The sequence below is a fragment of the Pelophylax lessonae genome, assembly GCF_965119305.1.
Source record: "Pelophylax lessonae genome assembly, chromosome: 8".
Taxonomy (NCBI): Eukaryota; Metazoa; Chordata; class Amphibia; order Anura; family Ranidae; genus Pelophylax; species Pelophylax lessonae.
The window spans coordinates 209798987-209943165 of record NC_138775.1 but is presented as its reverse complement, the minus strand read 5'-3'; the positions used below and the strand labels follow the sequence as shown (position 1 = coordinate 209943165).

The 144179-nt window shown below is 42.8% G+C and overlaps 1 protein-coding gene across 1 annotated transcript; it reads right to left on the bottom strand.

The window, feature by feature from the left end:
• Positions 1-55662: 55662 nt before the first annotated feature.
• On the bottom strand, positions 55663-134395 carry VAMP4 (vesicle associated membrane protein 4). The gene is made up of 7 exons (XM_082266580.1): positions 134256-134395; positions 108587-108633; positions 98659-98709; positions 68834-68934; positions 64184-64263; positions 62909-62960; positions 55663-56230 (listed from the first exon to the last, which is right to left on the bottom strand). Exons 1-7 carry the CDS (start codon positions 134319-134321, stop codon positions 56202-56204), a joined length of 426 nt encoding a protein of 141 aa, XP_082122706.1. The 5' UTR covers positions 134322-134395; the 3' UTR covers positions 55663-56201.
• Between the last annotated feature and the right edge of the window lie 9784 nt (positions 134396-144179).

Sequence of the window (144179 nt, the reverse complement as noted above, 5' to 3'; positions counted from 1 at the left end):
CCAGCTACAGATTTATTTCCCTTCCAGCTAAATTGTCTGCTAAAACAGGAGACAACCATTCATTTATTGGCATTTAAAAAGGAAAGTTATATAAGATTAGATAATGGAGGTAATTAGACAAGGGTCTCAAATTATGTTAGGTACCGTACGTTAATGTATATATAAGTGTATGCCCAAATTCCTTTTCTAGTGGTTTCCTCGCAACCAAGCACACAGTTTCAGTCACTCTTCAGGTTCATTAACCAGTCCAGGGGTATGCTTTTCATGATGCTTTAATGAGAACTTGGATAGGTAATGGGTAATGGCAGGGCCGATCCTGGGGTCACAGGCGCCTGGGTGCAAAAATATTTTTGGCGCCCCCCACGTGGGCGTGGTCATCTCCCGACCCCACCTGCCACTTTCAACAACCATATACATGAACAAAACGTGGTCATTGTGTGCATGTGACAACAATATCACACATCCTCCATAATGTGGCTTTTATGGGAGGCTTTCAAGAAAAAATCTGTTCCTCCAGAAAGGCCACATGCATTTACTGAGATCTACCAAAACACACCTTGAAGATTCTAAAGCCACATGGAAAAAGGTGTTATAGTCAGATGAGACTAAAATGTAATTATTTCGCCTCATTACCAAACAATATGTCTGCCAGAAATCCAATACAGCTAACCATCCAAATAACAATATTCCTATAGTAAACCATGGAGGTGAAAATAGCCTGTTATGAAGGTGGTAATATCCTGCAGCACAGATTGGAGCACTTGTCGGGGTAGAAGGAAAAATAGATGAGGCGAAATACTGTCAAATTCTTGAGGAAAATATACTGCCCTCTGCCAGAAAATTGTCAATGGGTAGAAAGTTTACCTTCCAACATGGCAATGAGCCACAGCACACAGCAAAATTGACCACACAGTGGTTGAAGGAGAAAAAAGTGAATGTCCTTGGGCGGCCTAGTCAGAGCCCCGACTTAAACCCCATTGAAAATCTGTGTAATGACTTAAAGACTGCAGTCCACAAATAGTCAGCATTAAATTCAACTGAACTTGAGCAGTTCTTGCAGTGAAATAACATCCTTACAGAATGTCTTCAACTTACAAGTCCACCCCAATGCACTGTTTAAATGGGCATCTACAGGTGATTCTCATGAAATTAGAATATCATTAAAAAGGTAATTTCAGTAACTCAATTCAAAATGTGAAACTCATATTTTATATTGTCACATTACACACAAAATGATATATCTCAAGCATTTCTTTCGTTACATTTTGATAATTATAGCTTATAGCTAGAGAAACCCCCAAATTCAGTATCTCAGAAAATTAGATTACATAAAGCCAATAAAAAAAAAATAATTTTAATACAGAAATGTTGTCTTAGTGAAAAGTCTGTCCATGTACAGTATAGTATGCACTCAATACATGGTTGGGGCTACTTTTGTATGAATTACTGCATCAATTCGGCGTGGCATGGAGGGGATCAGCCTGTGGCACTGCTGAGGTGTTATGGAAGCCCAGGTTGCTTTGATAGCGGCCTTCAGCTTGTCTGCATTGTTGGGTCTGGTGTCTCTGATCTTCCTCTTGAAAATACCCCCCAGGTTCTCTATGGGGTTTAGGTCAGGCGAGTTTGCTGACCAATCAAGCACAGTGGTCCAGTACCATGATCATGTGACCAGGTATTGGTAGATTTGGCAATGTGGGCAGCTGCCAAGTCCTGCGGGAAAATGAAATCAGTATTTCCATAAAGCTGGTCAGCAGAGGGAAGCATGAAGTGCTCTAGAATTTCCTGGTAGAGGGCTGAGCTGACTTTGGACTTGATATAACACAGAGGACCAACACCAGCAGATGACACGGCTCCCCTAAATCCTCACAGACTGTGGAAAATGTTGCATTTCATTTGGAAATCAAGGTCCCAGCATCTAGGGGAAGAGTGGAGAGGCACAGAATCAAAATTACATGAGGTCCAGTGAAGTTTCCACATTCTGTGATTATTGGGGAGCCATGTCATCTGCTGGTGTTGACCCACTGTGTTTTAGGAAGTCCAAAGTCAGTGCAGCTCTCTACTAGGAAATTCTAGAGCACTTCATGCTTCCCTCTGCGGACCAGATTTATGAAGATGCTGATTTATTTTTCCAGCAGGAATTGGCACCGCCCACACTGCCAAAACTACCAATACCTGGTTTAATGATCATGGGATCACTGTGCTTGATTGGCCAGCAAACTCGCCTGACCTAAACCCCATAGAGAATCTGTGGGGTATTGTCAAGAAAGAGAGAGAGAGAAAAAGAGAGAGAGAAAAAGAGAGAGAGAAAGGAGAGAAAGAGAGAGAGAGAGAAAGAAAAACAGAAAGAGAAAGATGAAATGTAACTGTAACCGGGAGAGATTTCTATTTACTAAAAAGGCAGGCACCCTTTTACCAGTACCACATAAAAAATAAAAAAAATGTATGTATGCCTAGCTACCTATGACCAAATACATATGGCTACCTTAGACTCACCTAGAAGCACACAATAATCTGTGCAGCTGTACAGCTGTGCAGCTGTGCAGCTGTGGCAGGCAGGCAGGCAGGGCACTGTGTTGTCGCTGAGGGCGACTGAGCTTGAACTGGAGGCCGAGGTGCCACTTTCTCCCTTCAGGAGAAACTGATGCGATTTTTAGATAATGCGCTATAAATGAAAAAACAGCGTCAATTTTGAAAAAAAAAAAAAAAAAGTAGTATTTCTTACTTTATGCTGTATAATATTACCAAGAGCGCTACACAGATAAACTAAAAGTAGGGGGCCAGACTGGCCCCCCTACTTTTAGTTAATCTGTGTATCGCTCTTGGTGTAATATTATATAGCAGAAAGTGAGATACAGTACTACTTTTTTTTTTTTTCAAAATTGACGCTGTTTTTTCATTTATAGCGCATTATCTAAAAATCGCATCAGTTTCTCCTGAAGGGAGAAAGTGGCACCTCGGCCTCCAGTTCAAGCTCAGTCGCCCTCAGCGACAACACAGTGCCCTGCCTGCCTGCCTGCCACAGCTGCACAGCACATTGTGTGCTTCTAGCTGAGTCTAAGGTAGCCATATGTATTTGGTCATATCATAGGTAGCTAGGCATACATACATTTATTTTTATTTTTTAATGTGGAGAGTGATCAATGTGCAATCTTCAATGCAGAGTGATCAATGTGCCCCCTTCAATGCAGAGTGACCAGCGTGCCCCCTTCAATGCAGAGTGACCAGCGTGCCCCCTTTAATGCAGAGTGACCAACGTGCCCTCATCAATGCAGAGTGACCAGCGTACCCCATTCAATGCAGAGTGATCAGTGCACTTACCTGATTTGCAGCGGCGGCTTCTCCTCGGTCCCCCGCTACTTCTCGAGTCCTCCCGCCTCCTGCTCCTCCTTGGCCAATGGCATGGGTTTGCCTTTCGGCCAATCAGGAAACAGGTCTCGGACCCGATTGGCCAGGAGGAGGATCTGTGTGACAATGGCGAATATTCACACAATTGTCACACAAATAGGTGGGCTAGGCCGCAGTGCTCTCCGCCCCGGGCCCACCCTTTTCGAAAGCCTATTAGAGCCTCTGGCTCTAATCAGGTGCTTAAAAAAAAAAAACCCCATTGAACCCCATGCGTCCGGCGCCCCGCATGTAGATTAGGGGGCCGGACGCATGGATAGGGGGCGGCACCCCTGCACCCCCAACACACCAGCCGCCACTGGCTGCTACTCTCCTATAATGTGCTAAGCCTGTGTGCAGCTGGGTGGCAGGCAGGGGCCAGGCACTGTGGTGGCAGGCAGGCAGGCGCTGTGGTGGCAGGCGGGCAGGCGCTGTGGTGGCAGGGGGGCAGGCCCTGTGGTGGCAGACGGGCAGGCTCTGTGGTGGCAGGCAGGCAGGCGCTGTGGTGGCAGGTGGGCAGGCGCTGTGGTGGCAGGTGGGCAGGCCCTGTGGTGGCAGGCAGGAGGGCCCTGTGGTGGCAGGTGGGCAGGCGCTGTGGTGGCAGGCACTGTGGTGGCAGGTGGGCAGGCGCTGTGGTGGCAGGTGGGCAGGTGCTGTGGTGGCAGGCGGGCAGGTGCTGTGGTGGCAGGCAGGCAGGCGCTGTGGTGGCAGACAGGCAGGCTCTGTGGTGGCAGGCAGGCAGGCGCTGTGGTGGCAGGTGGGCAGGCGCTGTGGTGGCAGACGGGAGGGCCCTGTGGTGGCAGGTGGGCAGGCGCTGTGGTGGCAGGCGGGCAGGCGCTGTGGTGGCAGGTGGGCAGGCGCTGTGGTGGCAGGCGGGCAGGCGCTGTGGTGGCAGGTGGGCAGGCTCTGTGGTGGCAGGCGGGCAGGCGCTGTGGTGGCAGGCGGGCAGGCGCTGTGGTGGCAGGCGGGCAGGCGCTGTGGTGGCAGGGGGGCTGGCCCTGTGGTGGCAGACGGGCAGGCTCTGTGGTGGCAGGCAGGCAGGCGCTGTGGTGGCAGGTGGGCAGGCGCTGTGGTGGCAGGCGGGAGGGCCCTGTGGTGGTAGGTGGGCAGGCGCTGTGGTGGCAGGCAGGCGCTGTGGTGGCAGGTGGGCAGGCGCTGTGGTGGCAGGCGGGAGGGCCCTGTGGTGGTAGGTGGGCAGGCGCTGTGGTGGTAGGTGGGCAGGCGCTGTGGTGGCAGGCGGGCAGGCGCTGTGGTGGCAGGTGGGCAGGCAGGCAGGCGCTGTGGTGGCAGGCGGGCAGGCGCTGTGGTGGCAGTGGTGGCAGGCGGGCAGGCGCTGTGGTGGCAGGCGGGCAGGCTCTGTGGTGGCAGGTGGGCAGGCTCTGTGGTGGCAGTGGTGGCAGGCTCTGTGGTGGCAGGCGGGCAGGCTCTGTGGTGGCAGGTGGGCAGGCTCTGTGGTGGCAGTGGTGGCAGGCTCTGTGGTGGCAGGCGGGCAGGCGCTGTGGTGGCTGGGCGGGCACCGGGCAGGCACTGTGGCGGGCAGAGGGCACTGTGGGGTCTGTCAAGTGTCGCTGAGGCCAGGCTGAGTGAGCTTCAATAAAATAGTTGTCAATCATGTCTTACTGACCAGTGAGCTTCAATAAAATAGTTGTCAATCATGTCTTACTGACTTACTCTTGAGGCCGAGAACTAGCACCAGTCAGCAGACGCCAGTTTTTTCAGGGGCAGGGCAGGCACTTCTTTGTTCCTCTTCAGCCAGGGCACTAAGTTCTTCTTTGTTCTTCTTTCTTCCTCTTCGGGCACTGGGCAGGGCAGGCTCTAACGCACAGCGCGCCGCTGGAGGGGGTGGGGGTGGAGCACCAGGCCAGCCCCACTGTTTACTCACGGCGGTGGACGTGGAGGATAGGTTCCTCCTCCGCTGTGAATGCTGGGGCGGCGGGGCGGCCCCAGGCATATGACGTCACTGGTTGCTAGACGCTAAGCGGTTTTAGCAACCAGTGATACAATACAGCAGGAGGAGGAAGAATTGAAAGCAGAGGCTGCGCCGCTGCCGGGCTGGTCAGTAAGCGCTGTGTTGGGATTGGGAACTTCAGGATTTGCTAGTAGTCGTCTGGCTGGCTCTGCAGTATCCGGAGACAGTGGAGTGGAGACTGGAGAGTCGCTGGCAGCTTCGGCCCGGTGAGGCGCCCCCCCCTTTTTAACATTTTGAAGCGCCTGGGTGCAGGGCACCCCCCGCACCCACCCAGGACCGGCCCTGGGTAATGCTGGGATACTCCAGTAACTTTTAGTAACGATCTGGGGACACTGAACTTTCTCTTGAGAAAAACTGTGAGTCAAGTCCTTGCACTGAGCTTTTAAGTAGCCCTTGTGCAGATTTATCTGCCTCTCTGGACAGTCTGAGTTTTTCACTAAAGCCTCATGTACACTGCTGCTGATCAACTTACGTTTAGGAGCAATTTAGCATTTTTCTCCTCTATGTCATCCTATCTGTCCATGTACATTGAAACGTTTATAGTCATTTAGAGGCAGTTGAGTTTAGTGTCATTGTTTTGAAAGCAAAAAAATGCGTTTTGACAAAAGTTTATTGGCATTTGAAATGCCAAATGCTTGTAACAGCGTGCAAACACATCTAAATTCGGTAACTCACATTTATAAGCTTTTTGTTTATAGGTGTTTTCAGTGGGGATACATTTCTGACCATTTTACAATGTAAAAACTCTTCTGAACGCAAACGCTGCTAAACACGCATAAACGCGGGATGTAAACGCAGCACATTGGATGTTTTTTAACTACCGGTTACTAGCTGTCAAGTTCCAGCATTCAGGAGAGGTTTTCAAATGTCCCGTGTACATGAAGCCTAAGAATTAAATAGACTGAACTCTTCAAGAGACAATGTCCCCTTTTAAACATGCTGACTCTAGCACAAGAGGGATGACAACGGCGCACACTCTCTAGGATCTCTCTCACTTGTTTGTACTCACAAATGTCCTTAGCAAAATTAGTTACCTCCTTTCATTCTCCTCTAGGCACTTTCACCCCGTGGTGCCAGACAAGATCCTCAGACGACAGTCCCTCAGTCAGCTTTTGGCAATTTTCAGCAGCAGGCCTCCAGGTAACTCAATTGAGGTCTCAACAAACACCCAGCAAACAACACATGATAGAGTGGCTTAGGGGACTCCCCCCCCCCCCCAGGCTGTGATCTCCTCCTCAAGGAAAAAGACTAGGCTGCTCCCAATCTCAGAATATTTATACAGACTCCCAGTCACCATCTGGGCGCCTCTCCCAGGGATTGGCCAGGATGTATGAATGTTCCGCTGCTGGTTAGACTCTCCCTGAACACTAACCTTCTAACCTTCAAAGCATTTCTGGACCAACTGGGGGAAGCAGCCAATCCCACTGAACAGACCAAAACAATCAAGCACAGTCACACTGGTTACAGTGAGCCAAAACAAAATTTGCCTAACAACAAAATGCAGCTTCACTGTATACAGTAAGCCAGAACTAAATTTACCTCAAGGTCGGTTTGATGCTGTCTGTTCCAGGTTGCTGGAGACGTCATATACGGGTGAGATGGAACGCACGCCGATTCTCTGGAGAGAACAACGGGTGGCTTTTTACATACAGAGGCTGATTGAGCTGGTGTCGGTCTGGGAGCTGTCAAATGTAAATGCAATAGACTGAAAATGTTAAGAGTTAGCTTTTATAAAACATACTGCACGATCATTCTTTCATTGTCTTTTTGGGTATCTCTCAATACATATTGAATGTGAGAGACCACATATTGGATGAGAGAGAGGAGACCATACTAGATGGAGCATTCACCTCATTGTTCCTGCTGGCTCAAATAATAAGGCTGTCTTGGTCTTTATGACCACCACGCGTGGTGGAGTACTGTTTGCTGGGCTCCTCATGATAACATATAAAGCATGGTGGATGAAACTTATTTATTGAGCAACACAATTATTGCACAGAAGAACTTTTGCGTTTTGGTTTTTTTACTTTTTATTTTTATTTCTTTTTTGTTTTCATAGTTTAAAATGATCACTTTTCTAAAATATATATATGGACACAGTGATATAATCATTTTGGGCTAACTTACTCTTTGGTGTTTGACTATATACTGTATGTCACTTTGTTGTGGAGAATATTTTTTTATAAATTGATTATTCACTTTAAATCACTTAGTGTAACATTACATGCATGACATTTTTTGTTTTGCACAAGTATTAGAAGAAACAAAGGAGTTTTTTTAATATTTTTTTTTGGCAGAAATAGGAATAGCGCCTTACTTTATTCATTTATTCACATGGCTGCCATCTAATCCACCAAGGCCTTAAGGTTGGCACCATTTATATCTGCTTATAATATATACTTTACTCTCTCCAGTAAATCTTAAACTAATATTTTCAGCCTATCCTAACTGAATCCCTATCGCTACCCAAATACACAAGTATTTACATTCAAAAGTCAAAGGTTAGTACTTCAGCCAAAGTATCCCAGTCTTCACCTAAAGAGAAACACGGGTAGTACATACATCCTACCAGAACAATATATACATCCCACAAGTAGTACAGTTGTTGAATAACTATCTTTATGAGGACAACTCTCAAGAAAATCACAAAAGCTAATATCCTACTGTCCTAGATACTACATCCTATGATATAGACTAGTGTAAATATGTACAGTTTACCTTAAGCCTATAAGACTATATCCTATTCTTAGCTATACCCATACCATATAGTGGCCTAGAGGTACTGCAAAACCCCTAATGGGCATAAATATCACTCTAAATAAACACCATATATACACAATGAGGCTGAATCTTGCCACAAAGAGTCTTCCAGAGGCCCCAGAAAACAAAGCAGAAACAGATGTCTTATTTAATCTAACCTATCTAGATATCTACATAGGTACATGACCTGCTATGAAATAAAACTCCCTAGCCAGGGAAAATTAACAACAACAAATTAGTAACAGTGGAAGGGTCCTTTGGGTTTATGGACTTTGCTAGCCAAAGTCCATAAAACCCAAAGTAGATATTGCGTTCAGCTCAGCTAACACTTGCAGTGACACCACCTCTGTAGCATCAGTAGCACCAACTCTTTTCTTCAGAATGTAGAGCAGTAGTTGAAACTTGGCAAGGGATCCTTCTCTTGCTGAGTAAAATGTAAATTCTTGCAGAGAAACTCCTTCAATGCCAGAAAGGCAATAGCTCAAGTAGTTGAATAACATAATACTTCTCCTAGGGAAAATAGCAAGAGTTGCCCCTATGCTAAGTGACAGTTGAGCTCCTGCATGTAATACCTTGAGAACAAAAGAACTTCACAGGGGTTTCTTCCCTTCTTCTTGTGGAAAACCATTGCCTGACAGCTCAGTAATGACTCCCCCAAACTTACTTCAGCTTGACACTTCCAGACATGTGCCAAAGTACCCTTTCCCTTAGTTGCAAGGATTTGAGGTAAATGATTTAAAACAGCGTGGTGGCCCACTATTTTGGGAAATGTTAAGTTTAAATCTCAGCACTTAAGAGAACTTGAAGAAAGTCCTTAGTAAAGAATTTTACAGAGGGCTCCTTTCTCTGTACATCTATAGAAGGTTGGGGAGCTGCTGCCCCTTTTGCCACAACAGCAACTCACATGAAAGTTGGTGGCCATAGTTTAGCTTTCTGAAATACAAGGTCCACCATAAGGCAGAACAAACAGAGGTAGCTTCAGATAAAGCTGATGTCAGCTCAACTGTAGAATTCCAGATTTGGGATCTGCAACATGCTTCCATCTGGACCCCAGACATAAACAGACCACACTTGATCCTCCTTTCCCTGCTCTCCTAAAGACCATGCGATCAATCATGGTTAATGAAGCTGTAACATAAATGTAAGAGTAGGGTAACTTTGCCTTAGCGAGATATGAAGTGATCTGTAGAAATAGCATAATTGTGGATGTAGTGTCATTTTGAGTTATTAAAAATACAGTATTTAGTATCAGTCATAAACACATGTCCTGTTATTAGCATCTGAAAGGGACAGGACCATTCTCTAGGATAGAGTTGACACCTACATGCCAATAAAGTCTCCCATGCAAGTGAACAAAAGTTGTCACCTTCCTGGAGCTTCAAAGAAAACTGCTAGTCATCTTGGCTACAAGGATTCGCAGGGGAGCAGTGAGAGGCTCCAACAGTCTGCAAGCTTTGAGCTGTATCATCAGATCAAAGGAATGTATTTCATCTCTCATAATAGGTAAAATATTAGTGGCAGAGAGATGAAAATAATTCCTTCTTATGGTTCACGTGTTGGGCTACAAGTACATGTAAATCTGTGTCTGTAGTGGGTGTAGAATCCTAGAGAATTGCACAAAACTGTTATATGGTGCCCGATTGTGGCAGGCAAGCAGTGCTTGGTACTGTCACAATCAGACCAATGCGCTTGTGTCAGAATTCCTATCCCGGTCAGCGGTCAGCGCCGTTCTGGGCCAATTCAACTCTGGTCAGTTCAGAACACAAAACATCCTGTGGGCTGAGATGTGGACACCCCCTGGGGTTGATTGGCCAAAGGCTAAAGTCCAGCCCACATCCATATTCCAAAAAATTGGGGAACCTGAGGTATAGACAGCGTTCTTCCATGAAGCCAGTTCTAAACTGGGGAGTGCCCACGCGGTTTCCGGTATGCTTCTACCAAGGGATAAGCTTCAGTAAAGTTTTTATTTTATTAGCAAATTGCCAATTGTGTGCCTTTTTATCTTTTTTTGTATTTTTTGTAACTGCTTTTGCTTTGTATATATTTTTTATGCACTGCCCACTTTCGGGATATTAAATTATAAAATTAATAAGTGACTTCTGTATAAGTGACTTCTGTGTACTAAGCGAGGACTCATATCTCTGAAGAGATTGTTGCATTTTATTGCCTAATTGCTTGGTCTACGCTACATGCCAATCTGTATGCAATTGCACTGTGTGTTAGCAGATTGCATGCAGATTGTAAACCAGACGGAGATCTGCGTGTGCGTGGTGTCCCAGCAGACCAGTCTGCGGACAAACTGTTGGGTGGTGGCAGGCTATCGTTTGTGGTGTGTGGGTGTGGGGACAGTGGGAAGAGTGATTAACACAGGGGTTCTAGCTTGTAGGATAGCTGGAGGAATCCTAGTAGTGTGTGATAATTGCTAGACTGCTCCCTAACCCTTACAGTGCACCAGATTGTACGTAAGATTTGTATCTGCCTGTGTGTGGTCAGCCAGCTGGATTGGAGTGGAGTCTCCCTCTAGTGGTGACCAAAGGCAGTGCGGGCTGTGAAAGTGTCACAGCCAGTCTTATTACTCAGTAGGAATTTCCCTTATTCCCTTATACTCCCCAGTCACGAAACCACGTCTCGGTTAGCTAGTCGCCATGGGCGTGGTCAATCGTGACAGAATCGTCTTTCACTCCACTCGTTTTAAGACTCTAGAACCAGAAAGAGGTATAATGAGGGCTGTGGCACAGTTTAGGCACATGTAGGAAATCCCAGATATATTCATCACAGCATTGCTTTCTTAGTGCCTCCACCTCTTCCATCAAGTGATGCGGCACATAGGGGTAATCATATCTATACTAAATAACTACTTTCTTCTGTAGCATTCCCTGAAGTTGTAAAAGCCCAGGCAAGTCCTATGGGTTACCCCTACCTGGTGGGACACAAGAATCTGTCCTCTTTCTGACAAGCTCTTTGGAAGCGAAGCTCTGTGCAATGACATGTGCCTTAAAATCCTCAGCAATAAAGCTCAACATAGCACTTTTGAACTTGTGTCTCCCCATATAAGTGTGAGTCTCTACTGATTCTGCAACAAGTTAAGTGGCTGAAAGCCTGAATCAGTCCCCCTGCCCCCCCCCCCCCCCCCATTGGCTCACCTGCTGAAACAGTTGCTCCCAGCTCCTTCCGTGTGGGGGGCGACAGGACCAACTCAGGTGATAAACCTTTCCAAGGCATCCCTTGGATGAACTTCAGCCATTGGCTCTGTTTTGGTATCAGAAGTAGCAGTCTCGTCCCTCTGGTTGTGGCTGCAGGTGAGCCCTTTAGGCATCAGTCCCAGCCCTGATACCCTTCAAGCTTCCCTCTTGCTGAAAGCATTCAATCCATTCAGTGGTACACACAGCTTCCCCATCTCTGCTCCGTGGATATTGAGCGGTGGTTAATTGGTAACGGTCAACCACAGCTGATGTACTCTGGTAGGTGCCACCATTTTGGTGCTCTCGCAACATGCACCAACCAGGAGGAAGCAGCCTAACTTGCAGCCACTGAAAAACTGAACAGACCAGAACAATAAAATGCAGCCACACTGGTTACAGTGAGCAAAAACTATAATTGCCCAACAACAAAATGCTGCTCCACTGGATACAGTGAGCCAGAACTAATTGTACCTAATCCTAACACCTATCTGGGGTGTTACATATAAATGTATCTTACAATGATCTTAAATTCAGAGCTGGGACAATGGGGCAGGCAGAGGAGTTGGTTGCCTTAAACACTTCAACAGGAGGGTCCACAGGACCTGCAGCCTATGTTGTTACAGTAGTCCAAAGCACATGGGGGGGGGGGGTTATTTGGCCTTTTCTCCCTTGGTGCTAGGGGACCTTATCCCAGCATTGCTTACATTCTTTGAAGTAGATACCCACTTCTGCCAGCAATAGTAACCTTTAAAATAATTTTTAAATCTATTCTGCAAAAAAAAAAAAAACCTTTATATGTTAAGAAACTATTAAAGCTGTATTTGAGGTTGTTTTAGGATCTATACTTTGAAATTAATCCTAAGGCATATACAGTAGCTAAATACACACTTAAAATTAATATATGTTTTTTCCTGCCAAAATATTTGTTTGTGGGTTACACACATTTCCACTCTGCACACCAGACTAGTTGAACAAGCTTGTTACTACTTTAGAAATACATTTTTCTGGCTTGGCAGTTCCTATGTCTTTTTTCTTCTTTCAGCCTCATCTTTGGCCTCTGTCCAGTAAGTAGCTAACTTATTGAAGAAACCATAATGCTGATTTAGGAAGCAGTAATGCTGAACCAGAAAGCAAAGTTCCTGTGTTTCCAAAAATGGCTCGCCAAAATTACAAACCCTTTGGCAGATGAATAGTAAACATACATGGGATTCAAACATGTTTAGCAGTTTGCATGGAATTCCCCTTTAAACAGTGGAAAATATCCTCTCCCCTTACACCAAACACTACATGCATTGTGGCCTAGATATTTTCACTTTTATTTTTTTGGAATAAGGATTATTATTAATTTAATCTAAAGAATAATAATTTAGTTGTGGAATGTAACCCACAAACTAACCTTGATTGGTTACTACCAGTTTCTAAACCAAAACTACATACTTAAAAGTGAGAAATAATGCAACCCTGTAGGGAAATCCATGGGGAGTTGTCCACCCTACTGTTGCCAATGTAGTTTTTTACTCCAATCTTCATTTAGTTATACAATTAATGCATGGTATACCATGAACATGATGGTAGGCTGATTTCTTAGGCTTTGGCTTGGTTTCATATTGTAAGTTAGTTGGCTTTAGACCATGGAATATTTCTTTGGACATAGGGGCTATGTGTCTTTCAATAGGCTGAAATATACCAAAAAAATCTGTGTACTATTAGCTAAAAAAATAATATTAATTGGCATGTTTGAAAAAGAGTACATAGCCTGAGGCAATTTTATAATATGTATTTTCTGCAGTATATTTGTATAACATTATATATATACAATAAAGGCATTCTTTCCTAGTTAATTTCACTTGTCTTCATCTTAGATTGTTAACTGCTGGCATTATTTGGAACTTGTAAAGTCAAATGTATTTAAGAGACACAGATTGTTGACCTCATCATACTCGCCATGTGAATATGATCAGCTGTTAAAGTATGTTCATTCAAACAACAGTATTTATTTACCGTAAAATTCCAGATTTATTTAAATAATGCTAAACATATTAATGGTAATGTAATAGTATTAAGATTGCCTTTTCATTTTAGTCTGCGCATGCTTGTAATTTCCTGTAACTGCCACAAAAAATAAATTTTTTCTTTTTTGCAGTTATGATAACAGTATTTGGTATAATGTTTCCCCATACAATTGATCCTTTTCACTAGCAACTGTACTGCTACTCCAGGAGGAGTTCTTTGATTGTTTGGGTACTCCTGTCCTGCTCCAGCGATGACCTACCCTTAACTGAACCTGAGTGACACTGACATACCTGGAAAAAGTTTAAATGAGCTTTATTAGGCCTCATGCACACTGGCCATTTTCTACACTCTAAACTCTAGCCACATATACCTCCGTCAAGTGTTTGGGCGTTAATTCATTTTATTGGCCAAATATATAATTTATTCTGCAGCCTGGGATATGTGACATGCATACCCTAGGAGGCACAGGGAGTATAGTGCACATCAGGGATGCTTACCAGATATAGTAGACCATCTATTTCTAGAATGGTCAAACACGCTTGCAAACAGACCTCTGCAGGGTGAAGTTATAGGGTCTTCTATTAGACACTAGAACACTTTGGAAATAGGGGAATCCTTCCAATGGGATCAGACTCCCATTATGATGTCCCAGTCAGCCATGACCGTATGGGGTTGATATATAGAAAGAGAGCTCCAATAGTGTGATATGTATAAACTGGTTATATTAAAATGTCAAAAACTACTTACAATTCATAAAAACAACATGAGCCCTAATAAAATGTTGATTTGCTGGCAAACAGATACAGGAACACCCGCACTTCTGGGGTCAGGTTGGACGTGATGATGTCAGCATGTAGCTCCGCCTGACATGTTTTGTCATATGTGTAAGTGTAAAGAAGACAGCGCAGATTTGGGTGTGTTATACTTATAAAGTGCTCAATGTGCTAATGAAAAAATCAATAATAGTGGTTAGTGCGTGTGTAGGTATAAACCACATATACTCTTGAATAAATAAGAAAATAAATAAATAAAATCTCTTAACATATATATTGAAAATGCAAATCACCACCTAATATATAGTGCAATTCATATAAAGAATAAATAGCATATAAAAGTCCAATAGCAAAAAAAGTCCCAAGATGCAATAGCCAGCAAGTGGCAATTGAAAGTCGTTTGATTAAAAAAACAACCCAAAATGGTGCTCAGGTGCTGGAAATTATATGCATGCGGCAATGGTGCGATGGTGGTGATCCTCTCCCCTAGGTAATTGACACTTGTCGACGCGTTTCGCCTCCCACTGGGCGTTATCAAAGACGTATATTCGCCCAGTGGGAGGCGAAACGCGTAGACGCAATTTCCGGCTACGAGCCCTTTGGAAACGTCACTTCCGGTAGTGGTGGAACGCACGCTGGAGCCAAGCCCCGCTGCGCACCATCATCCCAGGGATCTACCGTTCCATACAGTGCCTGTTTTAACTACTAAAAATGTGAGTTTTTTTCTTTTGTTGAGACCAAATAAATTTACTGTTCAAGCAATATTACGCTATTGGGATTCCTTCTTTCCTTTTTATATGGTGACCATCCGGTGAGATTGCATAGGGAGCCCGTATTGGCTGTCATTTCCATCTACAGCACTTTACCCGGATTGTATGCCGGACTCTGCCTGTGAGACCCTTACGCTATAAAGTTTGAGGGTCCACACTGTCCGGTAAGTGTCAATTACCTAGGGGAGAGGATCACCACCATCGCACCATTGCCGCATGCATATAATTTCCAGCACCTGAGCACCATTTCGGGTTGTTTTTTTAATCAAACGACTTTCACTTGCCACTTGCTGGCTATTGCATCTTGGGACTTTTTTTGCTATTGGACTTTTATATGCTATTTATTCTTTATATTCATGAATTGCACTATATATTAGGTGGTGATTTGCATTTTCAATATATATGTTAAGAGATTTTATTTATTTATTTTCTTATTTATTCAAGAGTATATGTGGTTTATACCTACACACGCACTAACCACTATTATTGATTTTTTCATTAGCACATTGAGCACTTTATAAGTATAACACACCCAAATCTGCGCTGTCTTCTTTACACTTACACTTTTAAAATCATTTTGATTTTTATGCACAGCAGCACTTTTGGATATACTTCACATATCACCGTAGCGCAGCATTAATTTTCTTTTTAACACATGTTTTGTCATATGTGATGTCTCTTGGGGCCTATCAACCTAGCAACCTATCTAGGAGGGTGCTACATCTATTTTCCTTGCACTTGATTGGATATTCTTTGAAAAGCAAACCTTCACCACATTCACTGCATTTCACCACATTTACACGTTCCAGGGCAAATTCCTTGCAATGTACAACTTCCCTTGGAAAGTGAACAGCCTTTTTGCCCTTAATAAATCAACCCCAATGTTCCATGGAATGTATGCTGATGAAAATGAAAAAAAGAGTAAAGCATACAAGGAAACCTTCTGGGGCATTTTGGTACTGAGCTGATGATAAAGTGACAGGGGTTTCTCCAGGGGAATTGAGAGGTCAGGGCTGGCAGATGAGTGATCTTGCCACCAGTACCACTAGACTGCTGAGGTGAGAATGTAACATTTCTATGTACAATGTGCTGCTAATATAGTGATGAGCTTACAGTGACCTTTCCAATACACTGTGATACTGGGCAGGGGATTGGGGTGTAGTGGTATTTGCAGAGATTGGGGATAAAAGAATGTCCGTGCACTGAACACACTCTCTAGATGAGCACACTGTGGTGCTGAAAAGAAAAATGTGTGCAAGAAGCAGTGTATATGAGATTTTCATTTACACATGGACTTCTTACAGACACAATGAGGATCCAATGTATAAAAATAAACTAAACCTAGAATGTCTTTGAAATAGTCTGGATTCATATATACTGTATTTACAGGTGAATAAGGTAAAGTGCATCACTAATGATGTGTAGCACCCCCTGATCCCTGGAAGCGCGGTGGTACCCTAGGAGAAAGAGTGATCTGACATTTTCCTCAGGGGTAGATTACCTAGGCATAATAGGAAATGTAGACAGATGGGCGCCAGTCACTTTTAGATGAACACAAAAGAGGATTTTATTACACACAGTCCATGGGAAAGAGGGTTAGGGTTGCAGATGCTCAGATTAAAGCAGAACCCCAGTACTTCATGCATCACCGCACGGGAAAATAATCTTTAAGTCAAAACAGAAACTCCTGTGTTAGAACTCTTTAGCAGACATCACTGGAAGCAACAGCATCCTTCCTTACCAAGACAGTAAACCATCTCCAGCAGACACCTCCAGTAGGGTCCTCCTCTGGGACTCGATCCTGTATCCAAGCAGGAACAGTCACAGATCTCAGCTCTAGGCATAAGAACATCCATGCCCCATCACGCAGAAAGACCAAAAGACTCTAGGACATACACACTCCCCAGGCCAGAGCTTGGGGGAAAGACAGATTGCCAGCCTTGCTTCAGCCAGCCTTGAATATTTATACCTTCTCCCTTAATGCACTGTTGGCATAAGAACATTCCTAGTGGTGGGCTGGAAAATGATAGGCATATTCAAAATCGAGGCTTACTTCTCATCTCACACTAAAACCAGAGGTGACAGTGCCCCCTATTAACAGACGTAAGAACTGACAGCCAGGCTGGACTTGGGGGAAGGTGAACAAGACACAGGAGTTGATTTACTAAAACTGGAGGGTGCAAAATCTGGTTCAGCTCCTCACAGAAACCAATCAGATTCCAGGTTTTTTTTTCTCAAAGCTTCATTGAACAAGCTGAAGTTAGAAGCTAATTGGCTACCATGCACTGTTGCACCAGATTTTGCACTGTCCAATTCTAGTAAATCAATCCCACAGACTACAAATTGACTTTGGAGTGCAGCCATGCAGAACTAAATTTAGACACTCCTGCTTAAGGCAGTAAGGCTACAGATTCAGTATCTCACAAAAGTGAGTACACCCCTCACATTTTTGTAAATAATTTATTATATCTTTTCATGTGACAACACTGAAGAAATGACACTTTCTACAGTGTAAAGTAGTGAGTGTACAGCTTGTATAACAGTGTAAATGTGCTGTCCCCTCAAAATAACTCAACACACAGTCATTAATGTCTAAACCGGTGGCAAAAAAAGTGAGTACACCCCTAATTGAACATGTCCAAAAAGGCAATATGTCAATATTTTGTGTGGCCACCATTTTTTTTTCCAGCACTGCCTTAACCCTCTTGGGCATGGAGTTCACCAGAGCTTCACAGGTTGCCACTGCAGTCCTCTTCTACTCCTCCATGATGACATCACAGAGCTGGTGGATGTTAGAGACCTTGCGCTCCTCCACCTTCCATTTGAGGATGCCCCACAGATGCTTAATAGGGTTTAGGTCTGGGGACATGCTTGGCCAGTCCATCACCTTTACCCTCAGCTTCTTTAGCATGGCAGTGGTCATATTGGAGGTGTGTTTGGGGTTATCATGTTGGAATTCTGCCCTCTGAAGGGAGGGGATCATGCTCTGGTTCAGTATGTTACAGTACATGTTGGCATTCATGGTTCCCTCAATGATCTGTAGCTCCCCAGTGCTGGTAGCCCCAGATCATGATGCTCCCACCACCATTCTTGACTGTAGACATGACACACTTGTCTTTGTACTCCTCACTTGGTTGCCGCCACACAAGCTTGACACCATCTGAACCAAATAAGTTTATCTTGGCCTCAACAGACCACAGGACATGGTTCCAGTAATCCATGTCCTTAGTCTGCTTGTCTTCAGCAAACTGTTTGTGGGCTTTCTTGTGCATAATCTTTAGAAGAGGCTTCCTTCTGGGATGACAGCCATACAGACCAATTTAATGCAGTGTGCGGTGTATAGTCTGAGCACTGACAGGCTGACCCCCCACCCCTTTAACCTCTGCAGCAATGCTGGCAGCACTAATACGTCTGTTTCCCAAAGAAAACCTCTAGGTATGACGCTGAGCACATGCACTCAACCTCTTTGGTCGACCATGGCGAGGCCTGTTCTCAGTGGAACCTGTCCTGTTAAACCGCTGTATGGTCTTAGCCACCGTGCTGCAGCTCAGTTTCAGGGTCTTGACAATCTTCTTATAGCCTAGGCTATCTTTATGTAGAGCAACAATTCTTTTTTCAGGAACTTCCAGTGACCAGTATGAGAGCGTGAGAGTGATAACACCAAATTGAACACACCTGCTCCCCATTCCCACCTGGGACCTTGTAAAACTAACATGTCACATGACACCGGGGAGGGAAAATGGCTAATTGGGCCCAATTTGTACATTTTTACTTAGGGGTGTACTCACTTTTGTTACCGGCGGTTTAGACATTAATGGCTGTCTGTTGAGTTATTTTGAGGGGACTGCAAATTTACACTGTTATACAAGCTGTACATTAACTACGTTACATTGTAGCAAAGTGTCATTTCTTCAGTGTTGTCGCATGAAAAGATATAATAAAATATTTACAAAAATGTGAGGGGTGTACTCACTTTTGTGAGATACTGTAAATTGTAAAGGGCCTCTCTCATGTAAAATGTATTCTAGTAAATGTTTGGGGTTATTAAAGTGAACCTTGCACCTAAATAACAAGGTTAGATAGATAATATACTTAATTTTACCTTGGCTTCCATGTGCAGTGCCTAGGTGAGGTGAGAATGATGTCATCCTCCTTTCAACAGGATCCTGGGGAATGCTGAGTAACCCAGATCATGTTAGAGGATGATCCTGCACTGTGCTGCAATGTCTCGACATGTCGGCAGGATGGTGACGTCACGCTCTGCATTTTGGAAGCTGAGGTAAAGGTGAGTTTATTATCTACCTTTTTTTTCTACAGGTGTTTTTCTTTCTTTTTATATCATTTTTCACTGTTTCAGCAGTGGAAAGGGGAGGTCACGCTAGAAAAGTAGACCTTAAGCCTAGTACATACTAGTAGTTTTTTTTTGTTCAACCCAGCAGGGCTGAACAAAAAAAAAACTGACAGCTCAGGAGCCACTGTACTAACTATCCAATCTCCCTTGCTGTTCTATTGTGTTCTTTAGTTGAGAGCGCTGATCGGGAGCCAAACAGCAGATCTTTTTTGGTCATGCTCCTTCGACAGAAGCTGGCCGAACTCCAGCACACAGGCCGAATGTCGGACAGTTTCTACTGAACCGGTAAATGATGCCCGACATTCGGCCCCTGTGTACTAGGCTTTAGAGCAGTGATGGCGAACCTTGGCACCCCAGATGTTTTTGAACTACATTTCCCATGATGCTCACCTACACTGCAAAGTGCATTAGCATCATTGGGAAATGTAGTTCCAAAACATCTGGGGTGCCAAGGTTCGCCATCACTGCTTTAGAGCACAAGATCCACTTTAATGATAGTTTTTAATACTTGAGTATTATTTATATTAGTGGTCTTCTAACTTGATAATGGGGAAGTCTCTGCATAGGTACGGTGGCATTGTGTTAGCAAACTTGACAAATATGACAAACTTGGCAGCAAATGGCTTGTGCGAGAATTTCGTTTGTATTTATTGAGTTAAGGAATGCACACATCACTGCATAACCAGATGCTGTAATTCAGCCTAGGTTTTAATCATCAACAGCCTTGAAGTGATGCAACGGACCACGTACAGGGTTTATTTTCCTCCCTGGTATGTTCATTTCTTGTAATGCTTTAAACAAATTCTGAAGTTTAATCTCGAATTGGTTCCACTAGAGCTGTTTTGCACAAGCTACAGTATGTGTAATTAAAGTCTCTTATGAAGTCATTGCAAACTCAGAAAAAGCAAAAAAGAATATATATATATATATATATATATACAGTGCCTTGCGAAAGTATTCGGCCCCCTTGAACTTTTCGACCTTTTGCCACATTTCAGGCTTCAAACATAAAGATATAAAACCGTAATATTTTGTGAAGAATCAACAACAAGTGGGACACAATCATGAAGTGGAACTAAATTTATTGGATATTTCAAACTTTAACAAATAAACAACTGAAAAATTGGGCGTGCAAAATTATTTAGCCCCCTTAAGTTAATACTTTGTAGCGCCACCTTTTGCTGCAATTACAGCTGTACGTCACTTTGGGTATGTCTCTATCAGTTTTGCACATCGAGAGACTGAAATTTTTGCCCATTCCTCCTTGCAAAACAGCTCGAGCTCAGTGAGGTTGGATGGAGAGCGTTTGTGAACAGCAGTTTTCAGTTCTTTCCACAGATTCTCGATTGGATTCAGGTCTGGACTTTGACTTGGCCATTCTAACACCTGGATATGTTTATTTGTGAACCATTCCATTGTAGATTTTGCTTTATGTTTTGTATCATTGTCTTGTTGGAAGACAAATCTCCGTCCCAGTCTCAGGTCTTTTGCAGACTCCATCAGGTTTTCTTCCAGAATGGTCCTATATTTGGCTCCATCCATCTTCCCATCAATTTTAACCATCTTCCCTGTCCCTGCTGAAGAAAAGCAGGCCCAAACCATGATGCTGCCACCACCATGTTTGACAGTGGGGATGGTGTGTTCAGGGTGATGAGCTGTGTTGCTTTTACGCCAAACATAACGTTTTGCATTGTTGCCAAAAAGTTTGATTTTGGTTTCATCAGACCAGAGCACCTTCTTCCACATGTTTGGTGTGTCTCCCAGGTGGCTTGTGGCAAACTTTAAACTACACTTTTTATGGATATCTTTAAGAAATGGCTTTCTTCTTGCCACTCTTCCATAAAGGCCAGATTTGTGCAGTATATGACTGATTGTTGTCCTATGGACAGAGTCTCCCACCTCAGCTGTAGATCTCTGCAGTTCATCCAGAGTGATCATGGGCCTCTTGGCTGCATCCCTGATCAGTCTTCTCCTTGTATGAGCTGAAAGTTTAGAGGGACCACCAGGTCTTCATAGATTTGCAGTTTGCATTTCAATATTATCGCTTGCACAGTGCTCCTTGGGATGTTTAAAGCTTGGGAAATCTTTTTGTATCCAAATCCGGCTTTAAACTTCTCCACAACAGTATCTCGGACCTGCCTTGTGTGTTCCTTGTTCTTCATGATGCTCTCTGCGCTTTAAACGGACCTCTGAGACTATCACAGTGCAGGTGCATTTATACGGAGACTTGATTACACACAGGTGGATTCTATTTATCATCATTAGTCATTTAGGTCAACATTGGATCATTCAGAGATCCTCACTGAACTTCTGGAGAGAGATTGCTGCACTGAAAGTAAAGGGGCTGAATAATTTTGCACGTCCAATTTTTCAGGTTTTTATTTGTTAAAAAAGTTTGAAATATCCAATAAATTTCGTTCCACTTCATGATTGTGTCCCACTTGTTGTTGATTCTTCACAAAAATTACAGTTTTATATCTTTAAATCTTGTTTGAAGCCTGAAATGTGGCAAAAGGTCGCAAAGTTCAAGGGGGCCGAATACTTTTGCAAGGCACTGTATATATTATTGTACAAAAGTTTAGGAAGGTGTAAAAAAATGCTGTATATAAGGAATGCTTTCAGAAAGGAAGTGTTCATAGTTTATTTTTTCAATTAACAAAATGAATAAAAAAACAGTAAATGAACAAAACAGAAATCAAAATCAAATTAATATTTGATGTGACCAGAGATGTATAGTAACGAAGTAGAACTACTTAAGTACTGTACTTAAGTACCGAAATGCGGTATCTGTACTTTCCTAGAGTAGAATTTTTTTCTCCTACTTCTACTTTTACTTCACTACATTTTTTCGATGATTTCGATACTTCTACTCAAGTATTTTTTTTTTGTGCTGCATAGTTACTCGTTACTTTTAAAAAAATTACCACTGCCAGAACAGTAGATGGCAGGTTGCATAAAGCTCAAAAAAATGTGTATAATGTCATTTGTAAATCAGCGCATACGAAAATAAAGGCTGTGTATAATAAAAACTGCTATACCAAATCTTTCCAATAAAAAGAAAATATGAAACAAACAAATAAATGATGCTACAGCGCTTAAAGTGCATCAAGAAACTACTAACAAACACAGGTTAATCATTTGAATAAATCATTTGAAATAATAAAAACAATATGATGTTCATACTTTTGACTTCTTTCTTTAATAACTACATAACACAGTACTTGTACTTCTACTTTCAGTACTTGAGTAGAAATTTTTTTTCAAAACTACTGGTACTTTTTACTTTTAGTACTTAAGTAGCAAATTTTTTGAAAAAACTACTTGCAATACTTAAGTAAAAAAAATGTTGAATACTTTAGTACTTCTACTTAAGTAACTTTTTCTGCGAGCACTTCCACTTCTACTCAAGTAATTTTTTGATCGAGCACTTGTACTTTTACTCAAGTAGAAATTTCGAGTACTTTATACAAGTCTGGATGTGACCACCTTTTGCCTTCAAAACAGCATCAATTCTTCTAGGTACACATGCACACAGTTTTTGAAGGAACTTGGCAGGTAGGTTGTTCAAAACATCTTGGAGAACTAACCACAGACCTTCTGTGGATGAAGACTGCCTCAAATCCTTCTGTCTCTTCATGTAATCCCAGACAGACTCGGTGATGTTGACATCAGGGCTCTGTGGAGGCCAAATTACCACTTTCAGGACTCCTTGTTCTTTTTTATGCTGAAGATAGTTCTTAATGAAATTGGCTGTATGTTTGGGACTGTTGCCCTGCTGTAGAATAAATTTGGGGCCAATCATGCACCTCCCTGATGGTATGGCATGATGGATAACAGTGGCGGCCCGTCCATTAGGGGCGCAGGGGTGCTGCCCCCCAATCCATGCATCCAGCCCCCTAATCTACATGCAGGGCACCAGATGCATGGATTCCAATAGGGGATTTTTTTTTTTTTTTTTTTTGAAGCACATGATTAGAGCCAGAGGCTCTAATGGGCTTCAAAAAAGGGTGGGCTCGGGGCACCAGCCATCACTGATGGATAAGTATCTGCCTGTATTTCTCAGCATTGAGGACACCATTGATCCTGACTAAATTTCCAACTCCATTTGCGGAAATGCAGCCCCAAATTTGCAAACCATGCTTCACTGTTGTCTGCAGACACTCATTATTGTACCACTCTCCAACCCTACATGAACAAACTGGCTACTGCTACAGCCAAATTTTTCAAATGTTGACATCAACAGTCCAGAGCACCTGCTGCCATTTCTATGCACCCCTGGTTGTATGTTTTTGTGCATAGATGAGTCACTTAGCCATGTTTCCCAGTTGTACATATGGATTTTGCTATGGCTCTGAAGTAAATCATAATCAATGCTGGGGCTTAGTAGTAGTAGTAGTTGTAGTAGTAATAGATGAAATGAGTAAAGTGTGTGCAGTATTAGAACTTTATTTTTGGCAATAGTATTGTTAGTAATAGTAATAATACGTATACAGTGCCTTGAAAAAGTATTCATACCCCTTGAAATTTTTCACATTTTGTCATGTTACAACCAAAAACATAAATGTATTTTATTTGGATTTTATGTAATAGACCAACACAAGGTGGCACAGAATTGTGACGTGGAAGGAAAATTATACATGGTTTTCAAAATTTTTACAAATAAAAATGTGAAAAGTATGGTATGCATTTGTATTCAGCCCCCCTGAGTCAATACTTTGTAGAACCACCTTTTACTGCATTTACAGCTGCAAGTCTTTTTGGGTATGTCTCTACCAGCTTTGCACATCTAGAGAGTGAAATGTTTGCCCATTCTTCTTTGCAAAATAGCTCAAGCTCTGATGGACTGGATGTAGAGTGTCTTTGAACAGCAATTTCCAAGTCTTGTCACAAATTCTCAATTGAATTTTGAAGGAGCCATTCTAATACATAAATATGATTTGATCTAAACCATTCCATTGTAGCTTTGGCTGTATGTTTAGGGTCGTTGTCCTGCTGGAGGTTGAACCTCCACCTCAGTCTCAAGTCTTTTGCAGGCTCTAACAGGTTTTCCTCTAAGATTGCCCTGTAGTTGGCTTTATCCATCTTCCCATAAACTCTGGCCAGCTTCCCTGTCCATGCTGAGGAAAAGAATCCGCACAACATGATTCTGCCACCAACATGTTTCACGGTGGGGATTGTGTGTTCAGGGTGATGTGTTAGTTTTCTGCCACACATAGCATTTTGCTTTTAGGCCAAAAGTTCAATTTTGGTCTCATCTGATCAGAGCACCTTCTCCCACATGTTTTCTGTGTCCCCCACATGGCTTCCTGCTAACTGCAAACGGAACTTCTTGTGGCTTTCTTTCAACAATGCCTTTCTTCTTGACACTCTTCCATAAAGGTCAGATTTGTGGAGTGCACGACTAACAGTTGTCCTGTGGACAGATTGTCCCACCTGAGCTGTGGATCTCTGCAGCTCCTCCAGAGTTACCATGGGTCTCTTGGCTGCTTCTCTGATTAATGCTCTCTTTGTCCGACCTGTCAGTTTAGGTGGATGACAATTTTGCAGTAGGTTTGCAGTTGTGCCATACTCTTTCCATTTTCAGATGATGGATTGAACAGTGCTCTGTGAGATGTTTAAATTTTGGGATATTTGTTTATAACCTAACCCTGCTTTGAACTTCTCCACAACTTTATTCAAGACCTGTCTGGTGTGTTCATTGGCCTTCATGATGCTGTTTGTTCACTGAGGTTCTCAAAAAAACCTTACAGGGCTTCACAGAGCAGCTGTATTTATACAGAGATTAAATTTCACACAGGTGGACTCTATGTACTAATTAGGTGACTTTTAAAGGCAATTGGTTCCACTAGATTTTAGTTAGGGGTATCAGAGTATAGGGGGCTGAATACAAATGCACGCCACACGTTTCAGTAATTTATTTGTAAAAAAAAAAAAAAAAAAACATTTATAATTTTCCTTTTATTTACAATTATGTGCCACTTTGTGTTGGTCTATCACATAAAAGGTAAATTCAGTTGACTGGACATGACTTGGAAAGGCACACACTATATTGGGTTCCACAGTTAACAGTGCATGTCAGAGCACAAACCAAGTCATGAAGTCCAAGGAATTGTCTGTAGACCTCCGAGGCAGGATTGTATCGAAGCACAGATCTGGGGAAGGGTGCAGAAACATTTCTTCAGTATTAAAAGTCCCAATGAGCACAGTGGCTTCCATCATCTGTAAATGGAAGAAGTTTGGAACCGCCAGTACTTTTCCTATAGGGGCTGCCCGGCCAAACTGAGCGATGGGGGGGAGAAAGCCCTTAGTCAGGGAGGTGATTAAGAACCCTACCATCCCTACAGTGAAGCATGGTGGTGGCAGCATCATGCTGTGGGGATATCTTTTCACCGGCAGGAACTGGGAGACTAATCTGGATAGAGGGAAAGATGAATGCAGCAATGTACAGAGACATCCTTGATGAAATCCTGCTCCAGAGAGCTCTGGACCTCAGTCTGGGGCGAGGTTAATCTTCCAACAGGACAACAACCCTAAGCACACAGCTAAATTCACAAAGCAGTGGCTACAGGACAACTCTGTGAATGTCCTTGAGTGGCCCAGCCAGAGCCCAAACTTGAATTTGACTGAACGTCTCTAGAGAGCTCTGCAAATGGCTGTGCACCGATGTTTCCCATCCAACCTGATACTCAAAACCATACTCAAAAAGACTTGAAGCTGTAATTGGTGCCAAAGGTGCTTCTACAAAGTATTGTGCAAAGGCTGTGAATACTTATGTACATGTGATTTTATTTATTTTTTATTTATTATTTTTATTATTTATTTTTATTTATTTATTTTATTTATTTATTTTTTTCGTTTTTTAGTTTTCATACCAACTTCTTTTGCGTTGTCATTATGGGGTATTGTTTGTAGAATTTTGAGGAAAATAATGAATTTATTCCATTTTGTAATAAGGCTGTAACATAACAAAATGTGAAAAAAGTGAAGCGCTGTGAATATTTTCCGGATGCACTGTAAGTGTCAAAGGTTTTTATTGACAATTACATGAAGTTTTCGCAAAGACTCAATATTTGCAGTGTTGACCCTTCTTTTTCAAGACCTCTGCAATTCGCTCTGGAATGCTGTCAATCAACTTCTGGGCCACATCCTAAATGATGGCAACCCATTCTTGCATAATCAATGCTTGTAATTTATCAGAATTTGTGGGGGGTTTTTTTGTTCACCTGCCTCTTGAGGATTGACCACAAGTTCTCAATGGGAGTAAGGTTTGGGGAGTTTCCTATTGTGTGCTTGCAGCTGCCAGTGGGAAGGAAAGGAGGGAAGCCAGCAGCATTGCAGAGGAAGGGGCCCTCCAAGTGGGCCTGTGAAGCAGGGGGAAATGTATGGTGCACAGGGAGGATGATCGGTGTTGCGGAGGGGATGGGGGAGGACATTTACTGGAACCGATACCCTGTATGGCTCTCTTTGCAGCAGCTGGAAGCTAGCAGGAGGAAAAGGAGTAGAGGCCTGCTTTCAGCTGCTGCAGAGAGAGCCATATAAGTGATCGGTTCCAGTAAATGTCCCCCCCCCACCCTCCCTGCTCACATCCGATTCACCCAGCTGCCTAGGCCCCCTGCTGGCCTGAGACTGGTGGTACCCCCTTCTCCACAGGCCTGAGTGCTACCCCCAAAACCACAGTTCAAAATTTTTTTTTCAGCCACATGCTTCTTATAAATTCAAAGCAGCCAGTAAAGATCACAAAAATAACATTGGTATAAAGGTAAAAAAAAACAAAAGCACACCTCATTGCATAGGTTGCCATTTTCTTGGATTTTCTATGAAAAAAGTAAATACTATAAAAGCTTATAGAACTCCAGACTATAATGTTCATATTATTTTTAAATAAAATGATATATGCTTGCTTTAGGAAAATCAGAAGAATTATTTTTTGTCACGGTAAGTTGAACCTGAACCTGAAGTTGAAGTAAAGTTTACCTCCTTTTCCACTATGTGCAATGTACAAAATAAAGCTGTTTTTATTATCGCACCACAAGATAAAGCTTTTAACAGATGTTTGACAAATAATTTTTGTGAAATGTATTTCAGTTTTCTTCTGGGACCTACAAAAGAACATAATATAAAGTGGAAATAATGTTGGCTCCTTTTGGATCCTTTTTCCAACACATGAATGGTAAAGTTACAAGACAAGTCATTCAGATTCCCAGCCTTTGCTTGGCAGATTTAGTAACATCACCATTAAAATGTTTTACCGTCAATAGATGACCCCATGGTAATAGCTTTCCACAACACAGTATGAATTTTTACTCTCAATGCAAAATGGAAACTATGCATGGAAGATTAATTAAAGAATAATTTCAGGTGGTGCTAGAAATTTTCTTGGGACTGGAATCAAGCAAACAAGTTATTTATTTGGCTGGGTCCAGAAGACAGGTCAGGTGGCTGTGAAGGTCATATTGTGTCCCTTCAACTATTTCCATTTGAAGGGCGTTTCATAAAAATAAAGTGTCACTATCCTGTCCTTTATTTCTGCATCAACAAAATCAGTGCTTTAATGAATTTACTTAGACATTTTACTTATGGATTGGTAAAAGCAGTATTAAACACCAAAACTAAAATGTAATATACTGCACCTTACTGTGATAGTGCTCACCATCACTGGGAGTGAGGGACAGATACTTGGGGAACGCTGAGAGTATGGTTTGGATAGCTTCAGATGGGAGAGTGATATTTGTCAATGGTGTCTCTCAAGAAATGTGGAGATTTGATCCCACTTTGCACTGTGAGACCTGTGGCCTGTTGCCATGGAGTCTGTGATACCTAGATGTGTATTCCATGTGTTTCAATGTAGTAGACGGACAGACTGTCATTGGCAGTCTTGTCCTATTGTTTATCTATTGAGCTGGGGTGTGGATTATGTTAAGTCTGCCTGTCCCATTGTTAAATGTTAATGATCTCACATTGTTCTGTCCAGATGGCTAGATAATTAGTTCAGGTTATTTCTGTTTCTGTATACAATTTCATCTGAAAATGATAATGTAATCAGGCAGAGGGGAGGGATTGTGTTCACTGTATGGGAGTGACTGAGTGTCAAGCTCTGTTTTTATTGGATTGTGCATTTCATGTCCTGTACCCACAAGGTCCACCTGAGCGGTAACCTTGTGGGGGAAACTGTATAAAAAACAGCTGTACCATTAAACCTAGAGTTCTACTTCACCCTCAATCTAGAGTCCTGTCTCTTATTGGGGGAATCTGCTACAAGGGATTGCTATGTTCTTCATTATTCTTCCCTTGAATAATCTCTAAGTTCTTGTAAGAGCTTGTTTCTATTCCTGCTTCACTCTCTGGGGAAAGAGAGGTTCACCCACTGGAACCTGGAGCCTTGTCATAGGTCCAGGGTGGGTAGAAGACGGCAAGACCCCAACCAAGCTGCAATGGTTAGTGGGGTCTGCGGTGGTTATGGTGTCTGGTGGAGTGCTTGGAGCCCTCGGGAAGCACTAGGAGCATCTGTCAATGGAGGTACCCAGTCAGGGTGCTAGGTGATCCATTACATTGGTGACAGCGGTGGGATGCTTCCTGCAGTCTGGGACATCCAAACCTCCACCAGGTCTGGATAGCAGAAGAGGAGAAGGTTTCAAAACTTGTACAATGTCTACAAGCTTTGTAGGGGGGCGGCTAGGATTTGATATCAATGTTCACGACTGTGGGAAACCGTATACTGACGGAAACCCACAAACACAGTGTGGGTCGCGGGTTCCGTTACACTGGTGGGATCAAATCTCCACGTTTTTTGAGAGACACACCGTTGACAAATATCACTCTCCCATCTGAAACCATCCAAACATTCTATCCACGTCCCCCAAGTATCTGTCCCTCACTCCCAGTGACGGTGAGCACCGTCAAACTTACCAATCTGTAAATTTGTTTTCTGCAATTGTTTTCTTTTCTAAGCTTTGGGTGTTTCCACTCTGGATGGAGGAGCAATAGAGGAGCAACAGCGACACCTTTAGAGAGTAGCATTGTCATTCTGGGGAGAAGGTAGTGTTAGATAGATCTAAATACTAGCATATTTAGACGTATTTAACTAACAAATTAAAGCCAAACTTCAGCTAGCACTTTTTAGGCAGTTACAGAAACTTTTTTTAGTAGTTTTACATAAATACATAAATAAATGGATGCTGACCATTGTAAGCACCCCTGTCACTGATTTCTCAACACTAAACAGCAGCATAAATCATTCAAACTTTCACAAAGGGGTTCAGGTTATAGTAAATATTAGAAGGAGGATTCTTTAGTTTAGATTGGTATATTTTTTGCAATTAATTAAAAAAATCTGTATAGCCCCATCTGAATAGAGCAGACAGGAGGGGGATACATTTATTCTCTGATTTATTCAACTATATGGAGCTTGAGCTATTGAGCTTGTAAAGAGCAGATGCTTTTCAACAGATCAGCTAAGAATAGACAGGAAAACATGTAAAAAGGAAGCCAGTGCTCCGAAAAAATGCTGCTGGCACCACCATTTTAATCAAACATTGTACATTTTGACTGTACAGTAATGATGAGCATTAGATATTCGTATCATTATTGTCAGAGATTTTGGAAAATCTCTGCCTCCACTTTGTGATTATTCACTGCCATCACTTAAGTCCCCTAGATAAGAATCACAATGAGGAGAACTTACCGCCCATACTAGCTATTTACTGTATGTATAGTCTCCCTTTAGTTTGATTAGATAAAAAACTGATGCCTTACTGTTTGTACATGCAAATAAATGTGCTATGTTATTAGGTTAGTGCTTTGTTCTTTGTCTCTTGCATATGTGCCATTTTATAACAAACTAAATGCCAGCTTGTGCTCTGTATGCATGTTCTTTGACAAGAAAGGACGTCTGTTAGTTTAAAGGGCTATAATAAGTTTATTTAGCATGGAATTGCCTAAAATTTACTAGCATAGCAAAAGGTATTTAATCCCTGGTGTAAAATCGCTGAGGGGCCCTGCTTGACTCCCTGTTAGCAATGCTTAGTATTCTAGTTACACACTGTAGGTGAAAGGACAAGTGTCTTCACATGTTGCATTTATGTACAATATATCCTTTTTAGGCCTACCATTTCTTGATACACATACATCTATTAAATGCCAAGCAGTAGAGATACAGTGTACACTAGCGGGCAAAATGTTTTAGGCAGGTTTGAAATAATGCTGTAAATCAGGGGTCTCCAAACAGTGGCCCAAGGGCCAGATGTGGCCCTTTGCTAGCCGTTATCTGGCCCTTGGGGCACTATTACTCTCACCGACACCAAAATCAGGGCACTATTTCTTCCACTGACACCAATGATGGGATACTAATCCTCCTACTAATAGGAGCACTACTCCTCTTCCTACTGACCACCAACCCTGAGGCCATATTTATTCTCACTTTTTCTACATTTTTCTACATTTTCTACCTCGGCTGGTCACAATCCAGCCCTCCTAAAGTTTGAAGGACAGCAAACTGGCCCTTTATTTGAAAAGTTTGGAGACCCCTGCTGTAAAATAAGAATGCTTGTAGAAATATAAAGTATTATTCGTTTATTTTGATCAATCAACAAAATTTGGCAGGTAGGTTATTCCAAACATCTTGGTGAACTAACCACAGATCTTCTGTGGATGTAGGCTGCCCCAAATCCTTCTGTCTCTTTATTTAATCCCAGACAGACTCGATGATGTTGAGATCAGGACTCTTTGGGTGCCAAATCATCACACCTATATCTCCTTGTTCTTTTTTACACTATAGATAGTTCTTAATGACATTGGCTGTATGTTTGGGGTCATCGTCCTGCTGCAGAAAAATTTTGGGGCCAATCACACGCCTCCCTAATGGTATGGCATGATGAATTAGTATCTGCCTGTATTTCTCAGCATTGAGGACACCATTGATCCTGACCGAATCTCCAACTCCATTTACAGAAATTTAGCTCACACTTGCAAGGAACCTCCACCATGATTCACTGTTGCCTGCAGACATCCCTTATTGTACCATTCCCCAGCCCTCCGGTGAACAAACTGCATCCTGCTACAGCCAAATATTTAAAATGTTGACTCATCAGTCCAGATCACCTGCTACAATTTTTCTACAGAGAAACAGCCCCAAAGCATAATGTTTCCACCTCCGTGCTTGACTTTAGGGGTAGGGTTCTTAGGGTCAAAGTCAGCATTTTTCTTCCTCCCAACATGGCGAGTCCCCCTTCTCAAGAAGGCACATGTACAGTCATGCCAATGAACATCTAAATGATTCAGAGAAGGACTGGGAGAAAGAGCTGTGGTCAGATGAGACAAAAATTTAGCTCTTTGGCATTACCTCGACTCTCTGCATTTTGAGGAAGAAAAATGCGGACTGTGAGTCGGCATCGCACCGATTTGGATGGTGTCGTTGCCGGCAATAGGCTGTGATTTGGCATGCGATTTGAAATGTCAAATTGCATGTCAAATCGCCCCGATGTGAATAGAGGCTAAAGGTCCTTAGGGAGCAGCAGCATTAAAAAAAACTGGCTGGAATTACTTTTATATGCTAGGGCTGATGTCCTTCTCCAGAGTTTATGGATTTACATTCCCAACTCAGAAGACAGAGTGCACACGTGTGTAGCCTCATGCACAGTGACACGCCTCCCCTGGGTCTTGCATCCCTTTTGGGACTCAAGCAATGGCATCCTTCTACACTGGAAGGAGAACTTAGCTGTGACATAGAACAGCCATCCTGATGGGTACGCTTTGAACCTTCTGTTTTTTGTGGATTTCCCTCGGAGACAGCCAGTGCTGCTTTCAATTATTAATCCCCAGAAAATTTGAGCAGACAAACATGTTTTTGTCTTGGAAGAAGTCTCGCTAAGTGGCTCCAGAAAAGCACACATATATTAAAGTAATTAAGATATGATGTAACCAAGAGATTCCAGCTGATGATACAAATTCTACATGGCACATGAACTGAACAGAGATTTCCCCTGATAAAATCACTGTTAAGCTAGGATACTGCAGTTCAGAGAATGCATTGTCTCACTTTCCTTTCAATCGCTATTTTCTTAAAGGTCGATTATCATGACAAAAAATGGAGGTTGCCATTGCTGAATCTCTATTTCTGAAAATCATAATTGTCTGGCTGTCATGCTGACCCTCTTTCTTCAATAGTTTGAGTCAATGGATGTCTTGGATGGAATGACTGTGCAGATTAGGAATTGTAATTTTATGACGTTCTTTATCTGCATACTTGTTCCAGGCCAATAACTCCTAGAGAACCGAAACAAATGAGTCCACTTAACAGCCAGGTATTTAGCAGTGACAGCTATTTTCTTCATGACAACCCTTTCATGACTAGAGGTATTTGATGATGAATGCCCAGAGCAAATTGAGCAATGTCAGTATGGCTTGTTTAACTTAAAGTGTTACTAAACCCACAACAGTAAAATCAGTCTGTATATGCAGTAAGGCATGCTTGTTATACTCACTGTGGAACCTAAGGGGTTAATCCATTGCATTGTGTATAAAGGCTGTTTGATCCTGTCTTCTCTGATCCTCCACTTCTTTCACTGTCTCCAAAAAATAACCTGATATTTAGAGAGCCAGGGGACAGGTTGCACATGCTCAGTTTGGTGTGCATTACTAGAGAGTTTTTTTCTTTCTTGGGAGAGTGCATGTGATCAGCCAGGGCCGGCCCTACCATGGGTCCCACTGGGTCCATTGGACCCAGGCAGCACTTTGAGAGGGGCAGCAAATTGATGCCCAAGATTTTTTCTTTCCAGCAATTTTGTGTGTCATCAGTTTGTGGTGCGTTACGGGCGGCATTTCCCCATCTCATACTGCCTTTCGTAGTGCAAACTGATGAGTATGAGGCGGTGGAGGATCTCCTTTGCAGAACGTTCTTATGTGATTGTGGTGTGCGTAATGACATCAGACATTCACACAAACAAAATAATACTGGAGTTTGTGGTTTGGTATTGAACATAATTGGTATGTCATAATTGTGCATGTAGACAAGGTGTTGTTGCATATAAATCTGACTTCCTGATACACTTTATTTTAGTTTTAATTATCATGATATAAAATACAATTGTGTGGGCCTTTTGGTGGGCGTGATTTTTTTTTTGGGGGGGCAGCATTTATTTTTGGACCCAGGCAGCACAATGTCTTGGGCCAGCCCTGAAATCAGCACTGCCCAGACAGAGGGTCAGGGACGAATGAAAACTCCTCCTACAAGCTTTACTAGGAACTGATAGAAGTCACGAGGCTGCTATATACTGCTGATGAGAAAAGGGATTTATCCATTTTTATTTACTAAAAGAATTGCATTTTCACGTTCTGTGTACTATGGGAGACCAGATATAGTGAATGCAGGTTCTGGGCTCAATAACACTTTATAAGTTCACCTTTCAGAAAAAAAAAATAAATGCACATTTTTTTTTTGCAAGTAAAAAAAGTGCATTTATTATTTTCTTCCTTTTGGAGCCTTTAAAGCATTGCACCAGGTCTCCTGCAGACCTGTCAGTATATCTGTGTATCCCGCACAGGCAGGCAGATACACTGACAGGAAAAATCAATGAACTACCACTGTGCTCCACAGAGTCATGGTAGTTCATTGAGAACTACAAGCCGACAACCGCAAAGGATATCGGGACTTGCAGTTCATTCACACAGAGCTGTGTGAATAAATGACACGGCTGTGTTGATGGAGCCGGCATGGCCACACTGATTTTAAAAAGTGACAGCTAGTACAGGAAATTTCTTTGCGTACGCCTGCCACAGGGAGTGCAGGGATGGGGTAACAGATGCAGCATTGGGAACACGCTACATGTTTCACCCTAAAAACAAATGCAACATGTAACATGTTCCCAAAGATGAACTTATCCTTTAAAGTGATTGTAAACTCTTACATATACCCAGTGAAGTGACTGGCCTCAGGTGATAGACAGACATGAAACAAATACACCTACAGGAGTTGTACCTGTTTATCTGCAGTATTCTCTTTTCTACATCCGTTCAAAGTCCAACATTTATAACGCCTCGCTGAGCTATCAGAAAACGGGGGGGGGGGGGGGGGAATCAGCTGAAATTAGACACAGCAGAGCTCAGTTAGAAGAGCTCTGAGAGCTAACTGGACAGAAGGAACTCCCCCTTCACGCAACACACAGGAAAAAAGCTGAGGCTATCAATCACAGGCTGTGTGCTGAAGCTCCCTCCCCTGTCACCTGTCTTCTGCTGGTTTCATAAAAACCTGTCAGAAGTGAAGAGACTCACGCTGATAGCAGAGGAATCAGGCAGCAGACATAAATGACAGTACTATGGATAGAGACAATTATACACTATAAATTGATATGCTTTGTTCATATTTCATGTCTGAGGTCTGCTCTACAACCACTTTAACAACAATAAAGGCTCCTTTACTCTTGTGGTAGGGCGGGGGGGGGGGGGGGTTAAAAACATGAGGTTGAGCAGCATTTTTACTGCCCCCCCCCCTTATTGCTCCCTGCTCCCTCTTAAGCTAGAAAGACAGTTGATTGGGGTATACACATGACATATCAAGAATTAAAGTGGTTGTAAAGTCAGAAGGTTTTTTATTTTAATAAGCATTAAGATAAAAAGCCTTCTGTGTGCAGCAGCCCCCCTAATACTTACCCTAGGTCAATCTAGATTCAGGGATGTTGCACGAGAGACCCGGCAGTCCTTTAAAGTCAGAGAGCCAATAAGGAGAGAAAGAGGGCAGAACCGGGCCACGGCTCAGTGTCTGAATGGATACAGGGAGCTGCTGCTCAGCTCAGATGCCCCCACAGCAAGCTGCTTTCTGGGGGAGCACTCAATAGGAGGAAGAAGCCAGGAGCGCTGAAGAGGGACCCGAGAAGAGGAGGATCTGTATTATCACTTTAACCCCCCGTCATGCTTGGCAAACACTACCGCCCACTGAACACATCCTATTCAACTGAATGGGGCCAAATTGCAGCTGCCCTGCAACTAAGTGCATAAGTGCAATTAATGCAATTGTGGCGCTGCGGTGTGGTAAACATAAACAGGTGATGAGGAAGTGCCTCTGCACTGTATACCAAAATACCCTCCTCTACCATGGATCGCTCTTCAGAGGACTAACACTAGTGTAACAAAGCCCTAACTCTATACCTAATTTGCCAGCCATTTTTTTTTACAGAATTTCAGATTTTTAGAACATATAATGCTTTTTGTTCGTTTTTTTGTTGATATTTTAATAAATACCCTGCTCGGTTTTATTTTTACAAATCATCAAAAATCATGCTGATGAACATTAATATGCAGACTGTGGCCACAAACCAATTAAACAATAAGTGTACTTATGTGTAAAGTGCATTAAAACGACCTTTCATGGTCACCTGAGCATGTCAAATAGAGAAGACACACATGCACCCCTAATCTGCCCAGGACTACACTTATATGTCCATGCGTTTTCAGGAGGGTGTTTTGAAGACTAAAGAAAAAGAAGATATTGCATATAAGATATCAAGATGCAAACGTAATATGGTGTGGTATGGTCTGGAAAAATTGGCCATGTAAATGTTAATTTACTCCATACAGAGATTTGCTATCAAAGTCACTAAAGGATATATTTACCAACGAGATACACCAAGATAAATAGTCCAAAGGAGTCAACTGGAAGGCATCATATCCTTGGCATAAGGGAGGAGGGGAAGTGTAGCAAGTGTTAGGAAAGTCTTTAAAAAAAAGCAAAACAATGAAACAATATACACCAAAATAACAAGAGCAGTCAAAATGGGTCAAGCTCCCAAAAATGGAAGTCACAGATAAAACCGTAGTGCAGCCACAAAAAAGTGGATGCTTTGCATGCACGCAATATATAGAAGCAGCAGATGTCCAACCTCATGAAAAGGAAGCTAATATCAGGGAAATACAGTGGGTACGGAAAGTATTCAGACCCCCTTAAATTTTTCACTCATTGTTATATTGCAGCCATTTGCTAAAATCATTTAGGTTCATTCTTCTTCCTCATGAATGTACACATAGCACCCCATACTGACAGAAAAACACAGAATTGTTGACATTGTTGCAGATTTATTAAAAAAGAAAAACTGAAATATCACATGGTCCTAAGTATTCAGACCCTTTGCTCAGTATTTAGTAGAAGCCCCCTTTTGATCTAATACAGCCAGGAGTCTTTTTGGGAAAGATGCAACAAGTCTTTCACACCTGGATTTGGGGATCCTCTGCCATTCCTCCTTGCAGATCCTCTCCAGTTCTGTCAGGTTGGATGGTAAACGTTGGTGGACAGCCATTTTTAGGTCTCTCCAGAGATGCTCAATTGGGTTTAAGTCAGGGCTCTGGCTGGGCCATTCAAGAACAGTCACGGAGTTGTTGTGAAGCCAATCCTTCGTTATTTTAGCTGTGTGCTTAGGGTCATTGTCTTGTTGGAAGGTAAACCTTCGGCCCAGTCTGAGGTCCAGAGCACTCTGGAGAAGGTTTTTGTCCAGGATATCCCTGTACTTGGCCGCATTCATCTTTCCCTCGATTGCAACCAGTCGTCCTGTCCCTGCAGCTGAAAAACACCCCCACAGCATGATGCTGCCACCACCATGCTTCACTGTTGGGACTGTATTGGACAGGTGATGAGCAGTGCCTGGTTTTCTCCACACATACCGCTTAGAATTAAGGCCAAAAAGTTTTATTTTGGTCTCATCAGACCAGAGAATCTTATTTCTCACCATCTTGGAGTCCTTCAGGTGTTTTTGAGCAAACTCCATGCGGGCTTTCATGTGTCTTACACTGAGGAGAGGCTTCCGTCGGGCCACTCTGCCATAAAGCCCCGACCGGTGGAGGGCTGCAGTGATGGTTGACTTTCTACAACTTTCTCCCATCTCCTGACTGCATCTCTGGAGCTCAGCCACAGTGATCTTTGGGTTCTTCTTTACCTCTCTCACCAAGGCTCTTCTCCCCCGATAGCTCAGTTTGGCCGGACGGCCAGCTCTAGGAAGAGTTCTGGTCGTCCCAAACATCTTCCATTTGAGGATTATGGAGGCCACTGTGCTCTTAGGAACCTTAAGTGCAGCAGAAATCTTTTTGTAACCTTGGCCAGATCTGTGCCTTGCCACAATTCTGTCTCTGAGCTCTTCAGGCAGTTCCTTTGACCTCATGATTCTCATTTGCTCTGACATGCATTGTGATCTGGAAGGTCTTATATAGACAGGTGTGTGGCTTTCCTAATCAAGTCCAATCAGTATAATCAAACACAGCTGGACTCAAATGAAGGTGTAGAACCATCTCAAGGATGATCAGAAGAAATGGAAAGCACCTGAGTTAAATATATGAGTGTCACAGCAAAGGGTCTGAATACTTAGGACCATGTGATATTTCAGTTTTTCTTTTTTAATAAATCTGCAACAATGTCAACAATTCTGTGTTTTTCTGTCAGTATGGGGTGCTATGTGTACATTCATGAGGAAGAAGAATGAACTTAAATGATTTTAGCAAATGGCTGCAATATAACAAAGAGTGAAAAATTTAAGGGGGTCTGAATACTTTCCGTACCCACTGTAGATCAGTCAAAAACACAAAATATACTCAAATGGCAAAGGGACTGTGTGGGGTGACACAACCTCCAAAAAGGATAGACACAGATGTTATCCAAATCCCTGCAATCAAATAAATAATAATGTAAAAAACAATGGGTATTAAGATGGCATATGGTGCTCCCCAAATATGCCCCAAGGCTTGGGGGAAAACAGCAAACAAAACAAAATAAGTTAACCTGCATATAGTGAAAATCATGTGCCTGCTGATGCAATTCCGATCCCCCCCCCCCCCCCCGAATGCTGTCCTCTCCCACATCCCGGTAGGAAAGAAGAAGGGTGAAATGACTTGCCATTGGGCATGCACGGCCGCTGCGCCAGAAACAGCACCTGTCATCCAGCCAAACACAACTGCCAAACACAAGATGGCATTGAAATCTGGAATATTTTATTCATGGTGTTTGGCATTGTTTCATGAGTACAAGTGTGGAGTGCGGTTCCCAGTAGAGGAAAAAAGTATGGAGGTGACCAGTCCTGTGGAAACCACGAATGATGCCTATATACAGTAAGTTTTGTGTAAACGCTTGTTTGCCGATTATCATCTGGCAGCACATCCTTGCAGTGAGTGTGCATTTTGTCGGTTTGGTAGAAGAAGATTCAGACGAACTTCGGTGCAGATATTCTACTGTAGTGGTGGATGTGGATTATTCACTTGCACTTAGACTTACTTTACAAGCATTGGGCAGTTGGATATATCTTCCCTCTTGTATTAGGGGCAGTACTCACAATCTCCACATGGGAAGGTACCCCTGTGGCAACTGGCCAGTCGTGCCCTAACATTTCCATCCATGAAGTGGCTGCCCGCAATATGGTCCCTTAATTGATTTTGCCCATCTAAATGTAATTTCGGGCTTTGGATCTATAAACGAAAGGGTCACATGTAAGGAGGTGCCAGTGTTTTTCCAGAATAGGTCTAAGGTGTGAGTGTTGTTGAGAGTACTGTAGGATTACCCTTATATTGTTCGAAGGAATCCTTTCTGTAGTCCCATGCAGGGCCGTCTTTAATATTGTTTGGACCCTGGGCAAGCATTTTCTTGGGCCCCCCTGACCATGCAATTTCGCTGTCTACCCCAAAAAACAACCACATACTCTGTACCCACCTGTCCACAGCCACCTCTGTACCCCCCTTGTTCACAGCCACCTCTGTACCCCACTTGTTCACAGCCACCTCTGTACCCCCCTTGTTCACAGCCACCTCTGTACCCCCCCATCTACAGCCACCTCTGTACCCTCCCTTCCACAGCCACCTCTGTACCCCCCCCATCCACAGCCACCCCTCCTGTCCACAGCCACCACTGCCACCCCCCCTTTCCACAGCCACCACCACTGTACCCCACCCCCCGTCCACAGCCACTTCTGTATCCCCCTGTCCACAGCCACCTCTGTTCACCCCCTCCCCTTTCCACAGCCTCCACTGTACCCCCCCTGTCTACAGCCACCTCTGTTCACCCACCTGTCCACCTCTGTATCCCTCCCCTGTCCACAGCCACCTCTGTATCCCTCCCCTGTCCACAGCCACCTCTGTATCCCTCCCCTGTCCACCTCTGTATCCCTCCCCTGTCCAAAGCCACCTTTGTATCCCTGTCCACCTCTGTATCCCTCCCCTGTCCACAGCCACCTCTGTATCCCTCCCCTGTCCACCTCTGTATCCCTTCCCTGTCCACAGCCACCTCTGTATCCCTCCCCTGTCCACAGCCACCTCTGTATCCCTCCCCTGTCCACAGCCACCTCTGTTTCCCTCCCCTGTCCACAGCCACCTCTGGATCCCTCCCCTGTCCACAGCCACCTCTGTATCCCTCCCCTGTCCACAGACACCTCTGTATCCCTCCCCTGTCCACAGCCACCTCTGTATCCCTCCCCTGTCCAAAGCCACCTCTGTATCCCTGTCCACCTCTGTATCCCTCCCCTGTCCACGGCCACCTCTGTATCCCTCTCCTGTCCACCTCTGTATCCCTCCCCTGTCCACAGCCACCTCTGTATCCCTCCCCTGTCCACAGCCATCTCTGTATCCCTCCCCTGTCCACAGCCACCTTTGTATCCCTCCCCTGTCCACAGCCACCTCTGTATCCCTCCCCTGTCCACAGCCACCTCTGTATCCCTCCCCTGTCCACCTCTGTTTCCCTCCCCTGTCCACAGCCACCTCTGGATCCCTCCCCTGTCCACAGCCACCTCTGTATCCCTCCCCTGTCCACAGACACCTCTGTATCCCTCCCCTGTCCACAGCCACCTCTGTATCCCTCCCCTGTCCAAAGCCACCTCTGTATCCCTGTCCACCTCTGTATCCCTCCCCTGTCCACGGCCACCTCTGTATCCCTCTCCTGTCCACCTCTGTATCCCTCCCCTGTCCACAGCCACCTCTGTATCCCTCCCCTGTCCACCGCCACCTCTGTATCCCTCCCCTGTCCACAGCCACCTCTGTATCCCTCCCCTGTCCACCTCTGTATCCCTCCCCTGTCCACAGCCACCTCTGTATCCCTCCCCTGTCCAAAGCCACCTCTGTATCCCTGTCCACCTCTATATCCCTCCCCTGTCCACAGCCACCTCTGTATCCCTCCCCTGTCCACCTCTGTATCCCTCCCCTGTCCACAGCCACCTCTGTATCCCTCCCCTGTCCACAGCCACCTCTGTATCCCTGTCCACCTCTGTATCCCTCCCCTGTCCACAGCCACCTCTGTATCCCTCCCCTGTCCACAGCCACCTCTGTATCCCTCCCCTGTATTTCTCTCCTGTCCACAGCCACCTCTGTATCCCTCCCCTGTCCACAGCCACCTCTGTATCCCTCCCCTGTCCACAGCCACCTCTGTATCCCTCCCCTGTCCACCTCTGTATCCCTCCCCTGTCCACAGCCACCTATGTATCCCTCCCCTGTCCAAAGCCACCTCTGTATCCCTGTCCACCTCTGTATCCCTCCCCTGTCCACAGCCACCTCTGTATCCCTTCCCTGTCCACAGCCACCTCTGTAGCCCCCATGTCCACAGCCACTGAAAATGAAAACCATTGAACTAGTTTAGTGTGTCACAGGGTTGAATTGGATTGGAAATCAAACAGATCTGCGCTTTTTTTTTTCTATTTTGAATAAATACACATGAACGTTTATCCAGTTTACATAGAATGCTACAAAGCCAAATCATGTTTTTATGGGTTCCTAAATTGTGTGGCTTTCTCAAGACAGTTCTGCATGGAAATATTCAGGAGAAAAAATGATTACAGGGAAATAAATGGCAGTTTTAAACCTTTAATATGAGGCAACATGGTTTTAAAGCTGAAGTTTAACCATTATAAAACTCTCTCTCACTTTAGTTAGCTAACCTGTCTGTTCTGAAGGATGTCCCATGTCATGCAGGCAGCTAGATCTGGGGAAATATTCACAGCAGGAAAAGATTTTAGTACCCCAAATGTCCACAGCCACCTCTGTATCCCTTCCCCCCATGTCTACAGCCACCTATGCACCCCCCCCCCACCCCTTTACAGTTCTCACCTCTTTTCACAAATTCACCCCATTCCACTCACAGTTCTCCTCACAGTCAGTGCAGAGATGCTGCCTGCACAGTTCTGTTATGTGTGCTCGTGCTCTTTTCCCATCACACACACAGTGCAGTCTCCGCCTATCAGAGCAGCCACAACACTTCACGTTCTGTGCTATTGAACTCTGAGAAGAGGAGGGGGGAGGAGGGAGAAGCACGGAGAGACGCTCTGCCTCACTCCCTGTCAGCTGAGCCAGCTCTTGCACATAGAGCCCGCAACTGTCCTTCTCCTCTCTGAGTGCCTTTCTTGTGCAACAGCAAACGTAGGAGGACAGGACAGCTTAATTGACCGCTACAGAACTATTCAAGGCTCCAGGGGCAGCAGCTTTTTGGGCCCCCAACAATGACAGGGCCCTGGGCAAATGCCCCTTTTTGCCCTATGGTAAAGACGGCCCTGGTCCCATGTAGAGGAGAGTCCATGGACTTCCCTTAGGATCTCTGAAATGCCTTCTTGTATATGTACTCCTGGAGATTCCCTTGAACAATACAAGGGTAATCCTACAGTAATTCCTAATGTTAGGGGTGTGATGTGGATAAGCAACTTCTCTAGTTGGAGATCCGCTGGATCCAAATATTTAAAACCAATAAAAGACCGGGACTTAACAAGGTGTTGAGTTTCAAACTTTTTTCTATGAAATATATTTCTAAGACCTTTGAGGATAATTCTCAGGATCTTACATGCTTTCCTTGAGTTGGAGTGGACCTACTGATCTTTAGCCCTTGTTCACATTGAATGCAGCTTTAAAATCGTGTCACTTCATCTGAAATTGCACAATTTCAAAGACGCATGTCAGTGGGAATTCAGGTGTGACTTGGAAGATATCTGTGCGGCTTCATAGACAGATGTCTAGCCACGTCGCACCTGAACTTGGCAAAAGTAGTGCAGAACTACTTTTTTAAATTGATGCAGCACCGCAAAGTCGTCGTTGCACCGATTTGAACAGTGCCATAACACGACAATAGGGTGTGACTTGTCATGCAATTTGACCTATCAAATTGCATGGCAAGTCGCTCCGGTGTGAACAAGGGCTTATGGTGGACCTACTCTTTTTGCCCTCCTATACCTCCCCCCCACTTTTCCTCTCTCACTTTTGGCTATTTTTCACCTATGGCCACTTGGCTGGCCTAAAGTGTAGGGATTTTGCATTTTTTCCCGTAATATCGTTTTTAGTTTTTCGCAGTGGCGGCCCATGCATAGGGGGCGCCGGAGCGCCGCCCCCCCTAAAAAAAAAGAAAAGAAAAAAAAATAGAAAAAAAATGACAAAAAAATAAAGTTTTGAAAAAAACAAAAAAAATTGTGTTCGCAGGCCTATGCGCTCGGCCTGGTGGATATGGGGGGGGGGTGGGGTTTACGACCCCGAAGAGGCGCCGATTGGCTGCCTTCTGGGGGTGTAACCTGGGCCAATCATCATCCAGGACATCGCTGACTCGCAATGGGGGCGGTGCCGGTGCGTGCGTCAGTCACGCACCGTCACCGGCCGATCTCCTTCCCTGCCGCCCAGACCGGAAGACAGAAGACTGAAGAGGAGGATGTCCACGCAGCTGCTCGTCTCGGTTCCCGGAATCCCGCCATCCTGCCGCCGTCAGAAGGTAAGTGATTGAAGCCGACCTGTGCCCTCACCTGTGCCATGCCTGTACCATCACCTATGCCATGCCTATGCCATCACCTGTGCCATGCCTATGCATCACCTGTGCCATCACCTGTGCTACGCCTATGCCATCACCTGTGCCATGCCTATGCATCACCTGTGCCATCACCTGTGCTACGCCTATGCCATCACCTGTGCCACGCCTATGCCATCACCTGTGCCACGCCTATACCATCACACGTGCCATGCCTATGCCATCACCTGTGCCATGCCTGTACCATGACCTCAAAGTCATGCAATTTTTTTACCGCGAAGCAATACCTATTACATTTTTCTTTTTGCGCCCCCCCCCCAAAAATTTTGAGCACCAGCCGCCACTGGTTTTTCGGAAGTCAGTCTTCTTCTTTTCTCTTCGTTTTTTTTAAATATTATTGATGTATATCAAGAAGATGGTATTACCATCTTTCTGATATACATCAATGCATTTTGGTATGCCTAATATGAGTTTTGAGTGGTTGAACACTTTTACTGGCAGAATCTGGCTATATTCATCACTCATTATTTACTCTTCATTTTTCTTTTGATTCATAGGTTAATATGTTGCTTGAGAATTTACCTTGAAGGTCACAGTATTGGCATTCTTATTTTTGGTCCATGTCCGGAACACGTTACTTTGGCTTGTTAGGCTTCTGGATGAATAGCGATGTGACCTGTATTTATGTGAATGCTGTGATTGAGCTAGCATCTTAAAGCGGAATTAAAGTGTATTACAAAAAAAATAAAAATCTTCCTGTAAGGTAAAGTCACATACTAGCACATTATTAAATACTTACCTTGAAACAAAGTCCTAAAGTGGCACACTATCACTGCTAACTGGGCTTCCATCTTCACCAGGTCTTCCTTTCAGGTTTGCAGGCTCCGGTCCTTTGAATGGCCAAGTCGCGATGACACTTTTTTTCACTTTTACCGCTGTTTATGGCAAAGGGTTCTGAAGGAACGACAAGGATTTGCTATTGCTTCAGAGCCAATGCACGGTGACGTCACTGCCTGCAGACATTGCATATGTCATAAATAGTGCATGTTTAGGAGATATTCCTTGCACCTTCAGGTAAGCTTTAGTATACGCCTCCCTGTAGGTGGAAGTGTTCATTGGAACTTTACAACCACTTTAAGCGGGTTCTTCTCTATTGTGATTTTATACCATTGATGATTCAATCAAGTTTTTAACACTATCAACCTGCTGTTAAAATTAAAGCAAGCACAACAAACTTTGGCTTGATATAAAAATTATTGTCTGTGGAACTTTTCTGAGAAATAATGCAGGAAAGTAATGTACTTGACACCACTCTGTTTCAATCACAGTCCCTGAATAAGCATGCTCTAAGTCAGGGGTCTACAAATTTTCCAAATAAAGGGCCAGACTTTTAGGGGGCTGGACTGCGCCCAGTGAGAGTAGAAAATAACTCAGTCATTGGGAGTAAACAATGCTCCATCATGGGCATTAGTGGGAAAAATAGTACCTCATCAGTCACTGGTGTCAGTGCAAGGAATAGTGCCCCATCATTAGTGTCAGGGGGAGGAATGGTGCCCCAACAGTCGTGTGAGGGGAAGGAATGGTGCCCTAAGGGCCAGATAAAGGCAAGCAGAGGGCCGCATCCAGCCCCCAGAGTGAATGTATAAGTAGTGTCAGTCTTTCTTATGTCTTAAGCCTCGTACACACGCAACGAATTTCCGCCGACCGGTCGTCCGTCTTTTGTCCAGAGTGCGTGTCTGTTGGTTGGAATGTGCTCTAGACTGCACATGAATTTTCCCGTACGACAGAATTCTATTTTAGAAGTGATGTCATGTGTTGGATTGCTTTCTGTGTTTTTTCCATCTCTGAGCATGCCTAGTCTTGCTCATAAGATTTTTCCCCGTCGAAATCTGTACTAATGATACGAAAATCGGACATGTGTTGACGGAGGACAAAAATTATATAGCCTACACACCAGAATTTTTTCGGGCCGAAAAGTCGGAATTGGTTGTCAGAAGCACCATACTAACAAGCCGAAAATCGGCAGATTGGTCGTCGGACGAAATTTCCCGGCCGAATTTCTTATCGTGTGTACAGGGCTTAAGCTTGTTCCAAGTCAGTGATTTGGCAGTAAAGATAAAGCATCAGAAAGACAGCTAGAGAACTAGCACCTCATTCCAAATGCACTTGGTATGCAATCTGCTACAGGCGTCAATAGATTCCTAATGACACCCTAAATGCAGAGCGCAAATTCAGTGCATTTTCTGCCACTGGATCACATGGTGCTGCAGTATTATGCAACCCGGTTGAAGTGTGTTTTTAGAAGTTGTGTTAGCACTACTAATGTGATCCAGAGCAATTTCAGCACATTCAAATGAAATGGGCAAAGTATATGGACACACTTCCATATTGAGTTCAGAAACACAAAACCAGTTCCATAAAGAATGTGATTTGATGTGTTTGACCTGGGTGAACTCTAGTGGCCTCCACAGAGCCCTGACTTCAACCCTATTAAAAAGTCTTTGTATCCCAGGGGTCTTCAAACTATGGCCCTCCAGTTGTTCAGGAACTACAATTCCCATCATGTCTAGCCATGTCTGTGAAGTCAGTTTTACAATGCCTCATGGGATGTGTAGTTCTGCAACAGCTGGAGGGCCGTAGTTTGAAGATCCCTGTTGTATCCAATACCAGCATTGACCTCACAAATGCTCTTTTGTCTTAATGCAAATTAGGGGTAACTCAATACTGTATAACTTTCCATGAGTTTGGAATGAGATGTCCAACATCTGCAATTATAGGAGTAATGGTCAAGTGTCCAAACCTTTGGCCATATAGTATACATTTTAATCCAGTAAACCTGACTGGTTGCTATGGATGACATCACTCTTATTTTTGTCTGTTTAAATAAATTGTCTCGTGGACAGATTTTATCAAACTTTCAATTCAGTCTTTTGTATTTTATGGAAAGTTGCCGAGCACATGATTTGGAAATAAGGAAAAAAGATCTTTTGTTCTCGAAAATTTCAAAATAAGATTTTCTCTCCCTCTAATACAACTTTTTTCCCCCTTTGAAAATATTCAGTAAGACTAGAAGATTTTCAGCAGTCTTGTGCAGAAACATCAACAAATGACTTAACTGCATACAAATATAAATGAAGCAAAAAAACAGATAAGAATCAGAACGATGTGTTCTATGTCATTCGTTAACATCTTAAAAACTTCAAATGGCATTTGATTCATATTACAGGGGGTTTGTATTTTGCAACCATTTACGTAGACTGGGTTTTGAGCAAGTCTGTTGCCCATACATCCATAGGTGTCCAGTACTATACTAGGAATATGGGTAGGTAGAACATACACTGGTATTTAAAAAGGTATTCCCCTTCTAGCAGACCTTTAGGTCTCCATTCCATTTCAATAATGTTTATTAAAATTGAACTTTATATAGCAATTGAAAATTTGTGAACTTCCAGACTTTGATTGCATATACTATTAGATTAAAAATTTGTGTTTGTAATTCATTAGTTGTCGCATTCTTTTAGCGAACATTTATCAAACCCATATTTCAGTAAAAAAAAATACACTAAGGCTTCTTTCACAAGGGTGATGTTCCCGCCGATACCTGCTGAGCAGGCGGATGACAGCTCCATCTCCACTCTGTGTGCAGAGATGGAGCTGTCAGATCCCCGCTGTCCTCTATGGGAGATCAGTTGAAAACGGACAGCCTGTCCGTTTTCATCCGATCCGATCCTCCAGACGGATGGAATATAGGATTTCCATCCATCCAGATTTCACAGACAGGATTAGATCGCTGACATCCGCCTCTCCATAGGGCTGCATGGAGCATCCGATCCGGTCCCCCTGAAAAACTGACAGGTGGACCGGATCGGAAAGCCCGTGTGAAAGGAGCCTAAAGTTAATTTCCGTGTACACAAGTTCAATATATTACCAACAGTTTTTGTTAAAATGTAAAAGATGAGGCTGCACCAAGTAAATAGAAACCAAACACGTCAAGCCTTAAAGTTGTGTGTGCCCATGAAACAGCAACTTTGGTACCCAAGATTGTCCATAGGCTTTTTTAAGCTTTAAAAGCCCTTACAGGTCATCAGCTTAGAGTTAAAGTGGTTGTAAACCACAGGACTTTATTTTTTTTACACCTGCAAGGTAAAGGCATAATGTGCTAGTATGATTTGCATACTAGCACATTATATTAAACGTACCTTAAAACTAAGCCCTCCTGCGCCTAAACTCCAGAGCTGCAGCGAATTCCCATCTTCACCTATCTTGCTTCCGGGTTCATGGACTCCGGCTCTGTGACTGGACGGAGCTGTGATGACGTCACTCCTGCGCATGCGCGTGGGAGCCGCTGATTACGGCACAGGGTTTGGAAGGAACGGCATGGCTGGCCGTTCCTTCAGAGTGCACGTGCCAGTGACGTCACTGGCTGCATGTAATGTAAATATTACCTAAACCTTTCCCGTTTAAGAGACATTTACACTGATATAGGTAAGCCTTATTATAGATTTACCTATAGGTAATGTGTGGCACCTCCACTTTAAGTCCCGGTTCACACTACCGCGACTTGTCAGACGACTTGGCCGCCTCACAAGTCGCGGTCCATTCAGTGCTATGGGAACCGTTCTAATAGGTGTGACTCAAGCCGCTCCGACTTAGAAAATAGTTCCTGCACTACTTTTGACCGAAGTCGGAGCGACTTGCATTGACTTCCATTATGTGAAGTCCGTGCAAGTCGCGCAGAAGTCGCGGTACACAGCGACTTCACTAGTTGCCCCCGAAGTCGGATCGCCATAGTGAGAACAGACACTTACTGTGAATAACAGCCCTGTAATTATTGCTCTCACTCTTGCATATGATCTTGAACATGTGTGTGACACAATCGCCAATTTAAAAAGTTTTGTAACCAATCAGATAAGTCCTGAATCAGTCCTGAATTATATATTGATTAAATAATAACCACTCAAACACATATTGCAGAAATGTGAATGGTATAATTAAAGAGATAAATTATATAAATAGACAACATACTGCATTATTAACATAGGAAACCCATATATACAAATAACAGATTTTGAAAAACACAAAAATGGTAGAAACCCAAGAATGGAAAGCAAACGTCACAAATGGCTTCACTTTAGTAGATTTGTCTTTTTCTGCTGTCTTGGCACTTGGCAGCATAGATGGTCCAGTTTAAGCAATGTCGGTCAAAATTTACGGTTAGTGAGTTTATGATGCTACATATAGGAATGTACAGCAATGCATATTTCTGAGTGTGTACTAGTGTGTAATTACATGACCCCTGACGACCATTCATCACCTTCCACACAAAATAGAACTGTCACTATATCTTACACAGTCTACAGTAATTGTCAATGGCTGTCAATAAAAGAATATACATCTGTAGTAGTGTCATAAATCTAAGGACAGGATTATCTATCGCATATGTATACACAGTGTGAGATACAACAGTGTAGGTGCTGTTAGTATTCCAAATGAAGATTTTAGGTTCATGTTAAAGCAAGAAAGCAAAGATGTAACTGGCTACTATTGGCAACAACTCCAACCTATTCTATAATTTCATATATAAGGCCTCATACGCATAACTGGCTGAATAAACACAAAGTGGCACACATCTACAGTGCACTAAGCAAATAATCAAATTCATTAGATTCACATTTGTATCCTATCATTATTCCTGCACAGTGGTGGTTCAAATATAAAGGGTGCAGTTTTATCAATGTTAACAGGAGGAATGTCTCATATTAAAAGTAAACCTGTATTTGGAATATACAGAGAATATCCTTGCTAAAATATCCTTTCTACCAATGCCAGTTTTCTAGTTGTCTCTGACGTCAACAAGTACCAACTCATTGGTTTGGGACAAGTACGCAGATAAGGAATATCAGACTCAAGTCAGAATGCCTAATATACATACAGGCATACCCCGCTTTATGTACCCACACTTTACGTACACTCACAAGTACGGACACATTGGCGTCTATGGGAAATCTTGGTCAGCTTGACTTGGCACTGCTCCCAGTTTTTAACATTAGCGTTTATGGGAAATCTTGGTCAGCTTGCCATGGCACTGCTCCCAAACCATAAGTGACAAGGACACCCAACTTAAGGAGCACCTAGAGGGGACCCAGGACTACAACATATCTGGGGTCGGCCAGCTTGCCTAGGTAATCTACCATGTCCTAATCCTGGGTACCCTTACCGTGCTTCCCAAGTTTGGTGTCCCTGTCACCTATGGTTCGAGAGCAGTGCCATGTCAAGCTGACCAAGATTTCCCATAGATGCCAATGTTAAAAACCAGGAGCAGTGTCATGTCAAGCTGACCAAAAATTCCCATAGATGCCGATGTTAAAAACCAGGAGCAGTGCCATGTCAAGCGGACCAAAAATTCCCATAGATGCCGATGTTAAAACCCGGGAGTAGTGCCATGTCAAGCTGACCAAGAATTCCCATAGATGCCAATGTTAATAACCGGGAGCAGTGCCATGTCAAGCTGACCAAGAATTCCCATAGATGCCAATGTTAATAACCGGGAGCAGTGCCATGTCAAGCTGACCAAGAATTCCCATAGATGCCAATGTTAAAAACTTGGAGCAGGGCCATGTCAAGCTGACCAAGATTTCCCATAAATCTGGTGTATTTTTTTACATAAATTGAGAAGTGGAAAAAAAGGTATTGCTTCACTTTAAGTACATTTTCGTTTTACATACATGTTCTGGTCCCATTGTGTACTGTGTGGGGTATGCCTGTACTGATTTCAAGTCAGTGACTATTGATTGAAAATGGTAGCCAGGCACCTGCATTTTCAGAAGTTGCCAGTCTATACCTTCACAGTACAGTTCTTCTATAAAATACCAGGACTCAGTCTGACAATTTTAAAGTGATTGTCTATATCCCACACACAGTAAGGGTCAAGCAAGTCAGGAAGAAAATCAAATGCTAAACTAGCCTGTCCATTTTGTAAAACTCACATCTTTACAGAAGTGTTAAAGAGGTTGTAAACCCAAACATTTTTTTTTTTTTTTAACCTGAAAGAGAAACACATAATGAGCTAGTATGCATCGCATGAAATGAAATACCTTAGAACGAGCCCCCGCCGTGCTGCCCGCTTACCTGTATGACGAGCGACATGTTCAGTCGCCCGTCTTCCGGGATCGCGGCATCTGGCCATCTGATTGGCCGGAGCCGCGGTGATGTCACTCCCGCGCTCGGGAGCCAACGGTTACGGCACGGGGCTCTGAAGGAACGGCACCAGCGGCCGTTCCTTCAGAGCGCATGCGCCAGTGATGTCACTGGCTGCATGTAAGGTAAAGATCTCCTAAACGGTGCATGTTTAGGAGATATTTACAGTACCTATAGGTAAGCCTTATCATACACTTACCTATAGGTAAAAGTTGCAGAGGAGGGTTTACTTCCTCTTTAATTAATAAAATAGTCAAGAAAAAAAAGGGATAAAATATTAAGGGAGATGTATGGGGTATTAGAAAAAAACATACACACACCTCCATGCTGCATCCCCCACTGGCTCTAAGCCCGAGATCTGAGAAATGACATGATCGCTGTGTGTTCTTAGCTCTCTCAGAGTGGAGGATAGTGATTGACAGTCACCGCTCTCTGTTCTGCCCCTCCAGCGCTCACTGGAGTGCCAGGCTGGTGGTTCATTCTGGGTGACAGAAGAGCAAAAGTAACGTGCACTCCTGTGACCCAGAGGAGAAGTATGGCAAAAAAGATTCGGCCATACTTCTGTTTTAACTTTTTGTAGGTGACTGAAGAAAAATGGAGCCACTTTTATAAAATAAGAATAAAAATGAACTATTACTCTGCACTATACCTTTGTTTTTAGTTAGGACTCATTCACATCAGATGTGGTTCTGCAGATTCCCTTTGTATTTTTGCAAAGCAGCCAAACTGTATGGTACAATGAAAATTCCTTTATGTTAATAACACCTAAGTGCACTTTTTCAAAGTTTAAATGTATTGAGCTTCAGTTTAACATTAACATCTGCTTTATAGAGAGCTTTAAAAATTCACACACAATGGCCACATGCGTTTTAATTGTTCTTGATGTGAAGGAGCCTGTAGTGTAAATGATGTCAATCCGAATGTTCGCTCTGTGAAATGTATGGGTTGGGCTAGCTGCAGACAAGTAGTTCTTCCAGCTAAAATAAAGGTGACCATTAACAGTGCCTTGAAAAATTATTTATACCTCTTGAAATTTTCCACATTTTATCATGTTACAACCAAAAAAAATGAATGTATTTTATTGGGATTTTATAATGATAGACCAACACAAAGTGGCACATAATTGTGAATTAAAAGGAAAATTATGTTTTTTTTTTTTTATTTTTTACAAAAAAAAAAAAATGTAACGTGTGGCGTGCATTTGTATTCAGCCCCCTTTACTCTGCTACCCCTAACTAAAATCTAGTGGAACAAACTGTCTTCAGAAGTCACCTAATTAGTACATAGAGTCCACCTGTGTGTAATTTAATCTCAGTATAAACACAGCTGTTCTGTGAAGCCCTCAGAGGTCTTTTTGGGAGCCTTGGTAAACAAACCGCATCAGGAAGGCCAAGGAACACACCAGACAGGTCAGGGATAAAGTTGTGGAGAAGTTTAAAGCAGGGTTAGGTTATAAAAAAATATCCCAAGTAGAGCTGCACGATTCTGGATAAAATGAGAAACACAATTTTTTGCTTAAAATAAAGATCACGATTCTCGGCATAACATCATCTTTCACATTATACGAAAAAATTGGGCTAACTTTACGTTTTTTTTTTTTTAATTCATTGAAATGTATTTTTTCCCCAAAAATTACATTTGAAGGACCGCTGGGTAAATACAGTGCGGCATAAAATGTTGCAACAATCGTCATTTTATTCTCTTGGGTCTTTGCTAACAAAACTATATATAATGTTTGGGGGTTATAAGTAATTTTCTAGAAAAAAAATACTTATTTTCCACTGTAAGTACCAAGTGTCAGAAAAAGGCTTAGTCTTTAAGTGGTTAAACTGACCTCATTTGTAGAAGACGTTCATCCCTTTCATCTAAAAGAACCAAATGATACAATGTTTCTATTTATCTCTCAGCATGAGCAATGTTTAAAAACATTTGCCAGCTGCTATTTTTATTTATTTTTTTTACATCTCTGAGCAGACAACATGAATTGTGGAAGAGCCTATTCACACTAGCACGACTTGTGAGGCGACTTGTGTCGCCCCAGGTCGCTTGACATAACAAAAGCAATGTTAATCAATCAGTGCAGTCTTAATTGGCACTACTGAAGTCGCTCCGACTTCAGAAAAGGGTCCTGTACTACTTTGAGGCGACCTGTGATCCGACTTGTCCCATATACTTCAATGAGAGTCGCCTCCTTATCTTAATTGAAGCGACTTGTTATCAGACTTTCCAGGAAGAAGAAAGAGATTAGCCAGGCATTCCCCACAGACAAAGTCGCCTGTCTCTTCAAAGTAGTGCACAAGTCTCTTCCAAGTCACGGGGCGACATTCTGGTCGCGGTAGTGTGAACCGGCTCGAAATGCTGGCTTAGGATCGTGAGGGGGGTTGAATTGAGATTGCAATTTTTTAACGATTAATCATGCAGCTCTAATCCCAAGCTTTGAACATCTTACCGTGCACTGTTTAATTCATCATTTGAAAATGAAAAGAGTATGGCACATCTGAAAACCTACCAAGACATGGCCGTCCACCTAAACTGACAGGCCGGGCAAGGAGAGCATTATTCAGAGAAGCAGCCAAGAGGTAACTCTGGAAGAGCTGCAGAGATCCACAGCTCAGGTGGGAGAATCTGTCCACAGGACAACTATTAGTCGTGCACTCCACAAATCTGGCCTTTACTGGAAGAGTGACAAGAAGAAAGCCATTGTTGAAAGAAAGCCATAAGAAGTCCCGTTTGCAGAGAAGCCATGTGGGGGACACAGCAAACATGTGGAAGAAGGTGCTCTGGTCAAATAAGACCAAAATTAAACGTTTTGGCCTAAAAGCAAAACGCTATGTGTGGCAGAAAACGAACAATGCCCATCACCCTGAACAAACAATACCCACCATGAGACATGTTGTGGGGATGCTTTTCATCAGCAGGGAAGCTGGTCAGAGTCGATGGGAAGATGGATGGAGCCAAATACAGGGCAATCTTACAAGAAAACCTGTTAAGACTCTGCAAAAGACTTGAGACTGGGGCAGAGGTTCACCTTCCAGCAGGACAACGACCCAAAACATACAGCCAGAGCTACAATGGAATGGTTTAGATCAAAGCACTTTCATGTGTTAGAATGGCCCAGTCAAAGTCCAGACCTAAATCCAATCGAGAATCTGTGGCAAGACTTCAAAATTGCTGTTCACAGATGCTCTCCATCCAATCTGACAGAGCTTGAGCTATTTTGCAAAGAAAAATGGACAAACATTTCCATCTCTAGATGTGCAAAGCTGGTAGAGACATACCCAAAAAGACTTGCAGCTGAATTGCAGCAAAAGGTGGTTTTACAAAGAATTGACTTAGGGGGATTGAATACAACTGCACTCAAATGGTTTTCAAAATATTTTACAAATAAATATCTATCTTTTTCCTTTCACTGCACACACACTTTCTGTTGGTCTATTACATAAAATCCCCCAAAAAAACCTTTATGTTTTTGGTTGTAACATGACAAAAAGTGGAAAATTTCAAGGGGTATGAATAATTTTTCAAGGCACTGTATAGTGGTTAGAGGCAGTGTTGCCAACTCCTCACAACTTTACTGACAAAACAAGAAATTTTACTTGCTGGCAAACCTAAAATTTGCCAGAAACTATTAAAAATGAACACAATCAAAATTAAACAATGTAAACATTACCAATAACCAAAACAAGTAATCTGCCTGGCTTTACAATTAAAATGTCAGCTTCACAAAAATGGGGGTGTGACTAAGGCTGGCCATACATTAAGCAATGTTCTTTCCTTCAACCATGGGTCTCCCAGCAGGCAGTACAGAGGGCAACGATGGGCTCCTCTGTACGATGCCAGGCTTAAGTAAAACAGGCTACTATCTGCAAACACAGCAGAGACAATGGAGGGAGAAGGAGAGCTCTGAGCGTTGAGAGAAAAAGGTGGAGAAGCCATGGCCAGCCACACACCTACCTCCCAGATCCCAGCCATGGTCTGCGGCACAGGTCAGGTCTGGAGGAGGAATTTACTCCTCTACTCTGAATTTTAGGGCCTCTGCATGTACTTCACTGGTTGCTAGACACCAGGTGGTCCTAGCAACCAGTAATTTGACAGTGTGGGCAGTGGCAGCAGGCATCTGGAACTGGGTCTTGGGAGTCTGGACATGATTATTAGTTATTTTTGTGAATGATGTAATTAAACCACAGGGGGAAAGTCAGCCGCCCTCTGTATTTTTTGGAAAATGTTTCTCCCGTACAGACATTTACAGACCTGAAAAAAATCGGTGTGTTTGTTTTTTTACAAACTGTCCATAAATATACAGTTGGCAACACTTGTTAGAGGTGCATGCACAACCCATCTCTCCTTTTTGTTCAGCCCACTGGCTAACATATTCCTCAAGCGAGCTATAGATGAAGGGACTATACTATAGACTTGTTATTTTCAAAAGGTTTGGTAAATCATGACACAAGTCATCTCTAGTGGTAAGTGTGAATGGACAACTGAGACCTGCTGAAACATCTCTCTGATTAAAAAGGTAAAAGTCTCTACTCAAGCAATGGAAAATTTTTGCAAAAAAATAACAAGTACCTACGCATGAGTGATCATGAATGTCAAACAATGCTTGAAACAGTGGCATCAATTGCCAATACAAGGCTATGTCTGTTTGCCTGAAATTTATATAGTTATGTATGTACAAAGCCCTCTCTACATATCCCATGCAGCCTTTACTGGCTAAAGAAAGAACAGTAATCCTTGGGAAACTACTGCTATTTGTTATGTCCTCTGGAATAGACTGGCCTCGCATAGTAATTTTATAAACTTCTTGACTTGAAAAGCATTCCGACTATGTAAAAAAAAAAAAAAAAAATATATTAAAAATAATAAGTAATTGCTATGTTTATGTCTCTATTTGATACTGTAAAATTACCCCCGTGAGGGGTTGTGATTTTCCTTGTGGCAATCAAGTAAATTTTCCAGGGGCTTGTATGTTAAGCCTTCAATGAAAAGTTTGAACAAGAAAAATAATTAGTATTTATTAAATGCAGACTACTTGTATTCTGTGACCATAACGAAAAAAATATTCAGCAGGGCCACTACAGTGTAGAATTTTTTTTTTTCCTTTTTTCTTTTTTTTTTTTTTTTTTTTAGTGTTAGTCAACAATTCAATTTTAGGTATGTTACCAGTTATAATTACACAGCTCCTCAGGAGCACACACTTTACCCAGCTCTGCACACCTACTGTGGCCATTCCTAACACTTCATGGATTTTTCATGAAGGTCCAAAATACCCCAAAGAGAGGGAGCAATACCCTACTGCAGCAAGGGTGAGAGGCCAGAACATTGTGATGCTGGCATTTCTCCAAGATGTAAAAACCAGTGAGTGACTGAACTCACTCACTTGCTTGCTTGAAAATAAACTAGTATATGAATATATACTAAATAGACAATTCTGGTTGTCTGCAATATGCTCAATTTTTTTTTTTTTAATTTAGAATAACTGTCTGACAAAGTACAATATTAAACAATTTACACAAGAAATGAACAGCTAAAGGCTAATCACAATTTAACATGTCAAATAATTGCAATGTTAAAGAAAATTGGCAGTATATAAAGGTAGGTCATAGGTACTCCATTTGCTGGCAGCATAGTGGGACAAAGTGAACTGCAAGGATAGTTTATCTCTGTGAATTTCAATAAATATAGTTGAATATTTTCCCATAAATTAAAGCGAGAATAAAGCTTCTCATGTAGCGCTATCATGGTTTTACACTTTACATACTGTACATTAGAAAGGTCAAAGAGGAATACTGGTGCACCCAGGCAAATGTGCATTCTAATAGAACATATCCTAATTCAATTTAAACATGAATTAAAAAAAACAATAAATAAGTTACAAGCTCATAAGGTCTCCAACTGTTTGTCATTTACAACAAGTTAGATCTGCTAAGAATGTCCGCTAGGAATGATGACTGGTCCTTTTGTTTGGAGAAGAGGGATGTACAAGTAAGCAGTTAAAAGGAAACAAAATAATACAGTTCTGTGCAGGTGATCCCAAGATCAGAAGTTCCAGGCATCCCTCTGAAACATGGCTTGGATCCAGCTGGTTAGGACCGATACTTCAGGATGATGGGCACTGTAAGTTAGTAAAAAATAAATGAGGCACAGATTGTCACATAAAATGTCTTTAACCTTTGAAAAGGTGATCACTCAAAATAAAAAATGTGTGTGTACAATCAGTAAGTATTAATTATGCAAAATTAACCAAAAATATACATTTTATATATATATTGTGAGGCACTGGCTTGTGGACGGTATATATGTGTCACCTAGGTTTCTCACAAACACATGGTAAGGGGGCTCTACGATTTGTGTCTCTTAAGAAGAAATACATTTCCTTCTGGAGTGCAGAGGCTTTGTAGAGTTTTGGATGTGATAAAGCCTTCAGTTCTAGGTCCATGTTTTACCCGTTAGTTGGCAGGGGCATAGACTTGTGTACTACTGCTATTTTTGTGTTTGAAACTATCTTGTTCGGGGGTTCATGGAACCCCTTAGGTTCCATTCACACCTCAGCGTTTCTATTTATTGGTGTTTTTTTGGTTGTTTTTTAAATCGTTTTAGAAGTGTATTACAAGCGTTTTACAGCTTCGGGCATTTTTGTTTAGGCAATAGAAAGTACTAGGGGGAGGGGAGGGAGAGTAAATTAGGGACAGAGAGCTGTTATTTAAGCAGAAAACGCTCGTAAAATGCTCAAGTCAGGTGTTTCTATTGAAGTCTATGGGGCAAAAAACGGTTGTAATCTGCCAAAATGAAGCTCATGTACGGTTTTGAGCTTCAGGCATTTTGCTTCAGGCAACAGAATGCTCAGATGTGAACAGAGGCCATTGAAATGAACGGGATTTGGCTTATTGAGCATTTTGAAGCTACAAACTTCAAGCAGATATTCACCCAGGTGTGAACGGTGCCTTAAAGTTTACAACAGTGCTAAAAAAGCTTAAAAAAATAAGACTGCATGTCCTGTACGGTTTAATATCATATCAGCAGTGAGCCAACAGAAAAGGGCTAAAGCTGGGTAAACACAAGTAGATTTCATTAGTTGGGTCAAATCAACATTTGTTTTTGACCACAGTGGCGGGAAAATTCAAAGGAGCAGGATGAAAAAATTTTCTTGAAAGAATATCTAACAATGAATGTCGCTTTTGTTTGGCAAAATCAACTCACTCAATCAAATGTTAAAGGCAAACCAAATTTTAAACCACATTTAAATCACATTTATCAAGCCAACAAATATACTGAGAGTTGTTTTACAAATATTCACACAAAAATTCTTGCAAACATTCATTCGAAAATCTACTGTGTACCCAGCTTAAGTGATTGTTATTGAAGCGACCTTTTAATTTACCTGGGCTCCAGAGTCTCTTTCATACTTGAGTCTTAAACTCCCATGAACCTTGGACGATACCGCATGTACAAGCTTAATTACACCCCATGTTATCCTATCTTACTTTCCTTCTCTCACTGGTCCTCTCTGTCGCTCTCGTGGATTGGCAGGGTTAATGTGGTAACAATCTTACCAAAATATTTTTCCTATTCCGCATGCTACTTATTTCCATCCTGGCACATTTTTTGGGCATTCTCCAACGTAGTATTTCTCACTATATCTGGGGGAGCAAAAACCCCCAACTTCCTTCGTACATTACTACTTACTAAGATTGCCAATCTTTTGTTGCTTAGCCCCTCTTATCAGAAAGGCCTCACCAACCCAATCTCAGCACATTCCCTTTCTTTTTGGGATCGTCTAAAGGTCGCCTTTGCACTTCAATCGCCCAAAAACCCACTACATTATTTCCTAAAAAACTGGTCATTCTACTTAGCTTTTACCTCCTGCATCTTTCCAGGTCTGGAAATTTGCAAGCGTATTCAGGTTTTATTCACGGACAACCTCCTCATCCTTTAAAACATTCTCCTCCCTCCAAGAATCTCGTGGCCTCCCAGGCTCAGAAATGTTTCATTACCTGCAAATCCAACACTTCTTCTCTCCCTATCTCACATCATCTTCCTCTAAACCAACTGACTTTCTTTGAGAATGTTTGTAAGTGGGACCCTCAAGCCCCAGGCCTTATCTCACAGGTTTATCGTCAACTGCTAGACAAGCCTGGCTCCCATCCACCTACCTACACTAATCGTTGGGAAGGAGACCTTGGAACCTCTTCAAAGCAGATGAATTGGCCTGATGTTTGGGTTACAACTAAATCTTCCATCCAAAACATTAGCGCAATGGAAGCCAATTATAAAGTTCTTACATGTTGGTATCTGGTCTCTGCTAGGCTCTCTAAATCTATACCGAATTATGAGCAAAATTGTTTTCAGGGCTGCAATGTTAACGGCATCCACCTCCATAGTTGGTGGTCTTGACCCATAGTAAACCAAATTTGGGCGAAAATATTATTAATCCTCTCCACGTTTTTCGCTACCAATATTTCCCCTGACCCCATTCTGGCACTTCTTAACTTGCGACCCTCCTTTCTTTCCAAAATGATTTCAAATTATTCCTCCAAGTGACCACGCCTGTTAAGCAAACAATCGTAAAACTTTGGAAGACTAGCTCTCTTAATGTTGTAGAGACCAAACACAGGATTATTAAGGTTTTGATCAATGCCAAACTTGATTCAATCCTTCAAGACAGGGTTGGAAATTATGCTAAATTATGGCAACCCTAAATACAGCACTCCCCCCCATCCCCCTCTCCCATTTTTGATTACTCCCTACTACTTCCCTGAAATATCTATTTGGCCCTTAGTGACTGCATTTCTGTAGAGCTGGATACTCCAGGGTTTCCCCTCTGCCCTTTCCCTGCCATCCTCTTTTACTCTTTTCCCTTTCTTTTAATGCCTCTTTTCATTATGTTTAAGTCATGGCATCACAGAGAGCTTATCTCTTTCACCTCAGCCCACAGCCGCATCATGGTAACGGTTACTTGTCTAGTCACGCCTCATTGGGTTATCAATGTGTACTCTTAGCACTGATCTCTCCTGCTTAATGGTTTGTGACTTGTAATGTACTTTAGTTTGCCGACTAACCTACTAACTTGTTCACCACAGTTTGCCTATACATTGTGTTCAATGTCACCTTCCTGTAAACCTCTTATATGCGCTGAGGGTCATGTTGCACATTTCACATTTCATGTTACTATGTTGTGAGTCATTACTACTGTTGTTTTCAGCCTAAAAAACATTGAACAAGATAGCTCCCAGGATATTGATGGAAAGGCCAATGCTGCAAACTCTCCCATGCAGAAGCCAGGATTTCAGGAGAATGAATACTTGATGGACCAACATTGCAATTTCTTCTCTCACACCCTGGTTGTGACAAAAAGCAACTAATAGTTTCTGTTTTTGCACAAAACCTGCAATCCAAATCCTTATCAGTCAGCAATTGTTAGCCTTCAACAATGAAAAACTTTGGTGTGTTTATAAAAAAAAAAAAAAATAAAAAAAGTGATTTTATTGCGGTCTGCAAAAGGGCCATCCGGTTTATTATGAGATATTATTTGCAATCACCTGTTCCTCACATGTACAGTGCCTTGCGAACGTATTCGGCCCCCTTGAACTTTTCGACCTTTTGCCACATTTCAGGCTTCAAACAAAGATATAAAACTGCAATTTTTTGTGAAAACTCAACAACAAGTGGGACACAATCATGAAGTGGAACGAAATTTATTGGATATTTCAAACTTTGTTACCAAATAAAAAACGGAAAAATTGGGCGTGCAAAATTATTCAGCCCCTTTACTTTCAGTGCAGCAAACTCTCTCCAGAAGTTCAGTGAGGATCTCTGAATGATCCAATGTTGACCTAAATGACTAATGATGATAAATAGAATCCACCTGTGTGTAATCAAGTCTCCGTATAAATGCACCTGTACTGTGATAGTCTCAGAGATCCGTTTAAAGCGCAGAGAGCATCATGAAGAACAAGGAACACACCAGGCAGGTCTGAGATACTGTTGTGGAGAAGTTTAAAGCCGGATTTGGATAAAAAAAGATTTCCCAAGCTTTAAATATCCCAAGGAGCACTGTGCAAGCGATAATATTGAAATGGAAGGAGTATCAGACCACTGAAAATCTACAATGACCTGGCCCTCTAAACTTTCAGCTCATACAAGGAGAAGACTGATCAGAGATGCAGCCAAGAGGCCCATGATCACTCTGGATGAACTGCAGAGATCTACAGCTGAGGTGGGAGACTCTGTCCATAGGACAACAATCAGTCGTATACTGCACAAATCTGGCCTTTATGGAAGTGTGGCAAGAAGAAAGCCATTTCTTAAAGATATCCATAAAAAGTGTTGTTTTAAAGTTTGCCACAAGCCACCTGGGAGACACACCAAACATGTGGAAGAAGGTGCTCTGGTCAGATTAAACCAAAATCAAACTTTTTGGCAACAATGCAAAACGTTATGTTTGGCGTAAAAGCAACACAGGTCATCACCCTGAACACACCATCCCCACTGTCAAACATGGTGGTGGCAGCATCATGGTTTGGGCCTGCTTTTCTTCAGCAGGGACAGGGAAGATGGTTAAAATTGATGGGAAGATGGATGGAGCCAAATACAGGACCATTCTGGAAGAAAACCTGATGGAGTCTGCAAAAGACCTGAGACTGGGACAGAGATTTGTCTTCCAAAAAAGACAATGATCCAAAACATAAAGCAAAATCTACAATGGAATGGTTCACAAAAAAAAAAACATATCCAGGTGTTAGAATGGCCAAGTCAAAGTCCAGACCTGAATCCAATTGAGAATCTGTGGAAAAAACTGAAAACTGCTGTTCACAAACGCTCTCCATCCAACCTCACTGAGCTCGAGCTGTTTTGCAAGGAGGAATGGGCAAAAATTTCAGTCTCTCGATGTGCAAAACTGATAGAGACATACCCCAAGCGACTTACAGCTGTAATCGCAGCAAAAGGTGGCGCTACAAAATATTAACTTAAGGGGGCTGAATAATTTTGCACGCCCAATTTTTCAGTTTTTATTTGTTAAAAAAGTTTGAAATATCCAATAAATTCCGTTCCACTTCATGATTGTGTCCCACTTGTTGTTGATTCTTCACAAAAAATTACAGTTTTATATCTTTATGTTTGAAGCCTGAAATGTGGCAAAAGGTTGAAAAGGCACTGTATAACCCTCAACTAACTAGAAATGCTAAGTTTATGGCAATTTTAACAGTTGATTGCTATAATTTTAACTAACTGGTGAAAGGGGAAATTACAATAGTCACATGTATACAAAGAACATGTGATTGTAGTCCCCTTATATTTCTTGGTTGAAGCCACTAAGATAGCCATAGTTGTTGCCAGAATACCGCTGGTTTTAAGAGCATAAATATTGTAGTAGCTGTAAATTCATGGTTTAATAACTTACATGCAAAGACCCATGGTTTACATCCAAGAAATGAAGAGTTTAATTTTAAAAGGTTTAAAGTGGGTTTATAGTAACACTCTAATTAAAATGACTTAAAACCTCAAGTAGAAAAATTCAAAATTCAAACATTACTATCGTTCTTATGCAGGGGATGAAACATGTATTGTATATGGTGGTGTAGAAGTGGCTATCAAGAAAACTAAACGTGTTTCAAAAGCGGAAGAATTGTTGAGCAGATAGCTTATGTGGTTAAAACTGCCAAAGCTGTAGAACTACTTCAGTAGCTTATCAATAACATAATATTAGAACTAAAGACCTGAGTAATGTCGAGTACAGGCGAGTAAATGTATAAAAGGGTATAGACGAGTAAAATTCTTCTTCACAGCCAGTACTGCAATATTCTCATTTATACTAATGATGTCAGTGTGCAAGGAGCAAAAACTAGTAAACAGGCGAGTAACTTACTGCATTTAAGGGCTCTTTCACACGGCCGCTCTGTGTGTCCGCAAATCATCCTATTTTTTTGCGGATAATTTGCGGACATAATGTAAGTCTATGGCATTGCGGATGTCAGCGGAATACTATCCGCTGACATCCGATTTTCCTCCTTTCAGTTCTGTTCTGTTTTTTGGAACGGAACAGAACCCTATTTTTTCATCCGTTCAAAAAACGGAAAGGAAGGAAAATCGGATGTCAGCGGTGTCATCCGCTGACATCCGCAATGCCATAGACTTACATTATGTCCGCATATCATCCGCAAACGGATGGGATGATATGCGGACATACGGAGCGGATGACAGAAATGTCATCCGCTCCATGAAAAAAAAAAAAAAAAAGTCCCGCAGCGGAGCTCTCACACGGAGCGGCCGTGTGAAAGAGCCCTTAATGAACAATGTCCTATTTTTGTTTTACTGCCTGTACTCAAGGCTGCATTACTGATCTTAACTCAGCTGTGTGCATGGTTCCATAGACAATAATGCATCTCATTTCAGATCAGTAAAAAGCTCAGCATTTTTACTCCCTTGTGCAACAAGCCTCACAGTAGCCATTACTATAGGCTAAACAAACTTGTGGGCTGTAAATCTAATCTCGGGATATTTCTAATAACAGAACAGCAGGTTGTTTTCAGATGATTTTGGAGAACTGGGAAAAGAAGTCTGCTAACCTTTAATCCACTAAATGGAGCTTTTTGAATATGTCATAATGTCATTCAGTTTACAGCATCCCATACAGACGTTTTAAATAATTATATCACTGGGGTGTTTATTCGGCCATATTTTGTGGAAAATATGAATTGACCATGCCGAGTCATCAGCTTTCAGCTACATCAAATAACGTAAAATAAGAAGATCATAAAAAAAAAAAAAAACACACTTTATACTTGGTACTTACCAATAATCACTAGCAGGATAAGAATGAAAACCAAGGCCACTATGGCTTTCATCTAAAAAGAACAAAACAAACACACATTTTACTTTATAAAATTAGTTTTCATACCTTATAGCTTTAAAATCTATACAGTTTAATGTACAGAATCTGTCTCAAAGCACCAAGGAGGCAGCTACAATTTTACTAACTTTTGGCAAACTAAAAAAAAAAAAAAAGTTTAGGCCCCTTTCAGACGAGGCGTGCTCCACTCACACATCCTCGGATTCTGCAGAGCAGACACAGACAAAGCCAGATTTGCTCTATGGGAGGTCAGGTGAAAAATAACTCTGCTGTCCATGTACACCTGACCTCCCTCCGATCCACCTAAACAGAAGAGCACGGATCCACTTCCATTTTTTAGGGGTAAATGGACCATCTGATCTGACCTGAACAGACCCACCAGGTAAAAGGAGCCTTACATTTTTTATTTTCAAATTTGAAATTGAATTGCCATTTGTATTACTATAAAACTAGATATATGAACACCATGGCATGTACGAAAATGTCAAACACACAGTAAATGTATGGGAGGATAGCTGAAGTTAAGAATAGGATAGTAATGAATCCAAGAAATGGGGTAATCCATATTATTATTAGAATTGACAGAAAAATAGAAATGAAAGACAAATTATATATGTGTGTATGTATATATATATATATATATATATATATATATATATACACACACATATACACACACACACCTATATACATACATATACACACACACACACTGTGTATATATATATATATATATATATATATATATATATATATTTATTTATTTGTTATAAATACCTTATCTCTTTTTTTTAAAACTAAGCACATGATCTTTGATCTCAGCTGCATAGAGAGATGGGGGTAGAGAAATGCTAATCTTGCCAGTGAATTACTGAGCAGGGAAGGGAGGGGGGCTTGTCAGCACAAGTCTGATCACTGGAGGACAGACAGACTGACTGTTCTCCCAGCACAGCTAGACAACGGACCACACTGGGGTGGGTGTGCTCTCATAGCTATCATGGTCATTTTGAAAGCAGAGGGACAGCCAGGAACATCGGGTATGTCACACACAGGAAGCAATACAAAGAGAACAGGATACTTATTGACAGTACATGGTACAACAGACAAATATCATGAATATGAAATGCTGGGGTAACATATCCTTTTTTACCTTTACACTAAAAACCGTAAAACGCTGAAGCCTTTGTTGGTATATGTTCAGAATAAATAAATGCTCACCTTACATTCCCGCCACCACATTTGTCTTCTGAGTTGTCTTGCTCTGCTACTGAAAGCTGTGGCGTTATCTGATAAACTTTCTATATGACATAACAAAAATAGAAATCCAACAAAAAATGATTATGATAAAAAAAAAATTCTGAAATGAAAGGTTTAATCACAGCTCTATATGTTATCAAGTGCATTTCAAAGGAATAGTTTTTTAAAATAAAGCACATTTTAGGCTTTGATATTTTTTAAAGTTATTTACATACAGTGCCCTGTAAAGCATTTAGACTCTTGATCACTTCTCTCATTTTACTCAACTCCACTGGTTTTGGGGGTGATCAGGGATTTGTTTTTACACGGTTATTGCTTATACAGTGATGATCAACATATAAGCAATAGTTTTAGCTGTCATGAATGGGTTAACATTCATGAATAGCTTGCCCATGGTTGTGATCTGTGACTGGCTACTGCTAAGCTAATCACATGCTACAGGTATAGCCAGTCACCATGTGAATGCTGTGGGCCAATCACAAATCACTATTGCAAACAAGTTGATCATGAATGGAAATCCATTAATGACTGTTTACATTGGTATCATGTGATCGCAATGACCAAATCATAGCAATCACAATACCCGGTAATTGTGATCTGCCGTGTCTGGTAGACACAGTGGGCACAGGAGTGGCATGCAGCATGCCCCTTACCCAGAAAATTTTGAATAATGTACATGTACGTGATCCAGCCTGCCCGTGCCGTCCGCAGTAAATGTACAAGTGGTTAAAGTGATTGTAAAGGCGGATTTTTTTTATTTTTTAAAAACAAACATGTCATACTTGCCTGCTCAATGGTTTTGCACAGAGCAGTCTGATTTTCCTCTTCTCAGGTCTCCAGTGGGTGCTCCTGGTTCCTCCTCTCCTTGGTGTGCCATCACAGGAAGCTGCTTCCTATCCTGGCACACCTGTGTGCTCCCTTCTTAAACGGCTGTGTGTGTCTATAAAACACACAGAGCATGGCGTGGCCCTGCTTCCCCTCACTCGCTGTGATTGATAGCAGCGGGGGCCAATGGCTTTCGCAGCTGTGTCTGAGCCAAAGAGGAGGGAGAGAGCCTCTGCTCTCGTGCACATTGCAGGATCGACATCAGTCTCAGTAAATATAAATGGGGGGGGGGGGGGGGGGGCGGAGATGCATGCAGAGGGTTTTTTTTACCATCATGCATTGTAAAGAAAACCTTCTGCCTTTGCAGCCAATTCAAATTTACCTCAAGACACCAAAATTGCATGCTTAATAAAAAAATATTTGGGGTTTTTACGTTTCTTGTAGTAGAATTCCAAGTTTTAAGAAGAGAAAGCAAGAGTTACAACCCTTGTCAGATGTCTGCCTATCCTTATTTTTGAGATACTCTGACTCTCAAAGATTCCCTTTTTATGCCCAAATAGATTACCAACTGGTTGCCAATTATCCTAATTAGTTGCAAAATGCTCTTCTGGCTCTTCCTTGTAAGTACCACTTACATTGCCAGCTTTTTGTTGCTCTGTCCCAACTTTTTTAAATCATGCTGCTGCCATCAATTTCAAAACTACCTTATTTTTATACTAAAATGTTCTCAATCTAAACATGTATTCTGATGTATTTTCTATTGTGAATAAAATATGGGTGAAGGAGAATTGCAAATCATGGTATTCTGTTTTTATGTAGATTTTGCATAGCATCCCAACTTTTTTGGAATTGGGGTTGTACACAGGTTAGTTAGCATAGATATTATGGGGGAGGGAGGAGACCAGGCAAGTCATGTGTAAGCTGGGATTCAACTTTAAAGGCAACTAGTGTAAGGGGTTGAATTTTTCTTAGTATAAGACTTTTGTAATCTCCTGACCACCAGCCCTCAGAACGAGAGAGATAGAACCAGCCGCAGACACTCATTGGGATGTGCCACTTGAATGTGCCAATAGTGAAGTATAATGCAATAATGATGCTTCTACTTCATCATTATACAATCAGCAGGCGGGGGGTGTTATTACCCTTAAGTTAAGGAATTGTTTACACTGTCTGTCAGGGGTGTCTGTATCACAAGACTGGCTGAAACAGGTTACAAATCTTTTTGCAGGTAAAACATTACATACAATATCTCACAAAAGTGAGTACACCCCTCACATTTTTGTAAATATTTTATTATACCTTTTCATGTGACAACACTGAAGAAATGACACTTTGCTACAATGTACAGTAATGAGTGTACAGCTTGTATAACAGTGTAAATTTGCTGTTCTCCCAAAATAACTCAACACACAGCCATTATTGTCTAAACCCCAATTATCAATATGTTGTGTGGCCACCATTTTTTTCCAGCACTGCCTTAACCCTATTGGGCATGGAGTTCACCAGAGCTTCAGAAGTTGCCATTGGAGTTCTCTTCCACTCCTCGACGACATCACGGAGCTGGTGGATGTTAGAGACCTTGCGCTCCTCCACCTTCCGTTTGAGGATGCCCCACAGATGCTCAATAGGGTTTAGGTCTGGACACATGCTTAGCCAGTCCATCACCTTTACCCTCAGCTTCTTTAGCAAGGAAGTGATCGTCTTGGAGGTGTGTTTGGGATTATGTTGGAATACTGCCCTGCGGCCCAGTCTCTGAAGAGAGAGGATCATGCTCTCCTTCAGTATGTCACAGTACATGTTGGCATTCATGGTTCCCTCAATGAGCTGTAGCTCCTCAATGCTGGCAGCACTCATGCAGCCCCAGACAATGACACTCCCACCACCATGCATGACTGTAGGCAAGACACACTTGTCTTTTTACTCCTCTCCTGGTTGTTGCCACACACGCTTGACACCATCTAAACCAAATACGTTTATCTTGGTGTCATCAGACCACAGGACCTGGCTCCAGTAATCCATGTCCTTAGTCTGCTTGTCTTCAGCAAACTGTTTGCGGTCTTTCTTGTGCTTCATCTTTAGAAAAGGCTTCCTTTTGGGATGACAGCCATGCAGACCATTTCCCAAAGACAACCTTTGGATAAAACACTGAGTACATGCACTCAACTTCTTTGGTTGACCATGGCGAGGTCTGTTCTGAGTGGAACCTGTCCTGTTAAACCGCTGTACAGTATTAGCCACCGTGCTGCAGCTCAGTTTCAGGGTCTTGGCAATCTTCTTATAGCCTAGGCTATCTTTATGTAGAGCAACAATTCTTTTTTTCAGATCCTCAGAAAGTTCTTTGCCATGAGGTGCCATGTTGAACTTCCAGTGACCAGTATGAGAGAATGAGAGCAATAACACCAAAATTAACACACCTTCTCCCCATTCACACCTGAGACCCTGTAACACTAACGAGTCACATGACACCGGGGAGGGAAAATGGCTAATTGGGCACACATTTAGCATACTCCTATAATGCTTCTGAAGAAGCACATGTCGCAAAATGGCCGTAGAGCAGGGTTATATGCCAGAGGTTCATAAGCCACCAGTCTTTTCAGTCTGGTGGCTTTATATGTAAGTGCTATATATGTTGTTGCACTGTATGGATCTCCATATGTGTTTTATACACTGTTTTTAACCTTTATGGAAGTTTTAATAAATACTACACCATGAGGAGATCTCTTCTCTCTCCTTTCTGTTAATTTGCCACTCTAAATTTAACATCTGAGGAAAGCATGTCCAGTTAAGAGATAAGAAGGTCATCCCCTGCTTGATTCCTCTGGGTTCATCTCACACAATTTCAGCTGTCCTGATAAGACAGCATATGGGTCTGGTGAGTGTTCACTTTTTACTTTGTTGGAGAAACACTAGCTGGTGTCGGTATTGAATCTACATTTACACAGAATATCATCATCTGTTTGGATTTATGAGTTGATTGGACTTATGTTCCGTTGATGGACTTGATTTTCAGACACTTTTCATTACAATATTTTAGCGCTGCAACCTTTTATTTATTTATTTCACTGGTGTTTGTATGCTCACACTGTTTTGCAAGCTGCTATTCCTTACGAATTAGGCGCTGACATTTTTCTTTCTTTTTTGTTTGTAAAATTACATTAATTACTTTTATCTTCTCTGTTTTAGGACCATGTTTATTGTAATGAGTGTATTTTTCTAAAATATAATCCCAAATCCCTTCTTTGCATATCGCTGTTTTGCGGTCACGTGTCCTCCCTCCTGATCTAAGGGAGAACAGTGGGAGGAGCTGAGATTATCTTCAGACGTATGCAAGATAACAGAGGAAGGGCACGTGACCAAACAGCAGAGCAGTGCAAAAAAGGTATTTAGGAGTATCATTTTAAAAAAGACACACACACTGCACTTAACATGGACCTACAACAGAGAGGATAAAAGTTCTTATTCAATGTTACTTTACAATCACTGGAGCAGCTGCAGGGAAATAGTTTTACTCAAGGGAGGGGGGGGGGGGGAGGAGATCATTTGACCACGCTAACAAGGATCAGCCATGATTAGCATGGTCAGTTCAATAAGGGTAACACAGGAACAGGCAGGATCAACCAGGTATTGTAGAATATGGAATGGGACAAATGATACTGCAAAAGCACTATTCTATATATCATGCTTTAAAAGGGACAGGAGCATTTGTGTTCAGGTTATAACCACTTTAAAGAAAATAACTTCTTTAAAATTACTAGATAACAGTTCATATTTCACATTTCTTCTTACCTGACTTGTCTTGTAGTTCATCCAACCTCTCTCCTCGTTCTATCACCTTGGTGATGTTCTCTTGCATAACACCAATCACTTCATCCACCTGGTTCTGTGCACTGCAAATATACAGTTTGCATCAGATGAACATAAATCATATTGAGACTTTGGATTGCAAAATAATCTGTTTTTATTAAGGTTTAGATTGTTTCCATATGTTTTGCTTTATATGGTCTTTCTGAAACAACTTAAAGCTATCCATCCTAAGCAGAACAGTGAACATAAAATGATTTAATAAATGTATATATTGAATTAAAAGCATTCATGCAAAGGTACATTTTTTATGAAATTGCTTAGATAATGAAAAACAAATGATGTCAGATTGTACGGATAAACACAAAGGACCCAGAAAACACAAAAAGCTATTTTTCCATTTTATCATTTCATTCATATTATTTTCCCCACATTGACCAAAAAGAGAACTTTAGTCGATTCCCTTCTGTCATTCCATGCATGTCCTGCCTTATTACAATCTGAGAAGCAAAAGATTAATACTAAGTATCACAAAACTGGATTGAAAGAGCTTTGGAAAAATAGGTAGGGGCCAAAGACATGTCAGCTATTCCTGATTAACCAATTCTAGGCATGCAAACTCACCCATCCATCCATTTACAGGGTTCATACACATTTTTACCAATAAAATTCCATGACTTTTCCATGACTTTACTTAAATATTCATGACCTAAAGTTTCATGAAATGTCTACGTATACATGTTAAATAAGCAGAAAATCCATGTCACACCCAGCATATCTTTACTAAAATAAATGACCAACTTTGTAGTTAGGGTTTCGTTTCTGGATACAGGGCGACTCAAAATGGTCCCTTGTTTTACAGTGGATGAGATGGAAGCACCGCTGCCGCAGCTGGCCGTCACTTCAGGCGCACGGGTGAAAAAGCCAGCGATCGGATTGGAAGCTGTCGAGCACGCAGCTGCAGACTGGTGCTTTGCACCTTTAGCATGGCTAGACAGCGCTGCCTCTCCCATGTTCGAAATGTCAAACGTTTTACGACACACTGTACATTTAGCACATCCTGGGTCCTGATCTTTCTCCAGCCACTTCTCATACTTTTCATCATGAAGCCATACATTTTAAAGCTGCATTTCCCTGGCATTGCTACCCTGTGAACACACTAACTTTAGCTGAAACTGTGTTACCCCCATAAAGTTAACTTGTAAATTTGACCAATATACTGTAACTGGAGAAAGAAGATTAATAGCCGCTCCTGCTTGGGGATAAAGCTTCAGTTCAGGCAGTCATGATGGAGGTGCACCCGGACTGGTATGGATGGCAAAGTCAGATGCACAAAATGCGGCGCTTACTCTTTAGGCCCAAGCCACAGTCATGATGGGGGTGCAGGTGGACTGGTATGGATGGCACAGATGCACAAATGCGGCGCTTACTCTTGTCTATACTCAGGGGTCAAGTCCTGGGAAAAAAGTGTGGGGCTGTGGACATGATACAGGAGGTGGTCAGGGGCTGTGGACATGATAGAAGAGATGGTCAGAGACTGCAAACATGATACAAGAGATGGTCAGAGACTGCAAACATGATACAAGAGATGGTCAGAGACTGCAAACATGATACAAGAGAAGGTCAGAGACTGCAGACATGATACAAGAGATGGTCAGAGACTGCAGACATGATACAAGAGATGGTCAGAGACTGCAGACATGACACAAGAGATGGTCAGAGACTGCAGACATGACACAAGAGATGGTCAGAGACTGTGGACATGATACAAGAGATGGTCAGAGACTGCGGACATGATATAGGAGATGGTCAGAGACTGCGGACATGATACAAGAGATGGTCAGAGACTGTGGACATGATACAAGAGAAGGTCAAGAACTGCGGACATGATAGAAGATAGAAGAGCACTAGGGGGGCCGGAGAGCACAGGGCAGGCAGAGAGCACTGGAGGAGCTGAATGGCATGGAGGGGGGGGGGGACTGGAGAGAATTAAGGGGGGGATTGGAAGGCGCAGGGGGGTGGAGAGCACTGGGGGGGGGGGGAGCAGGGAAAACCAGGGGGATGGAGAGCACTGTCTGGGGGGGAACTGGAAATCACTGAGGGGGGAGCCAGGGAGTGGAGAGCACTGGGGGGAGAGCCAGAGAGCATGGGCGGGGGGGGGGGGGGGGGAGATGAAAAGCACTGTGAGGAGCTGAAGAGCATCGGGGGGCTAAGAGCATGGGGGGAGCCAGCAAAGGAAGTTGTATAGGAGGGGGATGGGACAGCTGCATATAGATGAATTGAACTTTCCATATTCCTAGTGCAGCTTCTGAGAGGAGTAGTAACAAGCATTCAGCGACATGAGGAATATGGAAAGTTCAATTCATCTCTATGCAGATGCCCCATCCCATCCCCCTCCTATCCAGCACACAAAACAAGGCTGCTCAGACACTCTCACTGACCTTCTTCCTTCTGCTGCAGCTCCCTTCTTCACACGGCGATGCGGGCGGCCCGGCGGACACCGGCCTGACACCCCGTGCGGCCTGACACCCCCCAGTGCAGCGATGCGGGCGGGCGGCCCGGCTGACACCCCCCAGTGTGCGCCCCCTCCCAGTTACCGCACCCCCGCGTCATCACGTTAATGCGGCCGGCCCCCCTCCACTATGCGCTGCCTGATTGGTTGTAATCTCCGGCTGCTGCTGGCCAGTCACAGTCTCAGGGCAAACCACGGCCAGCCCTCCCGGCTGCCTGATTGGTTCATCTCCTCGGCTGCTGCTGGCCAGTGACAGTAAGGGCAAACCACGGACCCGGAAGGACATAGACGCTTAGACCAATTTAGATATGTGGCAATAAAATCATTAGGCAATAAAATCATTAAGCATCCGCTCCCCGCTCCTCCACAGTGGCGAGTTCTCATATTCCATGACTTTTCCAAAACCTAGTGGGGTTTACTAATTTTCCATGACTTTCCCAGGCCTGGAAAGTGCCATGTCAAAATCCCATGACTTTTCCAGGATTTTCATGACCGTATGAACCCTGCATTTAGTAAGGGCAGAAGATTCATGTAGCATTTCCTTCCTGGAATCCATCTGCACTTAGCTCAAACATGCAGGCAGGAGGGTATGCTTAGCCCCTCCTCTCAATGAGAAAGCCCCTCCTCCCGATGAAAATAAAAATGCCCATGAACACTTTTGGGATGTATGATGTCATTTTGGCCTAGGCCAGAAAACAGGAAGAAACGGAAGAAATGTAAAAAATAAAGTTTGAAACAAAAGTAAATATGATATACCTTCCTATCTATTTACTAATGCTAGCAGTATAAGGATTAAAAATAGTTAATGTTAATTGAGAGATTTCAGTTTCCTTTTAATAAACATTTAAAGTGTTACTAAACCCACAACAGTAATATCAGTCTGTATATTCAGTAAAGCATGCTTGTTATACTCTCTGTGGAACCTAAGGGGTTTTTCCTCTGCATTGTGTAAAAAGGCTGTTTGATCCTGTCTTTTCTGATCCTCCCCTTCTTTCAAAGTCCCCAATCCATCTCCTAATAGTACAGAGCCTCTAGAGCAGGGGTCTTCAAACTATGGCCCTCCAGTTGTTCAGGAACTGCAATTTCCATAATGCCTGTCTGAGTTTTACAATGCCTCATGGGATGTGTAGTTCCGCAACAGCTGGAGGGCCGTAGTTTGAGGATTCCTGCTCTAGAGTCACTCTGCACATGCACAGTTTGGTGTGTATTGCTAGAGTTTTTTTTTTTTTTGGGGGGGGGATTGTGTAAGTGATCAGCACAGGGCCAATCAGCACTGTCCAGACAGAGGGTTGGGGGTTCTGCAGCCTCATAGGACAATCAGAGTAGTATGAAAACTCCTCCTACAAGCTTTAACCAGACACTGATAGAAGTCACAAGACTGCTATATACTGCTGATGAGAAAAGGTATTTAGCAGTTTATATTTACTAAAATAATTTCAGTTCCAAGTTCTGTGTACTGTGGGAGACCAGATATAGTGAATGCAGGGTCCTGGGTTTAGGCACATACATTGCAATATAAAATATTGGAACTACTATTTTTTATTCTACATGGTCTCTGCTTTAAAGAATATAGAAGTAATTTTCTAGCCAAAAATCTGATTTTAATATGTGTGCTATATATGAAAAAAAAATGCTCCAGTCCTGAAGTGGTTAAACTAAACCTAAAGATGAATGTATGCTGCATGCTATTTTTGTCACGTAGATCACGTTCATCCAGGTTAGGAAATATTTGCAGTTAGTGCTCCCTGGCTCAGAGCTGGAAGACACGTATTTGTGACCAAGGGTCAGAAGTCAAATACCAGCATTAAATAAAAGGAAAGTGGGGAGATCCTGATCTATGATTTATACCCATCACAGTTTCCTTTGAACACCAACTGTTACGCATGACTCAAATCTCAAATAGCTACTACTAAACGACCAAAGTAACTGTGGCTAAATGAACTGTGATGGCCATAGAAAGCAGAAAGTGATACAAATTACTAACAAACTAAATGGAATGAAAATGCAAGCTATTCTTCGCTAAATATAATAGCTGCGCTCAAACCAATCAAAATAAATAATGCAATACCATGTGCTATAAGTCTGTGTCCACAAACAATAAATATAAAGCAACAATTGATATATGCAAGTGGATATAAATGAATCTGTGTGCACAAACAATAAATGTATAACAATTATTCATATATGCAAGTGAATATGGGTTAAACAAAGCAATAACCCATGAGTATGAATAACAAAATATTGTGATAAATATATTCGTGAAAAATAGTCCAAACAAAAGAGTGTATATAGATCACTGCAAATCGTCCAACATGAAATAATGAGTCCTAAATAGTGCTTCTTCCAGCAGAAAGACACCTCCACCAAATTCACAAGGTCACCCAGTGAGTCAGCTTCTTACCAGATATGGTGGACCCCTAAGTTATAAGGGGTCAATAAGGACCTTTCTCATAAGTATAGACAGGGTTGGTAAATTCCCACTACATCCGTCAGACCAGATCTTACAGCAATCACCATATGGTATATACCAGATATGTTGCTCCAATGTTAAAGTGCATGAGGGAAAAAGGAGAACTTTATGGTGCAGTAAGTTGGTGTAACAAATATTTATTAATGAAATAAAACTTACAAACAGTTTTCTTTCTCAGAGCAGATCAGACACAATCCAGTACCGAACGCCAGGTGAACGCACTTCTGCGTTCCAGCTTGCGCTCCACTCCGGAGCCGGAAATTGCGTGGCTAGGCGTAATGCAATCAAACGTCCCGACGTGTTTCGTCAGCACGTCGCTGACGTTATCAAGGGCCATGTCAATGGTGACTGCTGTAAGATCTGGTCTGACGGATGTAGTGGGAATTCACCAACCCTGTCTATACTTATGAGAAAGGTCCTTATTGACCCCTTATAACTTAGGGGTCCACCATATCTGGTAAGAAGCCTGACTCACTGGGTGACCTTGTGAATTTGGTGGAGGTGTCTTTCTGCTGGAAGAAGCACCATTTAAGACTCCTCATTATTTCATGTTGGACGATTTGCAGTGATCTATATACACTCTTTTGTTCTGACTATTTTTCACGAATATATTTATCACAATATTTTGTTATTCATACTCATGGGTTATTGCTTTGTTTAACCCATATTCACTTGCATATATGAATAATTGTTATACATTTATTGTTTGTGCACACAGATTCATTTATATCCACTTGCATATATCAATTGTTGATTTATATTTATTGTTTGTGCACACAGATTCATTTATATCCACTTGCATATATCAATTGTTGCTTTATATTTATTGTTTGTGGACACAGACTTATAGCACATGGTATTGCATTATTTATTTTGATTGGTTTGAGCGTAGCTATTATATTTCACTATATAATTTTATCACCATTTCACATTTTCACGTGTATGCTGGGGCTCCCTTAATTTATTTATTTATATTGTACACATATTTGTCTTTTGATTTAAAAATGTATCACATTTTTTTTCTCCATTGCGTGGGATTGTTGGTGCTTAATACCAATTTCTCTCCATTCTTCGCTAAACACAATAAAATATTGGATCTACAAAACTACCAAAATGTAGAATGCATACATGATATTGCCGATTACCAATTCTTAGATGTGATGCTGCATTCGTTTTCTATTTAGGCCTTATTTCTTCTATGTTCATCTGGTAATCTACTCAGAAAGTCTGTTTTTTCTCACAAGCACAAGCTCTCTAGCAGAATGTATCAGTTTACATGGATGAGATAAACCACTTAGGCTCCGTTCACATATAGGTTTTTCAGATCGCGGGCAGAATTGCCACGATTCTGCCCATGATTTCGAACCATTGCAAGTAACGGGACGGGACGCATGAGCGATTCCCGTGACTTGCAATGGCACCCCAAATGCAGCGCGATTCTGCCATGATTGTCGCCCAACGAATCGCAGTAAAATCACACAAACAATCGTGGGACACTGGACGCCCAAAAGAAGTTCTTGTATTTCTTTTGGGCATCAGCCGTCCCGCGATTCTGTTTACATGATTTTACAGTGATTCGTCGGGCGACAATAGCGGCAAATTCGTGCTGCGTTTGGGGTGCCATTGCAAGTCACGGGAATCGCTCGGGCGTCCCGCGACTTGCAATGGTTCGGAATCACGGGCAGAATCGTGGCAATTCTGCCCACGACCTGAAACGCCTATATGTGAAATGAGCCTTAACACTGGCAGGGGTGAATAAAATAATCAGCTTTTATATATTCATGTGAAACCTTTATCCCAAAAGGAAAAAACACTGTTTGTTGTAACTGATTATAAAGTGTGAGTTGAAGTTTGGCTCCAATTTATTTAGCATATTTAAAGGGTTACTAAACCCAGGAGCCTGCATTCACTATATCTGCTCTCCCACAGTACATGGGAATGCAATTATTTTAGTAAATATAGACTGCTAAACACCTTTTCTCATTAGCAGTATATAGCAGACTTGTAATTTCCATCGGTGTCTGTTTAAAGCTTGTAGGAGGAGTTTTCATTCTACTCTGACTGTCCTACGAGGCTGCAGGACCCCTGACCCTCTGTCTGGACAGTGCTGATTGGCCCAGTGAGGGTCACATGCACCCACCCAAGAAAAACAAAAACAAACTAGCAATACACACCAAACTGAGCCCGTACAGTGACTCCATCAGGAGATAGTTTGGATATAGTTTGGATAGAGTGGAAAAAGGGAGGAACAGAAAAGACAGGATCAAACAGCCTTTTTACACCATGCCGAGAATTAACCCTATAGGTTCCACAGTGAGTATAACAAGCACACTTTACTGCATATACACACTGATTTTACGGTTGTGGGTTTAGTAACACTTTAAAATCTGCTAATACGCTTAACTATGCCTCCCCCCGACTGACAACGCTGCTGTCTGCTGTGCCTCCTGTTCTCATTCCTCCAGAGTTGTTTGTATCCTAATACATGAGGTGTGTTAATGGGCAAATCACCAGGTGGAAACAAAGAGAAAAAAGCCAAAGAGAAGAAAACTGATGAAGCCACCACATCCGATTGGTAAGCTGCAATATAATACATTTTTGGTTTAATACTGCTTTAAGATTCAAAGATTTCTCTCTGTAAATCAAGTTCCTGGAAATTGCCCATATTTGCAAAATTCTTCTCAAATGCACCTACCAACAATTTTCCATGCCCCTGCCACCCTAACCACCTTTACCAACCCATACACCCTACTACTGGTTAGTTAAGACCGCCCATCAAAGTAATAAGCCAACAAACACAAGGCCAAAAGGCTAGCCAGGGCCAGCGACCAAGAAAGTTGATTTATAGATTAGACAGCCCAGGGGTTCAAGAGCCTTGTGGCACTCTGCAAGGAATCAGAGGTGCTTGCTTTTCAGTGCCAATGCTGTTTTATACCCAGAAGTACTCTTTGGCCTCTTGCACACAATACTTCTGTTTGAGCATCTACTCTTTCAGACTTTTTTTTATTTTTTGTATGAATTTGCTCTTATTTGCCCGCAAATGCGTTCGTGCACTTTTGCGCACACGTTGGCACAGATTTTTCCTAGCGTTCTTGTTCTGTACTCTATGTAAATGGGAATTTGCGCACATTTGCGCGCATGAGGCGTAAATTACTGACCAAAAATGCAGATTTTTCTATTTTGTTTTTACTGAAGAACGCACGGCGCTCGTTTACGCGCATGTGTGCATAGGCACATTACAATTAATGGGTTGTATTTTAGCTCAGTAAAAAAAAAACTGTACAGAGTTTTTTCAAGCTGCAATGTGCAAGAGGCCTTAAAGAGAAAATAATAGGTTGCATGAAGATACAGGTTAAGGGTGGCTCAGATGTTTTGAAGAAGTGAATTTTTCACAGCTCTGTAATTGTAAAAACATTCTGCTTTGACTTAGTCGCAGAATGGGTTTTATTTGCATTCCATGTACTTCTTCCAAAAGACACACGTAAGAAGGAATTTGTAACAGAATAGCATGCTCAGTCCTGGCTGGGTACAGGATAAAGAAATCTTGCTGGTGGATGAAGATAATCTAAGCTGAACATCCCAAAGAAAATAAAATTAAATATTTTAAGTTTTAAAAATATTCAAGCTTTCTACAATTCACACCTGAAAGCTTGCTTAAATAATCCATATCAACAGTAAAAGTCTTGCATGGGATCAATACCCATAGGTACGACTTTATAAAGATTGGTGAAATAATTGCCTATTATCCGGTCTCAATGTCACCTAATACTGCAGTAAAATTTTGCCCAATTTATTTGTGATTAACCACTTCAGCTCCAGAAGGTTTACCCCCAACTTCAGGACCAGGCCATTTTTTACGATACAGCACTGCGTTATTTTAATTGACAATTGCACAGTCCTGCGATGCTGTACACAAATAAAATGTATGTCCTTTGTTCACGCAGATAGAGCTTTCTTTTGGTGGCATTTAATCACCTCTGTGTTTTTCTTTTTATTTTGAATGTGCTATAAACAAAAAAAGACCGACAACTTTGAAAAAAAAAAAAAATATAATAATAATAATATATATATATATATATATATATATATATATATATATATATATATATATATATATATATATATATATATATATATGTATCGCCGCCATTACTAGTATAAAAAAATAAATAAAAATTCCATTAATCTATCATAGTTTGTAGATGCTATAACTTTTGCGCAAACCGATCAATATATGCCTATTGGGATTTTTAACCAAAAATATGTAGCAGAATACATATTGGCCTAAATTTATGAAGAAATTTGAATTTTTACTTTTTTTTATTGGATGTGTTTCATAGCAGAAAGTAAAAAAAAAAAAAAAAAAAAAAAATATTATATATTATATCCATTTCTTGAGCGCCAGCCCTAGTCAGAGATTACCAGTGGGGTTCTGCCCTTTTAAATGCACCTTACGATTTTGCACTTAGGAGTACTTTTTAATAAAGATCAGTTGTTTTTATTTCACAAGGAGAAGCAGTGTCTGCTTTTGAGTCCTTCAAGAATGGTGGTAACCCCTGGGTAAGGCTGACTTCATGCCTGAGCAGAGCAATTTTCAGGCATTTATTGATTGCTTTTTGCACAATCTTACGGGTATACATGGGCCTTTTATAAGAGTATTTCAAGTGTTTTACAGAGAAAAATCACATGTAAATCGCTAAACCAGGTAGCAAACTGGTGCATTAGTGTTTTTTGTATTTATAAAGTTTATTGATTACAGCGATCTGATGCCTCAGGAAAAAAACGATGGAGACGCTCTGGGGTGTAATGCCAACGTGTCAGGAGCTTAAAATTCGCCTCCTGCATCTTAGTACAGATCGAGGAGTTCAAGGCTAGATGGATCATATCTTGTTTCTTCTGCACAGTAAGCTGGCGTCCAATATCTGTCTCCCACTTCTCAACCCAAGGTAGAGCAACCTGCTCAGGCTGAGGTTGAAGCAAACTGTATGACTGGGAAAGGGTACGAGGAAGCGCCTCTTTTTCCATACACAAAGCTTCAAATGGGGTCAGAGGCCTAGAATAGGCAGCCGGCATCAGGAGAGAGGCAAGAAAATGATTAACTCTAATGGCAGACCAAAACTGAAGTACAAAGGGTTCCCCTTCTGACATCAATTCGGAGATAGTTGGCCATCGGGTCCCTATCAAAAAGTGGGAAGCTTGGTAAATCCCTCTATCCCGTAAAGCCGCCAGAGCACGATCCGAAGTTCCCATAGGGAACAACGGATGGCCCAGCACCGGCAGAAGGGGTGAGGGCGAAGAAAAAAGATGGAAACGTTCACCCCAATGTTCAATCACTGTAAACTGGCCCCAAAGGATGCCGGCGAACCAATGTTGGAACATATCGGATGCACCATGGTGCTCCCCGTATTGGGAAGCCACATTGTGCCTGTTCCATCTGGACCCATAGCTTAGAAGTAGCATGTCTGTACCAATCCAAGGCCCTGCAGAGATGAGATGCCTGTTGATATTTATAAACATCGGGGAGGGCTACCTCCCTCCCCCATAGATTTCGGCAGTGTAAGAAGGTTTCTACGTAGCCTATGTTTTTTACCGGCCCACACAAAACAAATAAAAAGGGAATTGATCCGACGCAAAAACTGCCTAGGAATCTTCACGGGCAGAGCCTGAAACAGATACAAAAATTGGGGAAGAATACACATTTTTAAGAGGTTACATCTGCCAAACCAGGAATGTGTTCCCTTCACCCATTTATCCAGTAACAGCCGAGTGCGGGTCGCAAGAGGAGGGAAATTAAAAGAATATACCTTCAAAGGATCCGGGGGAATCAAAGTACCCAAGTATTGAAGCGCACTATCTGTCCATCGAAATCCAAAGCTGGCCTGCAGAGTATTTGCCATAACAGTGGGCAGCCGAACCCCCATCGCCTCTGATTTCCCCAGATTAATTTTTAAATTTGACAATGTGCCATACAAATCAAATTCTTTAATCAGGTTCGGTAGGGAAACTACCGGATTAGAAAGTGAAAAGAGCATATCATCGGCATAAGCCGAGACTTTATGACCAATACCTACCCGGATCCCTCCTATATCTTGATTTTGGAGGACCCTGCAAAGGAAAGGTTCTAAAGTGAGGGCAAACAGAAGGGGCGATAGAGGACACCCCTGCCTTGTGCCATTCCAAATTGTGAAATTATTTGATAGTATACTGTTTGCCTTCACTTGCGCGCACGGGTCAGTGTATACAGAAGTACTGAAAACAAATCGCTAATTCACACGGTCGAATGCTTTCTCAGCATCTGTACTGAGAAAGACACTTGGAATATTTTCAGAACTTGCCACATGTATCAGGTTAAGAACCTTGACCGTGTTGTCCCTGGCCTCCCTCTTAGGAACAAAACCCACCTGATCAAGGTGCACCAAAGATGGCAGGTATCCACACAACCAAGACGCCAAAATTTTAGAGAAAAACTTAAGGTCTAGGTTAAGGAGGGAAATTGGTCTGTAACTACCGCAAGCAGTAGGATCCTTCCCTTCCTTGGGGAGAACGGTAATATGTGCACGAAGCGTATCAGTCTGGAACGAAGAACCCTCTCCCACGGCATTAAAGAGTCGCGTTAAATGAGGGCTTAAAACGGGAAGCAGTGTCTTATATTAAGCCAACGTAAAGCCATCTGGTCCCGGGGCTTTCCCTGGCTTAGTAGAAGCGATGGCCTGCTCCACTTCCATGGGGGTGATCGGTTCCTCCAACATCCCCGCAACCTCTCCTGTGAGACTCGGCATGTGGGAAGAGATGATATATTCCGCCATCCTGGATTCTGGCATAGCAGGTGTCTCAAGATTGTATAATGATGAATAGAAGTCCCCAAAAGTTTGAGCAATCTGTTTGGGTAAAGTTGATTTACGTCCCATAGAAGACATAATATGTGGTATATAACTAGACCCCCGAAGATCCCGCACTGCCCTAGCAAGTGTTTTTCCACATTTATCTCCCGACTCAAAAGAAATTCGCCGGCAGCGCTGAAGAGAAGCTTTCACTTTAAATAATTGCAGGTCTAAAATAGACTTGCGAGTAATGTGCAATTCTTCCAGCACTGCAGGTGTGGGAGCATGTTTGTGTCTGGCTTCCAATCTCTGCAAAGTGTCCAACAGAGACGATAGTTGGGCTGAGCGTTCACATTTTAATCTAGCGCCGTGTTTAATAAGAATGCTCCGGATCACCGGCTTATGAGCTTCCCAAAGAACCCCTGGATTACAGTCCGAGAGGTTGTTCAATTCAAAGTAAGTACGTAATTCCCGCTGGACCTCTGCCAGGACAATAGAGTTCTGGAGCAGGCTTTCATTAAGCTTCCAGAACATCGATTTAGAGGCTTGGGCCTCCGATAAAGCATAGGTCATCAGAACTGGTGCATGGTCTGACCAAGTAATAGAACCAATAGATGATGTGCGGACAGCATGCAACTGGGCATGAGGGACCAGAAAAAGGTTGATCCTAGAATAGGACCCATGAGGAGGGGAAAAAAAAACGTATAATCCATCTCACCTGAGTGCTGCAGCCGCCAAACGTCGATAAGTTGGGCCCGATAAAGGGCTTGAGCGATTTGTTTATTAGCCCTGGGAGGGACCGATGAACAGCCCGTAGAGGAATCAACGGTCGGCACCAGAGGAACATTAAGATCCCCCCCAGCAATAGTTGGCCCTCCGAAAAATCGGAAAGGGCCTCCAGCACACCTGAGAGGAACATGTCTTCACCATTGTTTGGTGCATAAATCGAGGCCAGAGTAACTAACACGTCTCCGATCATGCCCTTAACAAATGTGTAACGCCCCTCCGGATCTAGGAGAACCTCACGAAGTGCCCACGGCAAATGACTGGATACTAGGATGGAGACTCCTCTCGACTTGGACTCTGCGAAGGTGGGTTTCCTTTATAAAGGCCACATGGGTGTCCAAGCGGTGCAGGTCGTAAAGCAAAAGGCGATGTTTTTCAGGGGTATTTAAGCCTCTTGCATTTCGAGAAACCAACCGTAGGTCATCCATGGCGTGGAGAAAAAAGGGATAGAATTACAGAAGAAAGAAGGAAAAAAGAAAGGGAGAGAGAGAGAGAGAGAGAGAAGAAAAAAAAAAAACACAGAGAAATAAAGACAAAGCGTCCACGGACCAAGATCTGTGGGAGAGTACCGAAAAACAACCAACTGGTTGAAAAATGTACGTTGTCGACCCGCCCAGGCAATGCACGTAATATTCAATGGGAGTGTAGAGGGTGCATTAGTGTTGAAGGAGGTATGGGTATCCGTACTACAGCTTTAAGACAAAACAGGTCAGTAATAACCTGAATACAAATTTCAGCGAAAACAAATCACACAGTCACAGCGCGGTAAACCTGCTTTGAGTATATTGGCAATACTGACAAAGTGGCAATTAAGGGATCAGGATACAACCATATACCAATGGCAATAAGCAGGTTGAACTTATGGATCCATTTCATGCTTTAGCAGTGAAGAGAGTTTAAGGGGAAGCCAATAGACTCAGTAATATTCCATTCCAGAGAATGGTATACAAGGTTGATTCGGCTTCGGCATACCGTTTAGGCAATAAAAATAATGAAGAATTATGTGAAAAGTCTAATTTGATTTAGAAACCTAAATAAACAATTTTGCACAATTCTCCTTAAATGTTTTTGCTTATATGGGAAAGAATGAAATGGACTCGTATGTGTAATCTCTCACCTTGTAAAATAAGCCATTCAATTTAACATAGAAATGAAAGGCACAACATTATAAAGACCTTTTTTTTTTTTTTTTTCATAAGTGATCATGCTCCCTCTGTTCTCAGCTGCATAGTAAGAGCTGGGAGAAGAGAAACAGTAGCACACTGATCTTCCCAGTGAATGGCTGTGCAGCAGGGCGTGTTACCACAAGCTTGATCATTGGATTAGCTTACAGCACGGCAGAAAACTGACCACGATGTGCTCTCTTGCCTAGTGGGGTCAGTTTTTAATCTGAAAGCAGAGGAACTGGCAGGAACACCAGGGATTTGACACAAAGGAAGCAATACAAAGAGAACAGGATACTTTTTCATACAAGTACATGGGACAGCAGGCACAAATCAGGAATATGAAATGTTGGGTTTACATTTTCTTTAACCCTTCCGCGGCCACTTTATTAGTATTACCAATTAACTCAGGCTTTTCACTGTGCTGGGACTGTTTGATCTGTTAAATGCTTTAAAGTGATTTATGTTTGCATTCAAGCTTCAGGTGTTTTTGCTTTAACCAATAGAAAGCACTAGGAGGAGGAGATCAGTTCCTACAGGCTAAAAAGCATCTGCAAAAATGCTAGATTCACATATTTTCAGGGACTCCCATTCAAGGCTATGGGGCCAAAAATGCCCAATTCTGCTTCAAAAGTAGCCAATGTAGCTTTTGGAGTGTCCGGTATCAAGCTACAGGTGCCTGAGCGCTCATATGTGAACAGCCACCATTGAAACATATGGCATTTTGAATTCTGAGCATTTTGGAGCTTTGAGCTACAAAGCACTCAGGAGTGACTAGGGCCCTAAAGGCAGCTGCTTAAGGCAGTTGACATGGGAGAGACCCTCTGGTACAGAGCTGTTGGAAGAGACACAGGAGAGGTGCAGAATTCAGAGTGAGGCATGGACAGCTTACTAGCTCAATGTGCAGGAAACACAGGAGGTGAATGTTGGACTCAGTCTTTACCTATTACCTGCCAGATCTGGTATGTACTGTACTAACCAAGAAGGAAAGTGCTGAATAGACTATGTGCGATTTTGGATTGAGCACTTTATTATTGTGGAAGAAAAAAGATGTGGAATGAACAAAGATCGTTGAGGAGGACAGAGCCTGTCTATAGCAGGGTCCTCCAAACTTTCTAAACAAAAGGGCCAGTTTACTGTCCATCAGACTTTAGGGGGGCTGGACTGTTTCCATCTATTTCTCGCATCAGTGGGAGTAAACCGTGCCTCATCTTTGGTATTATGGGGAGGAATAGTGCCCTATTGTTGGTGTCAGTGGGGAAAAATGGTGCCCCATTGTTAAAATACAGTGGCAGGAAATATGTCGCATTTTTGGTGTCAGAGGGCAGAATAATGTCTCATATCAGTGGGATGAAAAGTGCCCCAAGGGCCAGATAAAGGCAAGCAAAGGGCTGCATCTGGCCCCCAGGCACAGTTTGGAGACCCCTGGTCCATAGCAACTGAATAGGACTTGTGATTAGGAGTACAGGCATGACCTAGGAGAGATCTTTTGGATAACTGTACTAGCAGAGAATTATGGCTGGTGACAAGAATCAGGGGGTCCCCTCCTTGTGGGGGATTAGGGATCATTGGCTCTGTTTATATGTATGAGGGGAGTTCATGTCAAACCAGGACTTTTGAGTTTATATTATTAAATGACTGGTCTGCCCGTGGGATGATCACTGGTGAGATATTTGTCCCCAGGGGATTCATGCCCTTATACAAGTGAATGATTGGATCCTTGCCTCCATCTGGCTTCATTGCATTTGGGTTCTTTATTACTCTCCCTCCCTATCACGTGATGGGCTCTTAAGTGAACATTTGTGAGGATCACAGGTAGAATTACAGCTTTGTATGATTGTGGTACTTCCCTGATTAAGAACATGTTTTAATGTATGTTCAAAATGTGTTGGATAACTCCAGTTGAAGTGCACTGTGGAGGTGTCATCCCAGTTAGCAGACAACAACTGGTCGTTCCACCATCTGTCAAGCATATCTTTGTAACACTGATCCTCTATCTTCTGTGTAAATATACAAAACTTGTTTTTAAAAGATGCCACTAATTGAAGTGGTGAGTTTTATGTGTAATCAATAAGTCCCCGTTCACACTGGGGCGACCTGTGAGGCGACCTGGTCGCCTCACAGGTCGCCGTAGGTCGCCTTCCATAGAGAAGCTGCGGACCCGTTCTAATAGGAGCGACACAAGTCGCTCCGACTTAGAAAAAGGGTCCGGAGCTTCTTTGGGGCGACCCGGAGCGACCGTCATAGACTTCAATGTTATGAAGTCCGTGCCGGCCGCTTCGAGGTCACGGCGCGCTGCCCGCACCGCGACCTCGGTGGTCGCCCCGGGAAGTCGGATCGCCCCAGTGTGAACGGGGCCTTAAGGAAACTATTTTGTATTTTTTAAAAAGTGTTTACATGTTCTTAGGTTTGGTTGCTGAAAAAAATCCCATAAGAGGTTTAAAACAAATTGAAATTTGATATTATAAAACAGAACTGTACCATTCTCGATAAAATAAAAAAATCACGATTTTTTTGCGTAGAATAAAGTTCACGATTCTCTCACAATTCTCGGCGTAACATCAACTTTTACATTATACAAGAAAATTTAATTAACTTTACCTTTTTTTTTTTTTTTTTAATTCATTAAAGTATAATTTTTGCCGAAAAACTGTGTTAAAAGACCGCTGGGCAAATACAGTGTCACATAAAATATTGCAACACCCGCCATTTTATTCTCTAGGGTCTCTGCTAAAAATAATGTGCATAAAGAAGCCAAGGAAAGATGGAAAAATCTCCAAAAGGCATTAAATTACAGATTAGACATTCTTATATGTCAACAAAAGTTAGATTTTATTTCCCTCATTGACACTTTCAAAATTACAGAAAACAAAAAAATGGCGTCTGCAAAAGTTTGGGCACCCTGCAGAATTTTTAGCATGCACTGCCCCCTTTGCAAGGCTGAGACCTGCCAGTGTCATGGATTGTTCTCAATCATCGTCTGGGAAGACCAGGTGATGCCACTCTCAAAGGTTTTAAATGCCCAGACTCATCTGACCTTGCCCCAACAATCAGCACCATGGGATCTTCTAAGCAGTTGTCTAGAAAACTGAAACTGAAAAAGGTTGACGCTCACAAAGCTGGAGAAGGCTATAAGAAGATAGCAAAGCGTTTTCAGATGTCAATATCCTCTGTTCGGAATGTAATTAAGAAATGTCAGTCATCAGGAACAGTGGAAGTTAAAGCAAGATCTGGAAGACCAAGAAAAATATCAGACAGGACAGCTCGCAGGATTGTGAGAAAAACAATTCAAAACCCACGTTTGACTGCACGATCCCTCCAGAAAGATCTGGCAGACACTGGAGTTGTGGTACACAATTCCACTATAAAGAGATACTTGTACAAATATGGTCTTCATGGAAGAGTCATCAGAAGAAAACCTCTTCTACGTCCTCACCACAAAAATCAGCGTTTGAACTTTGCAAATGAACATATAGACAAGCCTGATGCATTTTGGAAACAAGTTCTGTGGACCGAATTTAACTTTTTGGCCAGAATGAGCACAGGTACGTTTGGAGAAGAAGGGGCACAGAATTTATTGAAAGGAACCTCTGTCCAACTGTTAAGCATGGGGGTGGACCAATCATGCTTTGGGGTTGTATTGCAGCCAGTGGCACAGGGAACATCTCACAAGTAGAAGGAAAAATAGATTCAATAAAATGTCAGCAAATTTTGGATGGTAACTTGATGTCATCTGTGAAAAAGCTGAAGTTAAAGAGAGGGTGGCTTCTACAAATGGATAATGATCCTAAACACACCTCGAAATCCACAGGGAATTACATCAAGAGGCGTAAACTGAAGGTTTTGCCATGGCCTTCACAATCTCCTGACCTCAACATAATTGAAAATCTATGGATAGACCTTAAAAGAGCAGTGCGTGACAGACAGCCCAGAAATCTCAAAGAACTGGAAGACTTTTGTAAGGAAGAATGGGCAAAGATACCTCAAACAAGAATTGAAAGACTCTTGGCTGGCTATAAAAAGCATTTACAAGCTGTGATACTTGCCAATGGCGGCAGTACAAGATATTAACTCTGCAGGGTGCCCAAACTTTTGCAGATGCCATTTTTTTGTTTTCTGTTATTTTGAAAGTGTAAATGATGGAAATAAAATATAACTTTTGTTGACATATTATAAGAATATCTAATCTGTAATTTGATGCCTTTTGGAGATTTTTCCATCTTTCCTTGGCTTCTTTATGAACATTAATACAATTTTTTTACCTGGTGTGCCCAAACTTTCGATCCCCACTGTATATATAAAAATGTTGGGGGGTTCTAAGTAACTTGCTAGCAAAAAATACTGATTTCAACTTGTAAGCAACAAGTGCCAAAAAGAGGTTGAATCTTTAAAGTGGATGTAAACCCTCACATACATATATCCCAGTGAAGTGAACAGCCTCAGATTATACACTTACCTGAAACAAATCTCCCTACATAAGTTTTTCTTTTTTTTTTTTTTAAATATCTGCTGTCTTCAGCTTTCTACACTGTTTAGAAAGTGAACATAGTGTTTTTTCTTCCTGTTCCAGCACTGGGTGTGGAGTCTTGGCAAACACTGTGTGACAGCTGATTGGAGGAAATGCACCCCCCCCCCCTTCCACATAGGCAGAAGAAGGAGGAAACATGCAGAGCTGTGCTGTGAATAGACAAGCTCTGTGCTAATCTATCTCTATGCACCCACCCCGGCATAAAATGTCCAGCTGCTTTTATCTCCTGTTTTGGAGAACTTGTCAGAAGTGATCATGCGGATAACAGAGGAACAGAACAGCAAAAAGAACAGGACTTAGGGCTTTGGTGAGAGATAAGTAAAACATTACAGATATATGTGCCCAGGTCAAATTTCATGAATGGGGTCTACACCCACTTTAAAGCGCAGTTCCACTCAAAAGTGGTCCCGACCCCTGACATGCCACATTTGGCATGTCATTTTTTATTTTTTTTGGGGGGGGGGGGGGGCGTGCACCTAGTTTTGACAGGTACCTGATCCCACTTCCGCTCGGACCTCCTAGGCAGCTCGGGTGGAAGTTCTCCTCTCCCACTCCCTCCCTGCAATCAGAAGATTGCCTGGCCAGTCACAACAGGTACCGGGCTGTGAAGCCGCAAGCTGTCACAGCCGGGTGCCCACACTAGAGATGCAGGCGCCGTGGGGAGAAGACGGAGAGAACCGAGGCTCCCCCGGCCGCATCGCTGGACCGTGGGATAGGTCAGTATGTGTTTATTACAAGTTAGCAGATACACTTTTTGTATATACTCCAAAAAGAAAATTGCGATGCTGAGCACCCTGCTCCTGCTCTCAGAACCAGGTTCTCAGGCTGCCTCAATCTTGGAACTCACACTTGGCCTCCACTATGGCTAAGCTTTGCTGCCCTCTACGACCGGGGTGGTCGACAAAACACTGCAAATAAGAACAAAGAAAAGGGCGCACAAGCCTAGCGCATTATCCTCAGTGGGCTTTTATAGGAAAAATAAAAATGAACTACTCACAAACATGCGATAACAGAGGCTCTGAGGAAGAGGCATGGCCTCGAAACACGTTAGCCCTTTGTCTTCACGAGACATGGACTTGTAACAAGGATGTTGTTCTATGGAATTGATATGCTGGATTTTATCACGTTTGTGAGTAGTTCATTTTTATTTTTCCAATAAAAGCCCACTGAGGATAATGCGCTAGGCTGGTGCACCCTTTTCTTTGTTCTTAGATACACTTTTTGAAGCTGCAGACTTTTAATAAACACAAAAGCCAGTGGAACTCCGCGCTAAGTGGTTAAACTGAACTCATTTGCAGACAGAAGTTAATCACAATTGTATTTAAAGCAACAACACATTGATTGTTTGTGGGGAGGCTACATGTGACAGCAATATATTTGTTGCATATTTCAAACATTTTTCCCCATCTCTCTTTATTGATCTGTAACCGGCCACCTAAGGCTGTACTAATAGTTTTACTATGAAAACCAAAACAGGATACAATGAGTGAAAGTTTCCATTTCTATAGTAACTTCATTTGAGTAACTAACACTAGAAATTCCTTTTTCAAAATGTAAATAAATGATTGTATTCCAGCACTAGCTCACGGGGAGGCACAGAATTACAGAGGAAGCTGAAACTTTACAGAGGGAATATATAATTATCATGAGCCTGGTAAAGCATGTAATTGCTTTCTAGGAATGTAGCACAACAGCAATAAACAGTTACAATAATACAACAATAATCAAAGCAGTTAGAACACTTCTTTGTTGTAAAATGTGACCCAAGCACTGCTTTTTAGGGATAGTAATTATATAGCCCTATAAAAGTTGACTATATATCTCTGTGTAACTGACACAGAGATATTTTAGCAAATCATAGGGGTGATGCTGATGAGGGCAAAACAAATGTTTTTCAGGCAATTGTCTCTCCAGGTTGAATGTAATTCTTCATTCAGAAAAGATTGAATCAGGAAAATACCACAATAGGTCCAATAGATGGAGCCGACAACTAAATGATTTGAACTGAAGAGAAACTAGCCTAATAACATTTGTTGTTACGATCTATGTCTGATGCAGTGAATCGTGAAATAAATATGAATTTTGTCGAAGACCTAACCATACATTGCAGGTTAATGAGAGCAAGTTAGTAGTGAAAATGCAGTGTAAAGAAGTCTATTAACATTTTTGTAGACAAAAAATTTGTTAGACTCATGTTAGAACCAGTTATGTTTACCAAGCTCAAATGGGCAAAGAATGAGATGCAGACCAATACATGACACCATTTGTGCTATATGGTGCTATTGTAAAAGTGTTTTTCCCTAAATCAGACCTATGCAGCTTTGGGCCCCATGGTTTTTACTAACAGTAACCCCTTCACGCCCAACACCAGTGGGTCTTTAACTGAGCAATTATGTCCAAGGGGCAGGAAGGTCTGTCTGATCATGTGACCACTGTGATTGTCCATCTCCATGCCTGATGAAGGGTTCCTGTGTGGCTCTGAAATGTTGCTTTCTGCTGTAACAATGTGATCACTCATTAAAGCTCTGGACCCATTTTGGAGATCTTGGTGTGCTGGTGACATCACTCTCTCTGGCTGTCATCATGGTCACATGATCAGAAGTCGGTTCCACCAATACCCAATCATTACTACCACATTGGGAGCAGTCTTTGACAGCTTGGTCACTGTGCTGGGATCATGCTCTCAGCACAGAAATCTCTCTACCCATGGACAATATACACTATATTGTCAAAAGTATTGGGACGCCTGCCTTTACACCCACATGAACTTTAATGGCATCCCAGTCTTAGCCCGTAGGGTTCAATATTGAGTTGGCCCAACCTTTGCAGATATAACAGCTTCAACTCTTCTGGGAAGGCTGTCCACAAGGTTTAGGAATGTGTCTATGGGAATGTTTGACCATTCTTCCAGAAGCGCATTTGTGAAGTCAGGCACTGATATTGGATGAGAAAGCCTGGCTTGAAGTCTCCGCTCTAATTTATCCCAAAGGTGTTCTATTGGGGTTGAGGTTAGAACTCAGTCAAGTTCCTCCACCCCAAACTTGCTCATCCATGTCTTTATGGACCTTGCTTTGTATTTGTGGGAACAGTTTGGGGATGGCCCTTCCTGTTCCAACATGACTGTGCACCAGTGCACAAAGCAAGGTCCATAAAGACATGGATGAGCGAGATTGGGGTGGAACACCTTTGAATTTGAGCGGAGACTGCAAGCCAGGCCTTTCTCATCCACATCAGTGCCTGACCTCACAAATGCGCTTCTGGAAGAATGGTCAAACATTCCCATAGACACACTCCTTAACCTTGTGGACAGCCATCCCAGAAGAGTTGAAGCGGTTATATCTGCAGAGGTTGGGCCAATTCAATATTGAACCCTACGGACTAAGACTGGGATGCCATTAAAGTTCATGTGAACTATAGTGTATGTGGCATGTGGGCATTAAAGCCAACCCTCTTCTCCACCATACAATGACTTATGTGGGTGGCAACATGCTAGGAGCGCATACACACAATGGGCAAAGGCTTGTCTCCTATGTCTCTGCCGTGCTATGTAATGTTAAACCTAAACTAGGAGAGAAAAAGTGTTTTTGCCATTTGCCATGTAAAAGTAAATTACCTGTAATGATCGGTGTCTTATTACTGGCTGCTGCAGTGTTTAGTAAAACCCTTACTTTCATTCATCCCGGACAACACTGTATCCGATAAACTTCCATGCGCATAATCTTACAGTCCCAGCTCTACTACACTGACCAAGGCGTGTCACTCGCTGTACATAGCAGCACACAAGGTGTTCTGTGAATGAGGGCGGCGCAGATGATGGTCACAATCTCTCCTCCTCCATTTACAGAACGCACTGCATTCTGTAAAAAAAATGCAAGACATTTTGTGAATGGAAGAGGTGCCGAGCGAGCAACTTGCTATGATCAGTGTAGTAAGATTCTGTACTGGAAGTTCAGACGTGTCCCAGCTCAATGAAAGTAAAGCTGGCCATAGACTAGTAGAATTTCTTTAGAAAATGTTTCTTTTAACATAAATTCAATTTTCTAATGGTCATTGGGGTAAAACCAATGTTCGTTTTTGACCACACTGACAGGAAAGGAGCAGGGTGTAAATTTTTCCTCAAATTAACAATTTCTAACAGTGTTTGTGGTTTTTGTTTGGAAAAGCCCATTTATCCGAAAATCGAATGTTAAAAAGGAAATGATTGTAAACAATCATTGATCATTGATTGAACAATATTCATCAAGTCCGATCAAGTACTGATGAGAATTTTGGTACAAAAAGAGCTTACAAAATGCAGCAGAAACAGCCAGTTATGGGACATCCATCATTACCGGTAATTTATTTTTTCATGGCAAATGGCATTTACTTTTTTGTTCCAGAAATCAGTTTTTACGGCCAGCCTGAAATGGTGGGCACCTCTGCTGTATTGTACAGATGCAGCTGGGGGCTCACTTTCCACAGTTATGGGAATCCCCTTAAAACTTAATTCTAGCTGCATGCAAAAACACAGAGAATAGAGCATATTTTCATAATATCATCATCATCTCCTCCTCTGTTCCTGTTTACACAGCTGAAGTGAGAAATGCAATACCCCATAAGAAACCATTGAAACAAAAAACACAAAAAATAAAGGCAATACTGTGTGTGTTAGGCAGGATGGAAGCACTTCAAAAACAACCAAGTCAGAGACAGACTTTGAACCAAGCGACATGTATATTAAAAAAGAATAGCGCACACATGCAAAAGAAAAGGCTATCAAATATAGAGACAATCCATAAATAAAAATGGGGATTTAGTCCCACCATATGGCCATATCGTGCTCAAGCCCACCACTACGTCAAAGTACCCCATTATCAGTGAGTCCTACACTATCCATAAAAAAGGATGTATCCAGCCTTTTTTATTCCGTCTGACCAGACTTCTGAGGTTGAGCACCCCACCCCCCACACACACCTGTACTCTATCAAGTATCCACTATCAAGTAGATATAGGAGGAGTCGCTTGTAGTGCAGTCGCACATCTCTCCCAGCAAGGAGTGTTATCTCCAAGGGTTAGAGAGGCTGGATTCATCCTTTTTTATGGATAGTGTAGTACCCACTATTAATGGGGTACTTTGACGCAGTGGTGGGCTTGAGCACTATATGGCCATATGGTGGGACCAAATCCCCATTATTATTTTTTTGGATTGTCTCCATATTTGATAGCCTTTTCTTTTGCATGTGTGCGCTATTCTTTTTTAATATGCATGTCGCTTGGTTCATAGCTGCACCGGCTTTAGATATACATGTTCAGGGTTTGCTCCCCCAATTTTTTGCTTGTTTATTATGTATTCGGTCTGACCAGACTTCTGCGGTTGAGCACCCCACCCCCCACACACACCTGTACTCTATCAAGTGTCCACTATCAAGTAGATATAGGAGTAGTCGCTTGTAGTGCAGTCGCACATCTCTCCCAGCAAGGAGTGTTATCTCCAAGGGTTAGAGAGGCTGGATTCGTCCTTTTTTATGGATAGTGTAGGACCCACTGATAATGGGGTACTTTGACGTAGTGGTGGGCTTGAGCACGATATGGCCATATGGTAGGACCAGATCCCCATTTTTATTTATGGATTGTCTCAATATTTGATAGCCTTTTCTTTTGCATGTGTGTGCTATTCTTTTTTAATAGACAGACTTTACAAGTGATGCCCACTGCTCAAGAACAGCCTAAATGATCTGATTACCTATGATCATGGGGTTGAGGGTGAGCAATCCGACAATTTACAGGTGATAATTCCTGGTACCTGTACGTCATCTGCGCCCTTTTATACACAGACCCCAAAATACGCCAACCATAGATATAAACAGAAAAATAGAATAAAGAGCTCAATGTTGTGTTTCTCCGAAAAACTATCTGCCACATCCCTATCAATATGAAGCACGAAAAAGAAAAACCCCCAATGGGACTTTAAAGGTAGAATGAGAGTATAAAAGTATTTTAAAATATTTGCATTTATTTCACATATAAAATGTCAAATTTACAAGACATAAAATTAAAAACTATTGACCTTTTAGTACATATACAGGTGTACCATGAGATCAGTCAGAGGAGCCATATAAAGTAAAGGGATGCGAGTATCCAACCACAAACTAGGTTCACACTGACACATCTAATTCAACATGTTTCGGAACTTTAAATTCCTTCTTCAAGAGAAAACTGGGAACACGGTATCAGTACTTATGGTACTGATACAATTAGGTTAGACAACTGCACTTTTGCTCCAAAGTGAATGCCTCACTGTAAAACATATAGATAGTATGGCCCACAAGGAAAGAGCCCCCACCAGGACACCCCCAACAGACCTCTTTCCTTGTAAAGGCCTCACTCTGGATATGGCTGTGAACGGTTCACAATGGAGCACTGGATGGGCTCCAACCTCCGTTGATCCTTGTGGGTGCACAACGTAGCAGAACCTTTGAGCATATCCTTGCTCTGCTAAATTTCCAGTACTGTCTAGTTTTTACACATATGGCCTTCCTTTATGGAGCCATACTATCTATATGTTTTACAGTGAGGCATTCACTTTGGAGCAAAAGTGCAGTTGTCTGACCTAATTGTATCAGTACCATAAGTACTGTGTTCCCAGTTTTCCCTTGAAGAAGGAATTTAAAGCTCTGAAACATGTTGGATCAGATGTGTCAGTGTGAACCTAGTTTGGGGCTGGATACTCACATCCCTTTACTTATATGGCTCCTCTGACTGATCTCATGGTACACCTGTATATGTACTAAACAGCTAATAGTTTTTATCATTATGTTTTCTAAATTTGACTTTTTATATGTTAAATAAATGCACCTCTATACCCTCATTCTGTACCCTCGTTCTGCCTTCAAAGTCCCATTGGGAATTTTTATTTTTAGTGCTTCTTAGAACAGAGGGCACACAAGCCTAGTGCATTATCTTCAAAAACTAGAGATCGACCGATTATCGGCAAAGCCAATATTTCAATATGGACTTTCCCCGATATATCGGAATCGGCTTTTTATTAACCGATATTGCCGATATTTCAGGGAAAGTGCTTGTACCAGGGTGATGCCTGCAGCTAGTAATGACAACTGATGTGGCTGAGAAGCTGCTCAGCTGTCATTCCAAGGAGCGGCTCGCCCGGGTCTGCCATCCCACCAGGATACCAGGGAATCCTACCTTCACCGCCGCCGTCTGACCCGGGTCTCCATTTCTTTGAATTCGGCGCCGCCGCATACCCGGAAGTGATGTCATGATGTCACTTCCGGGTAGTGGCGTTTTAAAAGCTTAAGTGCAGAGGAGGGGTTTGGGGTCTTTTAGAAAAAAATAATAATTTTTTTAATGTCCAAAAATATCGGCAAATATCGGGCGATACCAATACCCGATGACCAAAATATCGGTATCAGGTATCAGCGGAAAAAAACTATATCGGTCGATCACTATCAAAAACCCTTTATTACTATAAAAAAGTAATAAGAGATATACTCACAAACCAACATAAGTACAAGCTTGTCAGAAAAAACTTCCGGCCTCAAACCTCCGGCACCTAAAGTTCAAGTAAACCTTTTTAAAAAAAAAACTAAAATAAATGCACATATTTTTACAGGTAAAAAAAAAAAAGTGCATTTAAAGTGGAGTTCCACCCTGTTTCACAACTTTAAAGATTTAGTTTGGGCTGTCCATTCTAAAGAACAATTGAGCATTTTTTTTTTTTGGAGTTTCTTACCTTATTTTTAGTTCATTGTAATGTTCACTTCCTCCTTCCTCCCCCCTCCTCGGCCGTGGCCACCGTCGTCACTTCCTGTTTCGCAATGCCTCATGGGAGCTGTTTGTAATCGCTCCCAGAAGGCAATGGGCAATGACGTGGAGGCCGGCCTCTCCTCATATCGCGTTTGAAATGACGCATGAGAGGCAGAGTAAAGCACGTCCGGCGCCATCTTTAATAAAGGGAAACACTTTTTGTCCCCAATAGCGGAGTGATCGATCGGCGCTTTGATTTTTGCAGCAAGCAATGTGGATCGGTGGGTGTATGTCACAATGTGATGTGTGCAGTATTGTAATAGATGGAATGTACACTGATAGAGGCAGCACTGTCAAGGGGGTAGCAATGGGATGGCAGAAATGGTGTGCAATATCATAGCAGCACTGTGATGGGGGAAATGTGATGGCAGCATTGTGAAAGCAGACCTGTGATGGGGGCATTATTATTGGTGAAATGTGAAATAGCTGACAGTGTGTTTCTATCTGAATCTCTCTCTCTCTCTCTCTCTCTCTTGTGTCTTCCTGGAGGTGGGGAAGGGATATAGAGGGCGGCAACTTCCTCCTGAGCCGACGTTATTATAGCAACCTGTACTATGCCTAAAGCATAGTACTGCCCATGTGCGGGATTTCCTGCTGCATTCTGGGTAGCCAGAATGAACAGCAAGCAGGAAGGTCACTAAGTCTTACACTGCAGCTTCAGATGCCCTTAGTAAAGATGACAACGCACAGGCAGCAGTTTTAAAAGTAAGATTTTCACTAAACAAATACAATGTTCAGCTCATAAATATGCAAATAGCGGTTTTGTCAAGCAACATTAATGGGCTATTTTTGTTGAAAAAATTATTCTGAGGGTGGAACTCCGCTTTAATAATTTTTTTGTTGGGAGCCTGGAAAGCATTGTACTGACAATCAGCAGATCGTGGGTGCAATGCAGGGGTCTTGCAGGCTCTGTGTGTAAGTTGTCTGGCTATACATCGTACAGCCAAGCAGTTACACATTAACAGGAAACCTCAATGAACTAACACAGCACAACAGTGCCATGATAGTTCATTGAGAACTACAAGCCAATAGCCGCGAAAGGCACCCAAATCTTGTAGTTTTCAATTCAAAGAACTCTGTGAATGAGTGACGCAGTCAGCTGGGCAGAGCCCCGCATTGCCACATTTTCTGCAGATTCTGACAGAGAGCGGGGGGAGAAGATCCCCCTGCCGCATGTGACATCAGGGAATGGGGGGGGGGGGCGGGGGACAGTGGATTTGTAACACGTTACACCCTAAATATTGATGTAACATGTTACAAAAGGTGAAGGTATAGGTCGTCTGGCTCAGAGGAACAGGGCAAGTCCCTCAAAACGCATTAGCCTTTTGGACCCAGGTTGTCCCCTTGCGTGATGTGACATACCAGAGGTTTGAGTTTGGAAGATTTCTCTGACAAGCTTGTACTTATGCTGGTTTGTAAGTATATCACTCACTACGTATTTTTGAGGATAATGCACTAGGCTGCTGCGCCCTCTTTTCTATGGTTGCAGTTTGTCCAGACTACCCAGTCTTGAGAGGGCAGCAAAGTGTGGTATATCTGTGCAAGCCAGGATTGGAGTGTAGAAATAAGTGCCTGCAACAATTGAGAACCACGTCTAAGCGCAGGAGTTTGTTTGGATCACCTAAAATACTCCAGCCTGTCTAATGGCAAATCAGTATGTCTCAGGGGTAACGTGAGCTTTTCAGCATACGTAATGACTCACCTACCAATATTTAAAACAGCAAGTCTTTTTCTAACATGGTGTGCAAACTTTTATTATAGATCAGGGATAAGTTCTAAATATCTTCAGTATGACACATTACATACAGTGGATATAAAAAATCTACATACCCCTGGTAAAGCGTCAGGTTTCTGTGATGTAAATAAATGAGATAAAGAATTTCAGAACTTTTTCCACCTTTAACGTGACCTATAAATTGTACAACTCAATTGAAAAACAAACTGAAATCTTTTAGGAGGGAAGTAAAAATAAAAAAAATAAAATAAATGTGGTTGCATACGTGTGCACACCCTCTTATAACAGGGGAATGTAGCTTTGTTCAGAATTATGTAATCACATCCAAACTCATGTTAAATAGGAGTCATGCCATCATTTAAAGTGCCTCTGATTAACCCCAAATAAAGTTCAGCTGTTCTAGTAGGTCTTTCCTGACATTTTCTTAATCACATCCTACAGCAAAAGCAATGGTCCACAGAGAGCTTCCAAAGCATCAGAGGGATCTCATTGTTAAAAGGTATCAGTCAGGAAAAAAGGTACAAAAGAATTTCCAAGGCATTAAATATACCATGGAACACAGTAAAGACAGCCATCATCAAGTGGAGAAAATATGTCACAACAGTGACATTACCAAGAACTGGACGTCCCTCCAAAATTGATGAAAAGACGAGAAGAAAACTGGTCAGGGAGGCTGCCAAGAGGCCTACCGTAACATTAAAGGAGCTGCAGGAATATGTGGCAGTTAGGCAGTACTGGCTGTGAGGTACATGTGACAACAATCTCCCGTACTCTTCATATGTCTGGGCTATGGGGTAGAGTTGCAAGACGGAAGCCTTTTCTTATGAAGAAAAACATCCAAGCCTGGCTACATTTTGCAAAAACACATCTGAAATCTCCCAAAAGCATGTAGGAAAATGTGTTGTGGTCTGATGAAAACAATGTTGAACTTTTTGGCCATAATTCCAAAAGATATGTTTTGCGCAAAAACAACACCGCAGATCACCAAAAGAACGCCATAACCACAGTGAAGCATGGTGGTAGCAGCATCATGCTTTGCGGCTGTTTTTCTTCAGCTGGAACAGGAGGCTTAGTCAAGGTAGAGGGAATTATGAACAGTTCCAAATACCAGTCAATATTGGCACAAATCCTTCAGACTTCTGCTAGAAAGCTGAACATGAAGAGGAATTTAGTTGTCGCATGACAACGACCCAAAGCATACATCCAAATCAACAAAAGAATGGCTTCACCAGATGAAGATTAAAGTTTTGGAATGGCCCAGCCAGAGCCCAGACCTAAATCTGATTGAAAACCTGTGGGGTGATCTGAACAGGGCTGTGCGCAGGAGATGCCCTCCCAATCTGACAGATATGGGAGTGTTTTTGCAAAGAAGAGTGGACAAATATTGCTAAGTCAAGACGTGCCATGCTGATAGACTCAAACCCAAAAAGACTGAGTGCTGTAATAAAATCAGAAGGTGCTTCAACAAAAGTATTAGTTCAAGGGTGTGCACACTTATGCAACCAAATTATTTTAGTTTTTTATTTTTACTTCCCTCCATCTAAAAGATTTCAATTTGTTGTTCAACTGAGTAGAGTTGTAGTTTATAGGTCACATTAAAAGGTGGAAAAAGTTCTGAAATAATTTATCTTTGTCTAATTTTTTTTACATCAAAGAAACCTGACATTTTAACAGCAGTGGACTTTTTATATCCACTGTACCAATACTTTGAAATTTTGCCCGTTAATATTTGCACTGAAATCTGCATGTTTTTTTTTCATATGCTATCAGTAGAATTGTACGGCGTCCTATATTACTTAATGCAATCTTCTTCTTCCCTGTAAATCATAACAGAGAAAGGTGCAATAAATATGCCATAAGATGTAGAAGATACACACTCTATACTCTAGAGAAACACAAAGTTGTAAACACAGTCTCAGAACAAGGTTAAATATAACTCCACAGCACTGGGACTTGTATACTTCACTTTCCAGCTGTCACCCGCAGACTTACTGTCTGATCTTGTCATTCCTTGGTCCAAACTTAGGTGCAGAAGGTCCCCTCCTGGCAAGAAAGAATATTGAGTCAGTGACATATCATGTGACTGCATGTCCTAACGACCACAGCAAATGCATTGCAGTGCGAAGAAACTGCACGCAAACACATAAAAATTATAATAATAATAATAATAATCTGGATTTCTTTTTTGGCTAATATTTAGATAGTTTGAAATAAGAGTATATAGTCGACAGGATAATTAGGCCAATACTCTAAATTCATGGAAACGAGAGAAGCAGATAACCCCCCTAGCGGGACTTTGGAGGCCTACAACATAGTATCAATCCATAATAAATGATACATTTACCAAAGAATATTTAAAAATCTCAAGTAGAAATTTTATTAGCAAAAAGAATTAAAAACAGATTGTGGCTGGTGCAAAGTAATGCCAACATGTGTACAGTTCTACATATTCCGACAATACCACACTGAAAACACTGTCACAGCATGAATGGAAAACACCCAACGCATTTCAGAATTTCATGCTTTCCTCAGGGGTGTGTACATTAGTAGAACAGACCACTAATGTTGTGTCTTGCAATAGATGTGAACACCACTGAAATGAATTACAAAAGTATATCGAGACGGTATACAACGCCGGTAAAAGCACATAAATTCCATCCAGAGAAATCCGAATTATACTGGAGGGGCTGCAATGTGCGGGGCATGATGCATCATATCTGGTGGGACTGCCCCAAGATTCACGTCTATTGGCAGGAGGTACAACAATATACCAGGGAAATTACAGGAGTGTATATCTTTGATGACCCAAGGTCACGTTTATTCCACAAAACAAATAAACCATATAAGCAGTAAAAACACACTTGTGCCAAACTTAATAAACGCAGCAAAAGGGGCAATACCAAAAAAATGGTTAGCAGTAGAAAGCCTCACCCTATTATATGGAGTATTTGGGCAGTAGAGACGAGGAACAGGTTTGAGTGTTTCTCAAATAAATGGAGAAAGTAGGCAGACTTAAGAAAAAAAAATAATAATAATAAATATATAAAAGCATGGGTGGATTAGGGGATACTGTTGGCATAAACGCCATAAAAAAGGGCGCACCAGCCTAGCGCATTATCCTCAGTAGGCTTTTATTAATAAATCATTAAAATGTCTACTCACAAACAAGCAATGTAAACCAGCATGTCAATTCCGACGAACAATGTCCATAATGTTGGAGTCCAATATCCTATCAAGGGCTGATGCGTTTCGAGGCAATGCCTCTTCCTCAGAGCCTTGAAACGTGTCAGCCCTAGATAGGATGTTGGACTCCAACATTATGGACATTGTTCGTCGGAGTTGACATGCTGGTTTACATCGCTTGTTTGTGAGTAGACATTTTAATGATTTGTTAATAAAAGCCTACTGAGGATAATGCGCTAGGCTGGTGCGCCCTTTTTCTTGTGTTTATGCCAACAGTGTTTTGTCAACCACCCTGGTCGTAGAGGGCAGCAAGGTTTAGCCATTATGAATGCCAAGTGAGAGTCCCGAGAAAGAGGCATCTCTGAGAACCAGATTCTGAGCGCAGGAGCCAGGTGCTAAGCATCGCATTTTTCTTTTGTGGATTAGGGGATAGACCGAGTTAAGGAGAGGTAGGAAAATTGGCACACCATTAGGAATGAGAGTTAGAAGAAAGGGCGAGGGTGGGTGGACAGAATAGGGGTATGGAGGGAATGATATTATTGCATATTGTATAGTAATTTGAGTTTTTTTTGATACGTTGTGTATATTTTGGATAGAAAATTATTAAAATTAAAATCTAAAAAAAAAAAAAAAAAACCCACTAATGTTGTCAGCAAATGGGTTTTTTAAAACAACTTAAGACAGTCAGTGATATCCATCCCATTGCCAGGGAAGCAAATAATAGCGCAATGATGTATCATGCCCCTTGGGGAGTCCAACAGGACATCCATCCCTCCAATCCATGAGAGAGGGTGTGCTGACTTCCCCATTGTTTGCAAATAGTGGGTTGCATACTAAACCATAATGCTGCTTCCCTCTTCTAGCGTGCACCCGAGCAAGATCTGTTGGATTCCCCAAGGGGCATGATACATCATTGTGCTATTCTTAGCTTCCCTGGCAATCAGATGGATATCACTGACTGTCTTAAAGCGGAGTTCCAGCCATTGCACTCAACTGTCCAGCGATGCGGCCGCCCGAAGCCTCGATCCTCTCCCTCGGCGCCGGCATCACTGCTGTGGGCACCCGGCAGTGACAGTTTGCGGCTTCACAGCCGGGTACCCACTGCGCATGCGCGAGTCGCGCTGCGCGCCGTGATTGGCCGGCAATCTTCTGGGACCTCTGACGTGTCCCAGAAGATTGCAGGGAGGGAGGGGGAGAGGAGAACATCCGCTCAGGGCGCCGCGGCGCTCCGAGCAGAAGTGGGAGCGGGTACCTGTCAAAACTAGGTACCCGCTCCCCCCCCCAAAAAATGACATGCCAAATGTGGCATGTCAGAGGGGTAGGACCACCTAAAGCGGAAGTTCCACTTTTGGGTGGAACTCCGCTTTAACTTGTATTGGCTAATGTGTAAAAGTTCAATTTTCTTACAATATAAGTGGTCTGTTCTACTAATGTACACACCCCTGAGGAAAGAATGAACTGTTTTCCGTTCATGGTGTTTTCATCTCGGTATTGTCGGAATAAGTATAACTGTACACACATATAGGAATTGCACTGTTGCCATTACTATACGTTTACCTAAAAATATTATATCGTATGCAAAACATACAGTGACAGGAATAAATGTCATTATACAATAATAGTCCTAATCCACAAATGATTATATAGTGTCCATAAATTCTGGTTTAACAACAAAAAAGTCCTTTTTGCATTTAAAGATGCCTGACATTTTTCACCGTGCCTTTAAAAATTTTTCCATGCACTGTACACCACTGTTTTTACTGTTGGTAGGAAAAGTTCACTTTCAGGCTAAGTGTACACTAGTGGCAGATGGCTTTTCAGAGGCATTTGACAGGTGGTGAGGAGGCGACATATCACCAATTTTTATAGATGCACCAAAAGTTACGTTTTTAGGTAGGAGAGGACTCTGTAATCATAAATACTTTGGCACTATCCCCATATAAATAGGTACATTAGACAAAGGGTCCCACATCTCATCACAGGGAAGAGATTATGGGGGAAAAGGGGATTTTTAAGTGCCCGACAAAAAACAAAATGCTCCACAGATACACTAAATTCTAAAAGCATCATACAATTTAATAATACAAAAAATCCTTAAAAAACACACATTTTCAAAACCTTTTTGACAGCATGTCAGACATGTATCAAGACCATCCCGTGCAAAAATAAATGCGTAGATTAATACATATGGATCTGGCTCAACGCGTTTCGCCCAAATCAAGGGCTTATTCAGGATCCACGTTTCTGGTTTTGATAAGCTTGAATACAGATCACCTTGCAAGACCATGATCACAACAGGGAAGTAGATGTTCACAAACATGTTAATGCTTCTTAAAACCAAACGGAGGTGGGCTGGTGGATAACCACCATCACTCAGATAAAAGTAACCAAAAAGTGTTCAACCCGAAAGCAATAAAGTGAAACAACCATGAGGACTAACATCCAAAAACTATCCCAGATATACAACAAACACCAGGGATCCAAAAGGCAAAATCTGGATCAAACAGGTACCAAAAAAGGAAAAAGCTTATCCCAGGTTCCAGTGTAGCCAAAAAGACGCATTCCAACACCACAACCGCCAACAGCAGCCTCACCAAACGAATAAGGCTGGAAAGAATTCGCCTTATAAAGACAAGGGGGGCTGGACACAAGAGGATCCCCTCCCATTGCCTCTTGTTACCCACGTCACTTTTTTTGTTTGTTTGTTTTTTAAAAGCCCTCATACAATTTATCAATCCAAAAAAAAAAAAATATCGAACCGAAGATGTTGTTTGACATTTTTCCGATAAAGAAAAAGGCGCAGATAATGGCACCGAAAATGCATGCAATTTAACTTTGCTTATGGTGTGTTGTTCATGTGACTCAAAAACCTCATAGAAAAAATGTAAAAAGGTGCATTATTGATGCGTTCTTGCTGCTTTTTCAATGCATTTCAATGGGGAGGTGCGCATTTTAACGTTTTTTAACTGACAAAAAATCCAGCCAGCAAGATTTTTAACACCACAACGGAAGCACAACAGACCATCGTGAAGAGACATACATAGAATTTAACCACTTCAGCCCCGAAAGGTTTTACCCCCCTTCCTGACCAGGCCATTTTTTTTTGCAATACGGCACTGTGTTACTTTAACTGACAATTGCGCGGTCGTACCACGCTGTACCCAAATAAAATTAATGTCCTTTTTTTCCCCACAAATAGAGCTTTCTTTTGGTGGTAATTTTATCACCTCTGAAATTTTTATTATTTGCGCTATAAACAAAAAGACTGAGAATTTTGAAAAAAAAAAAATATATATATATATATTTTACTTTCTGCTATAAAACACATCCAATAAAAACATGTAAAAAATCTAATTTCATTATCAGTTTAGGTCAATTTGTATTCTGCTACATTTTTTTGGTAAAAAAATCCCAATAATAGTATATTAATTGGTTTGCGAAAAAGTTATAGCATCTACAAACTATGGGATAGATTTATGGACTTTTTATTGTTTTTATAAGTAATGGCGGCAATCAGCGACTCATCGGGACTGCGACAATGTGGTGGACAAATCTGACACTAAGTGTTACTTTTTGGGTACCAATGACACTAATACAGTGATCAGTGCTAAAAGAAAATGCACTGTCACTTTATAAATTACACTGGTAGGGAAGGGGTTTACATCAGGTGTGCTCCTGGGTAGTGATTTCCAACTGTGTGGGGGAGGGGGGGGAATGGACTGACTCTAATTAGTAGGAACACAAGATCTCTCTCTTCCTGTCTGACAGGACGACAGTCTGCCTTTTTTTACATAGGCAGACCACCTTTCTGTTATTCCTCCGAACTATTGCGGGTGGCCGGTGGTCATCGCAGGCCGCTGGACCCGCTGATTGGCTCCCGCTGTGTCAAATCACAGTGGAAGCGCGGCTCTGGCAGTGCGCCCAGGGCCGACGAATAAAACCATGTACAGGTACGTGATTTTGCGCTTACGGCCTTCCTGACGCAGTAACCTTAAGTGGTTAATGAGATGCATTTTTCTTGAGCTTATCTTGCGCTGAAGGTGCCAACAAATTCATATTCATTTAAATTCATGATATTAAAAAAAATGTCGAATATAACACAATTAGATATACATATACATGACTATGACCCTAAGAACACTATCCCTACAGTGAAGCACGGAGGTGGAAACATTTTGCTTTGGGGCTGTTTCTCTGCTAAACGAACAGGCCAACTTCGCCAAACTGAGGGGCCAATGGATGGGGCCGTGTATTGTAAAATCTTGGATGAGAACCTTCTTTCCTCAGGCAAAACACTGAAGATGGGTCATGGATGGGTGGACTGTCCCTCTTGATTGGCTGAAAAAGCAGAGGGGTGCCACTGGCTCCCTCTGCTGTCAATCAAATTCAGTGAGCCAGTGAGGAGAGAGAGAGAGGGCGGGCCTAGCCACGGCTCCGTGTCTGAATGGACACAGGGAGCTGCAGCTCGGCTTGGGTCCCCCCATAGCAAGCTGCTTGCTGTGGGGGTACTCAACAGGAGGGAGGGGCCAGGAGAGCCAAAGAGGGACCCGAGAAGTGGAGGATCGGGGCTGCTCTGTCCAAAACCACTGCACAGAGCAGGTAAGTATAACATGTTTGTTATTTTGAAAAAATAAAAAACAAGACTTTAGTATCACAAAAAGTATAATCTATTGCTCACAGCCTCCTCCAATTTTTTTTTTTTTTGCTTTGATGTGATTTCTTGTTAGAGGGTCGCTATGTTAGTACTCCATGGTCCCACTGTATGTAGGGATGTAACTACTTTCTCTTGCTGAGTCCTGACTATGACATTTGTAGTGTGCATAGAGCAGTGCACAATAACACTACTAATGTGTACTGCTCATTCTAAAGTTGTGGAAGTGAGGGGGAAAAGGAGAAGTTTGGAAGCTAATGGAACATACAAAGAGGCAGAAAATCACAGTAAGAAAACATTTCATAAAAAATAGATTACAAGGTCATTAACCCCTTCCGGACTGCCCACTGCAGTTATACATCACTCATTTTAACACTAAATACCAGGGTTATGGCAGCACATAGCTGCCACAACCACAGTATTTTTTTACTCGTTGGGCGGTCCTCTTTCACACAAAAGTGGTCCCCGGGATCACTGTTATGGGCGGTGGGAGCGGTGCACCCCCTCCCGGTCGTTTTCCCCGCTTATCGGAGCCGTCGGTAGCGGGGAAAACTATCCGATCCTTTCCCCTCCTAGGCAGGAAGATGAGTGAGGGCAAGCTGGCCCCCAACTAGACTCTATGGCCTTGGAGGACCGGAGCGATGTCATACATCGCTTCCTCTCAATGTCCTTAAAAGGGCCCAATGATGAAAAAAAATGACTTTTTTTTTTGCTTTTTAGCTTAAATGTGAGATCTGAGGTCTTTTTGACCCCAGATCTCACATTAAAGAGGGCACTGGCCTATAGCGCATTATCTTCAGTAAGGTTTTATTAAAGGAAGATAAAAAAGGTCTATTCACAAACAAGTGATGTAATCCAGCATGTCAGATTCAAATGATGGAGTCCATAGTTATAGAGTCCCCCGTCTTTGTTGAGAAAATGGCTAACGCGTTTCGAGGCTTCGCCTCTTCATCAGAGCCCACGGCCTAGCCATTGGGGATGCCAAGTATGAGTCCCGTGATAGGTGTGGTCTGGGAGCCTTGTATCTGAGCAAAGGAGTAAGGTGCTAAGCATTGCAAATTTCTTTTGGAGCACTCACATTAAAGAGGTCCTGTCCTGCCTATTTCGATTACAAGGGATGTTTACATTCCTTGTAATAGGAAGAAAAGTGATCAAAAAAAAGAAAAGGTAAAATAAGAAAAAAAATAAATAAAAAATTTAAAGAGCCCCATCCCTTCGAGCACGTGCGCCGAAGCGAACGCATACGCAAGTCGCACCCACATATGTAAACGGTGTTCAAAGGTATCGCCGCACTCGTTAGAGCAAGAGCAATAATTCTAGCCCTAGATTACCTCTGTAACTCTAAACTGGTAACCTGTAGACATTTTTAAAGCTTTGCCTATGGAGATTTTGGAGGTACCAATGTTTGTCGCCATTCCACGAGCGTGCGCAATTTTGAAGCATGACATGTTGGGTATCAATTTACTCAGTGCAACATTATCTTTTACATTATAGAAAAAAATTGGCTAACTTTACTGTTTCGTTTTTTTACATGCAGTAAAATATTTTTTCCCCAAAAAATTGTGTTTGCAAATACCGCGCAACAAAAATATTGCAACAACCGCCATTTTATTCTCCGGAGTCTTTGCTAAAATATATATATAAAAAATACAGATTTTAACTAGCAAACAACAAGTGTCAGAAATAGGCCTGGTCCTTAAGTGGTAGATAGTAGATATGTATAGATGATTTGGGGGGGGAAATTACCAGAGATGTATAGTAACGAAGTAGAACTACTTAAGTACTGTACTTAAGTACCGAAATGCGGTATCTGTACTTTCCTAGAGTAGAATTTTTTCCTCCTACTTCTACTTTTACTTCACTACATTTTTTCGATGATTTCGATACTTCTACTCAAGTATTTTTTTTTTGTGCTGCATAGTTACTCGTTACTTTTAAAAAAATTACCACTGCCAGAACAGTAGATGGCAGGTTGCATAAAGCTCAAAAAAATGTGTATAATGTCATTTGTAAATCAGCGCATACGAAAATAAAGGCTGTGTATAATAAAAGCTGCTATACCAAATCTTTCCAATAAAAAGAAAATATGAAACAAACAAATAAATGGTGCTACAGCGCTTAAAGTGCATCAAGAAACTACTAACAAACACAGGTTAATCATTTGAATAAATTATAAAAATTACCACTGCCAGAACAGTAGATGGCAGGTTTCATGAAGCTCTAAACATGTGTATTATCAGCGCATATGAAAATAAAAGCTACTGTATGCATAAATAAAAGCTGCATTTGAAATAATAATAAACAATATGATGTTCAAACTTTTGACTTATTTCTTTAATAACTACATAACACAGTACTTGTACTTCTACTTTCAGTACTTGAGTAGGAATTTTTTTTCAAAACTACTGGTACTTTTTACTTTTAGTACTTAAGTAGCAAATTTTTTGAAAAAACTACTTGCAATACTTAAGTAAAAAAAATGTTGAATACTTTAGTACTTCTACTTAAGTAACTTTTTCTGCGAGCACTTCCACTTCTACTCAAGTAATTTTTTGATCGAGCACTTGTACTTTTACTCAAGTAGAAATTTCGAGTACTTTATACAAGTCTGGAAATTACATCCGGTCACTTTAATTTCCTTGATTTTGGGGCCTTGGCAAAAATGATTCCTGCTGTTAAGTTCACGCTAAACGCAACCCATTTAATCCAATGGGGTCGTGCCGCAAACGCCCCATAGACAAGTGCAATGAATGCAGTGGTGTAACATTTACAGGCTTAAAAAAGGTGGTGAGGATGCGATATACTGCCTGTAAAACACCTCTGAGGAGCAATGCGACTGCAGACTGCGGCATGTGTAATGTCCAGCTAGAAGGAGAAATTGGCAGCATAGTGACAGCTCCTCATTTGTATGAGGTGACAGTAATAAAAAACAGGCACAACACAGTGGAAGTGGAACATTTAAATTGTAAAATAAATTTCTTAATGAGAAGTTCAGGAAAGTGATGTTGATCTTTTCTAAATATTTCTATATAGGTCAGTTTTTCCACGAATATCTGGAAACCTAACTTGGCTATACAGCTAACAGAGTAGAATCTGAGTCTTCACTTTTGCTTGAATGTTTTCAGCTGAACCACTAATACACAGAAGACCATATTAGGGAGGACATCCAGAGGGTGTTTGGGAGGCATTATTTCGCTTTCTCTCCACTTTATCACTCTAAAAGCCTGCACCACCATGCCGCAACCATGTGCATTGCATGCGGTTGCAGGGCAGATGTGGTGCGGCCCAATCTGCTTGAATAGGTCATGCTTGGTGGACGGTACTGCCTGTCAAACACTGAGGCCACAAATTAAAACCTTCTTTGCCATGGCATGTGTGCAATCCCATCCGGCTGCCATTGCAGCTTTAGAGGGTAGTGAAAACATGGCTCAACTGCCTGTTTTACCACCCCCTAACCACAAGCACAAACTTAGCCTATCAGTGTTTGCCTATCAACATTTCATGCATAAGCAGGTCCACAGCGCAAGAGGAGAGAGCAGTGAAAGAACTTTGAGCTGAAAGGAAGCCCATGAAAAGTTCTTGCTATAAAGGCACTTGAACAGGCTTGCTCCCAAGCCACGCTCCTGCTATAGAGGCACTCGAACAGGCTTGTTTCCAAGCCACGCTCCTGTGAATGGACATTGTCTATTCACACACAGAGAGCAGCTCGCCCCCCCCCCCCCCGCCCCTCTCCCCATTGGCTCACTGACATCCGTTTTTATCCAAAGCTTTCCCTGAATGGCTACGCAGCACTCAGCCGGACTCTATTTGGTTTCGGCAGTGGATGTGAAGTCCTTATACCTTTGCAGAAACACAGCGCTGTATACTGTATGTAGCTGAGACTGTATACGGTTAATACAATGTATCCAGCAAGCGCATCTGTGCAGTAAATAGTTCATCTGGACCTGCTTGGCCCAAACTAATTATTTAGAAGGACTAAATGTGGAGTCGGGCTTTAAATCCTTTGCGAACAAACTATTTTTTCATCCACACAACTAGAAAGTGGCTAAAAGATAATTCATTACAATGATTTTACCACGGACTTACAGAAAAAAATCTTCTTCCTCATCAGAGTCATCTTCTAACAAATTCCGCTGTAGGAAAAAGGAAAACAAATGATTAGAATAAGCAAAGAAAGCAAAGAAACTATCCCTAAAACAAACATTCAAAAGACTGGTACATGGAGATTTTGGGTCTATGAATTGGGTCACGCAGACATTTAGGGATCTGAATTGATCAGAATTGGGACAGTAGGCACCAGGGACCAAAAAAGGTGATAGGAAAGGAGCGACTGCCTGGATCAGACTGTACAAGGACTGGACTGAACAATGCTGAAATAATCTGCTGTAACAGCATAGGTCAGTGATGGCAAACCTTGGCACCCTAGATGTTTTGGAACTACATTTCCCATGATGCTCATGCACTCTGCAGTGTAGTTGAGCATCATAGAAAAAGTATTTCCAAAACATCTGGGGTGCCAAGGTTCGCCATCACCAAAGTTGTATATAAAGTACTCGAAACCCATACTTGAGTAAAAGTACAAGTGCTCGATCAAAAAGTTGAGTAGAAGTGGAAGTGCTCAATCAAAAAGTGACTTGAGTAGAAGTACTAAAGTAGTCAACATTTTTTGTACTTAAGTACTGCAAGTAGTTTTTTAAAAAATTTTGCTACTAAAGTACTGAAAGTAAAAGTACCACTAGTTTTGAAAAAAAATTGCTACTCAAGTACTGAAAGTAAAAGTACAAGTACTGTGTTATGTAGTTATTAAAGAAAGAAGTCAAAAGTTTGAACATCATATTGTTTATTATTATTTCAAATGCAGCTTTTATTTATGCATACAGTAGCTTTTATTTTCATATGCGCTGATAATACACGTGTTTTGAGCTTCATGAAACCTGCCATCTACTGTTCTGGCAGTGGTAATTTTTATAATTGTAACGAGTAACTATGCAGCACAAAAAAAAAATATCGGAGTAGAAGTATTGAAATCATTGAAAAAAATGTAGTGAAGTAAAAGTGGAAGTAGGAGAAAAAAGTTCTACTCCAGGAAAGTACAGATACCGCCTTTCGGTACTTAAGTACAGTAGTGAAGTAGTTCTACTTAGTTACTATACATCTCTGTCCATCACTGGCATAGGTGTTATACACAGTGGCTTAGTGGTTAGCAGTTCCCATCCCAGCCTGCTATCTGCATGGAGTTTGCATGTTCTCTCTATGCTTATCTGGGTACTCCGATTTCCTCCCACTCTCTAAAGACATGCTGGTGGCTTAGTTGGCTGTGCTATATAGATGCCTGCAATATATAAATACATTTGAAGCCCAAAGGAAACCTTTCTAAGCTCTGAAAAGCACTATTAGGCTCCATGCACACTTGCTAAAAAAAAGAAAAAAAAAAATAACACTAGAAAAAAAAAAACGTTGGATGAAAAACTCTGATAATAGCATTTTGTAACGGCTTGTAGTAGCGTTTTAGTAGCTTTTAGGGGCGTTAGAATTTTTACAGTACATGAATAAAACAAAATGCTCGAAAATAGCATTTTAGTAGCATTTAGAATTTTTTTTTTGCTGGGAAAACTCTCTTAAAAACTACAAAAACTATTTTTTCTGCTCTTGAACACTGAAGCTTGAAAAATGCTTCTAGCAAAAAATAGTGTGCATGGACACATAGGATAACACTATTAGCTTCTAGAACAGAAGCCGGAGGCTCACTCCCGCTGTATTCAGTCACAGTGGGAGTCGGGCCAGGGGAGGAGCAGCGGCAATCGCCGCCGCTCTTCACCGATCGTCTGGGAATCGAGTTTGGAGATCCGCCCGCTTGAACAAAGCGGGCGGATCTCCTAATGCCCCGTACACACGTACCGATCGTCGGCCGAGCGATCGGCCGTCTTTTGTCCAGGGCTGTCGGTGTCTGTTGAAAAATGTGCAAAAGACTGCACAAGAATTTTGTCCGCCGACTACAGCCGACTGCAGAAGTGATGTCATGTAATGGTTAACTTTCCCTGTGTTTTTTCTTTTCTGAGCATGCCCAGTCTTACAAATCTGCTGTCTGGCGGCCGAATTCTGTACTGACTAGCGAACAATCGGCCGCTCTGGTGTCGGCATACAAAAATTTTCATGGTTGCACGACAGATTCTTTTTCGGCCGAAAGTGCGCTGTCGGCTGTCGGAAGCATCATACTAACAAGCCTACAATCGGCAGATCGGTCGTCGGCCGAAGCTTTTCGGCCGACGATCGGTACGTGTGTACGGGCCTTAAGTGACAGGCAGGGTCAGATTGCAGGGTTCAGCATAGCTGAACCCTGGATCTGTCCTTGTGTCACTCAGTCACCTCCCCCCACACATGTCAGTAAGCACCAGGCATACATTAACCCCTCCCTCTCCAATAAAATTAACCCCTTCCCTGCCAGTGTCATTTTTACAGTAACAGTGCATATATATATATATATATATATATATATATATATATATATATAGCACTGATTACTGTAGTAATGTCACTGGTACCCACAAAAGTGTCAAAAATGTCAGTCAAGGGTCCGATCTGTCCGCCGCAATGTCGCAGTCCCGCAAAAAAAAAAAAAAAAAATCACAGATCGCCGCCATTACTCGTTAAAAAAATAAAACACCAAAAATGACAGAAATCTTTCCCTTAGTTAGTAAACGCAAACCAATCAAAATACGCTTATTGTGATTTTTTTTACCAAACATAGGTAGCAGAAAACAAATTGGCCAAAAATTTAAAGAAATTTTGATTTTTTTGGGGGGGAATTTCATATAAAAAATGTGAAAAATATTGTTATTTTTTCAAAATTTACGCTATTTTTTTGTTTATAGCGCAAAAAGTAAAAGTCACACAGGTGATCAAATACCACCAAAAGAAAGCTCTGTTTGTGAGAAAAAAAGGACGTAAATTTTGTTTGGGTACGGCGTCGCACGACCGCGCAATTGTCAGTTAAAGTCGCACAGTGCCGAATCGCAAAAAGTGGCCTGGACATAAGACAGCAAAATCCTCCGGTGGTAAAGTGGTTAAAAGAAAACATCAAAAGGTCAGCCAGGAATTAATGATACAAAAGCCACTTGGAGAACCCAAAATCCTTAACGTGATATAAAAGTTATCAAAAGTATTTCCCTCCACATCCAGTTCCAAATACTTCTAAGGCTTCTCTCATCTTCATCGCCATTGGCTTTCTGGCTCTACAATTTTCAGTATCGGAATATTTCACTTCATCTGTAGTCAGGCTTCTGTATATTCTACAAAACTGCTGCCGTAAATGCTGCCAGTTCAAGATGAAGCCAATGCAAAATAGTTCTTCCATTGTGCTTTCTGTCAGCACTGTATGCTGAAAACTACATCAACTGCCAATAGCTTATTTTATTATCACTTCTCCATCTCTACTGTCAAAATAATCTTTCATATACAGTGCATCCAGAAAGTTTTCACAACACCTCACTTTTTCCAATTTTGTTATGTTACAGCCTTATTCCTAAATAGATTAAGTTCATTATTTTCCTCAAAATTCTACAAACAATATCCCATAATGACAACTTGAAGGAAGTTTGTTTGAAATCTTTGCAAATTTATTAAAAATAAAAAAAAACTAATTTCCATGTACATAAGGCCCCTTTCACACATACGGACTGTTCGTCTGTCTTTCATCCATCTGTTGACGGATGAAAAACGGATGTAAATGGATGATCGTTCATTTACATCTGTTTTCATCCACTTCCACCAACATCTGTTTTTTTGAACGGATGAAAGCCCTATTTTTCATCCGTTAGGCCCCTTTCACACACGGAGTCCGTCAGACGGACTCCGTTTTTCTCAGCGGGGGATCGATCCGCCGATCCCCCGCTGAGCAGGTGGATGACAGCTGTGTCTCCGCGCTGTGTGCGGAGGCACAGCTGTCAGGTCCCCATGCATCTCCATGGGGGAATCCGATGGGAACGGACCGTCTGTCCTTTCTCATCCGATCCACCAGATGGATGGAAAATAGGGTTTCCATCTGTCCGGTTTTGACAGATCGGATGTCAGCGGACATGTCTCCGCTGACATCCGATGCCCCATAGAGATGCATGGGGTGTCCCTTCAGATCCGCCAAAAAAAATGACAGGCGGATCTGAACGGACTCCCTGTGTGAAAGGGGCCTAAAAAAAAAAAATGGATCGGACGAAAAAACGGATGACGGCCGATGACAAAGGATGTAAAACGGATGAAAATCTGATGTTGACTGAAAAAAATGTGACTGAACTGATGAAATGAATGGTCCGTATGTGTGAAAGGGGCATAAGTATTCAGTCTTTGCCATGACACTCAAAATTGAGCTCAGGTGCATCCTGTTTCCACTAATCATCCTTGAGATGTTTCTACAAAACTTGGAGTCCACCTGTGGTAAATTTAGTTAATTGGACATGATTTGGAAAGGCACACACCTGTCTATATAAAGGTCCGCACTTAACCGTGCATATCAGAGCACAAACCAAGCATTAAGTCAAAGGAATTGTCTGTAGGCCTCCGAGACAGGATTTTACGAAGACACAGATCTAGGGAAGGGAACAGAAAACTTTCTGCAGCATTGAAGGTCCCAATCAGAACAGTGGCCTCCATCATCCGTAAATAGAAGAAGTTTAGAGCCACCAAGATTCTTCCTACAGCGGGCCACCCGGCCAAACTGAGCGATCGGGGGAGAAGGGCCTTAGTCAGATAGATGACCATGAACCCGATTTCTCTGGAGAAAGGAGAACCTTCCAGAAGAACAACCATCTCTGCAGCACTCCAATAATCAGGCCTGTATGGTAGAGTAGTCAGACGGAAGCCGCTCCTTAGTAAAAGGCACATGACAACCCACCTGGAAGTTTGCCAAAAGGCACCTAAAGGACTCTCAGACCACGAGATACAAAATTCTCTGGTCTGATGAAACAATGGTTGAACTCTTTGGCCTGAATGGCAAGCATCATGTCTGGAGGAAACCAGGCACCGCTCATCACCTGGCCAATACCAACCCTACAGTGAAGCATGGTGGTGGCAGCATCATGCTGTGGGGATGTTTTTCAGTGGCAGGAACTGGGAGATTTGTCAGGATCCAAGGAAAGATGAATGCAGCAATGTACAGAGACATCCTTGATGAAAACCTGCTCCAGAGCGCTCTGGACCTTTAGACTAGGGCGAAGGTTCATCTTTCAACAGGACAATGACCCTAATCACACAGCCAAGATAACAAAGGAGTGGCTAGGGGACAACTCTGTGCATGTCCTTGAGTGGCCCAGTCAGAGCCCAGACTTGAACCCGTTTGAATATCTCTAGAGAGATATGAAATTCGCTGTGCACCGACGCTCCCTATCCAACCTGATGGCGCTTGAGAGATCCTGCAAAGAAGAATGGGAGAAACTGCCCAAAAAAATGTGCCAAGCTTGTAGCATCATACTCAAAAAGACTTGAGGCTGTAATGGTGCCAAAGGTGCTTCAACAAAGTATTGAATACTTATGTACATGTGTTTATTTATTTTTTTTTATAAATTTGCAAAGATTTTAAACAAACTTCTTTTATGTTGTCATTATGGGGTATTGTTTGTAGAATTTTGAATTTTGTACCTTAAGTGCAGCAGAAATCTTTTTGTAACCTTGGCCAGATCTGTGCCTTGCCACAATTCTGTCTCTGAGCTCTTCAGGCAGTTCCTTTGACCTCATGATTCTCATTTGCTCTGACATGCATTGTGATCTGGAAGGTCTTATATAGACAGGTGTGTGGCTTTCCTAATCAAGTCCAATCAGTATAATCAAACACAGCTGGACTCAAATGAAGGTGTAGAACCATCTCAAGGATGATCAGAAGAAATGGAAAGCACCTGAGTTAAATATATGAGTGTCACAGCAAAGGGTCTGAATACTTAGGACCATGTGATATTTCAGTTTTTCTTTTTTAATAAATCTGCAACAATGTCAACAATTCTGTGTTTTTCTGTCAGTATGGGGTGCTATGTGTACATTCATGAGGAAGAAGAATGAACCTAAATGATTTTAGCAAATGGCTGCAATATAACAAAGAGTGAAAAATTTAAGGGGGTCTGAATACTTTTCGTACCCACTGTATATTTATATCATAGATATTACTATAGAGCAAACAAAATGCAAAAAGCAAAACCAGTATTCACACAACAAAGCGACAGATCAAACAGACCAAAATGGAACCAGATGGCCTGGCACATTAAACCTTTTATTTATTTTTTTAACTCGATATGACACAATTCGTGCTCCCACAGACAACTGGTATCAAAGGATATTTTGGTAAAGCTGGAATAATTCAGAAAAAACGTCACTGGTCATTAAATTCCTGCAGAAAGACACTAAAGCCAAAGGATAATGTATTTTGCAATATGTGCTGTACAGCATGGGCAAAGCACACGATCATCCCAATTACAGTTTTCACATCATGGTACTTTGTTCTGGGTTCAAGCACAGGACCACGTTCTTCTTCCTCCTGCTTTTAGGCAACACTTCTTTGATTAGCCCATATACAAATGCAAAGTATTATTAGCAAAGTGTAATGACCCACGGCAAATAAATATTAGTACACTGTAGCCAGGGTAATGAAAGACACATTTTGACTGGTTGGTATGAGTAAGTGCACTTTGCACAGGTTTTTTCGCCCTATTAAAACAGCCCACGTATACTACTAACTTAAAGTGTGAAAGAAAGAAGAAGGAATTTAGTCAACAATCAGCAAGATGTATAATTTTGTGTTTTAGGTTGTGCCGATAACAGCAAGTATCTGATCACTTGCTATTAGCAAGTATTCAGTACAACTACCATACACAGCAGTGCACATTCCTTGGGTTTGATTGTCTACAGCAGGGGTCTCCAAACTTTCTAAACAAAGAGACAGTTTACTGTCCTTCAGACTTTACTTTCAATAGTTTTTATTATCAATATATTTTTTGTAAGAGAAACAACATGAGGGTACAATCAACTTCATTAGGATAATCAATACAAGCATATGTCTTGTTGTATAGACAACACAGACATACAAAATGTACAAGTACAGCACTTAAAGCGGAGTTCCACCCTGGAATACTTTTTTTTTAATAAAAATACCCCCGGGACAGTCAGGGCTAGTACATTCCACAATGGCTAGCCTCTGATCTGTCCCGGGTTGCACTTACCTTTTAGGACAAATACTTACCTTGAAAAAGTATTGTCCAGCGCTGCCATCTCAGGTGTGGGCAGCTTGAAGCCAGCGCGATCCTCTTCTGTGTCCTCTTCCGTCTTCTTCGGTCCCACGATGCACTGCACCGGCCCCGCCGTCACTTCCGGTGCGCACGCGTCATCCCTCCACAGCTTCTGGGCATGCCCAGAAGCTGTTTAGAAGGGAATGACGCGCGCGCCCCGAACTGACGTCGGGGCCGGTGCAGGTGCAATGATTCCTGGGAGCGAGGACGTTCAGCTCCCAGGAATCATTGCAAAGCCAGGAAGTGACGAATCGCCGTGGCCGCCGAGGGGAGGAAGGAGGAAGTAAGGTAAGTATTTTCTTCTCTACGAGGTAAGTAAAAAAAAAAAATGCGATTGTCCATTTGTTTTTCAGGTGACCCGGAGCGAGAAGATGGAGGCAAGTATCATTTTAGGGTGGAACTCCACTTTAAGAAAAAAAAAACTTAGCAGTATCATAGAAATGGGCATAACAAGGGAATACTGATATCTTCAAAGTAGTTAACAGTTTGTTTGTACTAAGAGTAGATTGATTTGTTAGCAGTAGAGTACCAGTTAAACAGGATGGACCGACCTACGACTTCTTGTTGGTGTTTACCAGTACTAGAAGCGAACATTCGTTCAAAAGTAATATGAGTGTGAACTGTGGATATTACTGAGTCAATGTTAGGTACTTCTTGTGAGAGCCACTTACGTGTTATAGCCAGTTTAGCTGCTAATAAGATGTGGGTAATCCCTTGGCGAGAATGGTGAGGATGCTCTGTAGCTCCAATGTTGATTAAAGCTAGTTCGGCCGTAAGATTACAGAGTGAGTTGGTGACTCCGCTTAACAGCAGGGAGACTTTAAGCCAGAAGTTGCTAAGTCTGGGGCATCCCCAGAGGATGTGGAGTACAGTTCCCAATTCACCGCACTTTCTCCAGCAGAGAAGCCGATGGGTCCATTTTATGAATTTGGGTTGGGGTGACGTACCATCTAAGGGTGACTTTATGATCAACTCCCAAAGGTTGGATGATCGGGTAGACTTAAAGATAGATGCTATGGCGAACCACCATTGGACATCTGTAAACGTTTTCTCAAGTTCAACTTCCCATTTGAGTAGAGGGGGGGTTTATGGAATATACCTTTGTCTTGGAGAAGGTTGTAGAAAAGCAATTTGCCGTTTTTGTGTTTTCTGCGGTCAGTTTGATAATGCCAGGCCAAGCTGTTGATAGGCTTGAGTATGTGGGGATTGTGTAATTTGTACAAATCTGTAATATTCAGATGTGGGCAATAAGTGCATGTCCTGTAGCGTTGTAAAGGGTTTGAGAGTGTCAAGAGAGTATAAATCTTGTATGTGTACTATGCCTCTGTCAGTCCAAGGGCAGATAGAGAGGTGGAGGAGCAGAGATGAGGGAAGTGGCGGTTGTATCCGAGAGAGCCCTGGTGAAGCCTTTAGGAGAAAACATTTGAATCACATTATTTGATTACAGATACACAGATTTTATTTGTGGCTCTTTTATACATGGAAGATAACAGTTGTACTCTGTCAAATGCCTTCTCTGCATCTAATGAGAGAAGGCACCTGGAATTTACCTGCATGGTGGATAATATTGATTAGGCGGCATGTGGCGTCAGATGTTTGACGACCCTTCGTAAAGCCAGATTGGGTACCATGACAACCAGGCGATTGGCTAGAGCCTTAGCGTAAAGTTTGAAATCGTGGTTCAGAAGAGAAATAGGTTGGAAATATTCCCCAGAAAATTCACCAGGGCCTGAAGACTTGTGGTTTGGGAGTCAATGGCTGTTCTTATTTCTGTACACCTAAAAGGGGTATTAAGATTTTCAAGCAGGACTGTTAGGTAGTTTGACTGCATTAAGGAATGACTGGATATCTGCAGAGGTACAGTATCTCACAAAAGTGGGTACACCCCTCACATTTTTGTAAATATTTTATTATAACTTTTTATGCGACAACACTGAAGAAATTACACTTTGCTACAATGTAAAGTAGTGAGTGTACAGCTTGTATAACAGTGTAAATTTGCTGTCCCCTCAAAATAACTCAACACACAGCCATTAATGTCTAAACTGCTGGCAACAAAAGTGAGTACACCCCTAAGTGAAAATGTCCAAATTGTGCCCAAAGTGTCAATATTTTGTGTGGCCACATTTTCCAGCACTGCCTTAACCCTCTTGGGTATGGAGTTCACCAGAGCTTCACAGGTTGCCACTGGAGTCCTCTTCCATTCCTCCCTGACGACATCATGGAGCTGTTGGATGTTAGAGACCTTGCGCTCCTCCACCTTCCGTTTGAGGATCCCTCACAGATGCTCAATAGGGTTTAGGTCTTGAAACATGCTTGACCAGTCCATCACCTTTACCCTCAGCTTCTTTAGAAAGGCAGTGGTCGTCTTGGTGGTGTGTTTGGGGTCATCATAATGTTGTAATACAGCCCCGCGGCCCAGTCTCCGAAGGGAGGGGATCATACTCTGCTTCAGTATGTCACAGTACATGTTTGCATTTATGGTTCCCTTAATAAACTTTTCCTCCCCAGTGCCGGTGTTCCGTGAAAAAACCATACCCGTGAGAAAACCATACCCTCGTCACTTCCGGTTCAGCTACGGAGGGTATGGATTTCTCACGGTAGTTAAACTTGCGGCGCTTACATTAAAACAGCTTATCTGCAACATAAATCATCTCCGCTCTTCGCCCTGTCACTGCCCTCATCTCCGGTAATAAATATAAAAGCGGATCACGGAGCCGCGATCGCCGTCACATTTACATCTCATACTCCCGCCGCCGCTTTTATATTTATTACCGGAGATGAGGGAAGTTACAGCGATAGCAGAGGAGATGATTTATGTTGCAGCCGAAGTGTTTTAATGTACCCGCCGCAAGTATTACATTAGACACAGTGCCGTGAGAATTTCATGCCCACCGAGCATGCGCACTTGTCAAATTCTTTCATGTTCATTTACGTATCCGTGGCTCTGAGCATGCGCACTGCTGCGCTGCTCAGCTGTTTCAGACCGGAAGTGACGACGGTATGGTTTCTCCACGGGGTATGGTTTTTACATGACACACTCCCACCATGCTTGACTGTAGGCAAGACACACTTGTCTTTGTACTCCTCACCTGGTTGCCGCCACACACACTTGACACCATTTGAACCAAATAAGTTTATCTTGGTCTCATCAGACCACAGGACATGGTTCCAGCAAACCATGCCCTTGGTCTACTTGTCTTCAGCAAACTATTTGCGGGCTTTCTTGTGGATCATCTTTAGAAGAGGCTTCCTTCTCGGACGACAGCCATGCAGACCAGTTTGATGCAGTGTGCGGCGTATGGTGTGAGCACCGACAGGCTGATCCCCCCACCCCTTCAACCTCTGCAGCAATGCTGGCAGCACTCATATGTCTATTTCCAAAAGACAACCTCTGGATATTACGCTGAGCGCATGCACTCAACTTCTTTGGTCGACCATGGCGAGACCTCTTCTGAGTGGAACCTGTCCTGTTAACCTGTTAAACCACTGCATGGTCTTGGTCAATGTGCTGCAGCTCAGTTTCAGGGTCTTGGAAAACCTCTTAGAGCCTAGGCCATCTTTATGTAGAGCAACAGTTCCTTTTTCAGATCCTCAGAGAGTTCTTTGCCATGAGGTGCCATGTTGAACTTCCAGTGATCAGTATGAGAGAGTGAAAGCGATAACACCAAATTTAACATACCTGCTCCCCATTCACACCTGATACCTTGTAACATTAACGAGTCATATGACACGGGGGAGAGAAAATGGCTAATTGGGCACAATTTGGACATTTTCACTTGGGGGGTGTACTCACTTTTGTTTCCAGCGGTTTAGACATTAATGGCTGTGTGATGAGTAATTTTGATGGAACAGCAAATTTACACTGTTATACAAGCTGTACCCTCACTACTTTACATTGTAGCAAAGTGTCATTTCTTCAGTGTTTCACATGAAAAGGTATAAATAAAAATAGTTACAAAAATGTGAGGGGTGTACTCACTTTTGTGAGATACTGTAGGTTGGAATTGAGAGGGGTCATCCTTGAGGTTATAGAGAGAGCTAAAATAGGTACTGAACGTGTCTGCATTGGCTTGTGGAATGGTTAAGCGTTCTTTGGTGGCTGGATGGAATAGATAAGGAATGTGAGATTTGAGATGGTGGCCTTTGGTCAGGTGGGTGAGGAGCTTGCCCGCTTTGTTTTCTGAGGTATAAATGGTAATTTTTATGCGTTTTTGTTGTTTTTTTAAATTTGTGGATTATTAGCGTTCTAAGATCTAAATGTAAGTGACCTAGCTTGGTTTTTAAATATGGATGGGAGGGATTTTTTAAGAGGTCAGTGTTCTTGATTTTTCTAATACGTTTTTCACCTTTCTGAATACCCCACGCATATACGCTTTGTGCGTAGCCGATAGGACAGCAGGATCAGAAACTGAGTAAGTATGGCAAAGAATTCTTCCAGGTCTTCTCTAAGTGCTTTGTCATAGGTAGCTGATTGGAGTGAGAGTTTATTCACCATAGAAAGGCAGGGTTGGATTTTGGACTATCTTCTATAGTAATACAGATGGGTGCGTGATCAGACCATGTAGCTGTCATGATAGTCGAGGCAGAAATTTTTTGTAGGAGCCACTGATCTGTGATGAAAAGGTCAATGCGGGAATAGGAGTTGTGGCAAGTGGAGAAGGAGGTAAAATCACATTCTTCGGCGTGCTGGCATCGCCATACGTTGTATAGTTGAAAGTCCCTTAAGAGTGGGTCTAGGTTGGGTTTTTCCCATTTGGACAGGTTTAAGAAGTCCAGCTGTGGGTCTGGGGTGGTGTTAAAATTTCTGCACCAGATAATAGATCCTTGACGGATTGTTGCGATTTTCTTGAAAAGCTTCCTCAAAAAGCAGATTTGGTGAGTGTTGGGAGCGTAGACATTGACGATGGTATAAGGAGAGTCATTGAGCTTGCAGAGAAGTATAAGGTAGCAACCATTCTCATCAGTGATGCGTGAGATGAGCTGAAAAGAGCCTGTGTGCTTGACAGATAAGAGTACTCCTCTCTTTTTGGCAGGTGCGCTTGCGGTGAAAATATGGGGAACGTTTTTATTGGAGCAGGGAGGTTAATGAGCTACATGAAAGTGAGTCTCTTGAGCACATATAATGGGGTTGCGTGAGAAAAAAGGAAAAAAAAAACAAAAAGGGAAAGAACAACAGCAAAATTAGATCACTAAAAGTTGCGCTGAAGAAACTGAAGGATATGGAAAACGAGCACACTGTGTGCACAGGAAGAACCGTGGGGAAAATAGTATTTTACAGCCGAGGGCTAACTGCCATTGGGGTTGGTGATGTAGGTTGTGGTATCCACAGTTTTGAAGTCAACAAGGTTGCGATCTAAAGGTAGTGCGCTGCGGGAACGAGTGACCAGAAGATGGGATTCTCCTTTCAGGTGGTGCAGCATCATGCGGCAAAAGATCTGGGATGATGCCCCATGAGTGAAGGTGTAGTAGGCTTTACTGTGGGGAAGTGATGACTTGCTTGGAGCCTCGGAAGGTAACCAAGAGTTTTGCCGGATTAACCCATTGATATTGAATTTTGTGGTTACACAAGGCTTTAGTAATGTTGTTTACTTGTCTGCGTTTCTGCATGGTATGCTGCGACAAGTCGGCATAGATTTTTAGGGGAGTATAAGGATCAGGCGGAGAAGCCAAGGTGGGTGCTTTTTGCATGAGTTGGTTTTTAGAATGAAAGAAAATGTAAATGCTGAATGATATCCTTGGGTGTAGTGTCAGTGTCACAATCTGGATGGAGGCCAAAGTGCAGAGAGGGCTTCCCTTGCAGCTCAGTGCGAGTCACCCCTGGAAGTGGTACAGGAGGTGAAGCGTCCCAAGTAGCACAGGTCGCCTGTGGTGAGCACCAGATGATTTCAGGAACTCTGGGTAAGGCAGGCAACTAGAGGAGTAGTAAAAGCCAGGCCGAGGGTCAAACACCAGTGATCAGTCCAAGAGCAAGGTAAGTAGCAGAACAGGGATGAGCCGGGGTCATACACAGGTGAGCAGGCAGAAACAGAGTCCTTAGGCAAGCCGGGGTCATACACTGGGAAAACAGGCAGGTAGTAGCAAGAGCAAAGTCCGAGAGGCAAGCCAAGGGTCAAACACCAGGAGGAGATCAGATGGTTCAGAAACAAGCCGGGTCACAACAGGAAGTCCAAACAGGAAACAGGAAGCACAGGAACACAGGAAGCTGAGAGATAATCCAGCAATGAGTCTGCTCCTATGGCCACCTTTTATAGGCCAGCAGAGGGCAGTGTCAATTGAGGCAGGAACGACCATTGCTATTACTGGCAATGTTGCCAGTTCTCCTACGGCCATTTCCCTGACTGGCCAGCAGAGGGCTGTGTCGATTGAGCCAGGAGCGTCCATGACTAGTACTGGCAGAAATGCCAGTACGGCTGTGTCCCTGACAGTCAGGCAGATATGGGGGCTTTGGAAGCCTATGTATGCGGTCGATGACCAATACTATGTTTTTGAGCTCTCGCAGCATGGTTTTGATTAGACCTCTGACATAAGAGGATAAATCCTGGGTTTGTACTTCCTCAGATATTCCCCGGATTTTAATGTTGTTCCGGCAGGACCTATCTTCTAGGTCCACCAATTTATCATTGATCCAATCATGCTCCTCAATATGTGTAGCTTTTGTGTCAATGATATCAATAACAGTTGATGCACAGTCCCATAGTTTTGTTTCTACATGTGAGATTCTAGCCTCCAGGGATGTGACATCCTGTCTGAATTGCTGCATTAGGGAAAGCATGTCTGATTGCAGTGTGCTTCTCAGGGACATTAGCATATATCTTTTAGCGTGGTGGTTATTACAGGTTGATTGGCAGTTGGGAACATAGCTATGGCATCAGGCTGTATACCTTGGGGTCCAGGGGAGAAATATGGATGGCTTACCTCTGGCATGTCGGGAGTTGAAGAATACATTCTCATCCTGGCTTTGGCTGGACTCCCTGAGGTCGGGGTTCCGGGAGGAGAGACACAGGAGCTATTTTTGGTGGCTGATACTTCCATGAGGCCATCCTGCTGTGAGGCGGTTGCTGCATGCAGGGATGGCTGCGGCGGAGCTGGGATAGCAGAGAGAGCCATGCTGTCGGCGCCATCTTGCCCGGCGCCGGTCTGCAGATTGGAACATGAATACGGTGAGCTTCTGAGGCAGCCTGTCTTCTTTTCTCTTCGCCGCTATGCCGCCGTTAGGTAGAAGATACTCTTCAGCTGCTCCCAGTTGCCTGTGTGCCGCGGATTGTTAAAGCCGCTTATGCCTGATCCGATGGTCAGAGCCTTAGAGCATAGCGTCCATCTTAGGCTCCGACCAGCCATGCCCCCTGTCCTTCAGACTTTAGGGGGGGACAGACTGTGGTCAGTCAGAGACAAACATACCGAATGTAAATGGTCGGAAAAAGATTATATAGCGCCTGTGGTCAGTAGGCAGAGGAAGAGTGCCCCATCACTGTTGCCAGTGGAAGGCATGGTACCCTTTCGGTGTCTGTGGGAGAAATAGTACCCCATGGCTTGTGTCTGTGTGAGGAATAGTGCCTCATCGTTGGTGTTAGTGGGAGGGATATTGCCTCATTGTTGGTATCAGTGGGAGAAATGGTGCCCCATCTTTGGTATCCGTAGAAGGAATCACACCCCTTTGTTGGTGTTAGTGGGAGGAATAGTGCCCAATTATTGGTGTCAAAGGGAGGAATACTGCCCTTTCGTTGGTGTCAGTGGTAGAAATAGTGCCCCATCATTGGTGTCAGTGGGAAGAATTGTGCCTCATATGTCAGTTGGAGAAACAGTGCCCCAAGGGCGGCATTTAGCCCACGGGCCGCAGTTTAGAGATCCCTGGTCATTAGCATTCTTTCTCAACCAGGGTTCTATGGAACCCTAAGGTTCCTCCAGTGGTTGCTAGGGGTTCCTTGAGGAATGAACAATTTCTACCTCTCAAAAATGAAAGCACTAACTCCAGTGATCTTTTTGCTATCTGGGAAATTCTTCCCACCGACCATCAATGAAAGGGGAGCATTTTCTCCACTGACCACCAATGTAAGGGAAGCATCCTTTCCACTGACCATCACCTCAGAGGAGCATTCTTCCAGAAGACCACCAATGTAGGGAGAACAGTCTTCCAACTGATCACAAATGCAAGGAGAGTATCCTTTCCATTGACCACCATTGTAATGGGAGCATTCTTGCCGCTGACCACCAATGTAAGGGGAACATTCTTTCCGCTGACCGCCAATGTAAGGAAAGCATTCTTGCCACTGGCCACCAGATGTAAGGGAAGCATTCTTCCTGCTGACCACCAAATGTAAGGGAAGCATTCTTCCCGCTGACCACAAATGTATGAGGGGCATTTTACCCGCTGACCACCAATGTAAAGGGAGCATTCTTCCTGCTGACCACCAATGTATGAGGAGCATTTTAAAAACAAAAATAACAGCGCTTGGTCAATCAATAAAGGCAGCCAGTACAATAGGCAAGATCAGACCACAGATAAAGAACATTAAGGTGTACAGCACCACTTATATGAAACACAGAAAATAATAAAGGAGGAAAAAAATTCATATATCTGTGCCCATAGAAAGCCAAAGGTCAGCCCCAAGAACAGTCCATAAATCCACAGCAAATAATTTTCCCCTTTGATGGAAACAATTAGCAGAAATGGAAGATAATCCAGCACCAAGAGAATCTGGTCCACAGACAATACAACACCACATGCTCTGAAGAAGATGTCGCCTTACCAGAACAATTGACCCTCGGTTAGGAGTGGTCAAAAGGGCACGTGTTAGGGTGACAGACTGAGTGTATAGTGCACACATCCAAGCTCCGGTCAGCAGTCGAGTGTCATTACATCTGTAAAGATGGTCACTCCACAGCACTCCCACTTCTCCCAATACTTGTCAGCTGGATAAGCCAAGTGAACCTTAATCTGACCATGAACCTGTATAATCCGGGCAATGGGCTGGGTAACATCAAGCCTTTGACTTCCAATTAGCACAGGCAGGCACAGGCATGAGGAGCATTTTACCTGCTGACCACCAATGTAAGGGAAGCATTCTTGCTGCTGACCACCAATGTAAGGAGAGCATTTTAACCGGTGACCACCAATGTAAGGGGAGCATTCTTTCCTGCTGCCCACCAATGTAAAGGGAGCATTCTTGCCACTGACCACCAATGTAAGTCTAGGAGACGGGGGGGGAGGGCTCAGAAGTAGAGTCAGTCAGGAGGGAGCAGAGAACTGAAGGCAGCTGTAGGGTCAGCAGCGACAGTAGGTCCACAATGTCAATTGGCAGGTCTGTGCGGGAAAATCTCAGACCAAACAGGAATAAACATAACCGCCAATTGCGCTTAACTTCCGTAAAACTAAGAGGGGTATATGCTAATGCCAGGAGCCTAGCTAATAAAATGGATGAGTTGGAAATATTGGTACATGAGGAGGACATAGACCTTGTGGGAATAACAGAGACTTGGTTCGACCCCTCACATGACTGGCTGGCCAATATCCAAGGGTATTCGGTGTACCGGAAGGACAGGGTAGGAAAAAGAGGGGGAGGGGTATGTCTCTATGTCAAGAACAATATAAAGGTGATAGAAAGGAGTGACATTACGGATGGGATGAGCATGGATTTAGAATCTGTGTGGGTTGAACTCCATAGGGAAGGAGAAAAGGGGAAAGTAATTGTGGGGGTTTGCTATAGGCCACCTAACCAAGGGGAGGAGGTAGAGCTGGAATTCTTAGCACTAATGAGTAAAGTGGCAAAATTGGGATCAGTCGTCATATTGGGGGACTTCAATTATCCCGACATTGACTGGGACGAGGGGACTACACACTCACAGAAGGCCCGCCTATTCACGGAAACCTTACTGGATAATTACATGTCACAGTTGGTGGATTCTCCGACTAGAGAAAATGCAGTCCTGGATCTATTGGCAAAGAAGAAAGAGGGGGTTGGGACTTTATATGAGGCAACACAAAGGCATGTGCCTCCATCCCTATTATCGCACGATAAAAAACATATCCTGGATCCTGATATCCTGGATCCTGGATCTATTGATCACTAATGACCCAGACCTAATCTCGCAGGTAGGAGTCCAGGACAACCTGGGCTCTAGCGATCACAGGATGATCACATTTAGTATAAATAACAATATAACAAGGCAAGTGGGGAACATAAGAACCCTAAACTTCAGAAGGGCAAACTTTCCAAAATTGTACTCATTGATGGAAAGGGTAAACTGGGACCAAACCCTGGGATCCCTGACCACAGAGGAAAAATGGGAATGCTTTAGGAACATATTGGGCAAAGGCATCTTGCAGTGCATTCCTATGGGAAATAAATTTAGAAGAGACAAAGCCAAACCTGGCTGGTTAAACCGTAGCGTCAAAAAACTTATTAGGGGAAAAAAATTGGCCTTCAAGAAGTATAAATCAGAGGGCACAGTATCGACTTTCGAGCAATACAAGGAGGCAAATAAGAAAAGTAAACAAGAAATCAAGATGGCTAAAATCAACTTTGAGAGACAAATAGCGGAGGATAGTAAAAAAAACCCAAAGAAATTCTTTAAATATACCAACAGCAAAAAAACTAGGGCAGAGCATATTGCACACATAATTAACAATGATGGGAGGATGGTTACAGAGGACACTGAAAAAGCAACCGTGCTGAATGCTTTTTTCTCGTCAGTCTTTACACAGGAAACGGAGGGGTACACTGACCATGACTGTATGGTTAGTAGTAATACACAGGACTTGCCACTATGGCTAACAGAGGGTGAAATCAGGGAAAGGCTGGATAAACTCAACACAAACAAATCACCAGGCCCGGATGGCGTACATCCGAGAGTACTCAAGGAACTCAGTAAGGTTATATCTAGACCACTGTTCCTGATCTTTGCGGACAGTATTAGGACAGGAGATGTACCAGGGGATTGGAGGAAAGCTAACGTGATTCCGATATTCAAAAAGGGCCAGAGGCATATCCCGGAAAATTATAGGCCTGTCAGTTTGACATCAATAGTATGTAAACTTCTGGAGGGGATGATAAGGGACTATATCGTAGAGTTTGCTAAAGACAACAACATCATCAGCAGTAATCAGCACGGGTTTACAAATGGGCGTTCTTGTCAAACCAATCTATTAACATTCTACGAGGAGGTGAGCTGTGAGCTAGATAGGGGGAGACCAGTGGATGTGGTGTACTTGGATTTCGCTAAGGCGTTTGATACAGTTCCCCACAAGCGCTTAATTTATAAAATAAGGTCTGCAGGTATCGACAGCAGGGTTTGCTCTTGATACGGAATTGGCTTAAAGGGCGTGTCCAAAGAGTGGTAATAAACAGCGCATACTCAGACTGGTCTGAGGTTGTAAGTGGGGTGCCCCAGGGCTCAGTCCTGGGACCAACCTTGTTCAATTTATTCATAAACAACATTGAGGTAGGGATCAGTAGTTCGATATCAGTTTTTGCAGATGACACAAAATTGGCCAGAGCAATAACTGCACAGCATGAAGCAGATATCCCACAGAATGACCTGGACAAAATTACAGAGTGGGCAACGACATGGCAAATGAGGTTTAACGTGGAGAAGTGTAAGGTTTTGCACTTGGGGACTAAAAACATAAAAGCACAATACACGTTAGGAGGGGAACCCTTGGGGGAATCAAAAATGGAGAAGGATCTGGGAGTCTTGGTTGATGATAGATTAGGCAACAGCATGCAATGTCAAGCGGCAGCTGCCAAAGCCAGCAGAATATTAGCATGCATAAAGAAAGGGATGTATTCCAGAGATAAGACTATAATCCTTCCACTTTATAAAACTCTGGTCCGACCGCATCTGGAGTATTCTGTCCAGTTCTGGTCGCCAGTCCTCAGGAGGGATGTGTTGGAGCTGGAGAGAGTCCAGAGAAGGGCAACTAAACTAATTAGGGGATTGAAGGACCTTAATTATGAAGAGCGTCTGCAATCGCTCGATTTATTCTCCCTGGAGAAGAGACGTCTGAGGGGGGACATGATAGCAATTTATAAATATCTTAATGGGGATCCCAGCTTAGAAAAAAAGCTGTTCATTCGAAGGGATTGCATGAGGACTCGAGGGCATACAATGCGATTAGAGGAGAAGCGTTTTAACCTCAGGCAACTTTGGGGGTTCTTTACTGTTAGGGCTACAAGATTGTGGAATTCTCTACCACAAAAGGTGGTTTCTGCGGGTATTATGGTGGCTTTCAAAAGACTCTTAGACTTACATCTCAAGGATCAGAACATTCAGGGGTATGTGAGATGATTACAGCCACACACACCTACACAGGTTGAACTGGATGGACTATTGTCTTTATTCAACCTCACCTACTATGTAACTATGTAACTATGTAACTATGTAAGGAGAGCATTTTAACCGCTGACCACCAATGTAAGGAGAGCATTTTAACCGCTGACCACAAATGTAAGGGGAGCATTTTACCCCCTGACCACCAATGTAAGGGGAGCATTTTACCCCTGACCACCAATGTAAGGGGAGCATTTTACCCCCTGGCCACCAATGTAAGGGGAGCATTCTTGCTGCTGACCACCAATGTAAGGAGAGCATTTTAACAGCTGACCACCAATGTAAGGGAAGCATTCTTGCCGCTGACCACCAATGTAAGGAGAGCATTTTAACCGCTGACCACCAATGTAAGGAGAGCATTTTAACCGCTGACTACCAATGTAAGGGGAGCATTTTACCCCCTGACCACCAATGTAAGGAGAGCATTCTTCCCACTGACCACAAATGTATGAGGAGCATTTTACCGGCTGACCACCAATGTAAGGGGAGCATTCTTGCCGCTGACCACCAATGTAAGGGGAGCATTCTTGCAGCTGACCACCAATGTAAGGGGAGCATTCTTCCCGCTGACGACCAATGTAAGGGGAGCATTCTTCCCGCTGACCACCAATGTAAAGGGAGCATTCTTCCCGCTGACCACCAATGTAAGGGGAGCATTCTTCCCGCTGACCACCAATGTAAAGGGAGCATTCTTCCTGCTGACCACCAATGTAAGGGGAGCATTCTTCCCGCTGACCACCAATGTATAGGGGGAATATTCTTCCTGCTGACCACCAATGTAAGGGGAGCATTCTTCCCGCTGACCACCAATGTAAAGGGAGCATTCTTCCCGCTGACCACCAATGTAAGGGGAGCATTCTTCAAGCTGACCACCAATGTATAGGGGGAATATTCTTCCTGCTGACCACCAATGTAAGGGGAGCATTCTTCCCGCTGACCACCAATGTATAGGGGGAATATTCTTCCTGCTGACCATCAATGTATGGGGAGCATTCCTCCTGGTGACCACCAATGTATCAGAAGCATTCCTGCTGGTGACCACCAATGTAGGAGGAGCATTCCTCCTGGTGACCACCAATGTAAGGGGAGCATTCTTGCTGCTGACCACCAATGTAAGGAGAGCATTTTAACAGCTGACCACCAATGTAAGGGAAGCATTCTTGCCGCTGACCACCAATGTAAGGAGAGCATTTTAACCGCTGACCACCAATGTAAGGAGAGCATTTTAACCGCTGACCACCAATGTAAGGAAAGCATTTTAACCGCTGACCACCAATGTAAGGAGAGCATTTTACCCCCTAACCACCAATGTAAGGGGAGCATTTTACCCCCTGACCACCAATGTAAGGAGAGCATTCTTCCCACTGACCACAAATGTATGAGGAGCATTTTACCGGCTGACCACCAATGTAAGGGGAGCATTCTTGCCGCTGACCACCAATGTAAGGGGAGCATTCTTGCAGCTGACCACCAATGTAAGGGGAGCATTCTTCCCGCTGACGACCAATGTAAGGGGAGCATTCTTCCCGCTGACCACCAATGTAAAGGGAGCATTCTTCCCGCTGACCACCAATGTAAGGGGAGCATTCTTCCCGCTTACCACCAATGTAAAGGGAGCATTCTTCCTGCTGACCACCAATGTAAGGGGAGCATTCTTCCCGCTGACCACCAATGTATAGGGGGAATATTCTTCCTGCTGACCACCAATGTAAGGGGAGCATTCTTCCCGCTGACCACCAATGTAAAGGGAGCATTCTTCCCGCTGACCACCAATGTAAGGGGAGCATTCTTCCCGCTGACCACCAATGTATAGGGGGAATATTCTTCCTGCTGACCACCAATGTAAGGGGAGCATTCTTCCCGCTGACCACCAATGTATAGGGGGAATATTCCTCCTGCTGACCACCAATGTATGGGGAGCATTCCTCCTGGTGACCACCAATGTAGGAGAAGCATTCCTCCTGGTGACCACCAATGTAGGAGAAGCATTCCTGCTGGTGACCACCAATGTAGGAGGAGCATTCCTCCTGGTGACCACCAATGTAGGAGGAGCATTCTTCCAGGTGACCACCAATGTAGGAGAAGCATTCCTGCTGGTGACCACCAATGTAGGAGGAGCATTCCTCCTGGTGACCACCAATGTAGGAGGAGCATTCTTCCAGGTGACCACCAATGTAGGAGAAGCATTCCTGCTGGTGACCACCAATGTAGGAGGAGCATTCCTCCTGGTGACCACCAATGTAGAAGGAGCATTCTTCCAGCCAACCATCACACTAATATACTGTGAGCTGCAGATATAGCAATTAGTGGCAGGGGATCCCTAGGACCTGAACTGTATCCCAACTGTTGTTCTGTGTAAAAAAGGTTGAAATAGGCTGGTCTACAGGCTGTTTTATCTCTACCCGCCGCAGAGCCAAAGACATCCTAGACAAGGAGTTAAGAAACGGCCACAGTAAATTCCTACAATCCCCAGTTAAACACACCTAAAATATGAATTGGATAACATTACTAATGCAAATTGCTTTTATGTTAAGTTGCCACCACCCAAAACACAGCCGTATGTGCCAACTCTAGCCACCAAACAGAAATGTTCTTTTGAAACCAAAATGAATATGCATGAAACAAAAACATGAATGCCCCATCTGGGACAATATTTCATGGAAATATTTACAAGTCTGCTCTTATACTTGGTAAACAGATTATTTCACAGGTCATCCAGCTTGTAAAATGCAGACGCAAATTCAGTACTATTGTAGCAAAGTGAACATACTGTTTCCACAATCCTGTGAAAAACATATTAAGGCAATGCAGAAGGTTCAAAAACGTTCAACAGTACTTTTAGGTCAGCTGACCAGCTGGTTCAATGGATATGACGAGTCATGGAAGTGGGAAATGTTCTACTAGCATTAAAATAATATTTAAATACACTATATTGTCAAATGTATTGGGAGGCCTGCCTTTACACGCCCTTCACTGGAACTAAGGGGCCAAACCCAACCCTTGGGAAAAAAAAAACTCCAAACCATAATCCCCCCTCCACCAATTGATTTGGACCAGTGCACAAAGAAAGGTCCATAAAGCCATGGATGAGTGAGTTTGGGGTGAAGGAACTTGACTGGTCCGCACAGAGTCCTGATCTCAACCCAAAAGAACACCTTTGGGATGATTCGAGTGGAGACTGCAAGTCAGGCCTTCTCGCCCAACATCAGTGCCTGACCTCACAAATGCCCTTCTGAAAGAATGGTCAAACATTCCCATAGATACTCCTAAACCTTGTGGACAGCCTTCCCAGAAGAGTTGAAGCTGTTAAAGCTGCAAAGGGTGGGCCAACTCAATATTAAACCCTACGGACTAAGACTGGGATACCATTAAAGTTCATGTGCGTGTAAAGGCAAGCGTCCCAATACATTTGACAATATATTGTATATTTACATATTTAAATAATATTAAAAAAGCTGCTTGCTACGATTACTAGCTGAACGCACAAAAATAATTGCTAGATCCTTTATTGTTAAATCTTGGAAATAAAAAGTATTAGACTCGGTTCACATTAGCGCGACTTGTCAGCCTGACAAGTCGCGCTCCCTCGCGGTCCATTGACCGCTACAGGACCCGTTCTTAAAAGAGCGACACAAGTCGCTCCGACTTAGAAAAAGGGTCCTGTACTATTTCGGGGCGACCTCGGAGCGACTTGCATAGACTTCCATTATGTGATGTCCCTGAAAGTCGCTCCGAAGTCGTGGTGCACGGGACTGACAAGTCGCCTCCCGAAGTCGCGCAGGAGTCATGTCGCCCCAGTGTGAACAAACTCTAACTCTGTGTTGACTTGTTAAACTCTGTGACAATGAAGTCTGATCTGGATGATATAAAGCTCAAGTCCAGCTTCAGCTAAAAGTAAAATCTGACCCAAGGCTCTCAAGTGTTTTTACAATAAAAAAGGAACTCGCACAGCAATCCTCACCTTCTCCTTGGCACTGTCCACCGCTGAGTTACTGTTCTGCGCGGTGCGGTTGGTCCTCTTCTTGTATGAATGATGCCCAGCAACTTTCGCCCTGGTTCACATCAAATGCGAGTTTGAAATGGCGCTACTTCAGCACAATTTCAAAGCCGCAGGTCACTCTAACTTTATGTGCGGGTTGCTGACATCTGTGTGATCTCATGCATAGATGTCAATACAAGTTGCACATGAAAATCGCCAAAAATAGTGCAGGAACCTTTTTCAAATTGGTGCAAGTCCAAATCGCACCGAGTTGAATGGTTCCATGGGAGAAAAACAGGGTGAGACTTGTCATGTAAATTTGAACTGTCAAATCGTATGATAAGTGGCACCAGTGTGAATGGGGGCTTCAACCCACTTTCAAGAAGCTCAGAGCAACAATCTGGGCTCACAAGAGAATGCCGCAATAAACCATGCGAACATCACTACTTTCTTTACATGGTCACCCACCACCAGAGAAGACCAAAAGAGGACTCTGCTCTTTAAATAACCGGATAGAAGAGAGCTGAAAAAAAAGATATGTACACACGATTTAATAAAATGTGTGTGGGGGAAGAAGGCTATATCCACAAAGTAGCTGCCCAGGTCTCCAGCAGTCTCATAAACCCCAAATCCACAGTGCTGCTCAGGGTGTGTAAATGCAGGGGGGAGGCAGATCACTGGAACCACAACTGCTGCGTTTTGTGTCGAGCACTGGTTTGGATGCCAGAAATGGGTAAACCTTCCTGCAACAGACTATTTCAGTTGAAACATAGAAATATGCCCATATTTATTCCTCTATATATGTAGTTTGACTACATGACAGTATTATTAAAAAAAAATTAAATTGGTCTTTAAAGTGGTTGTAAACCACGGACGTGAAATATGAACAAAGCATATCCCTCTATTATGTGTACATGTCTCAATTAAGAGCACCAAGTGTCACTTTTATTTTTTTTATTAGAATTTTTTTTGCATAAGGCATAATAGGAAAAAAAAAAGGGCACCAAGTGTCATGTTTGCCTGCTGCTTCATTCCTCTATCAACACGACTCACTTCTGACCGATTTTCCTGACACCAAGATATAAATGGTGACGGGAGGGAGCACCAGCTGATTGATAGCCTCAGACATGTTGCTATGTAAAGGGGGTGTGTCCCTTCCCTCCCTCTGCAGAGTGTAATCTCAATTTCCCGCCCCCTTTTTTCTGAACTCTCAGACAAGCTTTATAATTCAGCACTTTGAATGGAAGTAGCAAAGAGATGGCTGCCAATAAACAGATACAACTTATGTAGGAGGATTTGTGTAATCTCTGTGTATCCCTATGGTGTGTACTCACCCGAGCCCTATTCACAAGATCTGGTTCCTCTCTGATCTCTAAACCCTCTGTGGTCTGCATGAGTCACTGAAAGGACTTTAAGCCCACACTTTGGCCTCCCAGGAGATTGCCTGCCTCACTCCAGCACGCAGCCGGTGACTCAAAGCCTTGGCATTGTATGTTTTAATTCTATGAGCCTGCGTACAGGGGTTGTGTCCCCCACGTTTAATGTGTATGCAGTACGTTCGCAAAAAATCGGATACAAAAGACCGCGCATGATCTGAAGTTGCTGACGACCCGGAAGTCTAGGAACAAATGTCCTAAAAAAAAAATAATAAAATCGGACGAGAAATTTTGTGAACATTTTTGCACTGTCAACTAAAAACGGTAATGAACGCTGAGCATGAGAGAGAAAAATCGGAGGATATTTCGTCAAGTGTGTACGGGCCTTTAAACTGACCACAGACCCTGGGGCATTTTTTACTCCCATTGGCCATGGGTCATATTTTTTACTCCTAATGACCATAGTCTGCCCCCCCCCCCCCTCCTCCAATGGCTTGAAGGGCAATGAACAGGCCCATTGTTCAAAAAGTTTGAGGACCCTTAATCTAGACCCACCCATGGAAATACCTTTTTACTTTTAGACTTTTGAGCTGTTTTAATAACTTACAGAGTGAGTGTGTAATTGTATTGCATAATTCTTTCTGAGTGTTATTGTCTACAGATTATATGGAATCTCATGTAAAAACAGACAGCCACAAAAATGCACATAATATACAAATAACGACAATTAGAAGTGTTACCTAATCTATTTTGTCATTATCCTATTGGCAAATAAAAAGAATATATACATAGCAGTAACTAGAACTTACTCTTTCACTTTTGACTGAACCTGTAACTTCTTCATCCTTGAGGTGCCGCTTAAACTTTGGAGGCATTGTGTTCAATTACAACAACACAGCAATGGAACGGGAACTTTATAGGTGTTTCCCTTATAAGTTATCCAGCTATAGGACCCTGTAAAACAGAAATGACATCATTAGAATACATGAATAATATTTAGGTACAAAAACATAACAGTCAATGTTGGTTCAATATTTTACCAACCCCAATGCCTTGTGCCTCCCAGCAGGGCAACTCAACAGGTTCACTGTAAAGCCTTGTACACACACGATTGTTGGCCGTGAATTTTCGGCCAACGTCCGATCGGCCGATTGTCGGCTTGTTAGAATGATGCTTCCGACAACCGACTGCGAATTTTCGGCGGAACAAAATCTGGTGTGCATGCTATAAAATTTTTGTTGGCCGTCAACAGAACGGCTGATTTTCTGTCAGTCAGGACAGATTCAGGCCGACAAAAATCAGATGAGCAAGACTGGGCATGCTCAGAGAAGAAAAAACACACGGAAAGTAAACCAGCACATGACATCACTTCTGAAGTTGGTTTTTGTTGGCCGAGAAAATTTGTGTGCAGTCTAGAGCACATTCCAACCAACACAACAACACTGGACAAAAGTCGGACGATCGGTCAGCCAACAATCGTTGCGTGTGTACGAGGCTTAAGGCCCCTTTCACACAAACGATCCAATCAGATCCACCTGTCAGTTTTTCAGGCGGATCTGATCGGATGCTCAATGCATCCCTATGGGGCAGCGGATGTCAGCGGAGACATGTTCACTGACACCCGCTGCTATCCGATTCTGATCCTGTCCGTGAAATCCGTAAAGATGGAAACCCTATTTTCCATCCGTCCAGCGGATCGGATGAGAGCAGACAGGCGGTCCCTTCTCATCCGATTCCCCTATAGAGAGCAGCGAGGCTCTGACAGCTCTGTCTCCGCACACAGAGCGGAGACGGAGCTGTCATCCGCCTGCTCAGCGGGGATCAGCGGATCGATCCGCCGCTGAGTAGAGAACGGACAGCTCATCATGTGAAAGGACCCTAATGGTGACTTGCCAAGTTACACATACTTGCCTTTCTCTCCTGCACCACACCATTTGGATGCTGGGAGCAAAGACAGCCCTGTGCAAGCTTTAAATCCCTGTTGAACTCTCAAAGGGCTTTCCCCACCCCATGGTGACAGCAGTGAGTGTTTGAGTGGCCAAGCACAAGCACTCAGCATGAAGGAAGGTCGGCTCTTTTATTGCAAACATCAAGTTTCAATGTGCATGTAGGGCCACACAGGAACTCTTCCTCAGGCATCACATGCCCAAGGAAGGGGTCCTGCAGGGCCCCAAAACATTGCACTCTGCTGTTGTAATGTGATGACTTTGAACAAAACTTTTGGATGTTATTTGAAGATCCATGGTGTGCTGATGTGTGATGTCACAGAGCAGGCCCATGGTTGGGATCCAACCACAAGCCTAAACCGACAGCTGGCTCAGGCCCTCAGTAATCTGTCTGAGCCAGCCCAGCGGAGGCTCCAGTGAGTACTGACAGTCCTCGGCTCTATGCTCACAGAAGGCTGAGAACTGAGCGATCAGCAGGGTTTGATCGCTCAGTTCTCACTTCAGAGCCGGTGGGGTACAGATGCAACATCGGATCAATGCTGCATCCACCAACGTGAGTATAATTGTTGTTTTTTTTTTTTTTATTGAAAATCCATACTTCTCTTTAAACCTACTAAACCAGGAACGTGTATAATGGGAATATTGGGATTGATGAGGGTCAGCACATGCATGTGATCAGGTGACAACTCAAGGGGGCAACTGGGAGACAGGGGCAATGCGTTGTCATACCCAGATATGCCTGGACAAATGGCATGATCAGCAGGCATTGTCCTATTAAAAAGATTGTGGATGAAATGGAGTTTTAAATGGCCATGACATGGTAAGGATGATATGAAATGTCAGTGATTGGGATGACATCTATTAAATATAAAGATCTTATTCAGAGCTCAGACACTAAACAACAAAACACTTCATACAACAACAATCACCCCCATCAGACAATGCCCACTGCCTCCAATAGGAAATCATTACAGCCCTTCCTGACAATTGTGTACACACAAACGATGTGCCAGACAAGGAACTGATAAGAGACACAGGGAAAGAACCGTGTGCCATTATAACGGTGTACCGAAGGCTTTGCCAATTAACAGAAAAGACGAGCGGGATATACAGGAATAATAATAAACATACCTGCCTGCACCTCTATACAGCAATCACTGCCAGGCCTGGGGACGACGTCATCAGCAGGACACGGGATCAAAAGAACCAAAGAAAAATGGCCGCTGGGCGCTCAACTGAGCATGTGCAAGAGCGAAACGCTAGAGGTCCAGAGAGCCGGAGCTGTGGCCGCCATTGTTCTGAAGCCGTGACATAGCATGAGAAAAGAGCAGTGATTGAGGGTAGTCATGATCGAGGAAGTGGAAGAGGAAATAAGAGCTACATAGACATTTTATATACACTGCTTAAAAAAATAAAGGAAATCTTTGAAAATATTACAGATCTCAATGGGGAAAAATCTCATGCTTGATATGTATACTGGTATGGACTGGGTAATGTGTTAGGAAGGAAAGGATGCCACAAAATTACATACTTGCCAACTGTCCCTTTTTTCCTGGGACAGTCCCTGCAGATAGGAGCCTGTCCCAGGTCATTTACATTGTCCCTGGAAGCGCCTGTTAATCGGGCTGCCCATAAATGTTACGCAGAAGTAGTGCAGCTGAATGGGAGAATTAATCCAACTCTGCTACTGTGGCCTTAAGTTTGAAATTCCCTTTTTAATTTCCTGTAATTCTCTCTATATTGAGTAGACTCTATAATCTGACAAGTAGGCGAGATTAATTATGCAGAGTGGGCGGAGCTTCAGGGAAGTGGGTGTGGTAAGTAATTGATATCTGTGCTGCAAAGTGTCCCTGGAAATTTTTTTTAAATGCTGGCAACTATGAAATTATCAAGCTACAGAGGGCTGAATTGAACCACTTTAGGACTTTCCTGCTTTACGTCCAGGCCACTTTTTGCAACTTGGAACTGTGCGACTTTAACCACTTGCCGACTGCCTAACGACGATTTACGTCGGTAGTCAGCCCCTCACAGGCAAAGCGACGTAGATCTACGTCGCTAGCCTGTGAGGGTCTAGGGAGCGAGCGCCCCCGCTCAGTCACGGACCCCCCCCCGCGCGTGTGTCCGGCGGACCCAATGTCCGCCGGTCACTCTGCGATCGCCACTGCAGAGGGAGAAAGTCAGGCGGCTAGTGTAAACAAGCCGCCTGTCATTCTCCCCTGTGTAGAAACAGTGATCACATGGTTCTACTATGTAGGGCCGTTGATCATTGTTCCTACAGCCCAAGCCACAGCCAATCACAGTTAGAATCACGCCCCTAGGGACACACACACAGCCCCTCCCTCTAAAAAAAAGTTAACCCCTTCACTGCCAGTGTAATTTTACAGTAACAGTGCATATGTATAGCACTGATTACTGTAGAAATGTCACTGGTAACCCCAAAAGTGTCAAAAATGTCAGTCAAGGGTCCGATCTGTCCGCCCAAATGTCGCAGTCCCGCAAAAAAAAAATCGCAGATCGCCGCCATTACGCGTTAAAAAAAAAAAAACAATAAAAATGACAAAAATCTTTTCCTTTGTTAGTAAACGCGATAACTTTTGCGCAAACCAATCAAAATACGCTTTTTGCAATTTTTTTTACCAAACATATGTAGCACAAAACAAATTGGCCAAAAATGTTAAAAAAATTTTTTGGGGAATTTCATATAAAAAAGGTGAAAAATATTGCTATTTTTGCAAAATTGACACTCTTTTTTTGTTTATATCGCATGATCAAAAAATCGCACAGGTGATCAAATACCACCAATAGAAAGCTCTGTTTGTGGGCAAAAAAGGACATCAAATTTGTTTAGGTACAGCGTCGCACGACCGCGCAATTGTCCATTAAAGTCACGCAGTGCCGAATCGCAAAATACCCCCTGGTCAGGAAGGGGGTAAAATCTTCCGGGGCTTAAGTGGTTAACTGACAATTGCGCGGTCATGCGTACCCAAACAGAGCTTTCTTTTGGTGGTATTTGATCACCTCTGTGCTTTTTATTTTTTGCAATATTAATAAAAAAAGAGCGTCAATTTTGAAAAAATAACAATATTTTTCTACTTTGACAGTTATATCCAATATCCAATATATTCAATTTTTGTCATATTTAGGCCAAAATGTATTTAGCTACATGTCTTTGACAAAAAATTCTCAATGAGCGTATTTTTAACCACTTTAAGACCGGAAGAATTTACCCCATTCCTGACCAGGCCATATTTTGCAATTCTGCACTGTGTTACTTTAACGGACAATTGTGCGGTCATGTGACGCTGTACCTAAATTAAATTTTTTTTCCCCACAAATAGAGCTTTCTTTTGGTGGTATTTGATCACCTGTGCGATTTTTTACTTTTTGCGCTATAAACAAAAAAAGAGCGACAATTTTGAAAAAATAACAATATTTTTCACATTTTTTTTACATGAAATTCCCCCCTCCCCCCCCCCCCCCCCAAAATATAAAAATCAAAATTTTTTAAACATTTTAGGCCAATTTGTTTTCTGGTACATATGTTTGGTAAAAAAAAATCGCAATAAGCGTATTTTGATTGGTTTGCGCAAAAGTTATCGCAGCTACTAACTACGGGAAATTTATGTCATTTTTGTTTTTTTAAGGAGTAATGGTGGCGATCTGCGATTTTTTTTTTTGCGGGACTGCGACACTGCGGCGGACAGATCGCACCCTTGACTGACATTTTTGACACTTTGGGGGGACCAGTTACATTACTACAGTATTCAGTGCTATATATATGCACTGTTACTGTAATAATGGCACTGGCAGGGAAGGGGTTAACTTTATTGGTGATCAAGGGGTTAAATGTATGCCTGGTGCTTACTGACGTGTGTGGGGGGAGGAGATTGTGTGACACAGGGACAGATCACAGGTTCAGCTATGCTGATTCCTGTAATCTGTCCCTGCCTGTCACTTAGGAGATCCGCCCGCTTTGTTTACACAAGCGGGCGGATCTCCACACTAGATCCCCGACGAACGGGGAAGAGCCTCTCCTCCCCTGGCCCGACTCCCGCTGTGTCTGAATACAGCGGGAGCGAGCCTCTGGCGGAGCGCGCGTGCACTGCCCACGAGGGGAGGAGTCCAGTGACGTAAGTCTACGTCGCTGGACAGAATCGAACCACTTTGCTGCAGTACGCTCAATGTGAGTGGTCGGCAAGTGGTTAAAGACACCCCGAAAATCAAAATGAAAAAATGATGCAGCAGGTTAGTTCATTTTGCTGAAATTTCATTGCCGCAACTCAAAATGGTATTCAGTAATTTGTATGACTCCCCACGTGCCTGTATGCATCTAATGAGACGATGGATGGTGTCCTGGAGTATTTCCTCCCAGACCTGGACCAGGGCATCACTGAGCTCCTGAACAGACTGCGGTGTGACCTAGCGGCGTCAGGTGGACCGAAACACAATGTCCCAGAGGGAGGGTTGCCACCACATCCCTTTAAACCAGGAAACACATTAATTACACAATTAAGGTGGTAATTAAGCTCACTTAGTGCCTTATGTGCATTATATTAGCCTCAGAACCTGTGTAATTATTGTGTCCTGGTTTAATGGGATGAGGTGACAACCCTACTCATGGATCAATGCCTTCCCCTTGTAAAAGCACCTCCAACACTGTTAGAAAACACTGGCTAGGTACACAGTTAACCCTTTGATCGCCCCTGATGTTTAACCCCTTCCCACCCAGTGTCATTAGTATAGTGATGGTGCATATTTGTAACACTGATCACTGTATTAGTGTCACTGGTTCCCAAAAAAGTGTCAGTTTTCGACCATCCACTGCAATATCGCAATCCCGCTATAAGTCACTGATCGCCGCCATTACAAGTAAAAAAAAAAATTCTCCTATAGTTTGTAGACGCTATAACTTTAACGCAAACCAATGAATATACGCTTTTTGTGTTTTTTTTTTTTTTTTTATCAAAAATATGTAGCAGAATAGATATTGGCCTACACTGATTTTTTTGTATATGTTTTATAGCAAAAAGTAAAAAATATTTTCCCGCATCCAGTTCGCATAAAGCCAGTTCTCACAGGTCTGGGGCGGCCACGGTCTGCATTCCAAAAGGGTCCTATGTGCATCTGGTCTGGTTCAGGTGCGAATCAGGTCCTCGTTCTTGAATTGGTGAGCAGGGACGCACCAGACCCCGTGCTGGGACCCGTGGCGGCACATACATGGGCATCCGCAGGTAGGGGCAAATGCCCCCCCTTGGAATCTCAACTTCCCCCTTTAAAGTGATTGTTAAGCCACTTTATACCATCCTGTCTGGTCTTTTTAATAATCCTGTTTGCCCCAGAGTCTGTGTTTTAAATATATAAGCCGTTCTTTACCAGTTTTCAGAGGGCTGAGGCCGCTCACGTGACCCGTTGTCTCTCTCCTCTCCCCATCTGACAGCTGTCTGCAGCGGAGAGGACAAAGGAGGACAGGAGAGCTATGGATGACGGAGGCACGTAAACTGACCACAGTGTCAGGGCTTAGTCGCCACTCGCCATGGTATACCGTGGTCAGTTTACAGAGGGGAGGACATAGCCAGGCAGGATCAGCCAGGTATTTTAGGTGATAGAAGGGGCCAAATTACACAGCACAAGCACTGTGCTGTATAACATGCTTTAAGGGAACAAGATCTATTTTTTTTAGGTTAACAAATGCTTTAAAAATAAATGCTCCTGTTTGCTCTTTAAAAATAAATACTCAAAATAAGTATACGAAATAAGCCCCTCCCCTTCATGACATTGTTGAAAAAGGGGTAGAGCATTGGTGACCTTAAAATGTTGCCCCCCCCCCTGAAAAAAGTTCTGCGGACGCCCATGGGCACATATGTGAACCCAGACTCAGAGATGTCCCGGTTTGTATTCCCTGCAGGAATTCCTTTGCAGGGAAACAAAAGACAGCACATCCCCACTGACAGGACAGAAATCTGTATTGTATACATTTACTGTCCTGTCTTCCTCGTCACCGATCAGCGGGTGCCGGCGGTCATCCATCGGCAGGGATCTGCTGATCGGCTTGTGCTGTGACTAATCACAGCACAGCTGGCTTGCTCCCTACCTGGAAGTGCCAGGCCACATACTAGATATGTGATCCGGCACGAGAGAGCCGCTCTGCCGATCCACTCGTGAGGCGGTTGGCAAGCGGCTAACCAACATGACAAACACTTAACCTCTTTACAACCGCCCACCGCAGATGTACTTCGGCAGGCAGCCGCTCCTGCGCAAACCGCCGTAACTGTACGGCGGTCATGAGCAGGAGGCTAGGGGGCGAGCTCGTCAGCGGGGAAGCTGATGCAGCGGGCAGGCGGCCTGACACCCGCGATTGTTCCCTGCTGAGAGAGAAGAATGGTCAGCTGTTGTAAACACAGCTGACCGTTCTTCTCCCTGGAATGATCATAGAGCCCCTGTGATCCTTCTATATAGGAACACAGGTCTCTATGGTCATTTCACAAGCCACGCCCCCCCACAGTTAGAATCACTCCCCTAGGCTCACATTCAACCCCTTGATTACCCACAATGTTAACCCCTTCCCTGCCAGTGTCATTATTACAGTAACAGTGCATATTTTTAGCACTGATTCCTGTAGTAATGTCACTGGTCCCTCCAAAAGTGTCAAAAATGTAATTCAGGGATCCGATCTGTCCGCCGCAATGTCGCAGTCCCGCTAAAAAAATCGCAGATCGCCGCCATTACTAGTAAAAAAATAAAAAAAAAACAATAAAAATGACATAAATCTTTCCCGTAGTTAGAAGACGCAAAAACTTTTGTGCAAACCAATAAAAATACGCTTATTGCGATATTTTTTTACCGAAAATATGTAGCAGAAAACAAATTGGCCTAAAATGTTAAAACATTTTGATTTTTTAATTTATTTTTTTGGGAATGTTATATAGCAGAATGTGAAAAATATAGATTTTTTTTCAGAATTGTCGCTATTTTTTTGTGTATAGCGCAAAAAATAAAAATCACACAGGTGCTCAAATACCACCAAAAGAAAGCTCTATTTGTGGGAAAAAAAGGATGTAAATTTTGTTTGGGTACAGCGTCGCACGACCGCGCAATTGTCAGTTAAATTCACTAAGTGCCAAGTTGAAAAAGTGGACTGGTTATTAAAGCGGAGTTCCACCCTGGGAAAGCTTTTTTTAATAAAAATACCCCCGGGACAGTCAGGTCTAGTGCATTCCACAATGGCTAGCCTCTGATCTGTCCCGGGTTGCACTTACCTTTTAGAAGAAATACTTACCTTGAAAATGTATTGTCCAGCGCTGCCATCTCAGGTGTGGGCAGCTTGAAGCCAGCACGATCCTCTTCTGCGTCCTCTTCCGTCTTCTTCGGTCCCATGATGCACTGCACCGGCCCCGCCGTCACTTTCGGTGCCGCAGCGTCATCCCTGCACAGCTTCTGGGCAGGCCCAGAAGCTGTTTATCAAGGTATGACGGCGCCTGCACCGGAACTGACATCGGGGGCCGGTGCAGGCGCATTGATTCCTGGGAGCGATGACGTTCAGCTCCCAGGAATCATTGCAAAGCCAGGAAGTGACGAATCGCCGTGGCTGCCGAGGGCAGGAAGAGGAAGTAAGGTAAGTATGTTTTCTTCTAAACCAGGTAAGTAAAAAAAAATAAATAAATTGCAATTATCCATTTGTTTTTCAGGTGACCCCGGGCATGAAGATGGAGGTAAGTTTAATTTTAAGGTGGAACTCCACTTTAAGGGGGCAGATCCTTCCAGTCTTAAAGTGGTTAAAGAAGAACTGAAAGCAAAGCTTTTTTTATTTTGGATGGAAGGTTATAACCCTGGTTGTCCACAGAAGATTTCCTGTTTTCTTGCCCTGGTGACAACCCAAAATTTGGGAGTTTCTTTCACTTTCACACTTAGTGATAACCGTAAACATGAAAAATAGGGTGAATCTCCCCTAGGGGGCACAGACAGAAATAAAAACCTATCCAAAACTAAAAAAAAAAAAAAAAAAAAAAAAAAAAACCGTGCCAGCTCTCCTGCTCCTGCTCACCCCGCACCCGCTGTGAGCATTGACAAGAGTGGGCTCAGCGTGAGGAGCGGCTGTACTGCTGGGTTCTCTTCTTCTCTCCCCTCTGGGCTGCTGAGAAAACGGAGAGGAATGCAGCCGGGATTTCTGCACTGGCTGCTGCAGTGTGAAGAAAGACAGGAGCAGCTCTGTGTCAGTTTGAAATCCATGCTTGCTCTTTTCTCCCCCCTCCTTCTTGCAGTGGCAAGATCAGAGCCAATCAGGGACCAGGAGAGTGAGGACTCCTTCACGCAGGAGGACTCCGCCAGCGGTTTTGCCTGCTTAGTGGCGAATCTGTCCGTTGATCCTCACCGAGCAGGCGGATGACAAGTCTAGACAGAGCCCTGCTTTCCACTATGGACAGTTGGATGTAAACGGAGCACCTGTCCATTTACATCTGACTGTCATACGATCCGATGCGCCCCGCCAGGTGGATGGGTAATAGATCCCCCATCCGTCTGTTTTTAGCGGATAGGATCGGATGTCAGCGGGTGACCATTTACATCTGTCACTCCATAGAGAGCAATGGATGGTCCGATCGAGTCTGCCTAAAAAACTTCCAGAAAGACCCGATTGGCCCGCCCATGTAAAAGAGCCCTAAGAGCCAATAGGAAAATCAGAGAGGACCGATGTGCAGGCACCAAAGGCAATGGGAAATGTAGTTCTTAAAAGGGTGCTGCACCATAATTGTCATGGGAGGCTAATCGACTGTGGACTTCATGTAACCTGGA

Bases quoted from the DNA above. Each gene is read 5' to 3' on its own strand.
- VAMP4 (XM_082266580.1), bottom strand. From the start codon at position 134,321: ATGCCTCCAAAGTTTAAGCGGCACCTCAAGGATGAAGAAGTTACAGGT. The intron at 98,710-108,586 runs GTAAGTCCGTGG...CTTTCTTGCCAG, and splicing joins GAGGAAGAAGATTTTTTTCT to GAGGGGACCTTCTGCACCTA. The intron at 56,231-62,908 runs GTAAGTACCAAG...ACTAACTTACAG, and splicing joins TATCCTGCTAGTGATTATTG to TGCCCATCATCCTGAAGTAT.